The sequence below is a fragment of the Lutjanus erythropterus genome, chromosome 7 (assembly GCF_056507025.1).
Source record: "Lutjanus erythropterus isolate fLutEry1 chromosome 7, fLutEry1.hap2, whole genome shotgun sequence".
NCBI lineage: Eukaryota > Metazoa > Chordata > Actinopteri > Lutjaniformes > Lutjanidae > Lutjanus > Lutjanus erythropterus.
Genome location: NC_139323.1, coordinates 33,205,985 through 33,350,163, shown reverse-complemented (window position 1 = coordinate 33,350,163; position 144,179 = coordinate 33,205,985). Strand labels below are relative to the sequence as shown.

At 38.9% G+C, this 144,179-nt stretch overlaps 1 protein-coding gene across 2 annotated transcripts; it reads left to right on the top strand.

Moving 5' to 3' along the window:
* Positions 1-40,861: 40,861 nt before the first annotated feature.
* On the top strand, positions 40,862-114,526 carry brinp3a.1 (bone morphogenetic protein/retinoic acid inducible neural-specific 3a, tandem duplicate 1). 2 transcript variants are annotated; one of them, XM_084723585.1, is made up of 8 exons: positions 40,862-41,442; positions 42,015-42,322; positions 68,119-68,309; positions 72,315-72,499; positions 93,900-94,005; positions 94,466-94,702; positions 103,355-103,577; positions 112,746-114,526. In XM_084723585.1, exons 2-8 carry the CDS (start codon positions 42,069-42,071, stop codon positions 113,860-113,862), a joined length of 2,313 nt encoding a protein of 770 aa, XP_084579711.1. In that variant the 5' UTR covers positions 40,862-41,442; positions 42,015-42,068; the 3' UTR covers positions 113,863-114,526. The 2 variants fall into 2 exon arrangements, with proteins under 2 accessions (XP_084579711.1, XP_084579710.1); XM_084723584.1 differs by having other exon boundaries at positions 42,012-42,322.
* The last annotated feature ends 29,653 nt before the right edge of the window (positions 114,527-144,179 follow it).

Sequence of the window (144,179 nt, the reverse complement as noted above, 5' to 3'; positions counted from 1 at the left end):
GTTTACAAAGTAATGACTGCGGCAAAAGACATGACATTTTGATTTCATTTAATATGAAGAGAAAAGACAGCAAAGGGAAGCACTCAGGGAAGCCAAATAAAATGTATTGTTTGACGGCAGAGAACAATGCAATAAAAAAGAAGGGGAAAAAACTACCTTGCTCCATCTACAACAGAGTATAATTTCATTGAATGTTCAGTAAAGAAGATTACTGTTTCATCAAGCTGCATTTCATGAGGTGTATACAGTATAATGGAAAACAGTATCTGGATTTCATAAAACCAAGGCATCATGCAGAACTTGAAGACGGTGCGTGCCGAGATGGAGGACAAAGTTTGCCGACCTATCTATTTCTGCTGTTTTATATAGGTCTAGAGTGGAATATGTCAAAGCTCCAGAGGATTGTGTGTCAGAGGAGGTGTGCAGAAGGCTCTTGCCTGCAGGGTGGAAGCACACAAGGTCAGAAAACGCATTTGTGTTTGAGCGACTCGCGTGCGGATATTGGTGATGAAGTTGCCAACAAAACTGCACAGCAATACATCAAATCTTTGGAATTCCTTCATTTCATCAAGTACTTACAGGCACTCTTAATAGAGTTTTTGGGCTTCATATTTACCCATTAGAAACATGGGCATCAATGGAAAACGAAAGGAATGGAATTAAACCATCATAAAAACTAAGCTCTTGGCCACACCAGCAAGTATAACAGCAAAATTTTTACTAAGATCTATGCACCAATCAGGGGATTCACTTTTGGAATATTAACTTAAGTGTTTTGGATTTTTTGAAAAACAAATTTGTGCCAATTTGTGTCATTTGGAAACCATCCAACCACTCACCATTTGAGTGAACAAAAAATGTAACCCTGTTCTGCTAAATGAAAACAAATACCAACTGAGCTTTCCTCAGTGTATTCATTTTGCCATGAATTAAGCTAGCAACAACCACATGCATGCTTTTCATTCATTATTCCAATATGGTTCCCCCAATAGTGTTGCACTGATGATGTATTTTTATGAAGTTAGCATCACTCTAGTTCCAGCAAATAAGCTCTGCGGCAAGCAAAAGTTTATGATACTTGCAGGTTTTGTTCAGCAAGATAATCTCAAATGAATGCAACTTTTACTACTTTTGAAGCATAATGCTATCACCATACCTTGGTCCATGACTGAAAAACTTTGAATTTCAAGAAAGGGGTATTTAGTAATGCATTTTATATTGTGTAACAAAATATGAAAACCCCAGGCTTGTGTTAACCACAGACTATATTTCAGGTATTTTAACAAAAACCCATGGTTTTTCAGACAAGGGAAGTGGAAGTGCTAGTATGCTAACTCATTTCTGAGCTGTCTGAATCATTCCTGCAGCACTACAATAAAAATACTAGCTCATTTATATTTAGCCAGAAAAAATTGGAACTGTCTCTGACTTTGCAGTGTGACAACCCTTTCAACCAAGTGGCTGCTTTCTTTGCAGGCACTGGTGGTGGGCGTGGCAGAGTCATCAGCAAAATGACAACACCTGGCTCATCAGCCAGACTGGCAACACCTGGGCCTTGTCTGCCAGTGCTCTGCTCAAAAGCCCTCTTTGGAGCTCAGTTGCTGGTTCTCTCCTCCCTGAGACAACACATTTAGCTGGAATCGCTGCACCATATAATGCTGCACGATTCTCAGCTCATGCACCCACCTACGCTGCTGATCTTACTGATCACACATGCCACAGTTTGTTCAAGTTATTCTTTTGTAAATACATAATTTCTCAATTTCTGGCTTCTCCCTGTTTTGTTATGTTTGTGTCGCTTGGTTTGTGACAGCATCCTGTTGCTGTCTTCTTTTGTAGAAAACACCATAGCTGTTACACAATATCTATAGCTCTGGTAGCAAAAGCAGCACGTTAGCAGAATACCAGCATTTGCTCCAGTGCCCCATCTGTGTCTACATAGGATGTGTTTACAAGACTGGGTGCCACCTGTTTAGCAGCGCTTAGAACCCAATGCATGATCACTGTAGTTTGGTACGTAAAATATAATATGCCTGTCTGAAAATATGCTTCTGGTAACTAAAATGCAAGCTCTTCAGCTGCACTGATCAAAGTAGAGGAGCATCTTTCCTGTTGGACAGCGTGCGACAGACAATAGGAAAATGCGGCTGAAATGCCTCCTGTGAGGACAAGCTTTTTAGAAATTCCCCATGACTCTGACTCATTATTGCAACTAGGAGCCACATGGTTTTTCCCACTCACTTACTGTGAGAGTGGGTGGATGGCTAGGCGTTTCATGAGCATGAGAGATCCCACACCAACAGTTAATATTGCTGTCTTTGATAACCTTAACAAAGCCTATTTAATTGCCAGACCTGTACTATAGAGGTGTCAGATCAGAAAATGTTCTTAGGAATTGTTTTTTGACAGGTCATATAGGTTGTTTTGGAAAAAACAAATCTACATTGTTTACTCAGGACTTGTTACTGGAGAACTGAGTCTTGGGCTTCAAAATCAATAAAAAATTTATGGCAAAAATAACAAATCTTTCCTTTATACTTGTGGCTGTTTTGCCCTGTTATGATCATAATTTACCCATAATTATTTACCACTACACCGCCGGTATCAAGCGATAACAGCATAGAACAAATGAATAACAGAATAAATAATGAGTAAGCTCTATTTAGAAAACAACAGCTCATTTTCCTTGGAGGATTGTGCAGTACTTATTTGATTATTTGTAGGAACAGCAAGCCAAAAAGCAGAACCGCTTTACAATGCAACAAACAAGAAACATGGAGGAAAAAAAATGCATTATGTGGGACACTGAAAATTGAGTAAGACAAAGGGCTCATTAAGCTCCTTCCCTCAACGGTCGTCCTTTCAACACACTATGGTGAAAGTTATGGTACAAATACCTATGCAAAACACACATCAAGGTGACAAGAACTGGAGCCCATTTATTTATTGTCACAGGAATGGTCTGTTTTCTCTTTCTATTACTCTCTAGGGTGCTTTACTTTAGGGCTTATAAATTTAACCAAGGTGAGGTGGTAGAGTAGGAAGTGGCAGAGGGAATTCAGCTCAGGTCTCTAATCATCAGCCAATCAGTGGTACATTTTATCCTGAGGAGTTATTTCATGTATATAAATACTACAAACCCCAAACCCAAAAGAAGTTGTAATGCTTTGTAAAACAAAACAAAGCAGTGATTTGCAAATATATTCAATTAAATACAGTACAAAGACAAGATATACAACCTTTAAAGAGATGAACATTGTTTTTTGTAAATATACGTGAATTCGATGCGACTTTGTTCTACCACCTTTTTCTTTTATCAACACTCTGTTAGCATTTGGGAAACTGGGGACACAAATTGTGCAAGTTTTGAAGGTGCAATTATTTCTTGATATACAACTTAAAGTGCTCAACAGTCCAGGGTCTGAGCCACTAACGCATTCAGAATGTGGCTTAGCATTGTATTGCTTATATAAGCAGGGTCGTCCCTGAAGAAGACTTTGGGCCTCATGCAAGAACATTTTCCTATTCTTGTCTTAAATTTCTCAACTTTTTGTGTATGCTGGGTACACATGAACATGCCAGGTCAGATTTAGCAAACGCTCGTGACTTCAGAAAAGTGTGCAAATGACCCACGTAAACATAATGAATGCCACCTGTTTGTATTTTGCCGCACGTGCACAAGGATATCAAATTAGTATAACTGGTACCCCAAATAATACCATATAAGGCTACGCTTCTATTCTCCTGTGCCAGGAAGTGTTCATTCATGAGAATGGCATCAAAGAGCAAAAAAAATAAAAAATAATAACGAGCTTTGAGATTGAAGTCCTGCTTTCAGAGATCCAAAAAGGAAAATCTGTCATTTTTAGCAGTGTCAGCAGTGGAATTACGGGACTCGCTAAAGCAAAGGAATGGGGAAAAAATAACGAGTGCTGTTTAATACCATGTCACTTGTGGGTCGTACTGGCACTGAAATACAGAGGAAATGGTTTGATATGAAAATGGCTTCAATAAAACGTCTCACCGTGGCCAGGTGCTCGATGACTGCAACTGGAGGAGCACAAGGGGAAGTCTGTGTCACCAAGATGGATGAGAAAAATACACTCCATAACAGGTCATGTTGCACTGTCAGGCATTTCAGTGAAGGGTGTGCCCCTGGACACTGACTCGCATCAACCTGAATGTGAAGATACAACCAATACACAACAATTATTCAAATGTTGTAAATGTTATGTGAAAGGACTAGTCAAACAATCGTGTTCAATATTTTCTTTTATTTAGAAGAAGAGCAATTAGACACAGCAGCACAGCTGGGACCATCTGATGCTCCAGTTCACCGCCAACTCCCACACACACAAGTGGTGTCCGATGTAGTTCTAAAAAAACAAGGGCAGATTTTTAAGTGTCTTGAGAATATATGAGGCGTTGGACAATATATCCAATAGTCTTCCATGCATAGTCGACGTGTTGAAAATTTGTCATGACAATAAAATATAAAGCAAAAACTTTTCTAAGTCAAGTTCTTGATTATTTTCAATGATAGCCTACCCTACCATGCAATCAGTTGTTGTCTCATGTATCATGATGGCATTTTGATGGTGCAGTCCATGTGGGGGGCCTTCTGGCATGTTGTCTGCCTGTGCTGGTTCAGGTAATGGCCCTCGTTCATGGCAATATTGTGTATAGCGTAGTATGGTAAAAAAAAAAAAAAAAATGGCATGACTTCTCGGGGCTATAGATCAGTTTACCCCCAGCCGTATCGAGGCACATCCACCTGGCCTTCAGCACACCAATTGGGTGCTCCACAACGGTATGGGTGTGCAAATGACGGTCATTGTATGAGCGTTCCTACCTCATTTCAGGGCTGACTAAAGGTGTCAATAGCCAGGGGTCTAAAGCACGGCCTCAATCACCTGGAGAAAATACTGAATTTTAGGTAAATAATCTGAAAACAGCATAGTGGCAGTTAACAATTAGACAAGTTACTTATCAAGACAGCCATCTCCATGCGCACCCTGTGCAAGGCCACCTGTGCTATTTTGCAGCACAGAGTAGTCGTGCGCTCCCCCTGGCCATTGAGCAACGACGTTAGAAGGCTGTATTTGGAGTCTGATATGATTTGGACATTGATGGAATGGTAGTGCTTGAGATTGAGGAAAGGGAATGCGTCAGGTGAAGGTGCTTTGATGTGTATATGTGTTCAGTCTATTGCTCCATTGCATTATGTCTGGCAGTCCAGCAGTAGCATGAAAGTCCCTCTTAATTTGTATGTGTATATGGGAATTTGATGTACCTAGGTGATAATCTGATGAGGGCTTCCCTCACAAGAACCCTCACAAGACTGGGACACACCCGATCTGCCTCCTATCGCCCTCTGAAAAGTTTCCGTGGCCAAAAATCCAGGGGTGGCAAGGACCTGGACATGTGGTGGAATTGGGTTTGATCAGCGGGTCTGTCTCCTGAGGTGTGGCTCCAGCAAGCTGAATATTTACAGCAGCACAGTCCTTGGAAATCTAAATCGCAATATCTCCACAGGTATATCTACCCTCTCTTGGAAGACACACTCTCTTCCAAGAGCCTAACATGCTAAAGCATCCAAAACAGATAGTCGGCTGGTTACGCTTTCTGTTGACCTTGTTATATACAGGGTCAAATTAACCTTCAGTTAGTGCATAATTTAAGTCAGACAGAATGTCAACATAATTATGGGATTTAATGTATATATTTATTTCTGATTGCTTCAAAGTAATTAATAATATGATCCGTTATTTTAAAAACTTGATTTGAATAACAGCAGACTATTTGTTGACTCCTATGACAGGTCTGGACCACTCAGAAATTCTGTTCATACCTGAAATAAAATTCAAAATGAGAAAATTGGTGAATATGGCAAGTTCTCTTAAATCACTCGTACACAGCACTTAAGAACAGATCTGTTCAGATGAGTGGTTCTTGCATGAGGTCCGTTGTCTGGATGGCATGAATTGTTGCTCCAAAATCTGTATGTGCAGTCTATGTTTACCGATAATCGATTTCAAAAGTGTTTCCGAGTACATTTAGTAATACCCATGCCAATTTTTAAAGCAGTGCCACCTTAGGCGTCAAAAGTCACAAACATCAATGTTTTTCAATGGATTATCAGCCTTATCACTCACGTGCATATTCTCTAAAACTTAATGACATTATGGATTGTAGATGATGAAATCCCTAAATCCCTTGTAATTGTATATTGAGAAATGTTCCTAGACTTTTTGCTCACACATTTATTCATAACATAGTGAGTCTTGCCCCATCCTTGAACAACTGCCTGTCAGTTAACCTGTTTACCTGTGGAAAGTTCCAAAAAGGGCTTATTTGAACATGCCACAAATTTACCAGCCTTTTGTTGCCCTTGTGCTGCAAGCAGAATTCAGAATTGCTTAATATTTACAAAAAAACAATAGTTTATCAGTTGAAACATTGAATATATTGTCTTTGTACTGTATTGAATTGAATACAAGTTAAATGCAAATCATCACATTCTGTTTTTATTCGTGCTTTACACAGCATCCAAACTTTTTGGAAATTGGGCTTTGTAATAATACAGATAAAAACTATTGGGTACCAAGTGAAGCACTGGTGAATGGGGGGGTTCCATAAATCAACCAAAAGTTAAATCTCCCCATCACGTCCAGCACATGCACACATTGACCCATCTCATAAGATCTAGTGGTACACAATGCTCCAGTCTACAGTCACACCAGGCAGCTGTAATTTTTTGCGACATATGCTGTGAAAATGACTTGTACATTATGCTGAGACTTTAACTCCGTCCATCACTGTGAGAGCTGCACAATCCCCCTCCCTCCCTCCCCTTCCCTCGCTCTCCAAGAGCCTTCGAAGGCGACAGAAGTGTTGGCACACGGCTCTGTGGCCGGGCGGGGAGGCATCTTTTGATGGGAATGGCGATAGAAACCTTGTGGTGTTATTGGCTGTTAGCCTGTTGTGCTCTGCTGGACAGTCATTTTCTCACCAATTTGACACGCGTGGCATTTTGTTATCTAGCAAGGACGCCCTGTTCAGGGAGAGCAGATTATTCACCGAATGTCAAGGAGGGATATTGTCTCCCCTCTTAAGGGATCCTGAAAGCTCCATGCAACTCTCCCCCACGGTTTTTTAGCAAAATAACACTTGAACATAATGACATTACAGTCAGATGCAAATGTCTCTGTGCAGGAAAGTCTGGATTAAGAATGAATTAGAAGTGCAGATAGGCGGTGGGCTGATGGGTTTAAAAGAAGTTTTCATTTTCAAAACTGTAGAAACAATACATAAAACAACATCTAGTAATATTAGATATCCAAAAAGTGAGAGGGTGAAAAATACAACTAATCCAGGATTTGCATAACCTCTTGAAAAGAAAATCAAAACATTTTTCTTTGACTTTAGTCCTACAAACATAATGTATGTTTCTTCAGAGGCGCAGCTATACAGAACGACTATTGCACTGTGAAAACCTGCCATCATGGAGAATCAAACTTACACTGACTGTTTTGCAAAAAGAAATGAAGTAATCTTATTTTTAACATTTCAAGAACTGACAAATGGTGCCATTTTCTTGGTGAAGACAGTGTTAGTTGGCACTGTGTAATGATGAGCACTAAAAGTGTGTGTTATCTCGGCTTAAAAGGTAAGTGAACACTGTTATTTATTCCTGTCATTAAAAACGGAGTAAAAGGACTTTCCAGTTAGGTGCGAATGTGGAAAAAACACTTGCAGTAGAGATGCAAAATCTTGCTCACTCTCTCAATCCTCCAGGGTGAGACTCCTACATAGATTCCCACCTGCAGGTTGGAAACCTTTCTGGCTTTGTATGTTAGCTCGGACAACTTTGGAACAGATCCAGGGAAACAGAAACCTTTACAGACGCTGAGCTGCTGTGGCCTAACAAATGGTCTTGTAATGGCACCAGTCAGATCTAACACATTCAGCACTGAAGGCAGTGACATTTCAGAGACCTTCTGGAAACCGAAGCAACAGCTTGAGCCTGGATGTAAAACAGAATTAATTCTCTTTCCACAAGACAAGCTAATATCAGAGAGACTTTAAGCTTTGGTGATTTTAAAGGTCCAGTGCATAGGATTTAGGAGGATGTCTTGGCAGAATATGGTGGAAATGGAATATAAGACTTGTAGGTTTTCATTAGTGTATAATCACCAGAAAATGACTACTGTTGTGTTGTTGTTTTTTTATCTTAAAATGAGCTGCTCATGTCTACAGAGCGCCATGTTACACAGTCATCCCAAACTGTCAAATACTGACCACCCTCGGCATCTGATACTGATGCACAAGGTATCCCTCCGGGGATGCATAAGTCGCTGTCAGAAAGACTTTTTAAGTCATGATTAACGTTGTGAAATGGTTGCAGTTTTTATAGGTTTAAGCACAAAAACTACTTGAGTAGTTTTAGATCAGGTTTGATGTTACAATAAGCACATTAGATTGCAAACGTCACATGACGTCTCTGAAGCGACTCGTAAGACAAAACTCACATGATGCCTGTAACATGATGCACCTTACAAATTTTAATGTTTTAGTTTCACATAGGACACAAATCCTGGTTTCCTGGGCAAAAGTCCTGTTTGTTTGAGTCATCCATCCACCCCACCTCCTCCAGATGCAGATTCTTTCCTCTTTATCTTGTCAAAAGCCAGGTGCCTTTGTATGATTTTTCATGTTATCTGCAGCACAGCACTGTCAGATGGGAACACTTTGGAAGAATTCTAGTCAGTTAGCGGGTACCGTGTACATCTGTATGAGTTGTTGAGGCTGTGACAAGCTGTTATTTGACAAGCTGAGAAGGAGAATGAGTTTCTCAGCCACTGTAGGTTCTTCTACATGCTTGGAAGTGGAGACAAGTGTTTGCAATCTGCAAATTTACCGCTACATTACACTAAATCCTACATACTGGTCCTTTTAACTCTAGGGACTATAGTTATTTTTAATTTCAAATATGATAAGTAGGGATGTCCCGATCACATTTTTTTTTGCCCCCGAGTCAGAGTGATTTGATTTTGAGTATCTGCCGATACCGAGTCCCGATCCGATACTTCAGCAGTGCATTAATAAGAAGAAGAAGGAAAAAAGAGAACACATCCACATTTCCACCATGCGAAATGCCCAGTTTGCACACATTACAAGTGGCTGTTGCACTGCCTTCGTTGTCCAGTTTAAAATGCATTTCCGCTGTCCCGAGGTGACATGTTTGTCCTGCGTTAGCCTATTAACTACCAGCTCACTACTATTATATTTACGGTGTTGTTTCCGTCTGTGCAAAAATGAATATTGATGTTGTGGAACTTATTAAAATTAAAACTAAGCCATTGTCATTCCATTTGACAATCTCTTTGTACCTCAGGATGAATTTAAAACGTGAACATGGCCATGCTTGTTGTTTTGTAAGGTTAAATCCGATAATTTCCACCCGATTCCCAATCATGTGATCAGATCGGGACATCCCTAATGATAAGACCTTATTTTATATCCACAAACTTTAGGCTATAGTCTGCAACACAAGTGCAAAACATAATTTTGCAGATACAATCAGGTTAAACATTCTGCAACTTTGCAGATACAGATGAAAGTGTTTCATAATGTTGATTGAAAAATGAACTGTGCAAACGTATATTTCTTTCAAAACATTTGCTGTTGTGAATGAGTAATAAATAAATGAAAATAATTTAAAAAGACAAACATCTATGGGAGTGGCACTAAGTACCACAACTTCATTTAGCAGATGACAAACTACCAGACTACCAATCTACTGTTTAACTGTTTTGCCTTTGGTCTAATCTAATTAAAAAGTTTATAGCCGTCAGTGGATTTTGTCATTTCTGGCTGCCTAAGACTTTTATCCACCATATTGGAAAGCCTCATATACTGGACTGGTGCGTGTGTGCGTGTGTGCGTGTGTGTGTGTGTGTGTGTGTGTGTGTGTGTGTGTGTGTAATCCACAAGATTTTCGTCTCCTGGCCAGCCACCTAGCCAGCTAACTTTGCAGTCTGCTCACACACGCACAGCCCTCTCCTTTGGACAAACACAGCAGTCTCCTCTGTGATGGATGTGGAGTCTAAGTGCCACCACTGTTTTTAGCCTTCTTAATATTTCTCCTCTCGCACAAACGCCTCCATGTGCTTGACACTGGCTTCTCTGTTTGGCCTCTTTGTGTGCAATATTTGCACCTGTTCAATCTGTCTCTCCGCCCAGCACGTTTCTTTTCTTTTGCTGTTTCTCTCCACAGCATTTTGTTTCTTCTCTGTGTGCGCCTCAGAAAATCCACTGGAAACTGACTGTAGGAGCTATGCAAATTTTCCAGACAATAGTGTGGGTGAGGAAAACATATTGCCTGTTATGGAGAAAATGTGCGTGTATACACAATACGTTTGTGTGGGCATTCATATGTGTTATGAGTGTGTTATTCTTCTTCCCTGTCTGTATGTAAATGTGTTCTGCATGCTCCTCCGAGATCAGCTGAGTTTGAGTTTATTATGGCCAATATGATGCAGCATTACAGGAAACCCACAGTGCCTGTGGTGCCAGACACGGTGCTCTCAGCGGCCCTTTTGAGAATAAAGACCGGGATCTACTGCAGAGGGCAAGCTGGCCACCACACTTGCAGACAGGAAGGGAGGGAGGCAAGTTAAAGAAATACACCAACATTTTATGAGGCTGAGGAGAATCTAAATTCTAAAGCTGTGGAAATCTTCATCTGTATCTTACAGAAACTCCCAGTTCAATCTGCACTGGTATCAGATGAATACATATTTTAATTGATAATGATTGTCTGGAAAATACACTCTTCTTTTGCTACATTGAGGAATGAACAAAACCAGCATTAGCACTGTGTGAGAGACAACGTGTATAAAACATCTCTGTGAAATCACCCTGAAGAGCCATTGTGAAGCTCTCAGTGTGGCGGCTCTGGCTGTCACGATCTTGGCATAGGCCTGCCGCTGGTCACCTGTTTCAGGTGGCATTGCAGCATCCACTATGTTTTGTTTTCAAAGTCCCCAGGAACCAACAACAACAACCTCAGAGGTAGCAGTCTACATGCTGAAAATTGCAAGTTAGCATCTGGTCGCTAATGGTACAAACGAGAAGCTGTTGCCTTTTTCTTTTGCAGGGACTAAGCCATTTTAATGCCAGCTCACCACCCCATGTACAAATGTTCTAAGAAAATAACCTCTGCTTCAAAAACTCAATGTCATCCACACAGTGAGTATTGAACGTGAAGTCGTGCACGTATTCCTGGTACCTTGAACAGCCTTATCATGCTTTTTACCTTGGATGAAAGTATTCACCACAGGATAACATGGTTTCAGAATGTGGTGTAAAAGCATCTTATAAGCCTCTGCGTTTTACTTAAACTCGTCTCTCTGGATCAGAATTTTTAACATTTACCAGTAACTGTGGCAACACACCAAAACAAACGCAGCCCCTTGTGAGTTTCTGTCTGACTCCCTGTTAATGTGTGGTTTGTCAATACAATAAGCCTATTTCTCACACTGCCTTGAGGTTGGCATTTTTGTCTTGTGAGTGATTGAATGAATGGAACAGCACCTAAACCTCACTGTATACCTAAAGGCTAGAACAAGCCTCTGAGGACTGCATTCATTTGCAGAGGTTGTTTCTTTTGTACTTGTACAGATTTTGAGCTTAACATTTAAGTTTTTTTTCTTCTTCCTTTTGAACAGTCCTGCCAACAACAGGAGCTGGATGAACATGTTGAGATTTAAGAGGTAAGTGCATGTCAGCTCCTCTGTGAGCCTCTGTGACCTACAGTTACCTATAACACCCTTTTTCTACGTAGACCTGCTGTGACAGGCATCTTTGTAAAACCATAATACCAGTACAAACAGTACACAGGGGCTTGTGAAGTTAAGAAATAAGCCTTACTGTGACCGTCAAACTTCCCTGATATAACAGTTTTAGACTAGAACTGTTCTCCTTAGACACTGTAAACAGTTTTGTCAGATTATTCCTACTACTACTGCACAAGAAAGACCCTGGGATGTTTGATGTCATATTAGTAAAGCAATTGGATGATTAGCTTTTTTTTTTTTTTTTAAATACAGTTTGTTGTTAAAGAGATGAGGTGCTGACTTCTGCCTGGTGCAAAGCAGCACACAGTGCAGTGCAGCTTTGATTGCTTTTTTCTGACATGCAGTTATTTTCACACCTAGAGACCACGTTGTTGTAGTAGCAAATGCACTTGCGCCCATCTGTGCCCCAGAGAGTTTCCTCCGTCCTGTCAAGTTTATACAGGTTTTAGTTTTGTTGCTTAAATATTAACAGCATTTCATTACTGTGTGCGTGGAACCATTTAAAATGACTGAAAGAAGCTTCTCTAATCATTACATTAGCTTTGAAATTATGTAAAGTAGCAGAAGCTTTCCAGGTGATTTCTTTTAATGAGTCTTCTATTGATGTGAGTATTTTCTTTAACAATTGATTAAAGAGGTTGCTTTCAGAAATGAGGATAGTAATGTTCATATGTGTGCAGTAATGTCACTACAGTCTGCTGTGCCTCTTGTGTAAGTGCGCTTTTCATAACAAGTGGGTCATTTAAGCCTTCCTTCCCTCTCGAACTCACCAAATTCACCATTTAAATAGCAATGCGACAGAAGCAGGCGTACCTGGCTCTTAAGAGGAATGGCAGGTGACAACCAGAACAACCTTATGATTAATTAAAAGACTAAATACAAACCCTTTGCCCCTTGTGCCTTACACTGCTTCCTAACTTGAAATGATGCAAGCAAACTTGAGCAGCTGGAGGGCAAAATATTGTCTGCATATATTACAAGCGATGCCGTATTGGCACACTTAGACACTTAATTTACTCATCCGCAGAGGAATGAATACTGAGTTATTTATTCATAACTAATGCAATTTTCTTAAATCAGCCTCATTTCTATATAGTTGGAAGATAGTTGACTTGTGGCTCCCAAAAGCTCCCTTTTTTACTTCCAAACCTTGTCCTTCTTGAGACCATTCCTATAAAAAGGCTGCTGTGGGTCATATAATAAAAGGTGTCCCGTCCTCTTAACCTTGTTAATGAGTCTCTTATCCTCTTGGTTTGCCGCTTTGATGAGGGGAAACAGAAACATCAACAATGTCACAATGATTTTAGCCACATAAGAAAGGTTGGAGATGTGCAAAACATTGCTGAAATACAGCCGGGGCAAGCAGGTTTTCAAATAAGCAACAAGCTGCTCAGCCTGTGTGTTGATGCACACAGTAGGTTAGGACTTCCTCTCTTTGGAAACCTACCACTTCTAGTTAGGAAGCGGTATTACTTTTGTCCAGATTATGCACTGTTTAAATAGCAAAGTGGAGTTGGACAAACCCTTAATGTACTTCCACTCTGCACTTCAGATGCTACACTAAAGATCTTATAGATAGGGTCTGAGATGAACAAGAACAAGTGTTCAGCTGTGTTTAGAAAATGTGTGACACATTTAACATAATGCAGATCTCAGTATCTCGTATGTGACTCAGTTTGGACCAGGTGGCAAGTTTCGATTTTTTTTAAATTCAGTTTTTACAAGCTATAAAAACATATAAGCCACTTGCATGACCCAAAGGCATAAGTCTAATAAAAGTTTTTAATAGTGTTATGCTGGAACACTGTGGAGACATGACTGATGTTCACATATTCACAATAAAACAATAATACTTTGCTCGCTCCTTTAAAGGCGTCTGGATGCAAAACAGAAGCTCAGAGAGTCAGCTTCAGACTGCAGCAGCCACAAACCGACCATGAAGGGAAGACATCAGTGCTGAGCTGTTTCCTGCCTCTTTAGGGAGGAGAGCGTAATGCTGGGAGACAGGCTGCGAGTCAGAGATGCACTGAAGGGTGTCAATATAGTACAAAATTGAATTAAAGTGTAATTAGGGAAATCATTACCTGACACTTCTGCAGTTGGGGATTTGGTTAATTTACTGAACAATCCTTCAGCGAATGGACTGTGTCTTTGAAGATTTTTGTGTCAAGGGTGACTGAGTGCCTGTGAATGGTAGAGGATGAATTCATAATGCACCCCTTAATAATGGAACAGATTCAATCAAAACTGCCTTTTTACACTGCATAAACACTTTTAAAGCAAAGTTGGTGCTGACGGAAGCATCTTATCCAAGTGTAAGCAATAACTGAGGGGCAATGCCTCACTCTCTGTAAGGTTTAAAAACAGTAGAATATCCCTCCCAATTGATACTTGATCATATTCAAACTTCCTTAGATCCTCTGATATGTTGGTTCTGGATGACACAACCTATGGTAAATTTAGTCTCTGCCCTTCGTTTTTACTTATTTATTCTTTTTTTCATTTATTTAAGCAGGAAAAAGTGAGGTCAGAATGTCTTTTTTCTAGAGAGAACAGGTCAAGAGGGTGGCAACCAAACTCATTCACACACTACATTGAAAGCCACATGTACATACAGCTTGAGAAGTGAAATACTTTTACATACACAACTGAAATATTCCCACGCAAACAGCTGAAAAATGATCCGCTGACATACAAAACTGAAAAGCTCTCACGAAAACTGCTGAAAAGCTTTCACACATAGTAGTAAAGTGTGCTCATATACGGTTGAAATTCAGTCCCAGTATTGTGAAAACCTTTCACACAAACTACTGAAAAACTTTCACACATACTAGTAAAATGTGCTCATGTACACATCTAAAAATATTCTTCTCGCATACACATAAGGAACCAGACTCATTCTAATAAGCTTTCATACATACATACTCTAAAATATGCTCATATACACAGGTGAGTAGTGATTATGAACATTATGATTTGAAAGGAAGGTCTCTGTCATGGCTCAGGCTGTGACACTGGTTTTGTTTCCCTGTGCTCTAACTGTTTCCCATGTGTGTGGGTGTTGTGGGTGCAGCTACCTTATCTGGCACCTGGTCGAACTCTACACCTGCTTTCAATCACCTCATCAACACAAGCTCAAGAAGCCAGCTCTCCAGCCATTCGGTGCCAGACTGTTCACCCAGCTCCGTGGTACATTATTGGCCGCTCAGTACTACCTTGTATTACCTGAGATTCTAGTATTTTTCATTGTGCTGCCGTTTCCTAACATTTTTTTTAACGTTTTCTGCATTTACTAAGATTCCAGTGCCAGCGTCTCAAGATCACCCCCTCACCCTCGTTTGTCACAATAAATCCCCCTTACCTTTTGCAACAACCTGCTGTGTCTGTGTCTATTTCTGGGTCCTAAACCACTGTCTTAAAAGCCTCCTTGTCATCAGAAGGAAATAGGAAGACTCCTGCCTGACTCTCAAATGAGAAGGACGCAAGATGGGTCCCTCAGTCGCTACTTCCATCATCAGCTCTTTGGAAAAACTCCAAAGGTTGGAGGCATCTGTAGTGAGGAAATAAGTTTGTTGTATTATCGGTCTTGGTCAGAATGACATTCCTGCACAGTTTACACACAGTAGTGCTCTAATAGTTGACCATTCTCCCATCTATCCATCCATTTTCTTCTATTTATCCGGTGTTGGGTCGCAGTGGCAGCAGGCTTAACAGACATCCCTTTCCCCACAGCACACATCGCTTTCCAGCTCCTCCACCTCAGCTGGCTCCTTTTGACACTCCATGCTGTTTCTCATCTGTTTCTCAATGGTGCAACCAAACAACACACCTGTTAAATGACCGGCTCCTCACATATCACCAGTACCACCCAGGGATAAGAGGCTGTTTATGAGTCAGGGAGGGAGCACGCTTGGGGTTTGTCTGTTGAACTACTGGATGTTTGCAAGTCACCTATAGCACGCTCCATCATCAAGGGTCGTATTCGTTATGTGCATTCATTGTGATTTGCATTTGATGCAAGTGAAACCATCAAACATTTTATCAAATTACTGGTATTGATGATGTGTCTGTTGCCAATACATATTGCTGTCAGTTTATCACCCAGGCCCAGTATAATATGTGTAGTTTTCATATTTTGTCAAATCAGATTTATGAAGTGTTAAAAAAAAGTTTTAATAACTTTCTGCTCCTGTCTATGCGTTTTGTGTATGTGAGAGGAAAAACACATGTATATGCATGGTAATTCTGAATAATTTCCCTAACGGCCCCTAATACAAGGATTAGAGCGTGAGATCTGTGCCCTAACTCAACAGGAACCATTGGTATGCTCTGAAATGTGACCAGTGTATTATCAGGTGTTATTACTAATTACTGAGGTAGAACATTTCAACATAAATCAGTGTAATAATGAACAGAATCTAAATTGCGCAGCAGCTTAACCTTCACTGCAGTTGCGATATCAAGTTTACTACCACTGATCTGTTACTGCCTGACTTAACAGCCTCATGGAGGAGAGATTTTACAATTCTTAATATAATAAACTGACGAAATTTGTTAAAACAAGTCATTTGGAGTTTTTAAAGTCATTCTATTAACCTTTGACAGATCCCGTATTCCATTCCCATTCAGACTACTGGTACAGAGAGTTGTTTGCACAGCGTGTGCCATGCTGTTGGATATAGTCAGCTTAATAAAGTGAATTATCATTCAAAGTTAAAAAGCAAATCTCGTAAAAATCTCTCTCTCACTTGGTGTGAGGTTTCAGATGGATTCTTGAAGAGATTTTGTCATCTTTCTTCAGTAAGAGCCGCATTATGCCACAGCCAACTATTGAAGGTAAACCTGTCATATGTTGCATCTCTGCCAGTATTTTGGCCAGAAGTGTCCTGGATAAAGTCTGAATCCATTGTTTCTGCGCACTTCTTGTAAAGTTTTGTCTGAGACTTTAAATGTTGCAGCGAATCACTCATTGATCCATTGTATCAGTGTCAGTTTTGCAATTTTTTTATTAAATGCTTTGGTATATTTTAGCCTTTAGTATTTAGCTGAGACATATGTTATTTGAGAGTATAAGAATGTGTAAATGTTCTGTCCTCAGACCTGTTGCATGCAGATTGATCACTTTTTTCATCACGGTGAATGAGCCATTTTCATTAATGAATAACATTAAAAATGTTAGACAGCTATTGTTCTTGCCTAATAACCTATCCTATCTTTGTACGATTCATTTTGGGTAAAGTAGCCTGTCTGCGTTTTTCTTGTTTTTGTCACGTCCTATTTTGCATAGAGGAAGCTTGTTAAGTAAAATGTTGGGGTGTATTCAGGTTAGGGCTGAAATATGCTAATGAGGGTCAGTTTCCGAATTTTGTCGACTTTTCAGGCCTGATTAGAGCCCCAAGAAGGACATTTCCACATTTAAAACCAACTTAAATTTGGTTAAAAGGAACTGAACAACATGAAGGGAAGGCTACAAGAATTCTAGGTTTTGTAAAGCACAATACAGTCTCATCAGCATAAAAATTATACAATGCATTTGATAAGTTGCAGAAAGATTATTCATATAAATGGACAGTAATAGTGTTCCTAGTATGGAACCATGAGGCATGCCCTTTAATACCGGGAGAAAGGGAGAGGCAGCTGACAGGACATTGGCAAGCCAGCTTACAGATTGTATAGAAACAGTTTAAGTATTGGTATTCAAGTATATCACAAGCTCAGGACCTTTTTAAGTTTTAGTAGTAGTTAATGCCTGTGGATATAAATTTGGAAGTGATGCTGTTGACATTGTTGCACACTAGGCACTGATCATTTTCCGCCTAAACAATATAGCTACACACAAGTTACATGACCGCAATTAACTACAGTGGGTCCCAGTGGGGGAGAGATTTATGAGCAGGTGCATGTTTTTGTGTATATATTTGTGTGTGTGTGTGTGTGTGTGTGTGTGTGTGTGTGTGTGTGTGTGTGTGTGTGTGTGTGTGTGTGTGTGTGTGAGATCTTGAAACTGCTGCACTGGTGCAAAGCAGTATGGTGTGTGTGATGCCATTATTTTCACAGAGGAGCTTCATTTGTTGCTCCTTCTCAAGTAATTAATTTATTCATGCCAGTTAAAAATAAAACCAGGAGAGGACCCTTGTGAGAATACTAAGGCAGGGGAAGGAACTGGAAGGGTGTCAAAACATCTGCTGGTCACACTGCAGAGCCGCACTAACAATCAAAAACCACAGAAAATACACTTAATGGGCTCTTAGTGCTGGTGTTACATTTTGTACTGTTTATCAGTTTATTTGGCAGCACTGTGGCCAAAACAGCTCTTTCTCTTCCTGACATTCCCATGAAAGCCACAGCGAAAAAAAAAAATGCAGAAAATAGTAGTAAAAGAGAAATATGGGCACTTTTAGTCTTCAGAAATAACATTTCTTCTTACCCTTCCTGCAAGGCCCACAGGGTCTTTGTAAATAAAGCCTGATGCAGGGAAGGTGAGAGCGGTTAAAACAAAATGTCCAAAGTGCAAATTTTCTCTGCATTTTTAAACACACCTAATCACCCATTTTAAGGATACAGCCAGCGTGTGCTCTGTGGGTAATGATGCAGCATAAAATTAAAAGGTGACCTTCAGTCATTGAATATCACAAGGTAAACAACCACCAGTAAGAAAAAAAAATCAATTCTACTTTTGGAAAAGCATTTTCTTTACCTCTTAAAATGCCCTTTGCACTCATAATATACATCAACATGATACAATTGCAATGATGAATATTTTAAATTAACCTTAAAATTGGATTCTGTTGCCCAAAATCACTTTGGGTGCATTCACACTCCACTAAATCACCGTGTGTGCAGCCTGAGCCAAGCGAGCATCTAAACACAGGGCGGCTGGAGCTCAGGAGGTAGAGCAGGTTATCCATTAGTTATGGGGTTGTGAGTTTGATCCCCAGATTCTCTTCTCCATGTGTTGAAGTGTCCTTGAGCAAGACACTAAACCTCAAGCTGCTTACATTGGTGTGAGTGTGGTAAGTAAGTGGATGAACCAGAGCACCAAAGCCTTATGGCAATTTGACACAAAATTTATTCTAAGAGATTTGCGCAGTTTTTCCTGACACAACTTTCAAACTAATGTATTATCTGCCGTCATTCTGATTCCACAGCGACAATAAATATGCATTATATGGTTTAGGCACCAACACTACTCGGTTAGGATTGGGAAAAGACAGTGTGGGTTAAAATTACTACTTTATCATAACAATCAACAGTGACGATTTGTCTCACATGGGGTGGCTGGATGGCTCAAACAAACATAGGCCTTTTATTCAGGAGAATGGGTTTTGAGTCCTATGAATAAAATGGCATAAAAAGGCCCGAAATAAATAACTCACAAAGGACAGCTGAAGATATGACAGGAAAGGGTCAGAGAGTTTTGTGCCTTTGAATTAGTGACAGTTGTGGCTGGAGGCATGCTTTCGGGTTGTCTTTCCCACGTTCGTCCGCCCCACTCTTGTGAATGCATGATAATGGGAATTCTCAAGATTTGGCACAAACGACCACTTGGACTCAGGGATGAAAAGAATGGATTTTGGTGGTCAAACGACAAAAGAATGGATTTTGGTGGTCGAACGACAAAACTAAAGGTCACTGTGACCTTATGTCCGTCCCATTATTGTGAACATGATATCTCAGAAACACCTTGATGGAATTTCTTCAAATTTGGCACAAATGTCCGCTCACAGTTGAGGATAAACTGATAAGAATTTGGAGATGAAAGGTCCAAGTCACTGTGACCTTGAACATCCATCCCATTCTTGTGAATGTGATATCTCAGGAACAGATAAATTAAACAAATTTTATCCAATTTGGTACAAATGTCCAGTTGGACTCAAAAAAAAAATAAATAAATCACACATAGTATATCTAATAGGATTAAATGATGGTCATTTTATATCCAAAAGGGAAAAGTCAGCTTCACTGTGACATCATAATTTTCAGCACTGTATCAGTCCTTGGTATTAAAAATAGTTTCTTAGGGAAAACCGCATGTTTCTCACTGGAATTATTAACTGAAATCATACATATCGATACATTTATAGCTTAAAAAATTTGCTAAAATATAATAATAATATAACACATCACATCTTTATATCTGCTGTGTTTGTTATTATGTCCTTATCTGATGTTCCATTATCAAACTAGACAGATAGCTATTGTCCTTATTACTTTAAAGGTTGTACTGAATGTCGCAAAAATTGACAATTTGTGTTCATGCACACAAATCCATAGATTACATTTGGTGACTATTTCAATAACAGCTGTTATTTGGGGCTGATGACAGGCAAAACTGTAAAGCGTTGTTTCTGTTAAGGTAGAAAAGTGCTATCTAAATCCTCCTCTCAGACTTCTTATAATTTTCCTTCTTTTTTTTACGTCTCCCCGGCCTGAGTTGTGACAGCTCCGGTCCCTGCCGTCTCCCCCAGTGTCAGTCATTTTCCCAGCAACACCCTCAGATCCATTTATTCGGTAAGTGTTTGTGATCACATGTAATTTGGTTTTCTCTCCACTGTCCCAGTGTTGATGGCAGCTGATGAGGTCTTAGAGAGCCAAGCCTTTTATTCTCCTGAGAGCATGTCCCAAAACAGCATCTGGCCATGCCTCACAGCCAAACACACACACACACACACACACACACACACACACACACACACACACACACACACACACACACAGAGTCTGTCATACAAACTGCCACACGCGCGCTGACTATACTATATTTAACCAGTTCAGTCCGTCTCACTGCTGCATTAGTTCTACCCATTTGTCCATCTGCAGTCATCCCATTAAATCTCACTGCAGTCTGTTGTCTGCTGCTTAAAATCTCACTGCTGCGTAATTTCAGTATTGCTGGGACATATGGTCTCTGATAAAATGATGATATTATGATGTTCCATATGAGCAGCACAATCAAAATCAATTCCTAAATATCACTGAGGGAGGGATTTCTCTTTCTAAGCCAAAGCACACAACATCAAAACGGCAAATAAAAATCTATAAATGATGAACAATTAATGAGATAAGATGGAGCACGACACTAGAGATGTGATGATATTTTTACAATATTCACAGCTTTAAAATGTAGTTCCCAAAAAAAAAACCTCAAGTCTGCATCTCCATTCTATTATGATTTTGAAACATTTCCAACCTCAGCCACTGTATTATCTCAAATATAGCCTGCAGCAACTGACTGAGCAATACCCACAATTTGTTAAGGTAATAGTCTCAGGAATTTTAAAATTATTATTTCATTTATCGGGGGAATTAGTGTGAGAAGAGGAAGGGAAGAGGAAGGGAAGAGGAAGAGAAGAGGAAGTGAAGAGAAGAGGAAGGGAAGGGAAGAGGAAGAGAAGAAGAAGAGAAGGTTAAATTCAGTGCAATCAAGGACAGTTATTAGTTTACCCAAAAATAAAAATCTCCGTCTCTGCGCAAATGAAGTTTGCATGTCATTATAATATAACGAGTTTGCTGGTGCAGCTTCCTCCCCAAAACAGTGGTGACCCATGGTGAGGTCATTTCAGATCTAATGTGAGCAAACAATGACCATAAAATTACTGCAAACATCTTGTGCAGCACAATCCAAGTATTCAAAAGTCTAATATTTACATCATTATCTCTGAGATTTTTCCCCCACTCGCAATGCTCTCATAGCATGTGGAAAAATGCTGCTGCTGTCTTTGTGCCCTCTTTATCAGTGCAATGTTCTGCATTTTTAAAAGCTATAACATGTAGTTCTTTGTGGTCAGATATAATAAAATCCTGAGACAAAAGTAGCTCCTTTGGCGTTTATTTTTAGCCAAAAATAGGGGCAAAGCTCCCTGTTGCCACACTTTCAGAATTAAAGGACCAATGTGCAGAATTTAGTGGCATCTCGCAGTGAGGCTGCAGAACTTAATACCCATCAACCTACAGTGGCTGTAAAACCCACAAAAAGACTCAAGGCTCTCTTTATAGCCAGTGTTTGGTTTGTTCATTCTGGGTTGTGGACTCAAGGACCCGCTCCCTCTGTAGATCTAAAGGGCTCACTATAAGGTAACAAAAACACAACAATTCTTATGTTCAGGTGTTTATATATTAAAGAAAACATACTTATGAATATTATATTCCACTTCTAAAATTCTGCCAATAGATCCAGATAAATCCTACACGACCACATTGGTCCTTTAACAGGAAGAAGAGAAAATGAGAGAAACATTTTAATTAATTTATGAATTGACTTATTTTTGGGTACCAGCACAGATACTTGCCAAGCTTGACACCTTGAAAACAGGGAGGATGTAGAAACCAAAGCAGGGGTCTGGCAGTCCTCCTCAAAAAAATGAATTTCATACTCTTAAATTCTGCAATCTGGTCACTTCCAGAGAATGAAAATAGCAAAATAATAAGTGCAGTGATGTTTTGTTTTGGCAAACAGATGCCAGCAGATGACCTTTAACTGACACTTATTAGTTTGAAAACACAGTGGGATCCCAGCATTGAGCCTCACCTGGCCCAAATAACACAGAAAATGAATTTTTATTAGTTTTTATGATTAATATTAGCTTGATTTTTTTTTTTCTTTTTTCTGCAAGGGAAAAAGTTAGTTTTTGTAAGAGAGTGCTTTTGTAAGAGCATCCTATCTCTCTCTCTTCTTTGTCACTCAGCCAGATTTTAACAACAGCTCTGTCACATTATAAAACTTAATTACTTGAAGGGAAGAAAAAGAAACAATATGTAGAAATCTAGCATTTCTCAAATCAACAGCTCCCTTCCAGACATGACTGTCAGTGACAGTCTGAGGAGACAGAAGAGGATGAGCTGCGAGGACAGATGCATTAAACACAGCCATATAGCAGTCTGGGGGGAGACGGTGTACTTTTACAGTCATATGACTTATACATGCTGTATAGTGCCAGAAATTTGTCAAAAAAATCAAGAGATATATGGGAGAATTCTAACCCTGGGAGGAAACTGGGAGAGGGCAATGAAAAACTGGAGTCTCCTGGAGAACTGGCAAGTATGCCGGTGCACTGCTGCTAACTGTTGCTGCTTTTAGCTAGTCACCTAAGTCCATGGTCCTATTAGACCAGGACGCAGCCTCCAAAACTCCAAGGCTATTCACAGCTTACCCAGGTTATTTACAGCAGCTCCAACCAGGACTTGTTGAGAAGCGAGTTAAGTTTTAAGTATACATCATCGATCGTGCTAATACATCCATAAATATTTGTTTTAATGAAGTTGGAAGTTAATTAATTCCCATGATTTGAACAAAGAGACTTGTGAGCTTATATTGCGAATTAAATGAACAAAAATGTTTAGTCTCCTTGCTTGTATTTAAATAATTAAACTGATATCATAAACAAGCAATGACTAGTCAATTAATTACTTTAACTAGTCAACAAATTGGTTTAACTAAAGACTGCTAGTCCATTAGGAAAATCTTTAGACTGGGGCAAATCTAAATAATACCTAGATGTATATTCATCTTATTAAAGCTACTACAAGGAACTTTTTTTTTTTTTTTTTCTTTTTTTGGTTGATTTTGAAGACTCCTGTGGACGAAAATGGTTGTGATCCACTGTGAAAACCACAAAATATAATATCAGAACTAAAATTATCTAAAGAAAAATATTCTCCCACTTCTTTTTAACTGGATAATGTAGTACTCACTGTGGCTTTGCCAGTGAAAATGTAAACACAGGTTTGTTTAATCTGAATCCAAGGTGACTCCAACCAAGAACAATATATAGAAATAACTTTTTAACATTGCTGATGGTCTCATTACCTTATGTAGGTCATATAGAGGCATTCATATTAAATTGAGACTGTTTAATAACTTAAAAAGTCCTTATGGTAGCTTTAAGTTATCATGGCAAACGTGTTCAAAACGCACATTTAAGACCCATGACTTGTTGGTGAGGATAGTCAATATTGGACTTTGGACATTCATCAAATGGCCATAAACTGCTTTATTCCACTTCCTCCAGCAACTACTTTTGTGTGTTTGCAGCTTGGTGCCAGGCTGCTTTTTTAACAAACAACAGCCTGCTGCAGCTGGAAATGACGATGATAAGAGCTGTGAGACCGAACCAAAACATCACAGCGCTTCGCAGAGCTGGGGACAACTACAGAGCAGGCAGTAATTATTTGCAGGTTGATAATGATACATGACCTCTTTAACATTACGTGTAGTCATTTGATTATTGTTAAATAACAATTATCTGGAGTGTGTTCATTTTTGGTGTTGAAACAATTAGATGGGTTTTGGACCGACAAAACAAGAACCTTGGGAAATTGTAGTTGTCAGTTTTCATTATTTTCTACATTTGACCTTTTGACAGATTAAACATTTTTTTTAATTTCATTTTTTTTAATTAACTGAACAAATATGTTACAGATGAATTGATAACAAAATAATTATTTTTTGCAGCTTTAGCTCAGTGGCTAAAAGTAGTAAAGTAAGAATAAAGCAGCAGTGTGGTGCAGAACAAGTACTGAACACCCAAAGTCTTTAAAGCATCAGACCTGTCAGAGTCATTTTACATTAATTTCTGTCCTTTTTGGAACCTTAGATCAAAATGCAACCATATTCACTGCTCTGACTAACAAAAGTCTGATGAAAATCATATATACAGAATATGTCATTTTGGGGTGCACTACTCTTTTAAAAAAGAAAAACTGGGAAAGAAGTGCCTCTTACATGCAGCTTCACAGGATTGCCAAACAGACTGATCGTGCTAAGCCATTTGCACCATTTGCATACTTTGATGACAGTTAGACTCACAATGGGCGAGCAATAGCAATCCAATCAGGCTTGTAAACAATATGTGCGCGGCATGGAGAGGATTGGAGCAGAGCTCTCGGGTGTTTCAGCTGGACACTGCACAAGACTGGGGGCTGTTGGCTGAGGTCATTTATCAGCAACCAGCCACCACAGGCAGAGGCTGGGCACTTTCTATCCCTGACCTATGTTCTCTATAAACCCAGACAATGTCCCACTAACACTGGGCTTTTTTTTCTGGAAAAAGTCTCTCTATCACTGGTGAATTGTTTGCTTTTCTTTCCCCAGGAGGAATGAATCGTCCTTGCCCCCCTCCTGCAAATGCAGACCGGTATCAAGGGTGAATAACTCTGAAAAGGTAAAAAACAGAAGAGAGAGGAAAACATAACGCTAACAAGGTTTATACAATGGGTAGTGCCAGCCAAGCAATCTGTTTGGTCAGATAAGCATTCTTACCATGTTTTATGAGACCCTTAACTACATTCAGCCAGGCTGGACAAAAATGAAACTGGTTGCTAAGCTAAAAAGTGAGCTATTGTATTAAACAGAGAGATAAGTAACCATTTGTATCTGTCCTTTTTGTTTACAAACGTACACTATATTAATCATTATCATTTAGCCAATAAACATATATATATGTTTATATAATCTGCTGAACATAAGGTAAAATCATTTAAGTCTTGATGACTGATCTTCTTCGTCTTCGTCTAAAAATACCTAAAAAAAAAAAAAAAAACAGGCTCATGAAGTGCTTCACAAGCATAAAAACCAAAATTCATAGTGTATTTATACAACAGAGTGATTTAATGTGATTGAGAAATAAACAAAGATAAAAGAGAACAGAGGCATCAGACAAACAACTTATCTTTTTATCTTTGTGAATGATAAGAATTTAAATGTTTACACAATCACAAAATAAAAGTTTGTCTTTGCAGAATAAGTAGTGAAAAATGTCAAAGGTTAAAAAAAACAACTCATCTATCCTTTTTATTCATTTATCTACACTATATTAAATGGATAATGTAGCCAAGAAACACGTTAAACAATTTCCATTCAGATTAAATGCCGATTTGCAATCGGTTGAGCTACTGTATTTGTCTTGATGACTGATTTTGAACATTTCTGGATACAACAAGGAATCTTTTTGAAGGAGACATTTGTTATATTTACTGTAATTTATCATAGAATCACCATCATATGTCATCAGAGATTAAGGAAATTTGTTGAAATACTCGCTTCTTTGACAACAACGCTACAACCGCAACGTCCACCTTGGAAATCTACATTATGGGCTGGAGCAACAGCTTTTGTTCATCATTTCATGTTAATTAGTGTTCAGATTAAGGCTGAACGTTCCCTCTTTGAGCAGGCGTCTGTTTAGGAGTTGTAAGAAATGAATAATCTTTCAGAAGGCATAGAAGTTTAGAATGGTTGAAGTGAGCTTTTTGTAGGGGTGGGGCTTAATTTTACATTGACCTACAAGTGACAGTTATAAACAGCTGATCAACTTAAAGTGACAGTGTTGCCCTTGTCTTGTGCTTCCTGCAGCCTGCCTGAGCTTCATCGTGCCTGAAGAGGAGGGGGCAGCTGGAAACAACTAGCTTCAACCATAGACTGTGTATCAGTATGGATTCAGTCTCTATAAAATCCAGTCTATGGGTCCAGCTTGCTAGTTGGACTGCTGTACTCATTTTCAGATGCACAGTTGTTACATATCACTCCTTTAAATGATAAGTGAATAACTGCACAGTCACTAAAACAACAGTTTGTTAAAATGCTCCACAATCTTTAAGCGGGAGGATTTTGACATAAAATTCAGAGCTCCATCACAAGCACTTCTTGGAGGGTGGAGCTGCATCTCACAATTTAAAAGTCAAACATAGCAAGTCGATACCGGGGAATTAACGAGCAACAGATTACATAAGACCGCTTTATGAGTCAGCTGCTAACTAATGCTGCAGTCAGTGGCAGGATAAAGATTTTGTAAAGACGGAATGTCAGACTTTTCTGCATTTCTACAAAGCAGTATTAGTCATCAGAAGCAAACCTTACCTCCATGAGATTTAATGTATGTTTGCTGATTCATTCTATTGAACTACACCCCTTGGTATTTTACTATATGTACTTTTTGTGTGATAATATGATCTACATAGAGCAGCATCAGAAGCCTCTGTATGTAGATAGGGTGCAAGGAGCTGAGAATACATTTTTTAGTGAGTTAAGCAACATCATTTCAACAATTTAAAAGATTTTGTCAATACCTGCCTCACTATTATACCCAGAATGACTGACAAGAAAGCAAGAATATGTTATAATTGCTATAAGTGCAACATCTTGAAAGCCAGACATGCTGTAGTTTGCCATCTGCTTGTTAGCTCAGTGTTTTCCCACTCAATAAAAATGAAATAATGTTTACTCTTTACTATGCAACACAGTATATATTTCAATCTCTGAAGTTAATGGCTTTTCAACTGGAGTGGCCACATTTGCAAATAACAATTTTGCTCCTGCAAATGAACTCAACTCCCTGATGAAAAGTCTACCAGCCTTAACAGCAGGGAATGATTTCACCCGGGCTCCTTATCATATCATATACGTACTCATACACACACACACACGCACACGCACACACACACACACACGCATGCACGAGCGAACACAACTGCACCGTCTGTCACCGCGTTCTTGACTGAATACTTCGATGTCAGAATCATTCAAGGAGGGAGGCAACAACAGGGAGAGGCTGAGCATCTGGGGAGGCTGTAAGGAGAGGTATCAGCTTCTCCCTCTGTGGATAGACTGACACATTTTATTATTTCCCCCTCTCTGTCTCTTCAAATATTCTCTATTTGCTTGACTGGGTAATGGAATTGTAAAGCAAGCATAACGCAACATATGCTGCAAAAAAAAAAAAAAAAAAAAAAAAATTACAAGAAAAGTATGAAAAACATGAGAAATACATTGAAATGTTTGGTTTAATTTGATTGAGGTTTACTGTCATCGCAGACTACAGTCTATTACATAAAATATACAGTGGGTAGATAAGAATATGTTAAGATATTTACTGTACAAGCAGTATCTTTGTATATTACAGTGCAGCTGTCACAGTAAGCACTACAGGTGTAACTACAAAGTATGATATGGACACACTATAGCACAGTACAGTATAGACAGAAGTAGGTGCAATGGAACATACATAAAAAGTAAATGTAAAACACATATATAGTACATATAAACACGCATGCCTGTATATGTACAGATGCACTGTATTGTTACATACTTTATACAGTTTACAGCATGAATAATAAACGTTTTCTCTCTGAGCAACCCTTCCTCCCCATGTGCTCATAAACAGCTAAATTGCATTGGCAAATATCTTTTGTATGAGTAATGCTGCCTATTATAATTGTACGCAGTAAATGTATTTGTCAACAACTATAACTCCTCCAGTGGACGGCCCATAAGTCAAGGCTGGTGTATAAACAGATGATGGATAACAATAAAGTAAAACACAATAACAATAATATGCATCTCCATAGGAGAAGTAATAATTGAGGATATTGCTGTATGGCTTAAAATTGCTTTATTTGCGGAATGTTATTAACTGGGGTTTATAGTGCTTATAAATGCTACATATGGCTGGTTAAAGTAAATTATCTTTATTATTATTAACTTTATAAGGAAATGGTACATAAGCCTATATTAGTGAATATATCTACAGTATGAAATATTCACTGTCAGCATATTTTGTTTACTGTTGCTCCTGGTAACAAAAGCACGTTTAGCTTTTTTACTGGTATTTTAAGACAACAAAAAGCACTTGGCAGTAAGATTAGAGAGATTGTTTTGGACAGGCAGTATGATAACTAGTAGATGGAGTGCCTATGATGTCATCCACAGGTTTCTGATTGGCCGTTTTTGATGCTCACAGTGTGGTGGCTGTCACCATCTTGGCCGCGGCTGACTTAGCTGACTCCCAGCTAATCCAAAAATGGGCGGAGAGGTGGAGTGTGGTTGGAGCTGAGGCGGCCAAATGAAGGGCATTCCTAGCTGCTAGCCATCTGCGGCAGTACCCACCTGTCACTCAAAGCAGACACGCCCTTAGAGGAACTCCAGTTGTTAAACCACTGCGTCGGCTTCACTTTTCAGCCCCGGAGGTTGCTGGTTGGGCTGGGCATGTTGACTTTTTGACACTTGAAGAAAAAGAGAGGACATGTACTGGTCCAGTGTTTAAAGGTCCAGTGTGTAAAATTTACAAGGATTTTTTTATATATATATTTTAGAAGTATTTTCCCTACCTTGGAATAAGGTGTTTTGTTTACACGGGTGCTGGTCCTCTTCCACGTCTACCATGTTGCACCGCCATGTTTTTACAGTACACTTTGTGGCCACCGCAGCACCTCCACTGTTGGAAGCGGAAAGTGAGACAAGGTGCTAAAAATATGCAAGCTAACCATTAGATGCCACTAAACACTGGTCCTTTAAATTAAATCTCATTTTTTACCAACTCTATTCAGGAGGCTAAACCTGAGCAGGATGGGGTCTGGGACGAGTTTTGTGCACCCTACCATCCACCCTGACTTCCTCCATATGACTGGTCAGCAAATCACACACAGTGAACATTATTCAGATTGGAGTTTCTCCAAAATATTTGGTATTTTGTAGCAGACAGGGTTGACAAATGACTACTGTGAAACAACACCATGAATCAAACAAATGTTCAATGACAGAATGATAATATCCAATAGAAATTAGGTCATGCAGGATCACATACAGATGCACATATCTGTGTTTACATAAAAACAAGCTTATCAACATATTATAAGTACTATCACATCCACATCTATTTATATACTGCACAGTGGGTTTACAGAGTGTCATCTAACATCTGTTTTCTCTCTGACCTGATGGAAGGTGAGGATGGAATCGGCAGATATTTGTGTTGCTTATATATTTTTACACTGCAGAATATAGACTTGCTCTTCACAACTTCACAACAACATATGTGCGAGCTTAGAAATAATGAACAACTTGATATGATGAAATACATTGACACGTTTGTCAAATTAAAAATGAAAGGAAAATGTTAGGAAGGGACGAGCAGAATCTGATATGAGCTCCTAGGAGCTCAGCAGCTGTCTGTGTACGCTCACGCATTACATTGGACTTCTTTTAAATAAGGCATTATGGTAGATTTTGAGATTAAATTTAAATTTAAACTTAAATTGTGATGCAGTATTAACGTCAAACTTGCATTTGAGGAGGTTACCTTTAAAATGGCTGCCTTATGATACAGATTGAGTAAACTAATTACTTGCTAAGTTGTGAGTGGGCTAACGAGGCTAACCTAACCAACTTTTTAGTTAGCTAGCAAGCAATATAACAAATGTTCTTTTTTTTAAGCTAGCTAGCAAACAGTATATCATTTTTACTTTTTTTCACTAGGTGGAAAACAGTACAATGTATTTAGTTTTCTTAGCCAGCTAGCGAACAGTATAACATTTTTACTTTTTTAGCTAGCTAGTGAACAATGTAACATCTGTTTTAATTATTGTTTTTAGCCAGCTAGAAAACAATATTCATTATTTTTGAATTTTTAACGTGCTAGAAAACAATGTGACATTTTGTTCACCTTTTCAGCTAGTTGGCAAGCAGTGTAAAGCTTTGTCAAGGAATACAGAGCAAGGGATCAGTTTTAGGCTCCAACACTACTCAGATTTATTAATTTATTTATATTAATTTGGGTAATCATGCATCTCTATATTAGCAAACACAATTTAATTTCAGTTTACATTATTTAAAGTTGGATTACATCTTTAAGTGTGCAGCAGACCTCTGGTTATTTTTAAAACAGGATATATTCATTTTAAACTTATTTTTGCTGAACTCTGATTAAAACTAACTAAAGATTACTTTAATCTTTGTTGCTGCAACCCAGTGTCAACCTACTGTAGATTTAGCCAACTAAAATCTTATGATATTTAGTGGAATAAAACTAAAACACTAAAACAATACACGACTAAAATATGACAAAGTGATTTTAATCAAAACACTCTGACTTAAACAAAATTTAAAATTTGCTGGCAAAATTAACATTAAAGGAAAAAAAAATCATGTACTGAAGCTATGGCCAATATCTGTTGTTAGGCTCCAAAACAGCCTTGCAGCACTGATTTATTTCCTATTGACTCTCTGCTATGTGCACAATACAATGACGTGTCTCAAACAGCCAGAGAACAACACAAGCCTCACAGTGAACTAGACAGTTAATTAGAAACAGGGTATTTATTGTACTCAAACAAAAAAACAGAACTTGAATACTCTTGCAATCCTGCTTGTATAGCAACAGAAAAAAAAAATAAAAAAGTGCAATGATGATACAGCCAGAGGAAGAGACATGAGGCTCAGCATTTTCTTAAGTTGATTAATGGCGAGTTTGGTGACCCAAATGAGCAATAAGTAATGCAGGTTCTGATTAAAGTGTTGTCAGGCTATTGGCTCTTTTAATCACCACATTATGTATGCCTCTGACCCCGCTGAGATATGTACTGTGGACAGCGTTAAGTGAGGATGATTCTCTTTTTTCACAATTGACTGGTAGTAATTTATAATTTATAGGGACATAGAGGCCGTTAACTGGCATCCCGCGCCACTTAGTGCTACTTATCCAAACAAAGAAGATGCAATGTCTCATCTATCAAAGCTTATAGGCGGAGATAACTTTGAAGATTTATTTTTGAGCATTAGCACATCTGCACGGAGCACAGAGAGAGAGACGTGTACAGTAGTTCATCTAGCACCTGGAAGTGTCAAGCAAACATCTCGTCCCGAACCTTGTGAGGAGAAAGCAAGTAAAGCCAACACTGCTGTGACAAAGCACTGACAAAGGCTGTCAGGTTTTCAGGCTAATTAAAACCTCAGCTTCACTCTGCTCCCTGATCACTCCTCACAAAGACCCTTGAGTGGCATCAATGAGCACGCTCAGGCTTAAGTGAATGTTTACCTCCCCTAATGACTATCTGTCTCAGTGCTGAGTAAATGCAACTGCCTCGGTCCTTTCCGCCGCTCAGGTTACACACACTCACGCAGAGACGAGACCTCAGCCTGAGGTCTGTGTACCAGCTGTTTGTCGACACAAGACCATTTGCAGGTTGTGATTGTTTTGCTGTGCGTAATGATTGCAGGACAGCACGGTGGCTCAGTGGTGCACGGCGTTATTTAACAATACGCAGAATGGCGGTTTGACTCTCCGTTCTGTCTGCATGCCCGTTTTTTTAGCCTCTCTAACAAAAATCAAGCCAGGTGGATGGAAAAACCTGAACTGTCTGCATGTGTGAATGTGAATTTTAATGTCTCTTTATCTGCGTTCGCCCTGTGATAGACCGATGACCTGCTCAGGGTATTTTCTTGCTCGCTGCCCAAATGCATGCTGGGATAGATTATACAGCCCAAGAAATTAGAAAAAAAATTGGTGGTTTGCCGGTGAGCCTTTGATGACAAGGTGATGTCTAGCAGTAAGTTTTATTTAATGTTTCATTCCATTTTATTTGAAGTTATGCATGGTGGAGGACATATTCACACCCTTTATTTGATGAAATGTAGCAACACCACAGTTTAAAAATTACCCTACTGCAATTAGAAGTCTGTGCTTGCAAAATTAGTTATGCAGAACAAAAATATTGCTTAAAGGAGCAATATGCAGCAATTGAGGGTCCAAAAATGAATCCTGCAGTCCAGATGGAGTCATAGACTGTATATTAACTAGGTTGAATCCCTGTTTAATAAATGTTCTATGGTTGAAGAGAGCTGTTTCTCCGCCACCCCCTCCTCCCCAGACCTAAAGAAGCACAGGGTGGCAGCAGGAACACCGCAGGAGTGCAAGACAAGCACAGCATTGACAGAACAATCTGACAATAAGCAACGATGAGGCCTCCACCAGAAGTTGTACGTTGTTGCAAACATTTACTCCTTCTAAGAGATGACTGATGACTGCTTAAAACTCATACACATTCAATTACTCATTTGGCATTCAGTTGAACTCTAATTAACATGAAACGGGCAAACTGAAACAGTTACTGTGTCCCAGAATAAAAATTTCAAATGTTGTCAGAGAAGCAAGTATTTCACCTTGACATGTTTCCTCAATTTCTGATGACACATTGTGATAATTTCATCATAAATTGCAGTAAATATATCACTGATTTCTCCTTTAATAATGTAGCTGTTCATGGTGAGGTATACATCTACTATAGTAGATAGTAACAGTATATATACTAAACTACAGTACTTTGAGCTAATTTAATCTATTACATTGCATCACATTTTGCATGCTGCTTATGTTATATATTTCCCTCTGAAATTAAATGTAAATTAGCTCAAAATGAAATAATCAATATTGTATTTACAATTGTACCACTTGGGGGCAGAGCGACAAGCTGTAAACACCACAGTGACAAACTTTGTATGTCAATGACAATGACTGCTTTAAAACAGTAGTTCCCGAACTTTTTATGGCATGTTCACCTAAAGAAGTGGAAAAAGCTTTATGCCCCCCTACGCCACATTTGTTATCACTCATTAACAATTTCTGGCAAAGCGATTGATAGAAAAAAAAGTATTGAAGTTGAATCTTTGTGAAATAAAGGTGAGCATGGCAGCATCAGCAAAATCTACTTGGTTTATTTCCCTATATAAATCATATTCATTCAACTTTTTTCACTCTTAGTTTCTCCTACAGCAGCTCTATACCCCCCCAGTTTGGGAATAACTGCTTTAATATTATGTCAAAAGTGTTGGCAAATGGTTGCGTATTTACATATCCAGCAGACACCTACAAATGTTTGCATTCAGCTGGAGTACAGCTGGCAAATTTAAGTCCAATATTCACTCTCCTTATAGCTCTGGTCTGGTCACCACCGACCCCTGAGGGAAATATCCAGCTCTTTACTGTCATTATTACTAACGCTGCATCACTGCATTGCTAGTAATAACTGTAAAGCTCACCCTCAAGTGTAATATTGCAATTATACAACAGTTAGCAAGAAAATAAAAGATATAATCAAAATGTAATGATATTGTGTTACAAGAAAACTTTGTGCTAGTGTTATCTCTGTTTCCATGAAAACACATCGGAGTAATAGAACCATCAATCACGTCAGTAGACCCAAGCAGGCTGAACCTTAGCAACGACCTCATGACGGAGATGATTTCACAAATTACACAGAATATATATAAAAATTAACAACAAAATAATTTCTTTTGATCAATATTACACCCTGCTGTTTTTTTTCTTTCTGTCACGCTCTTGCATTTACAATGTTGCCATGGAAATGGCAGAGTAATATTGTTAGTGATGAACACGGTTTGCTGTCATGCTGATTTGCTCGTGTCTGATAAAAGTCTAGTTGACCAGTCAGATTGCTTGTTTGAAACTACTTGTTGTATCATCACTATTTTATAATATGTGACAGTGTGAAAGTTCTTCTGACCAGGTCTTCTCAGCTTTACGGAGCTTTATGCTGAGTTTCACCTCATTGTTTATCTGCTTGACCCACAGCTTCACTGTTTCGTTTCACTCTCACAGTGCTTTTTTGCAGCTAAAGAGCTCTGAGAACTCACTGTACACTACCTGCTCAGCACCAAACAGCAGACAGACACAGTTATGGGCTAGATCGAGAACATGGAGCATTTAAAAAAAAAAAAACAAACAACAAAAAAACCCACATATTTCCCCCAGGAGTTGGTACTGGAGAGAGCAAAAACAACTGAACGAGAGTGGATATTGAACCCTCATTCATTAGGTGGAAGCTGGACGTGTAAATGAGCAACTGCTTGCAAACAGGTTGATCATAACAACTTAAAAGCTGGTTATATGTCAGATATTGCAGGTTTACGTTTTTTTCTTATTCGTGTGAACACATTTGTCCATTCAGAAGTCAAAATAATTTATTCCTCCAGTGACTCATTACACAGTGGGCAACAAAATATGAACCAGTTCAAACTTGCAGACAGTCCGTGCTGTGATATTCTTGCTTGCCTTTTTTTTGGCACAAACTGTATTCTTTTCTCCAAAGGTTATTTTACTATATATAACAAACTCTGCTGCACTCTGCACCTACACTTTTCACACTACTTTAGATGCCCATTGAAATTCTATTCTATGAAAATTCATTAATTTTATTGTTGTGTGCAGATCTTTCCATGCCCATGAGCTGTTGCAGACGTGTAAGACTTACAGTAATCACATAGACGAGACAGATTTAGACACACATTATGGTACTTTTGCACTGCATTCTTTCTTCACTAAAAAACAACGACAGAGAATTTCTGCAATCTCAGAAATACTCAGAAAGAAATGTTTTGTGCATTTTTCTGCATCAGATTCTTTCCTGCCATTCACACAGGTGCATTAGATGTAAAGTCTATCAGCTTTGAAAAAATGTTTTCCCTTTTGTTTAACAAAGTTAATCCAATAGTGTTGTGGCTCTTTCTATAGATCTGTGCTACAGTGTTTCACAACACAACACCACAACTACATCACACCATAAGCCAAATTGGTAATTTTCTCCCCTAATCATGTTTTGTTCATTAAATACCAACGTTGCATTTCAGAATGCAAAAAAAAACATTTTTTTTTTATACACAATAACTCTATCAAAACACGGAAAACTAACTGAATATCAAGTTAAGCTTTTAAAACGTGATAACATTTTCTATCTAAGAGGAAAACAGTCGATCATGGCTCAAGTACTTTCAAATTACTAACAGTCAATAGTACTAAAAACCAACATTATTTTTCATGTTTCAGTTCAGTGTGTGTGTTTTTGGCCAAATAATGGTGAGTTATCTTAACTTCATAGAATGCACATTAGAAAAAAAATAATTGCTGCAGTAAAAGCTTTAGTATAATAACAACATGAAATTGCTGCCAGTGGTCAACAAAAAAAATATGGTCTTTAGTTCCAAAATACAGTAACAAACAGAAATACAGTTTAAAAAGACAAACAAACCGTCTCTCCCCGGTCCTCTTCCTCGTCCAACGATTTCTCTCCTCTACGTCCCTACACATTGAACAAATTCAATCCAAAAGAAATCCCTTTTTACTGGATATGTCCATGTAATTGAAAGAACCTTGACTGAATGTCTCCAGTTGAGATTGGATCAGTTATTTCTCCATGTTTCTGTTCATCCACAAATGTTTATCAGCTGTGTCAGTGTAGCTCTTGAGCTGCTGTTGCTGCAGAAGTAGAGGCTTTATACTATATTTAAGTTCTTGAACATTAGGTGAGTTTCTGGTTGCTATGTGCAAGCTTCTGTAAATAAAACAAGACAGATCGATAATTTTGGGATTCGGTAAACTTATATGTAAAGAAAATTTAAAGGGACAGTTCACCCATAAATCAAAAATGCAATGCAAATTAATTTTAGAGATATCTTTCTAATATAATAGGACTAAATGGCACAAGTAAAAATACATTTGAAAAATTCTAAACCAGTGTCTCTTTCTGAAACCCATGACCCGGTTACTCCAGATAATCCACAGCCCTTGTTGCAAGCAGTTTCATGTAGTAACTAACATGGCGATGCCTGCGACCTAGTTCAGGCAGTCAACTCGAGTTGCACTACCAGTCACACGTGACATGCCTCACTCTTGATAGTACAGACCAAACGCACCCTTCCAGTCTATTTAACCTGCTAAACCTCCCATTTCTCCCTCTGCCTGCCAGTGCATTGCTGCCCTGCACTAATGCCACCGCCTGCTCTTTTAACCCCATCACCACCCCAGCATCCACCTACAGGCTCCGATGGGGGGTTCACTCCCCTTATAACTCTATGTAACTTAAACTGTGGGTAGTGATGAGGTCAGAGCCTAGACGCCAAACTCAAATTATGTTCTCCTGCTGAATGAACATTTTAAAACGTGAGTTTTCTGTCTGAACTTTATTTCTTGTAGAAAAGAAAGTACTTCTAGTAGTTTCTAAGAGCCTCTCATTCTACTGCAGAAAAAAATAGTTCCTACATGAAACTGCTCACAACAAAGTCTGTGAATTATCTTGACTTTAGCACCAAAAGCTGAGTGCCATTTATATCATCCATTATATCAAAAAGAAGGCAGACATCTCTATAGACCGATATCTCCAGAACTCTCCAACTCACACCAAAAATATCTAGGTGGATAAGTAGCACTACAGGCTGGGAGGAAAACATGTATTTTTGATTTCTGGGGTAAACCGTCCCTTTAAGCGTTTTACAAAGGTGTTAATTAACTGCATATTCTGTGAAAACAACAGGAGTGGACCTTTTTCACAGCAGCAAACTTGACATGAAATATTAGGGTGAACACAGGTGTTACCAATGATACTCTTTAAGGTCCTGTTCCATTCAGGTCAAACAGAGTCAGGGTGCTGCTGTTGTGCATGTTGGCTTACTGGAAGGCTCTGCTATAGTAAATGGAATGGGACCTTAATTAGCCTCATAAGTAACACCTGGGTTCACCCTGTTATTTCATATCGATATGGCCGATGTGAAAAAAGTTTATTATTGTAATGGTGTTGTCCACAACGGACAGATTTGTGCTTATTGTGTTTAGAGTTTTTAAAATGTGACTATCGATTCAGTGTTTCCCCTACCACTGTTTTTTTTTCTGTGGGAGGGCGCACCCCTTGAAAGAAACAAAATATTTTATTTTATGTTGAGACAAAACAAGGCAAACATGACAGGGCTGACACGGATAGTACAGACAAGTAGACAGCAACAATGGGAGAGAGCAAGATTATGCACACAGTCGCTGCTGATCTCATCTTACAGTCCTTAAATGCTTTTAGTTCATGCTGCTATCAGTAACAAGGCACAGTAAGAAATTGAGACTTTTTTTGAAAAAGAACAAATGTGTGTCTGAGCCATTAAGAAAAGCTGCAAATTTCTGTGCATTTTACCTGCAACATTCCTGGCTGCAAGACGAAAATTAAAGAATGTGATATGAATGTGATATGAACAAGATAAGAGGAAGCATGGGCAGGAGCAAGAATAAAAGAATAATGATTTCCAGTATTGAATTTGAATTAAATTCTGTTGCCACCACTGCATATTGGTAGTGATATTGCAGAATCCAGTACGGTAACAATTCTTCATGGTTTACAAGTTTCAAAACCTCTGCAGGAGGATGTCTGGCTGAATGCAGTTTCCAAGGTGCCGCTTTTATAATCTTTGGTTACCACTGACTCAAAGAGCATATGGTTGACTCCTTCTTGTATAGGTCACTGCTCAGCCACTGTGGCCTACACATTTCCTGCACCTTTCTGAAGCTATAATGAGCCCATTGCTGTGACATTTCTCTTTGTTTTGTTTTTTTTCTGTTGTGGGATGTTGGTTTACATCTGGTTTCGCATGAACATCCTCATGTTTCATCAATTGGCAATAAATTCCTTTGCTTTTCCTAAAAGGAAATAAACAAGTACACTCGCTTCTGTGCACATAACAGTACACATGTAAACATATCTACACTTGTACGCGCAAACACACACAAATTGATGAATGATTTATTTGAAATGCTAAATGTGAGCTGCAGGGACTTGCTTCCACTCTGCTCGTATGAGTTTTGGGGCTCTGAAACCTGAAAACAGTGTTTCTAAAAACTGCCTAAAATGCAATGTGAATCCATGAAAGTAATGAGCTGTGACACTCTCACCGCCGAAAAGCATATTTTATTCAAAACTTAAAAAAAAAAAAAAAAAAAAAGTTTAACCTGTGCTTGCAGACAAACTTTAAATGGTCAGCTTAAAAACAGGCAAGTAGAAAAATCCTTCACCCAAAACAACACTATAGACCAAAGAATGTCTGTTCCTATTAGGTAGTTGTCCTTCACGAGTCATCATGGCTGCAAGGCAGGGTCAGAAGAAAAGCCACCCAATCCCAAGACGTGATGATGAAACCGTGACGAATCAACTCATTCTTTCACTCCAGAAATCTGCAAGTCGCTATGCCATGGGATTTCAGTTTCTCTTTGAGTTTGGGAACCAGTGAATCTCTCGACTCAATGGTGTTCATTTCTCTAATCCAATCCCTGTATAAAACCTCCCTTTGAACGTCTACAGAAAAGCTGAAAGGCAGCACATATCCCTCCCTGCGTTCGCCTGCTCCCTGCCTCTCTGATCCGCACTCGGTGTCCGACGCACAAGCGCCCGGATAGAGCGGGGATAGAGCAGATCTAATTAAGTTTGCTGATGGTGAAAGTGATGATTATTCTGCGGGAAGAAAGGAGAGGGAGGAAGAGGGCAAAGGAGATAACGAGAATAACTGCAGGGGGCTGGATACAGCCTCTCCTCCTCCTCATGATCATCATCATCATCACCACAACCACCATTAAAGTCATTATTCAAATAATTAAAACTTTTTTTTAGCATTCATTTGCACAAAGATAATACCCATTATGACAATTGACTCTACATCTAGTAGTCCTGGAATATTAATTTATTAAATCAGATTCCATCATAATCACCATTTCTCTGGTTCTTTGTACTTCTGTTCAGTTTTTCTCAAATGTCTTTTGAACTCCAAGTTTAATTTTCATGATACTGAGTAATGTTTGTCTTTTGTCTTATTTTGCTGTCAGGAAACAGATTGTGCCATTTTTAAATTCATGCAATACTGTGAAATATTGTATTAAAGCTACTACAAAGAAGTTCATATTCTGTTGATTTTGGAGGTTCCTGTGGACAAAATTGGCAGTATTTTCTCCACCATAACTGCAAAATATAACATCAAAAATAAAATTATATAAATAAAAATCCCCACCTCCTTCTTTTTAATTGTTTTCTATACTATATACTGTAACTTTGTCTAGGAAAATGTAAACACAGGCTTGTTTTATCTGATTTTAAAGGAGAATCTGACCTGGTGGCAGACATTAAGAATAACTTCTTGCAGATGGTCTTGTTCACTGAAATATATCATAACGAGGCATCCGTATTAAATTGAGGATACTTATAATTAAAAACTCCTTGTAGTTGCTTTAATTATCAGGTGCAATATTCTTTATTAATTACTTTTCAATATCACTACCAATTTGACTTCTAATATCATGCCAGTACTACTTTTCTATTTTACTTTATGTTTGCTTACTTTTTCTTTAACTTATCTTACGGCCATTCTTATTCTGTTAGGCACTATTTTTTGCTTTTACTCCCTATACACTTTATATTTCACTTTATATTTAACAATCTATTGTTCTCATCTATGTTACTGTGTGGGCTCAATATTAATGCTTTTTTTGTGGGTCAGAAATCTACTGGCCCAAAGTCACTTACCCCTTTACAAATTGTTTTACTAGTGGATATTAAATAACAACAAAGACTAAACTTAATTGTTATGTTTAATCTAGGGCTGCCACATCTATAAAGTATCAGATAAAGGTGGAAAATGTTTTGTCAGTCTAAAACACAAACTCACTGATTTCAATATGATAATAACAAAGAAAAGCAGGAAAACTACATATATGAGAGGTTGAAAACAGAATTTTCTGCCATTTTGCATGAAAATTTACTTTGATAATGGCTAACTGATTATAAGAGTTTAATTGTTTTTTACCACATGCCTGAAGATAGCATTTTCTTGCCTCAGGCAAGTGGGCAAGCCTTATTGTTGAGCCCTGAAGAATTACACACAATTACACAAGTAAATCACCATCATAAATACCCAAACTGATCTGAAAACATTTTATCAAAAGGTGAAACACTGGTTGAAACCAAACCAAACCTGTGACCACTGATCACTGGTTTCTGTCTGCATTTCACTATTTCTTATGTACTTCATTTTATATTTGAATCCTTGTTTTTTTATGTCATGATGTCAGGATGTTGTTATTGGAACATGATACAATGTTTCTTGCACTGTGCCTGACAAACTAATACACAAAATAAATAAAATGTTACTCGGTTTATTGAGGTTGAGATCTCCTCTCCATCCTGATTTTCTGCTGCTCCCTTTTCCCTCTCCATCCTGCTTTTGATCTGTAAACTGTTTTCTAAAATGAGGCATCTAACTCCAGCACATCAGCATCCTCGGCTCTGACCATGCCTCATCCAACCTGCCCCCCTCCCAACCCCCAACCCTCTGAACACCTCCTACTCGCACTTCCTCCAGTTACGTCTCAGCAGACCGGCAGTGTGCTCGCTGCTGGAATAAATTAAATTGCGGCGGTGTGGTACAGGGGAAGGAGAGAGCGCCGCGAATGCCATTCACACATTCCGTGCGCTGGGAGTCCGGGCACTGTCAGCAGCTTCAGCAGCTCTCCGTGCGCCCTGCATGCGCTCAGAGCGCGTCTCCCCAGCGAAAAGAGCAGAAATGAGTTAGAGGACTTGGTCATTTGATCCCTGCACGTTCGCCGAATCCAAAACAAACCGGTGTTTAAATAAGTAGTCTACCTGGAAGGTTTGACCCTGTGCGCTCTTGAGGCTTCGAGTCCGCTGCGACTCATTCTGTTGGATTGGATCTACATGAGCTACAGCGCGTCGTTCAGAGGCTCTCCGCTGGAAATATGCAACTGTGAAAAGCAGAAGAGGAGCGCGCTCTGAGGAGGTTGGATGTCATCTTCTGTTTCGGTCAAGTTGCGCTGCTACTAATTGCGCGTCTGTTTGCATTTGTGGCGATAATCCTTCCCAAAGTCCTTCTCCAATGCCGCCCCGTCTATGCGCCGAGCCGAACCCAACTTCACGGTCCTATTCTGGGATTTTGCGGAGACTAATTCCGACCAGCCACGGACAACAATACTTACAGAATCAGGTAAAAAGCAAGCAAAAACAGCAGAAATTTATATACTAAAGCTTTTCTAATATTCAAATTATAGTACATAATTTTATAAGATAATTTGTTTTATTGTGCACATTAAAGGCATAATATGCCAACATTTTCCAAAAAAGGAAAAAACAACTGTGTAGGCTCATGAATATTATCCCTTTCAATCATCAATTATGACCCACTAGAAGTGTGTGGTGGTGTCTGTATCTGCAGAAAATCTTTCCTCTGCCTGTATTTCATCATTATTTTACTGCTTGGGACGCTTTACTAATCCAAAACGTCTGTTTATGACGTCCTGGGAATGAGACTCTTTTTTTTCATGCACAGCTCAGACAAAACCTACTCATTCCACCATTAAATGCACTTATACTCTGACCTCTAAAAAAAAAAAATAGTGTCCCTTTGCCATATTTTCCGAGCCAGCAATGCTGGACAAATGCAGCTCTTTCAGGTCATCTTTGTTTCACTTACACCCAAATCAAACCTTATTGTTCTCTGTTCCTTCCCTACTTCAACTCCTCTCCTCTTCTCTCCTTCCACCTTCCTCCTTCCAGCAGGACTCATCCAGAGTGCAGGGAGAATGAAGAGTCACCGGGGCCGGGGGAAGCAGCATGAGTGGCCCGTGCACCTCCATTAGACTGACGGCCCTCATGTTTCTATGGAAGTGGTTAACACTAAGCCTGCTCCAGAGCTGGGTGTCAGTAGGGGCCTGGGCGGCGGACCCCGCCGGGGCTGGCTTCAGCGGCTCCACCGGGCCCTTGGGCTGGCTCCTGTCGGACAAGGGTCCTTTTCACCACTCGCAGGAGTTTGTTGATTTCACAGAGCGCTACCAGCAAGGATTCACCACCAAGTACAAGATATACAGGTGAGAGATGGTGGACAGCAGCGTCAGGAGTGACTGAGATGCATGAGAGGGATGTTGTTTGTGAAAGCCAATACAAAAAACAACCAAATGCAGATACTGTGCAATTATGTAAAGCCTGATATAATTTATCCTCTGATTCTTATGGCTTTGCTTGGGGGAAAAAAAGGTATTCTTTAGAAAAGTATAGGCGAGAGATCACATAATACTTTTCTTTAGACTATAAAAGATGCAGATTTAGTAGGTGGCAAACTGTGGGATGAAACGTTGAGACGATTAACTTCGTGGAGTTTTGCATACAAATGAAAGCTCTGCATGCATTTTGTATAGATGCAAGCCTCTTTGGGTGCCTGATTCCTCCTTTTTTTTGTGGGCAGCAGAGACATATGGTTGGAGTACGATACAAACCGTCAGAATGCTGCATATCAGTGGAAACTCAAAGTGGAGATACCGCAGGAGGGTTTGGGCAAAGCAGCGGGACGTAACAGATATCTGACTGAGCCAGTTGATGTGTGACAGTGGGTAGACAGGATGGCTTCAGAAGTGTGTGGTGTGAAGTATAGTGGGTGTGTGCTTAGAAGCAGCAGGGTATTGTTTGAAAGCTTGCTACAGAAAGACAATTTTCTGCACTTTATAGAGACAAAAGATTAGAATTAAAGGAATTATTGAGTATTTCAAATGCAAACTTCCACATATGATTTTACACAATATTAGGTAGTTGTCAATGGGATGTATTACATGAAACAGTCCACGGTATGTATTTTTTAAAATATTACCAAATCTGACTCTTTCATCTTGACAATTCTGCCATTTTATGTGTTCTGCCAAGCATATGAAGTGAATTATTTAGACATAGGTACCCAAGCAAACCATAGTGTAACAGCTGTAAAACTTAACTGTACCACACAGGCACTCCTCATTTGTTAGTGGTCTGCGTGTATGCAAGTGTGGGTGTGCGTTCGTGCCGGTATTTCCCCCTGAGTTTTATTCTCTTCAACTACATACTCATAAAAATTCTTTCAGGCGGTGCATTCTGCATCTGTCCGAGGCAGCATGACCCACACACAGTGTAGGGGTAACATCTTACATGTGTGAGATGGATATATCATCTTATACATACATGTTTATTTTACAAATTGCCATAGTAAATGGATTTTAGTGCACTTTCCTGTTTTGACTTCAGGGCATTGTGGTCCTCTGGAGGATAAGAAATTTCTCCGATCTTGTGAAACCTTGCCGGTTTTCTGATTTTTTATGAAAAGTTGACCTCATGTTTTCTGCCGATAACAATAAGCTTCTCTACAGGATATAGTACTGTATGTCTGACCGTGACTGTGTGTGTATGTGTGTGTGTGCATGCCTGAGTGTCTGTATTAGTTGCTGTGTGTCGTGCCAGGTAAGTGTTTTGATACCCGTTGATGAGAGCGATGCTGTCGGAGCGTCCACAGCCCTGCAGTGGAGCGGCTGATGCCAGCTGAACAGAGGTTTGACTGACACTGGCATTTAGCAGCTGACAGGGGTGACAATGCCAGGCAAAGATACGGAATGTAGCACTATTGGCTTCCCCACATCCATCACTTCCTCCCTCTCGCTGCCTCTCCGCTGGCCTCTTCTTTCTGTCTCTCAGGATGTCTTTATACTCTCCCTTCTTGTTTTTTGTCTTCCCGCACCACGCTTGGCATGAAAATCGGATATTTGCATACACAAGATTCACAGTTTTAGTAAAACCCGCGCAGGCACTGTCTGACCACTTTCATTTCCAAAGCTATTCCACTAAATGGCATGACTCCTAGTGACCTCTTTCAGCAAATATCCAGGAATGCAAACTTGACAAGTCCATAACCCTCCTTTCCCCTTGAGCTCTAGTGGCCTTTTCAGTTTCCCCTGAAGAATAAAAGTAAGCAGACTAATTAGAGCCGAAATCCAGTGAAAACTCAAGTGAGGAAGTAGAATTTCACCGTGTTAAAAAGTGGAATAATGTCCCTGCATTGTCATTTGCTTTCCTCGTCTTGAAAAACAAGTCTTTTTAGGCTTTAAATATCCTGCACCCGGAGCACTGTCATCCATCGCTGAGCAGTCGAGGATGCCAGTTAGCTGAGAACTGAAGAGATCACAAGTGCCTTCAAAATGCACTGTGCTGCGCAGTTTTTTTTTTTTTTGGTTCCAAAACAGACTCATGAATTTTGAAAGCCGACAAAGTAATCTTTGAGTCATTCGTATTGATCAGCAACACTGTTCTGCCTCCTGCAAACACATTACGGTCCTTTATGGGTCAGTAAAAGTCTTATTATTGCCTCTTCAATCGTCACTGTTATTTGTTGGAATCCTAAAGTCCAAAACCCAAACTGAAGAGCGGCCAGAATGTCCCCAGTTTGGACAGTTTTCTTCCGTGTTTGTGCGGATATTTGGTCCTTATAACTCTAGAAAAGCAGTGACACACACTACAAGTGCATGTATACAAGCACAGACAAAGCCAGAGGAACACGCTCTTAGAAATGAGGGTTCCAAAAGTGTTCTTCTTCAAGTGCTGAGAACCACTTGCTTCTGAAGAACCCTTTTTTGAAGAAAGGGTTCTTCTTCAATTTCGTGTGAGTCTAAGGGTTCCATTAAGAACCCTTTTCATCCAAAGAACCCTTTTTGGAAGAAATCATGGAGGAAGGGTTCTTTGCACCATAATATGAAAGGGTTCTCGAGAGGACCCCCTGGGTCAGTACAAGATAAAACCATTAGAATATCAAAAGGTTCTCTGTAGAACCCTCTTAGTGTGTTCTAGATAAAACCCTTGGAATATGAAAAGGTTCCCAGTAAAAACTTCCGGGTGGGTTTTAGATAAACTTCTTGGAATCCAAAAAGGTTCTCGGTGGAACCCTCCAAATTGGTACTAGATAAAACCCTTTTTTGTTCTCAGTAAATTCCATGGGTGGGCTCTAGATTAAACCCTTGGAATATTACAAGGTACTTGGTAGAATGTCCTGAGTGGGGTCTACATAAAACCCTTAGAGTATAAAAAGGTTTTTAGTAGAACCCCCTGTGTGGGTTTTAGATAAATCCCTCAGAATATTAAAACATTCCTGTTAGAACTGTCTTTGTATGTTCTAGATAAAACCACTGGAATCTAAAAAGGCTCTTGGTTGGAACCTTTTTGTGAGCTCCAGATAAAACAGGTTCTCGGTAGACCCCGAGGTGTGTTCCTGTTAGCACCCTTAGAAGGCAGAAATATTATGAATAGTACCCCCAAAGAGGTTTCTGGGCAGAACCATAACAGCATAGATTGGTCCTCTCTAGAACCTGTCATAGGAGGTTCTGGGAGAAACCTTTCACATATGGTTCTAGGTATAACCCTTTATTCTGGGTTTGAAGGTAGAACTCTCTGAAAGGGCTCCTAGCAGAACGTTTATAGTGTCCAAAAAGGGTTCTCCTATACGGACAAGTGGAAGAACCCTGTATGGTTCTAGTCTGGACTTTTATTTCTAAGAGTGTAACAACAACAAGTAATTACTTTAAATTAACCAGTGGGTTAAAAGAAGTTCAAATAAAGACAATAAAATCCACCCTCTGTCTCGGCCTCTATCTGCACGTGCATCTCTCTTTTCTCTCCCTCCCCCTCCCCACTAGCCTCCTATTCTCTCCCTTCCTCCCTCCTTTGTCGAATGATCTCAAACCAATTGCTCTCCCTTGCTCATAAATATTCTCCAGAGCTCAGTTGGCCTTTCCCGTCAGGGGGCAGGGGAGAGGGAGTCGGGGATGAGGAGGGGAGGACCGGAGGAGTGTGAGTGCAGAGAGGAACCGGTGCTTTATCCCCCCCTGCTGGCCGGTCACTGCCCCAGAGCAGCTTGTAGCTATTTCTAATTATAATAAATGTTAAAAAAAAAAAAAAAAAATGAATGGAGTATTATTCAGAGTAGAGGTTATAACAGGTTTTTACACTAACAATCTTTCGTTTTTTGTTTTTTTTTGTCTGGACTGCATTAAAAGGCCTGATTAAAAAGCCTGGAGAATTACAGCTATCTGAGCGGCGTAATGTAAAATGTGATTTTTCAAACTGCAAATCCTCGACGTGGAAGAGGTTCTCTTTTCTCAAGGTCTGATCAAATGCAATAATGGGAGCGATGAATTAATGGATTCAGCGGATTCAAAAGCAGTGAACAACAGGCGTACTGGCACTTAACAATATTACTTCCACTGTGATTGCAGAAAAACGCACCTGTTATGTGAGGAATAATGCTGATTTTCTTTCATTCCCCTCCCTCTCCTGGCGTGGGGTCACAAATCTCATAGCAGCTTTGTGGCTTTAATTTAATGCTGAAAGCAGTCAGCTGGTTGCACGTTTGATTCATGTAACAGATACACCGGGGTGTATTTGTAAAACACACAAATCAATTAACAGGATTTCTTTTTTGACTCCTCTTCTCAACACACATAGTATGAGTCTGAATTGGTGCATTTGCTGCTGTTACATGCGCATCAGAGGTAGGAATGAGTGTAAAATGAACAAAATCATGTTTCCTTTAATAATTTAGTAGCTTGTGGTGTTGTGAAATGATTTCTGTGAACGTAAGATGCTCTTGCTCCATGATTTCTTGTGTGTAGTTGAGCCATACCCACAGACAGTAGCATATTAGTCAAAATGTCAGCTCCTCCTTTCTTCTTCTTCATGGGCCATAACTTTTATATCACGCCTCATCTCCCGTGCTTTCTCCCTCTCCTTTCTGCTGTCAGCCCACGGGCTTTTACATTGACTTCATTTGATGTAGGGAGTTGTCTCTTGTAATTATGGAGTGATTAGTGTTTCAATTATATGTAAACATGTTTGTAGAGAGGACAGCATGCAGGAGGCTTGACGTAATACCTGCGCTGTGCCGCGTAATCATGTCATTTAGATTTGGAGGAAGAAGAGCCTATTGTGCATCATCTGTCTCGTGTTTATGATTCCGCCATCGTGCTGTGGATGCTTTAGATGGGACGGCGCATTTGAAAGAGATTGTAAAACGGGATGGGATAAATGGGCGTACGATTGCATGGAGTATCTGGAGCTATGAACACGAGAGAAGAACAGAGAAGAAGCGAGCGTTAAGGAACATAATATCACATAAAACTGCAATAAACACAACCATACCAAAGATAATATGCTACATCTGTATAGGGGTTTAATATGAACGGGTGACTTCATCTGCGTTCTTTTCTGGCTTTTTGAACTGGAAAGTCAGGCGTTAGCAAAAAAGTGGTGGCGTAGTTTACAGTGCTGATAGACAGCAACATTATGCAAAAGCCTACGTCAGGCCATGTGTGAAAACATTTTTATAGGGGCTTTGGAAAATAGCAATTTAATGCTTAAAGCAACTGACACCAAAATTTGAGAATTTGTTTGTTCGGATTTCAATACATAAAAATAAGGAATCAGTAGCATTTTTCAAAAAATAAATATCTCATTTATCAAATCAAAAGGACACAAGGATTTTTTGGAAGAACATTCTAGACTGAGGCGACATTATGGATACATTTTTTACACCTTTAATACTGATTGGTGATCAGCAAACCTTAAAGCGATAGGTTTGATTATCTGATGTTGCGTGGGGTGCTTATCAGTTGTCATTGTAGAGATGGTGGTTGACACACTTCCAGTTTGGAGAAGCAGAAAGGAGTGGCCCATCTAAAAAGAAAAATAGTTTAAGTGTATTTAGAATATTTTTGTTTAACAAGCCTCCTCTGATCGGAAACCACCATCAACCAGACCCCGTTGGCGAAACCAGCAATTTTATCTTGCAGAACGTGGGTGTTGCTAGTCTGCCTCTGCCTTGATCTGTTGTGATACTGTGTGATTTCTGTGTTTTAAAAGTGTAGTTTGGATTTACCAAAGTCAGAAAATAATAAAAACAAACCATTCAGTTGAAGGAGCAGAAGCAGCAACTCCTGTGTTCATTAATGTAAAATTACTGATCTCGCTATTTGGTTGGGACAGAAAGACTAACATTTGGTTTATATATAATGACATTTTCCAGTTGGAAAAGGGTGTTTAAAGGAAACTATTCCAAAGATAGCATCATATGGAGGCTTCAGGATTAAACTTAGACTATTTCATAAGCAGTTAAAAAGTCATTGTACTAGCTTTTAGTGGCTAAAATACTTTTTAGCTGGTTCTCCTCTCTGCATCTGAGTATTGATAAGTCCCCCATTCAGTCCCACTTGAAATAATCCAAATGACCCCTTCTAATGAACACAAATGTAAACAATACTAGTTTAAATATATTCCAAAAACTGGTTTTATAAATGTTTTATGAGAAAGGAATGGCATTCAACATGTTTGTTAGGCCTAAATGTGACAAATTTAAACAGGACAGGTTTGCTTGCATGGAACCTCTGCTCTCCTCTGTCTATTTACTTAACTTATAGTTATGGTGAAGTCAAATTTTGTGAAAGATTGAGGCTTTCCTCACCCCAAAAAAAGAGGTTGTTGTTTAAATGCCAAAAATAGCCTTTGTTTATCTTTACAACCATCCATGCAAATCTTGACTGCAGTTTCTCAGCTGTCATGGCACCACAAGACCTGTCAGAGTGGAAAGTTGGGTCAGCAGACCGGTAAATTTAAAAATGCAAGGCTAACTTTCCTTTCCTTTCTTCCAAAAAGGCAACATTGATTTCTCTGAACCACCACCATGACTTTTCCTTAACCTTTACCAAGTAGTGTTTGTGCCAAAAGAAAATAAACTTTCAACTTTCATATTAAATTACATTTAAATGGAATGGGATTGTAGGTAAGATTGCCTTGATGGTTTATGTTGAGAGGGAATGGGACATGAACTGTGCTCTCTGGGTTCAATCTAACATATTTTTCCACCAAACCACCAAAGTCAGAATTCCTTCCTTGGAGGTTCTGCTGTCGTATAACAATGTTTTGCTATTTCCAGAGGTGCTTCTTGGGTACCATTCTCAGTACATTTAAGGTTACCAACTGAATTGTGTGTATACTGTACAGAGTACCAATATATGATAAATTAATCGGTGGCAATTTTTTGATCATGTACATGATGTCACGACTTTCTGCCTCCAGAAGCTAATAATTAGCCACTGAAGCTACGATGCCTGTGTGTTTTGACTGATACTCACCCCTAAATGTATTAGTATGACCAAACCATGGTATGAAACCAATATTTGTGAACTGCATTACTATTAACAGGGAAATATTACATTATGAAGCAATATGGTATGGTAGAAATCAACAACATAACAGGAAGAACATCACACGATAAATAAATAAAACCCTACTTTGGTATAATTACAAAAGACATTTAGACGATTGGATATAGTTGGACCATTTCACGCTTCATTTACTGCTGGTGGTGTTTGTGTGACTCCAGCATCCAGCACTTCCTGTCTGCCTCTCCTCTTTCCTGATATGCATAACCAAAACAAATCTGACCTTGTTGTACACAGTGTTACAATACAGTTGCAGGTAGAGGCTGTTGATCCTTGCTGTTTGTTTATAATCAATATATTAGTGTCTGGAGATTATTACGGTAAAGATTTTTTTTTTTGCAAACATGTGGCAGAACAGGCCCGGAGAGAGCAGAAGTATATTCCGAGATCCAGTTTTCATCGAACTACAGTTTTCTCTCACGCATGAATGCCTGAGCGCCTTGTTCAATGAGAGAGCCGCGGTGGAGAGAAGCCTGTCGTCCTCCCATCAGAGGGTGAATGTGTCTCCAGGACAGAAGCAGAGCAGCCTCCTCCTCTCGATCACCAGCAGCAACGGCAGTGACGAGGACTTCATCCAGCGCAGAGCTTATGGCTTCTGACAAGTGTGTGATGGGGGAGTTATCAGGGCCAGAGGTCCATGGAAGCAGCTTTTATGAAAGAGAGATTCTGTACGAGTGTTTGGTTATAGTTTGTATGGATGGCCTGAGCTACAGTCACTGGGGTGGGTCTGCATACCAGTTTCAGCAGGTACTATCTTGCCCCCGAAGGGTTTAGCAAGATGTTTATATAAAAATGTATCAGCAGTATTATCTTACATTGTATTTTGCCAGAGCACAGGAAGTAGGAAATAAAAATTTAAGTGAGGCAGAGCACTGTCAAAACTGAGAACAAGTATCGCCAGTAACAGCTTTTCACAGCCAACTTCTGTCATGTTTTTGACATCTTCACAAGGGTATAAAGAAGAAGACATTTCATGCTTTCTTTGTTGACAACAAAAGTCCTATAAAGTTTCGTCTTGTAGCTCTAAAGGGACTTCTTCAACCCCCGAAGTTTCATGATTTTGATCATCACTCCTGTGTCAGGATTATAAAAGTCATAAATACAATTTTGCAACACTGACTTTGATTTTGTTTTCTCTTTCAAACGTTAATAGTATCACCCTTGCTGTGCATTGTAAATTACATTTTCCAAAGATATTTCCAAAGATGTACCATAATTGTCACTAACATGAAGTGTGAAACGATGTATTCACTTGAGTATAATTTCCAAATAAAAAGGGTTTAGGGCTGCACAATATGTTAAGAACATAATCATATTGAGATTATTTAGACAGTTCTGATATGATTCACAATTAGTGATTTACTAAAAAATAATCATCTGATGTTTATTGGCAGCTGCATCAAACAAACGTCTTGAAGTGAAAAAGTCAAAAGTATTGATGCCTGTCTCATACAACATAATTAAAAACAATACAGTACTAACGTTTGATAGTATTGAAAGAACCAAAGTTATAAAAAGAAAAGATCTAAGTGTTCACTCGAGACCTCAGTTCAGTTGAGTCTTATTTGTCCTGCTTGGAATTTGGCTTGCAACAAAATCAGACTGTGTTTTTCTGCACCAGCAATGTATGCAAATTGTCAGTTTTTTGAAAAAGATGATTGTGAGTGTTGTTTTTTTTTATATTAGCAGTGTATCAAAGTTTAAAATTCTGGTATTGTGACAACCCTACAAAATTTGTGAGTCAGGCCATCTCTGTATCCCTACATAATGTTGTCATAATGCTGTTTTGTAACACATTTTTCCTTTATTAAAAAATTGCAGCTTCTACGATTTAGCCATTTTGCTATTCAGAAAATGTTTCAATAAATTTGCAGCCCCAAATGTAGCAATGCCTGCGAGCTAGTTCAGGCAAACAACTCGAGCTGCACCGCAATCACACATGACACGCCTCACACTCTGTAGCACATACCAAACTGCTGAAACCTTCCATCTCTCCCTCTGCGTGCCAGTGCCATTGCTTCTTTGCAACAGCATCATCGCCTTTTTATTCAGCCCCACCACCACCCCAGCATCCATCTGCAGGCTCCAACAGGGGGTCCAAGATATGTTTTCATCACTCCTTGATATCTCTACGTAAACGTGATCTGTGAGGAGTGATGAGGTCGGAGCCTAAACTCTGACTTTGTTATACTGCTGCAGTAAACATTCTTAAACGTGAGCTGTCTGACTGAAATAGCTTTGACAGTTTGGTTCAACCTTTAATTGTGTTAACAACATGTGTCACGGTTTGTGTTACTCAGCCTGTCCACTGTACTGATGTCACTAAATACTTGGTAACATTGCTCACCAATGACAACACTGCAAAATGTCATCAAAACTGATAGGAATGATTATCTCAAAAATAACGCCCAGATTAGAAACAAGGTTAAAAGTTTCAACTGATCTCCATACTCATGCACAACAATATCTATAGCGTCTGTATTCAACGTTAATGGAAAGCCTTTTTAACAAGTGTTTAACGTTGTGAAACGTAGTAGTAGTTTGGGTATGTTTAGGCAACAAAACTTGGGCAGGTTTAGCAAGTCATGTAACACAACTGACGTTATGTGCCTTACAACTTTTTTTGTTCAATTCTTTGCAACTTATCTTACAACAAAGTTCTGGTTTTCGTGTGGGATAGACACCCTGGCCTTCTGGGTGAAAGTCCTGTGTTTTCTGAGCCATCTATGTGGACTCTGTCTCTCTTTATACTATGTCGAAAGCCTGGTTAATGGGTACCATTCATATCTGTAGGTGCTGCAGAGGGGCAGTAACAAAACATTGGTATTTGACAAGCTGGGAATGAGAATAGGCTCAGAAGTCTTAAACAACTAAGTGTACAAGGAGAAAATGGAGCCAGCATCTCTAAATGATTGAGTTCTTTAAATGTGGGTGCGTGCTTTGCTTTGCTTATGCACTTATGTGGTGATACATTACGTGCAGCAGCCGTATGTGATCATAATTTTATGATGCAGGCGTGTCATCAACAGAAACATTGTGCCACGAGAAGCAGGATTTAGAGTAGCTGGTGGCTCTTCTGTCTTCTGTTCCTTTTGTTTGTTTGTGTGTCTATGTGGTTGAGTGTGCACTGTATGCACAGTGCGTATTAACAGTATGTGCATGCCTCATTATATACACAATGTGATTCCAGGCATTCTTTGTTATGTGTGTGCCGAGAACTTGCTTGTCAACAATGTTATGACAAATTGCAGTACAAAAGGGATCAGTAGTCTTCGTGTCAGCAAACCCTCCTGCAAATCATGCTTTCTCTCTTGCTTTCTGTTATCAGAGGTGTAGTGATATTCATGGGAGCTACAAATCAATACTGCAATTGCTTTTTTAACAAAACCCTCTTACAACATTTTAGCTGTTTTCTTTCACACTGTGCAGTGTTTCACACTTTCACAAAGATTGCCCTGAGTTTGAATTGCCTGTGTAGGCAAAATATGGCAAAATGGCAAAATTACATGTTGTTTTTTTCCATCTATTCTAAGAGAAATATAAATGTTAAAGGTTTGCTTAAAGTAAAAAGAACAAAGACAGCGATAAACAGTATTTTCTATAAAGGCTGTAAAACAGTAAAAGAGGTTTTGGTTGGAAAATAGCAGCAGGTAATCAGATGAGTCAGAGACATTTACGTCAAGGAATTGACCATTTACCCATTTGCTGAAAGAGGCTCCGCTCTTTGAGGGAGGTCTCAGAGAATCTGAACAAAAAGGATGTATCCTCTCATCACACAGAGACACACACACAGTTGTGTTTCCAGTACTTCAGAGGACATTGCGTCCATGTACACTCTCGCTTCCTAGAGACTTGCCCTTAATCTTAAGCTCAACCCTTGCCCTGTTTTTAACCCAAACCTAACCTTATCCTAACCTTAAATTACATCTTACCCTTAAAATTTAATTATTTACTCATGGGAACTTCTTTTTTTTGTCCCAAAAAGGATGGCAGGTCTCCTCAATGTGACTGTATAGACAGATCCATGCCCCCACAGTAATACATGTCCACACACACATAGATGCACCACTCTACTTTTTTCAGTTACGATCTGATATCTGAATTTGGATATCTACCAATATCAATACCAATATCACTGATACCAGCACTCTTTTTTTCCTTGATTATTATTATTACATTGTTATTGTTATCATATTTTTTTATAAGGAAAGCTTGTGTAGTTTGTGTAATGTAACTGATGTAATGGTGTCCTACAACAATTGTGGGTTGCTGTAGGATTATGGCTTGTGGCATTCATATGTGCAGCCGACAGAGCTGAGAGACGGCCCTTGCTTGTATAATTTCCCATGATGCATTGAGTCTAAGTTTGCCATTTTATGTTCCAAAATGCAAATGTTAGTTTTTGTAATATATTTGTTCAGAATATGGTGGTTTATTGTTACACCATATTGTTATACATTTCTTCACTCCTGCTGAATATCTTAACTTTGTATGGGTGTGCATTTCCTGCGTGTGATGCTAATATAGAGTTGACATTAAAAGCATTACTCAGCTGTCAATTTGCGATGCTTAGCATATTAATTACAAACAGGAATTTATCTGTGATGTACGTCTGATACCCAAGGAATGCCTTACATCAATATTACGCCCCGTTACCAATATCAGATCAGCCCCATCTCTAACACACACACACACACACACACACACACAGTGAACCTTAGAAAAGTCAACAATACTAAAAGCATGATGTCTAAGGAGGATGTTGGGGTGGTGGTTGGCATGTGAGTGTATCAGCAGAGTAATTAGTGGGAAGTGTCAGGTTATAAAGGCCACTTTGTAGTTGCCACTCATAGTAATGAATGAATGAAGCAGCCAATGCCAGTCAGCTGATTCAACCAGCGCCTTCTGAGCTACTGTAACAGTATGCTTGATTACTGCAAAAACACTGAGATCTGTATTTTATTTTAGTTTAAGTTTCATTCCATTAAATTATATTATACGTCCTCGCTAGAAAAAATGACAGCAATCGGTTGTTTTTTTTCTGGAGAGGAGTTACTCGTGTCTCTGAGAAGCAGAGGCAGAAGTAGCACCTTAAAACCTCTTTTGGAAAGGTCATGGTGGATGACTGGATGCTGCTTCCATCCTGCCTCCTACAGCATCCTTAAAAGAAATTAGTTGGACATTTCGAGAATTGTGTTTATTCACTTTCTTGCCATTAGTTATCTAAGAAGGCTAAAACCACTGCCAATTTGTCATTTGTATGCAATATATATAGTGTCAGTGAGTAAATAATTAGCTAAACTAGCATGGCTGGCATGGCTCTGTCCAATGGGTTAAAAAAAATAATAAATGGACCTCTACAGCCTACTAATTAATGTGTTATATTACTAATTTGTTTAATTTGTATCAAAATCTAAGGGTGAAAAGCAGCCCAATCATGCCAAAGCCTGTAATAGACTAGGCTGTCCATGGTGGTAGTTGTTATTGGTGTTGCACAGTGTTTGGGCCCACACCGATGACATTATTTGCCCACCATCCCCACCATCTAAGTGTGTTATCAATAAATTAATCAGACTCTGCAATTATGGACTGAAACTGTCTGCTCCGTACCGCAGCAGCAGGAGGTGCAGCACAGAATAGCAGAAGTCAGATTTCAATCATAGCGTGTAGGGTAATCACAGGCTGGCGTGAGGTTGCTTGACAACTGGATGTGGTTGTACAGACTGAAATGCCCTGAGAGGGCAATTATACAGAACCCCACAAACGCCAAACAGTCATGGGGTTCGGTATGGTTTGGATTTTAATGATTGAGATTCTGCTTACTGATTTCAGAACTTGGTCAAAACATTTCACAGGCTTATTTTACTTGAACTGGACACTATTTCGATCATCTCCATTTTTCATGCAAAAACATTTTAATGGTTCCAGCACAGAAATGGGAGGATGTGATTATAATTATATAAATAATTTCAGTATTTTTTTTAATAATTTGGAGGTTTGTAGTACTGAATAAATGAATGAATGAACTTTATTTATCTACCACCTTTCATGCACGGAACACAGCTCAAAGTGCTTTACAATTCTGCAGCAAATAAAAACACAACAACAACAAAAATCACACACAAAACAAATTAAAAATTAAAGTACATACACAATGAGGGGCATGTATAGAAGATCTACTCTATAGAAGAAATAAGATATGCTTTGTGTTGCCGTTTGAAACTGTCTACTGAATCAGCAAGTCTAATGTTTAAAGGCAAAGTGTTCCAAGTTTTTGAACCATATTGGCTAAAAGCAGCATCATCGAAGGTTTTAGTGGTGACCCTGGGGATAGTTAAAAGAGCAGCTGTGGAGAATCTAAGGGTTTGTGAAGGATAATAAAATGAGAGGGAGTCTGTGATATAAAAGGGGGCGAGGCCTAAAAACTAAAACTAAAAGAAGCACTTTAAAATCAATTCTGAAAGATACAGCGTAGATTACGTAAAACAGGAGTTATATGATCTCTCATCTTAGTTTTTTGTTAAAACCCTGGCAGCAGCATTCTGAATTACAGTAATCAAGACAATTAAAAACAAAGGCATGAACAAGCTTTTCAGCATCTTGCTGGCTCAGTCAAGGTCTTACCTTTGCAATGATATGTAAACAATAAAAAGCAGTAAATGGGCAGCATAATTGAGGTCCTAATCTAAAATAATACCAAGGTTTCTCACTTGCGAGGCCAGATGTCCCCGATCAGTTCACTCTGAAGGTGTCAATTTGGGCTCTGGGTATTTGTGACTGCATTTCCCACTATTTTCACAATTTTTAACCAGATTATTAATTAACAGAAATAATCTTTAGCAGTGCTAGAAGAGCACATCCTCCACCACCGCCCCACTCTGTCTATCAAGATAAACAAACTCTTAATAGTGATATGAATCAAAACTATTGTTGTTTTTAATAAGGTATATTAGCACACCCACCCATCAAAGGTGCTGATTGATTAACGCCTTAATGTTTTTTTTAACAGCCCTCACTAGAGGAACTCTGCCTCTAATTGGCTAGTACTTGTTGCCTTTGTTGGTTAAGCTGGATGGAGGCTTTTTACCAGATATGAATACTCGTGTACTTTGAGATTCTGGCTTGCCCTTTGATGTGTCTTTGGCTCGTCTGTGCATGAAAAGCACATGCATGTGTGAAGGTGCTGTTGCAGAGGAGGGTGATAATGACGGGCACACAGGACAAACACACTACAAAGAATGTCTGTGTAAGGAGGAGGCTGGGGTGGATAGATAGGTAAAGCACAGGAGACAAGAGTTTGGCTCTGACAAACACTCAAGACCTGTCTGTGTAAAGTTCATTTGACAGCTACTCTGTAACTAAATAAGACATCCAGTAGGAAGAATCTACTTCAGCCATTAAAAGTAGGGCTGGATTCCTTTCTTTTGCAATCCTTTGCCTCCCCAGTGCAATTTGTCCTAAATCCGTAAAGGAGCTTGAGAACGTGTGTGGCACTGGTCTCAGTCTTAGGTGGTAATCAAGTGTTTGATGCCGCTAAGTGTTACTCAAGTGTACATTTCAAAGGCATGAAAAGGCAGGATGAGCAGGAAACAGTATGCTGTCTTGTTTATAGGGCCTCGCAGCAGGTTTAATAGGATTTTCACAAATTAATGGTCTGATGTTCGTTTGATGTTGGAAAAACTGTTGGTGGCAATTTCGTGAAGCGTTCACAACAAGCAGCTATTAACTACATCATTACACTCTCTTCCACCGTCTTGATCTCGCTTTCGTTCCGTTTGTCTCCGCAGTGGGTGGATAACTAAAAGGCTCAAGTTTCTCCATTTTTTTTTTTCTCCCTCCATCTCACTCCCACTCTCATTTGACTCCTCAACTCTCCTCTTGTTAAGACTGGATCATCAGTAGCTCAATTAACAAAGTTGATGTGCGCCACCATGAAGGTGCCTTTCAGGAAAACGCTCGCTACGCGACTGGCAAGTGTAGAATTTCTTTTGATGTCACTGAAATGAAAAGCCTCTTTGTTTGTAATTCTTAATTTCCAAAATCATTTCTCTGTCGCTAATAGCGTGTCCATATTGAGAAGGATCAATGTCACATCAGATTAAACCAAGAGAAAAAAAGCAGCAAAGAAAAAAAAAAAATCCGCAATTGGAAACAGCAGAGCAGTTGCAGTTTGCTTGCAAGGTCTTCCAAATAAATGTAATTTGGTTTATCTTATACTGACTGAAGCATGAAGGACTTTTTTCCCATTTTGCACAATTCTCTTTGGGGAGGTCCTTGAAATAACTTTGAGTCTACATCAACCAACTGTTTTGCACAGCAGGTTATTTTGGTATCTGGGGTAACCCAGCTACAAAACACAACAATGTGTTCCCGCTCAGGCCTTTTTGATCAGAAGCACATGTTTGTCTATCACGGTAAAATAAATGTAGCTTATGACTTTTTTTTCTTTACTTTAATTTTTGAATCCACTTAGAAAAATTGCCAATAAATATAAGGGTTTTCTATCACCTAACATCTTTTCTTGGCATTTTCCTTGCCCTGTTTTCTTATATGTAATTGGATACAGTCCCCTCGAGAGCTTAAAACATGTGTTTTTAGGTCTTTGTCAAAATGTAAAGAATTACAAGCTAGTCTTGTTACGGCCAGTTATTTTCCAGGTCGATCATGTCTCCTAGAAACTACATCGACCGCTATGCTCATTTGGAGCAGAAAATATGTTTTAAAGGAAAAATAATTCTACCTGGATTCATATGTTAGCAACATAATATGAAAACATTGTTATAGAATTATCTGCAGGCACAAAATGTTGAAATAAATGATAAACTGGAGACATTTGTTTTCCTGGCAGTATCTGTTTTTGCAATATATGTCTGCTCATAGCAAATAAAGCATAATCAGACATTTTTCATGGTCATGTTTAGGTACTTAGAGAACTCATCTGTTTTCCCACAATATCTGCTTCTGCAATGTAAGTATTTATATATATGTTCATAGGAACTAAAGCATTATTAAACTTTTTTTCACGATCATGTTTAGGTATCAGAGAAAGGAAAGGGATTTTTTGCGTTTAGATACCAAAATCTGTCCCAATATTTAACCAAAGATGTATCGCTTAAACAGAACCACATGAGACTCAAGATGCAAAGCCACACATGGGACTTATATGATCACAAAAACATAGCGCTTTCTAAACTGTCCTGCCAGTGACTATCATCTAATCAGCATTTAAATTTCCACTGAAACTTAATCTGCAACATAATTTAATTAGAAGAATATAAACATAATCTCTAGATTACAAAAAAATGTTTTTAGGGCATCCAATTTACAAGATAGATTTATTTATCATAACATAACAAGGTTGTACAGGGAGATTTAGATGCAGTTCCCTCTTTGCTGTTCAGAAAAAAAGACAGTGCTGAGGATGAATTAAGCAGTCTCACAGCCTGAAGGGAGTCAGCGGATACTTCTGTATCTCTTGCCTGATGGCAGCATGGTGAACAGGCTGTGGCTGAAGTGGGTATTGGAAAACTTTTAGTATTCTTGCTCAGTAGATGGGTGGTAGTGATTTTCTGGGTGGTTTTAATCACCTACTGCTGGCTCTTCTTATTCTGGGCCATGAACTTTTGTGATGTTTCCACTCAGGAGTCTTTCTATTGCTCCTCTGTGACATGGCCGAAGTGTTAAATAGTAAACATATCCCTGTGAGAAAAATGCTCAGGTTTCAGACTGTACTAAATGCAACATCTTCAATAGTTTCTCCTGCTTTTGATGACTTAACTCGATGGGCTGATGTTGGCATATTTCTTCATATGATCGTCCTTCAGGCTCAGCGAAGCCACAGCATGCCCACATACTCAGTCTTCATTCCACTGCTCAGGATTAATGTTCAGTATGTCTCACAGAGAATGCTTTTTTTCAATTGTGAAAGAGTTGCATATTTGATTTTCCCTCTGATGTCCTGTGGCTACTCAACTCTCTGTGATTTACACTTTCTGATAGACAGATATCTTTACTTTTTCCCAGTGTAGCTAACTGCTACCGCTACTTAGCCTGTGCTCTGCTGATGTTAGCACTCACAGTCCTGCCAGAGTCAGAGGAGAGGAACTGCATAAAGGGCCAGAATAAGATAAATAAGGATGTTTTTGAAAAATGTGAGTCATGCAAAGCTACTCGAGCGGAATCCCAAATCTTAAAATCTACAGCTGGAAATGAGCATAATAGGCCCTTTCAGCAATAGAGCCCTTACTGAGATATATACACAGTATGTAACAGAGTTATTATTTGAAGTGGAAGACAAATATGTCATTTAAATGAAGGCTCAATACTGCATGAAGTCAGATGTGAAATTAGACTTTTCTGAGTCAATCCATCAAACACAGCAAGTCATTTAATTAACCTACTCCCCCTTAAACTGCTAATATGGCTCAAAATGTGCACTAATTACTATATAATGGAAGGAAAAAATGCCTTTGTTGCATTCTGCATTTTTTCCAGTGTGTAAATACTGTGCAGTAAATCGCAGCTTGAATCCAGAGTTTTGATGTGGAGACCAATGATGTGGACCTAACTGCTGTAAAGTCATTATACAGTATCTGAGTAAAACAGCGAGGAAATGAGGGATGGAAGAAAACTGTCTTCAGTGGTAATCAGCTCGCTGTCGGGAACTGTGTATAAATGCAAATATTCAGAACACCTGCAAAGACAAGTCGAGCTATTTTAACTTTTTCTTTTTTCTTCTCTTTCTTTCTCTGTGACATTCAAATGTTCTCATGATGAGTTGAAATGAGGATGCATTGTAACTTGCCACATTACAATTAGCATGATTGAGACACCACAACAGAAGAATTATAGAGCTGTTAGGCTTATTTTTGCCAGATTAATTATCTTGCATACAAACAGTGATTTTAACCATATATATATAATCATATCAAATTATTCTGCTTGCTGTTTTGAAAGTTGTGTGCACACCACAGGGGACAAACACTATACAATACTATACTATAACTTTAGGCCGACAAATCAGTGTCATCCAGATTCACTCCATGTAGCAGAGGTTTGGCCATACGAAGCTCTCGCACGTTCCCATTCACATGAGACTTTGTGTGAACAGTTAATAAATTGGCCACAGAGTTGTGCAGACTAATAGGAACAAACAACTAAATTAATGTGCAAATCCCTCTGAAAGGATTTTAAATCGACCATGCATTAGTATAACCTACTTTAGCATGGTTTTTGCCCAAAGTTTGAAAGGCATGCCGTGGCCCCGCAGTGTGGTTTCCAGTAATTTAACAGAATTATGAAGCAGTCATAACATAGCTTGTGGACTTGTTTTATTAACCAAAGCGTCATGATTTCACCCTGCAGCAAGCCTTTATATAGACACTCCCGCAGGTATTTCCTTTTACAAAGAATAATGACATTGAGGCTGATCTAAACAATAGTGTATTAGGGTCAGTGTCTCTGTAATTGTTCATGTGCTCGAGTCATGGTTTAAATTAAGGGGAACTCTAAAAATTTAGAGGGAGTTATTTCATTTTCTGTGAATTGAGGGTCATGAAAAAAATCCTAACAGTAAAAATACATCAGTGCTTTGTGTTTTTCTCTCATTCCATCCTAATATCCGAACATATGTCTTAAGTAATAAATACAATTGTGCATTTGTTGTGTGTGCCACCGCAGCAGCAGCAGCACTGTCCATAGTTCTGAAATAGAGTGGAGGAGATCAATACAGACAGTCAGATAGACAGAAGACGCCACTTAGGTCTGCTTGCTTTTCGTGGCTGTAAATAGAACTTTGGCCCTAATTCCATTTTCCCCCATTGTAATAATCTATAGACAGAAGGGAAACTGCAGGGAAGTGAAGGGACAGTCAAGGAGAAAGAAACGGGGAGAAACAGTGAGCTGCAAGCCGCAAACAGCTGTTCCTACGTGCCTGTGATACTTTATGCAAAACCCTCCCGTGTAAATGTCTCAGTGAGTTAATTTGGATTCACAAAGATAAGATGATGATGTTGATACCTGACACCAGGCTCTGTTCAAGTCTTAAAAGCCTTAAACAGCGCACAAAGTCCGTGTATTTCTCTGTAGTTAAAAAAAAAAAAAACACACACAAGTTTGCTAAACAACGTTTCACAGATGTTCTGCTTTTTTTTTTTACATTGGATGTGTGATTCTTTGCCTGTGAACATTGCCTTTGTCCCCCTGCTGATATTGTGATTTTTTTTGATAATTTAATTTAATTTACCGTGCAACTGTTCATGCTTCTGTGCGCTTCCATATATACACAAGCAATGTGAGGCACTAGAATAGGCTTCCCCTGAAAGCCACTGTGTAATTAAAACCCTGCAGTTACAGTAGCTTATAATATTTTGATAAAACTCTGCTTGGTGCCGGTTTGTTAGGGGGGAAAAAAAATAAAGACAAGAAATAAAACATAAAACAAAGCCAGCATTTGTAGTATGAGGGTATCATAGTTGCCATGGCATGGGTAACCTGCACATCTGTGAAAGCACCACTGATGCTGAAATATGTATATGCATATGTATGTTTTGGAGCAACATGTGCTGCCATCCAGACATATTTTTCAGAGATTTGTGTTACAACAGTGCAGCTTTGTAGAAAAAGGCTCTGGCTCTGGCTAGACTGGTTAGACTGGACTGCCTGCAGTGTGGTGCATTATGAAATGCAAAACACAGCAACAGAGACCCTGGATTGTTAAGGAACTGCAGTTGTATATTAGACAAGACTGTAAAAGAATTTCACTCTTATTAGTCTCCTCACAGTGGTAAAAAATACCCCTGTCCCAACTTTTTTGGAGAATGTTGCAGGCATCAAATTCAGAATTAATGTATATTTACAAAAAAAAGTTAAAGTTTATCAATTTAAACATTTTATCTTTGTACAGTATTCAATTGAACATAGCCTGACAAGTATTTGCAAACCACTGCATTCTGTCATTATTTACATTTTACACAGGGGACCAACTTTTTTGGAATTAGGGTTTATTGTAACAAAATAAAAAATAAAAAACAACTTACAAGGGGCTCCTTAAAAGCTGTCTTAGATTTAAGATTGCTGCTGTAAATGAGATTTTCTTCTGCTATCAAGTGTCCTTTTTTTTCATTTGAAGACAAAACATTTAATATCATTTTCTTAAATCTTCCCTGTTATGCCTCAGGAAACAACATCAGAAGTAGAAGACACTCACCTGCGCAGTCACACACTGTACTGAACTGACACAATCTGCATTGTTATTCTCGGCATCGTACACAGGGCTGATTCCCTGATTTGTTATGTTGGGCACCAAGAGGCACCCTCAGGCTGTCTGTATACTGTGATCGATCTCAGACACCTGGGCTATGATGGACAGGTAGCAGGGTATGACTCCCCTGGTCTGATCGCAGCCCCTTTAGCTCCTGCGGCTCCTCACCTCCTGGTGCACAGCGCTCCAGCTCGCTCAGAGGGGGGCCTGACAGGTAGATGTGCAGCAAGCCCCCTGCTGCACAGAGCTGCGGGTGAAATAAACCCGCTGCCTGTTCGTGTGTGAGTGTGCATGAGTGTGTGTCTGTGATAGGCTATTCCAGTCACTCAGTGTCTCACTGAAAACAGTTAAGGGGAAAATAAACCTGCAGTCGTCCATGAAACGCAAGATCTTTTCGCGTGTGCGTATGTGCGTGGCGTGCAAACGGTGAGGTTGAATCGAAGCATTCAACAATGGGCCTGCACGTGTGTGCATACCTGTGTGTGTGCTGTATTCTCCAGCTTAGCTGTGGCACCATTCATAAACGTCCATCAGCGAGCAGCACAGCGATGCACTGTGTCGATCACAGTTAAGCTCTCCCTCTTTCTCTCTCCGCTGCTCCCTTCTTCACTGGGCCCCACTGGACGGAGAGAAACACTAATGGCCGCTCGTTATAGAGAAACACTGACATGAAACAGGTCTTAATGAGCTGTTTTCTGTTTTGTATTTTTCTCTGGGGGTCATTGTTATTGGTGGGAAATTGATTGGCAGCAGGCCCGCGCCCATGGGGGCTCCGCGATATTCTGGGCGATAGCAAAGTTGCTGCGGCAAGGGCAGCTTTGTTTAGATGTTTGCAGCTGTAGGGTGTGTGAACGCATGTGTCTTTGCATGAGGGAGTTGGTGCGTGTCTACAGGGTGTTGGGGGTTGTGTGTATGTTAGAGAGAGGAAGACACATCAGAACACCCAGTCTGCTCCTTTACAAAAGGATTTTTCAGGCAGCCTTCCGAGAAAACTCTTTAAATTTTTGAAAGTTTGAAGGATTTTACTTCCCAGAAACCTGGCGTGCAGTGCTGTAGAACAGTGTAGAAGCTACTGTATCTCTTTGTGCAGTCCTCTGAGCTTGAAAGCCATCTTGCATTCATGTTAGATTCTGCCTGTCTACCTGCTCCTAGGAGTTGGGGATATAGATAAAGTCAGTGATTTAAATAAACAAAGTGATTGCCATGTTGTATAATGTCTTAAATTTAAATTAAAGCTTCATGTAGATAAAATAACCAGATCAGGATGTCTTCATTGAGTTAATCCAGTGTTGCCTAGCCTATTACAAGACACTAAACAGAACAACAGCCTGGATGGCCACATGACAAATCAGTAATAAGTCCACAAATTCCAAAAGAAGGAGAAGCAAATGTTTCAAAACAGTCAGATTCAATGACAGAAACATCTTATTATATTGGATACAGCGTTCTCGGTTCTTAATTGCCAAGCATTTTCTATAAATCTTGACAAGGCAAAAGTCTCCTCATTAAAAAGCCAATGCAGCATCTCACCTTCAGACAACCAAAATAAATCAGAGTTTTTCCACTGAATTTTTTCCTTATATCACTGTATACAACAGCAAATGAAATGGCAGCAATTGCATTTAACTTAACTGTATTTGTTGAATAACAGGCAGAAAAGAGCAGCTCTTTTGAGCAAGAGGTTACTGATTTAATATTTTGTTTATTTAAGTTGTAAGTAGAGAGACATGTTTAAATAATGATGAACACGAGAGAAAGATGTTCTTTGAGTCTTATTAATTATTAATGATTTATCAATTCTTGATTGTTTACATGTGGTTAAGGAAAATTCACAAAATTTTAAACCCTATTTCACAGAAGCATATACAACCCAATATAACTAGAGATAAGCTACTAATCACTCAGAATTATTACCCACGTGCAACTCATTCCATCCTTTTAGGTTCTTTTAGTTCATTGCTTCTTCTTTTTTTTTTTTTTACTGCACATTTGTTTTATGTTTCAGTTACAGCACCCTCATCAATCCTGTTTCCAGCAGCAACAGGGAGCTGTTCTTTGCAAACAAGCTCTGATAAAAACAACTTTATGCTCCCAGCACCAGAGAGACACACAAAGTTGCTGGTTAGTTGGTGAAGACGGTGGCACAGCTTGCTCCTACAGAGCCTGATATTTTTCTCAAGACTTCAAACCAGACCAAAAGGGAGGATAGATATCGGGTAGACAGAACTACACCTCCAAAATGAAGTTAGTAGATGTACACAGAGATATCATTATCCATATATGTCTCTGTATCTGTTTAAGTGCCTACAAAGCATAGAAATGATGAAATTTTGGCCCATTTCGACAACCTTATAATGTACTTTTTTTCTCTTTCTCTCATTTTATTTTTAGCTAAAATCTTGCGGCGTCTGCGAGCTAGTTCGGGCAGTCAACTCGAGCTGCACCACAATCACACTGCCAATCCACCAATCTGGCGGTCTGTTTAAACTGCTAAAACCTCCCCTCTCTCCTTCTGCCTGTCAGTGCCATTGCTGCCTCGTATGAGCATCGCTGCCTGTTGAGTCAGCCCCATCACCACCCCGCCATCCACCCGCAGGCTCCAACAGGGGGTCCAAGACGCGTGTTCATCACTCCTCAATATCTCTATGTAAACATAATCTGCGAGGAGTGATGAGGTCAGAGCTGAGGCGGCAAACTCTAACTGTTATACTGCTGCAATAAACATTCTTAAACGTAAATTGTCCAACTGAAGTAAGTTATATGAACTGTCTGAATCATCTGCATTAGAAATAAAAACTCAGCAATAAAGATATACAAATAAATTTAAAAAAGGTTGAAGGTAATAATCCTAGTGCATTAAATCAGTGATTGATTCTGGTAGATGCAACCTATTTCAACTATGCCAAGGTAACAGCAGAGCTGATGTTTAATAAATACTTTGGACAGAAGAAACATCTGTTTTCATTGCATTATTTGTGCTTCCTCAAATAAGTTATTCGGATGTGGGTGCATCCTATAAGTTGTATACAAAAATGGATTTGTGCAGTTTTGATAGGATAGCTACTTTGGTAGAAATAGTGGAGTGAAAAAGAGCAGAGCTACTGTCCCGGCCTTATTTTTAAGGTGTCTTTTGGGGGCATTTTATGCCTCAATTGTAATTATAGAGTGGAATGTAGACCAAACATTTAACAGAGGTCTGACTCAAACCAGAGACATTGCAAAATTATGGTCAGCGCTCCACAGGGGTGTCCCTTTTTTCTGCCACAAGCAGCTTCTAACCACAAATTTAGGAGCTAAGATCTTGTGGAGCTTGTTGAGTAAAGCTGATTTCTAAACTACAGTGGGGGGTTGCTGCCAGTTGGTCAAATTAGTCTGTCTTGTTACTGCTTCTTCCAGACTGCATCTTTGTATAACCAAAGAAACATGTTGAATAGTTGAGGAAATGAGTTACTGCAGTGCTGAATATTTTCTTTTTTCGCCAAATAGCTGTAATCAAGTCAAAACTAAATATTGCATTGTTTCTTCTCATCAGGGTGTCTCAGGTGTTGTGGGACTTTGTTGTGGCTGTTGATTGTTAACATCGTAGGTGCTTCTTCTCTTCTGTACTGATTAAGCATCCAGGTGTAAAGGCAGGCATAATGAACACATGATGAATATGAAAACTGCAGACCTTCTTCTCAGTTGTAAACAGCTTTAAATGTCCTTGTCTGGAAGGTGAGGAAGGAGATGGTGAAAAGATTAAGCCATCAATTTTAATTTTTATTATTGGTAAAACTCTGTAAAGGGACTGTTCACCCCAAAATCAAAAATACCTATATACATACGTATTTTTCCTTTCTCATATAGTGCTATTTATCCATCTAAATTGTTTTGGTGTAAGCTGCCAAGTTTTGGAGATTTCTGCAATAGAGATGGCCATCTTCTCTCCAATATAATGGGACTAAATGTCAGCAGGAATGTCTCTTTCCAGAAATCATGATCCAGTTACTCAAAATTCACAGAACTTTGTTGTGAGCAGTTTCATGTAGGAATTACTTACTTTCTACAGTAGACTCTACCAGAGCTACTTTCTCTCTACTAGAGAAAGTACTAATTTCTACATGAAACTGCTCACAACAAGTTCTGGTCATTGCTTGTCGACTTTGGATCTTTGTGCACCAAAAGCTGAGTGAAATCTAGTCCCTTTATATTTGAGAGAGGCCATACATCTCTATGGCTAATATCTCCAAAACTCTGCAACTCACAACAAAATTATCTAAATGCATAAATAGCATCACAAATAAGAGGAAAAATATGTCATTTTCACTTTTTGAGTGAACTTTGCTTTTAAAATGTTCCGTAATTCATCTGACCAAGAAGGGGAGATGTATAATTAAGGAGAAATATGGGAATCAGAATATATATATTTTGTGTTGCAGTCACTCTGACAAAAACAAAACGAAAAAACAGGGTGTTTTTACATGTAAATCTCACCTATTGCAGCTTTACAAAGCCAAGACACATTCAGAATCAAATGCATGCGAAATTTTGTGTTCCCTTTTTTCCAACAGACGAGCCAACCACCTACCGAACAGTGATTGAAAGGTCCTCAATTTCGCCCCTACTAGAAACCATGTTTTTTACCAGCTGTATTTGAATAGCGCTAATCTATGCATCAAGCAGCACTCAGTCTGCACTTGCTAGATAAAGGCAGCTGGCATGCTCCAAGGCCAGGCTGAATATCAAACGACTTTAGATGAAGCCTGTTCCCTCCAAAAAAGGCCCTGAAAGCAGCAAGACTCCATCCATGATTACAGCCCGTCCAGCGCCTCAAAAAGTGACTCGAGATGAGAAAAGATTGCGCTATTATTTAAAATCGTTGGAGAAACACAATGTTTTTCACTATGGTGCAAAGCAATTCTCCGAGCTGGAGGTAGAAACAGCATGAGACCATTCATCTTTTAAAGAGTGGCACACAAGATTCACTTAGAGGTCGTGCAGACATCATATTTTATGCCTGGCAAGGAACAGATCTGAGTATGAGCCTCCTCGTGAGGGGCAAGCTGTGTTCTGTCCACTTTAAAATCACAACAATTGGCTGCGTTTTCCTTCTTTTCGAGAACAGAAAACAAATGTTCAGACAGACTTGCATTGTGTCTCTAGGAAACGTCTCAAAATAGCTCTCACATCCCTGTCACTATTTGACAATGATGGAAAGACTCTCCAAACAGGGACCTTATTGTGCGTAAGATCAAATAGCGTCTTCCATTGGACCCGTGTCTTTTCCTCAAATGTGCCTGCATGCAACTTTCATGTGTTGTGTGTCCTTTGCTTCCATTCAATGTGTGTTTGTTTGACATTGCAGGGAGTTTGGCCGCTGGAAGGTGAACAGCTTGGCCCTGGAGAGACAAGAGAACAATGGCTTTTCCTTGCCGCTGGACCCCGAGTTCCTCCAGACCATTAGGCAGCTGGGCAGGAGGCCCAGTCTCGGCGCCATCACTGACAACATTATCAGAAAATACGGGACCCACTTTCTGCTCTCCGCTACACTGGGAGGTAAATAAAGTAGATGTGCTGTGGTTTTCTGTGATTGTATTGACCTATCTGAACACATGGGAGTAAGAAAGTGCTAAAGGGTGAGGTTTCGGGCATCCAGGTGGCCCAGACCCAGAGTGAACATGTGGCCTTTTTCCACAACAGGCTATCATACTGGAACCTTTTTATGACCTCAGAAACTTTATCATGACCGCAACCTAAAAGAACCAAAGTCTAAGTTCAGTAGCGAGTGAAACACTTTACTATTTTGGAGACCTGTGACCTCTTTCTCAACATCCGTACATGAGCTGGTTCAGAATCGCATGTGGCTCTTCTTCAAAAAGTTGAGGCTCAATCCTTTATTTCACCAGATATGATGGAAGTTGCACATAGAAAAGGGTTAAAGGAACTTTTATGTCATATTCCTAATTTCATTCCTGCAACTTCCTGTTTGTGGAACATTTTTAAATGTATTTATTTAATCCTTTATCTCGGTGACGCTGGTATCTCTTTTTCAAGAGAGCCCTTCGCACAAAAATACACACTTCAAGCATACACAATTTACAGACACATTAAATGTTTCAGAAAAATATTTAGTCAGACTTTTAAAATGTTCAAGTGAAATAAAAGGATGTAACCTCATATTTTTTGGAGCACAGCCCATTTGTTTGCAGCAGAGTAATTGAACCCACTTAAGCCAAATTCAGTGTGAACAAGAGGTAGAGCTAATTTTAAAACATCCTGTCCAAGGGTGGAGAATTGGGTATTGTCCCTTGCCATAATTGTAATCAATTTTGTTGTCTGTCAGTGTCTAGTGAATGTTGGTTAATGAGAGTCAGTACTGTGACAATGCAACCGTGCAAAACAATGCATTTTCAAGTTTTGAAAGATTGCACGCTTCCCCTCTTTCTCTCACAGTGGTTTGGTCCACTGTCTAAATGCCCTAAATATTGATTATATAAATTAAGCAACAAGCAACAAATCTAGTGAGTTATTCAGGCTATTAGGGAGAAAGTCAGAAATATATATAAATGTATTATTTTGTAATTTATTCCCATGTATGCTTAAATTACAGCATGCATGGCAATAAATCATTGCGTCCATCTCTCTGCATTGCATCAGGCAGGAGACTGAGCTTTTACTCTGGTTTTGGGGACGGCATACAGTGTTGCTTCCTTCTGCATATTAAGGAGGAACATCCCACCTTTTCTTACAAGACACAGTGCTGATTAAGAAATATATCGCCTCTGATGAATCAGTCGAGAGGCTTTAAGGTGGTGAGAGAGGCGTGCATATATACAATATCACCATAATCAAGCAGACAAAGAATTGTGGGGTGTGCAAAAGTCTTTTGTCTAGCAGAGAAACATGATTTGTTTCTATACAAGAATCAAAGTTTGACCTTGGTAGGTGTTCTACATGGGCATATTTGGTTTTATAAGAGCCATTGTATAAATACAACCACCTTGTCCTAAGTTTGGGCTTTGTCTACAGCAACAATGATAGCAGAGAAAAAAGGTGATTTGCCATAAAATAGTAAAAAATCTAGTGGGTAAACATATTTGAAGCTTTGAAGCTTCCTGTACTCGTACAAGTGAATATTGAATAAAATATTGTCTCAGCTGTGAGTGTGGGTTTGTTTGTGCTTGTTTAAGCTCACATTCTTTGATTCAACACGTAAAATCTGTGTTTGGAGTAGTTTGACAAAAATGTCAGCGGATCCTCTGCATCCATAACAATAGATGTGAGTTAGCCAGAGTACTGTAATGCGCAGCAAAGCTCCCATGGCTATCTGCTGCACAATCTCCTCCCAGCCTCTGCTGGCTCTTTTCATCTTGTATCTCTTGTGCATAAACTCTCAAAGCCGCTGTGAATACCAACAGTATTTAAAATAGATTGGAAAGACAATGATGTACCCCATGTGGTGCAAACAATAAGAAAGAAGTGCAACAGCATGGCCTAATATAACCTAAGGGTGTCAAACTCAGTTTCATCCTCAGCATTATAGTTTCCTTTAAAGCCCATATTAATGTCTTGCTATCATATTACATAATTGCCTCGATTGTTATTGGTTTCAGTAATAACTTAATAGTTACTAACTATTTATTTCATCTTTTATTTATTTCAAATTTAGATTTGCGTAAATGCACTAGATGAAAAAGTCTAAATGTATTACTGATGCCTCTGTATGACCTACATAAATTAACAAGCCCATCTGCTAGATGATTAGCTATTTCTATATAGCTGTTCTTAATGCATGCCACTGGGTCTGAGTCTCTGTGTGAAATCAGATGATGTTTACATTTTTCATTGAGTCATACCTTAGCCAGTAAAAAAGAAGCAGGAGCAGATTTTTGTTTAGATAATGTTGTGGTTATTACGGTGGAAACACTACCACTTCTGTCCACAGGGGAAATGAAATGATGTGAATGAATTACGAAGGTTCTTTGAAGTAGCTTTAAAAATTAAATTCTAGCATTTTGCTGCTACTATGCTACAACATTAACATAGCTATAACCATGTAGCAGCTGAGTGCCACTGTTCAAAATGGCTGTTTGATATTGAGACACTGTCTCGAGCAGAGGTCTTCATTGTTTTCAGGCCATTGACCCGTTAGCTGATAGAGACAGAGCACATATATTGCATTGAATATTTTTGTGTCAGGTTAAGGATATCAATCTTGGATTCATTGTAATTTCAAACAAAAATTTCAGAAAACCCCAATATTATCAAACAATAATTTGTAGGAATTCTCAGGAACCCCCGGGGGCCCTGGACCCCTCTGTTGAAGACCCATGGTCTAGAGCATTTCTGTAACAAGAATTGCACTGCACCAGTTATAATCTTTTCAAGTCAGTGTGGCTTAACCGATAGCACAGAATGACAGTTGACAAAATTAAAGAATGGCTTTTTCATTGCTAAAACAAATTTGGACGTAAAAAACTGAAACTGTTAACAGTTGCTTAAATATATAAAGAATTACTTAACAAATTGATGCTTCCCCTATTTACACACAATTATTTTTAAACCTTTGTTGCACATCTCACCTGTTCTTTAAAGTTTGGCTGTGTTTCACTCAAAAGGTTGTGTGAAATATGATTTAATCATGTTTAAGGTAGCTACTAGCTGATGGAAGGCCACCTGCTGCCAGAGCCATGTAGAGTGAATGTTGCAGGTTGGTGATGCGTTTGTAACGTCTGCACCGGAGGGCAACTATTTCAGTTGACAGCTCAGGCGTGGGGCACTGAAATGAGACACCGTAAGCTGCATCGTAATCCGGTTCTGTAGGAACCGTTCGTATAGGAACTGGTTCCATATTGGCACTGCAATTCTGTACCCAACCCTACTGACGGGCCACATGAAGTGCGGTGCTGGAGTTTGACACACTACAGAATTACCCTGCCAGTGTTAAGCTGGTGTCAGTGTCTTGAAAGAAGACAAACTAAAGAAGCTCATTGCCACAGAATTAAGAAAATTAAACCGTTTTATTCCAGTAACTTTAATTTCTATTCACATGAAATAATCTCATAATGTTTCTGTTAAAAGATTTTCAAGACACTGTAAAAGTAAAAGTGAGTTGTTAAAATGGAGGGGTTTTTTTTTTGCAGCGCTGCGGTGGAGACGTGTTAACCTTTATCTATCCCCAGTAGTGATGTACTGTTAGTTCTAATGTCTCTCCAAATTAAGACCACATTCCCCATAAAACCCGATGTTGTTAGAGAGGATTTTACCATCGATCCTTCACTCTTTCCACCGTTTGTCAATGCATTATCCTCTGAAAGCTTTGGCTCTGTTTATATCAAAAGACCTGCTCAATAAAGCATCTCAATTTGTGAATTATACTGTAGCAGAGGCAGTTCCTCATCAGCTCTCCACCTTCACAAGGTCTGCTTTTCTGCTGCTAATGATAAAAGGTGTTCGGGTTAATATTTACCCCTGCACCACCCAACATTATGTGAGAGTATGTTCACAGAGGATGAGTCATTAATGAATTTCATGTGCATGTCTGCGTGCGTGTATTCGCAGGGGAAGAGTCTTTAATGATCTTTGTGGACAAGCGGAAGTTGAGTCGAACGTCTGAAGTGACTGAATCCAATGGCACAGCTGTGACTCTGGAAGCGCTGCACCAGCTGGCTGCCTCCTACTTCATCGACAGGGAGAGCACCCTGCACAAGCTGCACCACATCCAGATTGCCTCCACTGCTATCAAGGTAAATGCTTCCTGCTCCCTGGGCTTTTGTCAAACACAATAGCAATGAAAAAGAAAAAATCTGACAAAGGTTAAAATTGCCCTTTTTGTTGTTGGATTTTTTTTCAGGTATGATTACAGCAATTTCATAAAGATGTTGCTCAAATTAGTTTTGTTTCTGTGGATAGACATAATCATTGTATTGTGGAAACATGGGAAGTGGTCTTGATTAGCTCACTCACTACAGAATTAATGAAATCATGGCTAGTATGGAGTTTTTGAATTAAAACCCTGCAATCAGCAGGTTTAGTCACCAAATGAATTCAATGTGTAACCTTTCAATGACTTTATTGTTACTTACAAACAAGAGATGCCAGATTGCTCACATGCTGATCGTTATTGTTATCGCTATTAAAAATAATGTGACTGATTAATGCTTTCTGCACTACTGCTACTGAGAATATTTTCAAGTCTGTTCTCTTACTTGAATTTAAAACGGAAGGGGGAAAAAAAAAACTCTGCAGCAGGCACAGGTTAAGAGAGGTGACTGTAACCACAGACCAGAACAGTGCAGGATAATTGTTGTAATTGTAGTGGAGCAATTTAGTTGGAAGATTTAGAGAAACACAAACCCCTGTAACCGAATGCCTTCTATTGATGCATTAAACATCAATAGTTAAAAAGTAATACTCTGAGTAGTTATTATGAGTTTTGACAGCAGTAGTTTACTAAAATATTACTTGCTTATGAGTAATGTAACAGTACTTCTGCATACTGATTTTCAGTACGAAAAGGAGCACATGCTGTTGACAGTTCCTATTTTTAAAATGACAAAACTAAATCAAAACGTGTTTAAAAACTCTTATACAACTGGCACATTATAATCAAGCCTCATTTATCTCATTGTATGCTTAATACTTCCAAAAGAACCCTTGATAATGAAATCATATCTGACGAAATCCTTGAAGGCCTACTAATGCTATACACCTGTACGTTGTACACTCTTGTGTATGTGGTCGCTTAAGTTGCTAACTAGTTTGTGCTGCCGGAAAGTTTCAAAAAAAAAAAGACCACTCACACCCTCATTTTACAGTTTAAATATAACTCTCTTCCGTTGATTCCACTGGGCATGGCATGTCTGTGTCACAGTTTTGATCTGTCCTTCACATATCTGCGTGTCCCATCGGCAGCATTTCAGAAGTGTTTCATCAGCGGATCATTTTGCCTGCCTGATTAGGTTGACTTCATGTTGATTTGGTCGTCTTTTCGTGCCTCTTGTGCCACCATCATGAATAAGTAGGCTACATAGTTAGTGTCTTTTTTTTTTTTTTTGCCTGGTTTTATGATTGCAAGTCTGCACATGGGTGTTTTATTTTGAAAACTGACCAGATTCTCTATGCTGTTTCTTTGTCTGATCTGATTTGATCTGCTCCGTGCTGCTCGACCCCGGGATCTGTCAAAAATAGACTCTGCACATGTTTGAAGTGCAGCCGTCATGTCATTCATGCTTATCACATCTATTTGCGATGTTAACAAAGTATAGTTAGCTGGCTAGTTTGTCAGTTTTCAGCATACGTACGAAGCCTTGTTTTGGCCCTCTTTAAGTTATTGCATTGCCCTGTTTATACAAACTCAACAATTCCTGTATCCATTTCAAATTAAAAGCCCTCTGGCATTTCAGTGGACAAAAACCCTTCATTTCTTAGCAAGGCTTTTATTGTGAAACATTTGCAGGGATGTGTTGTGACAACTCTGTGACTTGTATATCCACACTCATGGGCTCCTCTGTTCCACTCAGGAGCGGCTGAGTGACCAGTGACATAAATTGGTATGACCAGTCCAGTTTTATGTAATATCAAACTGATCTACAACACTCGTATAACAATCAGCTGTGTATTTGCCGATATACCTTATTTACGATCAGCAATCGGGATCAGTGACGAAAAAGCATGACTGGTGCATCACTGAGTTACTGACCTACATGACGAGAACATGATGAGGGTTTGTTATTTTGAAGCTTTATTAAAGATCTGTCAGATTTTTTTTTTTTTTTTTTTTTTTTTTTTTTTTTTTTTTACAGTACGGTAGTTGAAAAAGCTATTGTACAGTAACTAGCTATTAGTTGCTGGGCAACAGCTGTTCATGTGTTTTTTTTTGTTTTAGATATTAATGGTGCATGGGCTCCCCTCTGGGTATAAAGTGTTGGAACAAATTAAGACACTCTACAGTGGTCAGTACTTGCCAAGTACTCGTCACTTACTACCAATTACTGTATGCAGCTTACAACCCATCAATAGGCCCTCAGTGGGATACTCTCGCCTGCTACAGATTCAGAATATCATTATGCTGCAGATTATTAAAGCATATTTTAAAGGACATAAAGCAACTTTAGTCCTTGGTGGACAAAATTAGAACCTCATTTACAGACTAGACCCTCTATATGGACTGATAAACTTCAGCTACTTTACATTTTTTTAATTAATGAACCCTTCATAGTGAATGCCTTTAAGACCTCACCTAATGTTCTAGCCAAAAACCAAGTGGAGGCCATTTCATAGGCTACCTCCGCTCACCTCAGAAGCAGCACTCCTCCAAAGAAACACTTCCATGGTGCTTTAAGAGAAAATTATTCACAAGAAATGCATTTGGTGAGGAAAAGTCTTCATTACTTGTCATGTTTTCTTCACATAAGATCTAAAACCTGTTGGGTCCTATGGCTCACACCCTCTTTGTAAACCAAACTTGTAAACAAGCTTAGCATAAAGAGTGGAAAAAATCTGCTGGTGGTAGCTTCATATTTACCTTCTTCATAATGTTTACAATAATTGCATGGCAAAGGTTATCAAATGATGGAGAAACCAGTGCTGACTGTGAATCAGACTATCGACAGTGGTCTCCTGTGTTGAAGTCTAATGTTTTTTTGGCCCATCCATCGACCTCCTCCCTCTTTGGGCCACGTTCCTTATTATTTTCTCAACAGATAACAGTCATAATTCACACAGTAGCTAGAGGGGCTTTGTCACTTGAAAGTAAACATACATCATTTGGAAACATCTCTTCCCTGCTGAATGGTGCAACTAGCTTTCCCAAGAAAACTTGTTAGTCAAGTAGCTTGCACTTTAGAGTCAATTTTTAATTGTTTTGGTGAGCTCCAGTTTGTTCACCTGGGTGTTAAAGACTAAGATGTATCAGCATTTCTTTGACAGTTATTATGAAAGTTATTGGCAGCAACAAATCTGGCATTGCCTGTTCAAAAGGTTGCTGTGCCAGAAAGTGCGTTTTTAACCATGACAAGGGGCAACCTTGAACAAGCTGTCACCATCCGTCTTTTCAGCATAATTGCAGTGTATTTAATAGCATTTGTATTGTTTCAATGCAATGTTTTTGCATTTTGATACTTAAAATTTAAAGGCACAACAAGGGACTCAAGGGATATTTTGCTGGTTTTGAAGCCCCCTGTGGACAAAATAAGTAATGCTGCCACAGTAATAATCACAAAACATATCAAAAATAAAATCATCCAGATAAAATAATCCTGCTTCTTTTTAACACAGGCTTGTTTCATCTGATCTCATGGAAACTCTCAGTGTCAGGCATAAAGAGTAACTATACAGAAATATGTGATCTTCTCATGGGTTAGGTGATATAGAGGCATCAGTAATAGATCAAGACTGTTTCATAACCAGTTCAAAACTTCTTGTAGCGGCTTTAATGTAAAGGTTATCATCTGTTGAAGTCTTTTTAAAAGGGAACAGTAAATATACAATCACAAAAACGGAAATAAACCATGCAGTATAAGTAGATTATCCACCAGGGTGCCACGTCTCGCACTTTGGAAACTACTGTCCTAGAATGGGATTCCTTGCACTATTGATAACGGTTGATAAGGAAATGACAGTGTGATGAAACCAGAATTTCAGTCAAATATTCTTTTTAGTTAAAGAAACATATGATATATTCAAAAACTGACTGATCTAGTTGACATTCTTTATTTAGCTGGTTGATTAAAAATATAATTTTTTTTCTTGCTAACCTTGCATTGTCTGCACTTTCTGGTGCTTTGATGTAACACGCACATTCAATGGGCGAATGAGAGTTTGACCAAGAGAAGAGAAGAAGCAGGGAGCATTGTTTACTTCCTTCCTCGTTCTTTCATGTGTGTATTCACAGGCGCTTATATGAAACCGTGTGCTCTGCATATCAAGATATGCTTATGATGTAAATATCACCTTGCATCTTTACTGCTTAATACCTTCGGGGGGTGTTCATTCATCACTCTGTCAGTTCTTATCAAGACGAATGAATTGAATCGGCTGAGTCTGCCCTTCGCGCCACAGACTGAATTCTCTATGCTTTCTGTTTCCTCACGTGGCTTTAATGTGTTTACACTCGCTCGTGGTAAACAGCAGATTAACGTCATGCGATGTGGGCCATATCAGCAACCTGCAAAACACGCATCTGAGACAATGTCAGCTTCTTCAGTCTGCTTGTCATTTGCAGTATGGTGTGATTACACCTCTGTGGTGGTGGTTGTGTGACTGAATGCACACCACACCCAAGCACATCAGATCTATCTTTTTTCCTCTTTTACCGCTGTGTCATTTGGTTAAACTGATGCCTGGTGTGAAGGAATGCTTACATTTCTTCAAGTATTTATATTTTTACATATTTATTTACTGTATTCACAACATGTAGTACAGAGACGAGATGACGTAAAATTTGTCAGAGTTGAAAAGGAGGTCACAATGACAATAATCCCTTTGATTACGAAAGTTGTATCTTCAGCGATCAGGGTCGGGTGTCATCACGTGAAAGGTCATAGCTTTAGGAAACTATTCTAAGGAGCCATTTTTAATTTATGGTAGCATTGTCTGCCGCTGTCAATGAAAACCACAAATCTCTAATTCATGTGTTCATTCCTTCTCACCATGCATGTTCCAGATAAATTGGATTTTAAATGGTTTATTTAGCTAAAGAAGGAGGGGACTTTTATCTAAAACACTCCATCTTAAGATTTATGTGACCATATTTAGAGATATGTTAGTGATGATAGTAGTAGGTATCATGTGGGACTATAAACACATTTTTGCATGAAACGTTTGGACTATTAAACATCAGAAAACTGTGAAAACATCTATTATTTCACAAAGCCTGGATTCAAATAGCCTGTTTTTACTGACCCATCTCACTCCCAGCAGGTCAAATACAGCAGCTTAATCAGTGTTCATATGCTTCAAAGTATGATGCTGTAGGAACCCCTGTAGTGTCTTTTCTGGAGGCACCCCTCTAGCGTAATGTTTTGATGTACCATCAAAGGCAGGTGACGTAGTATAAAAAGCTAAAGAAGACCACTTATTGTGGTGGAGTCGATGGATGGATCGCACCTGATGACTTCTTTTTAACTTTTGTAACATATATAATTAAAAGTAAGTTATTATATGCAACTTAGGTATAACAACTTACTGAAACTTCATTACATATATTAACTTATGAAAATAACATACTTATTTTAACCCAAACTGTGATCTTTACCTGAACATAACCAGATGTTGCATTACCAACTTGACCGCTTCATACGTGCAAAACTGACTTTAGAGTGTTAGGGTTAGGGTTAGTGTAAGTCCTCACTCAGCTGAGCCCTCCGTACTTCAGTCTAAGAAAAGCTGAGCTCCTCCAGTCTGCGCACACCAAAAGAATAAGTGTTTTATTTTACCCTGAAAAATTTTTATCCATTATAACTGTTTCCATTCTTAGGACCTTTACCTTTGGTGGAGTATTCTCTCCTCAACAAAAGAATAATGATGATTCATTATCATGGATCATAGAGCTTGAGAGTTCAGAGATGTGGTCTGCTAAGTAGCCTGAGTAGCTTACTAGTTTTGAGTGAGGATAAATAAATGTTTTGTGTACGGACTTCTGTATAAATTGTGATTTCAGTCAGCATGTGCAAATCTAATTTTGACAGCCTCAGAGCAGACAAAGTCTTGCCAAGCCCCCTGTGAGTTTTGTCAGCTGGAAACCAATATCTTAAACCAACAAGGGGTCTGCTGCCTCTAGGGGGTCTTCAGAGTTTGTTTTTTTTCCTTTAAAATACACATTAAATTAACCCAACATACTTTTTTATGAGCAAAGACAAATCAGCCTTTTAGTAAAATAAAAAACTAATTAAAAAAATGAAATTAATTTAATTAAATTATACAGTATTGGCAAAGATGTACCCATAAATCCAAATCCCAGATGACTTTGTGGCACATAAAACAGCAACGTTCTGGAACTTCAGGAGCAAGAGATATGACTGAAAAATATTGAAGATCACTCTCTTAAACAATGTCAATCAAAAATGAATTTGTTGTCAAAATCATGTCTATTTTGATGAAAACTTATCAATTAGTCAGTTCATTGTTTTTGTGATGCAGTGATGCTTTTTTTAAAATTACAATTGAAAAGTGAAAATAGGCCACTAATAATTAGACATGTTTTAAAGCATGTCTCCATACCTTTTTTTTTTTTTTCCAGTATATGCTGCACAATATTCTGTGATCATCAGTCATGCAAGCTCTGAATTTTCCATTTATTTACATGCCTAGATTTTACATAGTTATTGGTGGAGTGGTATGTTGGAGAGGAGGTGTCACTTCTTATATCAGCAAGAAAACAAACATCAAGCAGTCAGCGAGACAGAACTCCAGCGGAAAAGCGGAAATATCAGGGTCTATTTCCTTCATTCTGACTGTGTAGCTGCAGCTAGGAAAAACTAAATTGCTTGCCTTTTTCTGAGCCGCAGCCCATTTTTCATTGACTCGTCCTTAGTGATGCCCCACTATACAGTCCATCAGAGATAAAACTGTACATTCTCTAAAGTGAATTGGCAAGTGGACGCTGAGCTGATTTGGCAGCCGCCACTGAACCAAAGTGCTGCTAAAAACCCCTCTGATTGAGATGAATAGAGATGGAGCCCTCAGGGGTACGTTTGTTTGTGAGGCATTTTCAGGTGACTGATGTAAAATATTCACAGCGTCAGCAGCCTTTAATTCTGAACATGGGTTTTTACCTCACCCCAATGAAGACGGATGCCAAAACAAAGCAGCCTTTAAGAAGAGCACTGGTCCCCTGGTTCCAAAAGATAACATTATTTTAAATGGTAGAAATGCCTGGCCCGCAGGCCTGTAGGGCTGAGCACAGCGGCTCTGGAAAATAATCAAAGACGGGAAAAATGTGAAAGTGTGTGGAGTGGGGAAAAAATGGCTGTTACATAGTGCGATGAATCAGCCCTTCCATTTCAGTAATTTCCTTTGAGAGCCTCCGTCATTTGTCAAACATTTTGCGGTATGAGTTAAGGTGTCATATGCGACCGAGCAGAAGAGACGAGACGAGGACAGACAGGCCTTATTTAGCAGGCCTTTTAGCCCGGGATCAAGGTGCTGCAGGTACACAGGAAATACTGCATCAATCAGTGTGCTTACCTTTGATTTGCAGCCCAGACTCTTCTGTATTGAAGATTCATTAAACTAAAGTTGGGAGGAGAATATCATTGACAGGGAGGAGAAGTGATAAGGAATGTTTGACCCAATTTGCTGCGCGAGCCTTGAGTGTTCAGTCAGTCATGCGGCGTCACGCTTCATTTGGTGGAGTAGAACAGAACACAAGTAAGACTCGAGCTTCAGAAATCAGATAATGGTTGCTGAGGAACGGTTGCAGAGAACACGGCACCCCTGAGTTTGGGGGCAGTTTAGATGGCAGGATAAACAAAACAAAACCAAATAAAAAAAAAACGAAACAAAGCACTCTGTCCTCTGTTATCAGAAGTGTGGATGAATAATTCATTAGGGGCAGATTTTTTTAGGATCTTCATTATTCAGAAAGGAATATATGTTCTTCTTTTTGTCTTTTCATCTCAATCCCTTTAACCTTTAAAGGTCCACTCTGTGAGATTGATGGGGATTTATTGGCAGGGTATGGCAGAAATTGAATACACAAGCTCAACAAAAATCTGAACACTTTTGTTTAGCTCCTATTTTCCCCGACCTGAACGTCATCTATACACACAAAAGGTTTATTCCTCTCAAATGTTCTTCACAAAGTCATAACCCACCCCACTCTGCCTCTGATAGGCCTTTTGCATCAATATGAAGCCGGCCCTGTTCCAGTTCAAGCATTTAATTTTGAACCGTTAGTAGCATTTGCACAAAAATAAATTGGTTCGGAACCCAAAAAAGTTTGTTCCCAGCCGGAACCAAAAAATAGCAGGTTTTCCTTGGGAAACAAAGTTGGCATGTCATTTTCTTGCCGTTGTGTATTGTGCAATGCCTTCTGTTGATGGCATCAAAAAAAGATTGTGCTTAAAACTGGTAAAAACGTGGGCCCTGATTGGCTTTCACTTATTCTTATCCTAACCCTAACCAGTCGCTCCTCATGCCTAAACCTAACCAGTCAAACCAAAGAAGTCAACGAGTACTAGCCAATCAGAAGCAAAGTGTGAAATAACCATAGTTCAGTGTCTTTTTTTCACAACAGAATTCCACATTTAAGAGTGGCCTTTTGTTGTGACTAGTCCAATGCACACCTTTGTCATAATCATGTTGTTTAACCAGCTTCTCTATATGCCACACCTGTCATGTCGATGGATTATCTTGGCAAATGAGAAGTGTTCACTAACAGGAAATTTGTGAACAAAATTTGAGAGAAGTAAGCCTTTTATGTACATCAAAGTTTTCCAAGATCTTTTACTTCAATTCAGGAGCAAAATCAGAAGTGTTGGGTTGATATAGTTGTTAATTATGATATTCATAAGTGAGTTTTCATTAGTTTATAATCACCTGACCTAGGTTCCCCTACCCACTTGGAAGGGAAGGGCGAGGTGAGATGTTTGCAGTCTGACAGCTCACCAGCAGATGTCAATAAATCCTTCGTATGATGGCTGTTTTTGAGCGAGTGAGGGCGCACGCTTGGGGTCAGTCTGTTGAATGATTGGCTGTTTGTGTGTGACTCCACTCCACTCCATTATTAGAATCGCATGTGACAGGCTGTTTATGAGCCGGGGCGTATTGGTCAAGTGCTTTGATGGCAGCTTGCAGACTATTGAACATTTTATCAAATTACTTCCTCGCTACTGCTTTTGATGACATGTCTGTCATCGATAGATATCGTTACTGTCTTATTGTCTTATTGCCCAGGCCTAGTATAAATAAATACATGACAGCTCCTGGCTTTAGTCTCATCTGGCTTCCGATGTTAAGATTTTCAAGAATATCACTTCTTCCAGCTCTGTAATCTGTGGCTTGTAAAAAGGACTGAAGCCTGGAGAACAAAAATAAATACACAGAATCATATTTGCTCTCTCGGCCCGTTTTCAAGTGACTGGTACTTCCTGTGAGAGAAAATGACTTAGTTTCCCTTAAAGAGACTCAGCGAACATAACACCACATACAGTATTACATTACACTTCCTTCTACCGAAGGTTCTCCTCTGCTCCCCTGTGGCTTCGAGATGCTTTTTTTTCTGAGGGCACACAATAATCTCATTCTGATGCTATTTTCCTCCTTTTCCCCTTTTCCTCCCTTATAGTTTATAAGCTTATCCCTCGCTGGTTGACATTAGAGTGTAAGCCAGTGCAACAAAGTGGTCTTAAAACATGCGCTGAAATCGTCAAAGACTGAATAAACAGGCACAAAACGTATCTCAGATGCAAATGTGGATTTTCACATCTACCGTGCCGTGGTGATTAAGCGGGCGACAATTCTTGAGGTGCGGCGAATGAGGCAATTTTGAAATGAGAGATGATTTTCATGAAACATTAATGCTGTCTTGTACTTTTTTTCTCAGAAAGCAGAGAGTGCAGCCATTTAAAGTCCATTGTTGCTCAATCTGACAACACAGGCTCACTAAGTGACATTTTATGCTGTTTTTGTGGAATTATTCATATGAGGGATTTGCAGCGGTGATGAATCTTCATCAGTAGAATGCTCTCACCTAACTGGTTTTAGAATAACATTAAGGCCTTACATTTCTAAATAATGAATGTGCCTCAGAGCCATCTCTATCAGTGGACCATGTTAACGGGCTAAGTGCTGCGCTGCCCTGCTGAGGCACCACACCAATAACACTGAGGCTATCATCCATCTAAATGCTGTGCAAGACAAGGCATAATTTAATTTGGATAATACAGGTATTTTAATAGCCAACTTCTAGCATCATTTCCTTTTATCACATGTGTTTAATCCAATTTATTAGCTCTAAATTTGCAGTTCCAGCTTCTCAACAAAATCAGGCATAGTGGTGACGTCCTGCTTAGTCAAGTTGGAGAGAGAAAAGAATAATTATTATTATCCCCACCAGGGGATCACGCGATTGCTTCTGTGTGTGCATGCATGGGTGTGTGCATGATCAGCAGACTTGCATCTTGTCCAGAGCTAATCTTGCATACTGCAGGATCAATCAGCCTATTTTTGTTGGGTTTTTTGTGCACATCCATGACTGTATCCTGATGGACCTCTGTGATTGATATTTTTAGAAAAAACTTTAAATGGTTCCACGCCGATGACAGCCATGGCCAAGGCATTATGTTTTCAGATCATCCCATTCTTGTGAACATGACGCCTTGAGGGAATTTCTTTACATTTTGCACAAATGATCACTGCGGCTCAGGAAAGAACTGATTTAACTTTGGTGATCAAAGGTCAAAGTTACAGTGACCTCAATAAACACAATTTTGGCCATAACTTGGATTCATATACTAATTATGACAAAATTACACACAAATATCTAACAGGATAAAATGATGAGGTGATGACATTTTATATCCAAATGGTCAAAGGTCAACTTCACTGTGATGTCATGATGTTCAGCTATCTGTCAGTCCTCTGTCCTCTGCAAAAATAGGCTTTAAGTGAAGCCAACACGTCGCTCAGTTGACATTATTCACTCACATTCATTATATATAGTGATAACTTCCATTTTGCCAAAAAAAAAACACATAATACATTGAATTAAATTCCTGCAAAGTTCAATATAGTGATAACTTCCATATTAAATTTCCTCAGAGTCTTCCCTACATACGTTATATGAGTCTGGACAGACGTGGATTTAAACTGCAAATTGACTGGTTGATTGAGTCATACAACTACGAGGCAGCAGTTCTATTTTTTTGACTGCTCTGATTTCTCATTCTCCGTAACCAGCTGCTGCAAGTGATCAACAACTGTTTCAGTTAGAAATCTTGTTGTGTCTGACAGTTGCGATGACATTGCGGTAGGTGTTTCACCATCTGTTGCCTGGTGGGCATCTGCACTCCACTGAGTGTACTCTACTGTAGTTCATTTTATTATTTCTTTTATATATTTTACATTCCTTAATGATAAATGAACACTTTTATTATTTATGCTCTTGTTTTTCCCTATCCTGTCTGTCATGTACTTGCTTTTGCAACAGCACTATTATTTCTCATTCTTCTTCTCTTGGAACACTGGGCCCAACAATATCTCGCTCTCTGCTGTAGAAAGTGAGTAAAACTAGCAGCTGTAGAGCATTTAATCCAGTCACAATACCGAACACTGGCTCTGGCTCTCACCTGCTCCAAAAACTGAAACAACACATCCTGAACCGCTGCACTTGTGCGCCGGGCCACTGGGAGTGGAACTGTGTCAACTTTCCAAGCAGCAGTCCTTCCCTGAACGATGTGTCTGACAGCAGGCAGAGATACTTTTTCACCGACAGAGTCTAATACGAAGCTAAAAAGGATGCCTTCAGGGCTCACATGGGAATGTTTGCTCACTGCTTGAATGTGCAGAGTGGTGATGATTAAAGGTAAAACTGAAATAAATGTGTGGAGAAAGACAACAAATATTGATGCTTCCATACAGGGTATGAGAATGTCACCAGATCTCAGCTTAGGTGAGCACCTGGGAGACGCTAGACATTATCAAAACACTAAATAAAAGACTATATTTGGGAAGAATGGTAACCATTTTAAAGTAAAGAAAGTGCAACAATTTCTTATTTTTAAGTGATTTTAAACTAATGAAAAGAATGTTATTTTATGCCATATTCTGCAGATAAATTCCTGTAAATCTTATGCACTGGACCCTTAACTTCTCTAAGCAAGCTACTTATTTTAACCCAAACCACAATCTTTGCTTAAACTTAACCAAGTAGTTTTGTTGCGCAAACCCAAACAAAATGCAACTTTTGCAACATGGCATTAAATGACACACACAATATGTAGACATGAGCCTGACCCATACTGGATTTTCGTGACCGATACAGATACCGGGGAGTGAAAACTTTCCACTATCAATATAACAGCAGATTTTCTTAAAAAAATTGATCCTTCAAATGTGACAAAATACTTTAACAAAGATATTTAATGGAGGCAGGATATGTTGCAATTTTACAATAAAGGTTAATGTCAAAAATGATATCAGGTCACTGAAAAAGTAAACTTTTACTGGTATTAAACCTAAAGATAGAAAAAGGATCAAGTATTGACACATTGCTGCTTATAAAGCTAACAAATAAAAACAATCTTCATTACTGTCTGGGAACAAAAAATCATATAGATGCATATTGAAGAACATGTATGCTGATACCGATATGATATAGCTGTAACAGGCTAATATTGGGCCAATAATATCTGTCAAACGATATATATCAGTCAGGCTCTACATGACACCCAAAACATCCTTAAAAGTGACGTGCTATTTATAAGCCGTCCCATGAGATCACATTGTTCCAGTTAGTTGGAGAAACTGAACCAAGGAGTACTGAAGTGTTATCACAGCTAGTAAAGATCAAACATTTCACCTGGTTCTTTTACAGAGAAACTTCAAAAAAAGAAATTCCGGTTATTTGGCATCCACTCGCTCTCCTCTTTCCTCGCTGTGGCACAAGATTTTACAGGCCCATATGTAGATTCAGACTTGTGAAGATTAGCACTGATCTGATGGAAACTGAGCCTCTTTCGCTTGCCAGCTTAAAAGCTTGCTGGTTCAAGGATTGTGCGCACAATGGTGATTGACAGAAGCCGGGCAGATACAGCACAGGAGAAAAGTGACTTTGAAAATGGACAAAAATTATTAAAAACAGAACCATGCTTTCATATGGGCTTTCATCTGAGCATCATTTTAATAAAACTGATTAAGTTTTTGTTTTCTTCTGTTATACATTTTCAGTAAAATAGATGTACATTGCACTGAATATTTGTCTTGTTACTATTGAGATTTACATTTTCAGTCAGCTGTTAAGATAAAATATTTTATGACTCTATCCAAGGAATGTGTTCAGGATTAATAAACTCTAAAGTATTTAGACAGGAAGAAGACATCAAAAGGCAAGCCTGGAGGGCAAAGTGAAATTCACGGTGATAAGATAAACAAGTCACGTCCGCAGCATGTGTAAGCATCACAAACTGCTTATTCTAGGAAAGCCTTTAAGTGCAATTAAATGTTCCATTAAATGCAGCTGTTAGTTATTCCAACACAGTCAGCACAATTATCCTGTACTCAATTATGGCACATTAATAATTCCCCCACCAACCGATCCATGTCATTTACATATCACATTTTTGGAATCACTTGTATTTTCTGGCTTTTAGCAAACATTGCCCCATGAGGTCTTGGAAGTAGTGAAATATAAAAAGAAGATTTTTTTTTCTTTTTAGGGTCGATTTCTAATAGAGAAGGCTGACTGTGCACACATGCTCTGCTCCGCTGGGTTCTTTTTGCAGATGGTCTCATTGCTATGCATAGAAAAGCCATCTTTAGATTTGCATTTGGTCAATTTTCCCCTTAAGTTGGACATCTGTCTGTGTTGGAAATTAATCTGCGGGTCCCTACGGAGCCTGTTCGGGTTTTAATTAATTGTGTTAACGCGTCAATAATAAAGAAGAAGAATGGAAGTCAGTTAGCCTTCGTCTCCCACAATCTCTCTACCTCCGTCTGACTGTCCGGCTTAAAATTATGATATCAAAAGACTATTTTAAGTCTTTGTAAATTGAAAAACAGCAGCTCAGTTAGGGATTTTCAGTTGGATATTGAATGATTCACTGGATGTATGTGGTATAGAGCTCCCAGCTTTTATTCATCCTCATGTCTCTCTTTATTTAGTTTCCTTATTGACCTTGTAGTTGTCAAAAGTAGATGTCAAAAGAAAACAACTTTTCTGCCAGCAGCGGCAAAAGTCTTCCTTTTCCTCCTGGCTGGATACCACGGTTGCTGTCATTAATCTAGCGAGGGGATGTTGTTACTTTTATTGGACCTTTGGGAAAATATTAAAAGAAGACACCGTCATGGTGTTTGGCAATAATTCGCAAGTGACAGCGACGGAGATGGATTTCCCTTCAGGTTGGCAGTTTATCTTTGCTGCCCATGGAGCCTGGATGTACGCGTGCTCTAAATCAGGCTTTTGTCAAGGATGATTGAGCTGAGATTGTGAACAATCTAACCATGAGCTCAAAGGAAAGAAGAGGTTCTACAGAGTTGTTTTGTGTGTGTCTGTGTCTTATCTGCACAAATCCGGTGTTATGTCTTTGAGCCTCGGATATTGTAGCATCTTTCAAGACCTGCAGGAAAAGTTGTAAGATCTATATTCCTGTCTCAGAAGGTATTCTGTTTTGACTTAACTTTTGTTTCCAGGTTTTTTCTTTACCCAATCTTCGAGAGTTTCTTTTTATTCTAGTCATGCAGTGTGTTCTCATCACTGTTTAATCTGTAACAATGAAAGTCTGACTTTTACCTTAAGGCGCTCTATTTTCTGCTTAATTTAGCTGTCTTTCAAAACTTTGGGCAATTGTTAGGGTCTGTACCTTACTGTTTTTTGCGACACCTTTCCATTCTTGTGAGTTTGCCTTGCTTGCGTGCATGTTGGCCTGTGCCATCAATGTAGCCTTTTGCACTTTTGGTCCCCTTAGAATTATAACTCAATATACGAAATTGAGTAATTCGCATATACTGATTCTGATTCTTTTAACATTATGAGAGGTGGAGATTTTTTTTAAGTTATAGGACTTTATTTTTCTTGAAAAAGCAGAAAGGTTCTATCTGCAAACTCAAATTTGATCATGAAAGGTTCTAACTGTGAGCCAATCAGCACTTCAAAGACGCACAAGAGGACCAATTAGGTTCTGCTTCTTTGTCATGTTGCACTGTTCAGTGACCGTGGGAAAGAAGCAGAGAAGAGATGACAAAATATCACACAACGTGACGTTGAGAAGAAACCTGAAGATGGAGGATTTTATTGATGGTCTTGTGATGGACGGCAGTACAGATATTTTCACTGTTAGCTAGCTGCCACAATAGCCAGCTGACACTCACTTCCAAATGTTAGTCTGGCAGCTAATGCTAATATTAAGAGACAAGCAGTAAAGAATAGGTTTGGATTTTTCCCTGTAGAGTAGACGGTATAGTTTCAAAAGAAATAATAATAAAATAACAAACCTATCCCTAGTGCTTGACTCTTAGCTGTCAAACTAACATTAGGGAACTACTGTTAGCTGGCCAGTGTGGTCGTAAATGATTAAAAAAGACAAACTTGCCTGGTATTTGCATTGGTATCTTTCGTGAAAAGTTCATAAATCAAAACTGATAACTTGCTTCAGCTGATAACTCAGCTGAAACAAAAAAAAGTCTTCAAATATCTTACATTTTATAAATATTAAGCCTGAAAGGTTATTAGATGGCTTACATTTGACTTTATAGGGTCTTAAGTACTTAATCCCCCACAAAGAAGACATAATTTGATGTATTAGAAAAAATATGTATTATATAAAACAACCTTATAAACAACAAACCATATAAAAACTGTCATCGAAAGCATTAAAATTCAGCTTTCACATACATATAGACACTGTTATGATTCCAAATAATAGATGACTTTTTTTTTCATCCCTTGAAAATCATTGCTTCTTCTTAAGTTTTTCCCAGATAGAACCTTATAATTCTGAGCAGAACACGAGTTCTAAGGATTAAAAGGTTCTATCTACATTTGATCTGTTCCAAAAAACCTAGCTTACCAATTTGATAGGATTTAGATATTGTACATTTTGAATATATTTATGGTGTCTTTCATTTTTATGTATGAAAGAGACTTGTTCTACATTTTATTTTCGCTATTTGGAATGCAAAAACTTTGAACCTCATTGTCTCAGAACCACTCAGAGCGCAAATAGAACCTTATAATTCCAAGGTGGTGTTTTATCATGAATGTACCATGAATGCCACGCCATGAATGAACCAGCAGCTTCAAAAAAGTGTTTTTTTCCAAGACATTGTTTTTCTCCAATGGTGTTCATGTTCTTAGTGCACTCATGCTGTATTGTGAGTGGGCTAGCCTGCATGAAAGCCGCACACAGGCACCGAATACAGTAAGAAATAAGTCCCTGAAATTTTTTACTCTCCAACCGTGGAGTGGAATGACACTGAAAGCAATCCTGAAAAACTGAATTTGCATGACATGGAGCCCAGACACTGGTTTGTAAGCCTGACCCAGACCACTTTTCCAAAGCACAGCAATGTTTTAAAAGCACAAGGCCCTTCATATGAACAAGATCTGAAAATATCCTGCCTTTTTTATGCAGAATAACTAACAGCGACTGCATTTTAAAAGCCTACACACACTTACTTAAGCTGCACCGTCATCTTATTCAGCATTTGAGAGGAACTCTGTCAATATAATCTGTCTGCTACATTTGCTTGCACACGGTGACTGTGTGTAATAACCTCGTTGTCTTCAGTGTACCTTAATGCATCAGTCGCTGATTAATTTAGACAACAGAGTCTGATGCCGAGAAAATTGAGGCAGTCTTCACAGAAATAGTTGTTTTCTTTGTGTTATTGTATTCAGTCAACCCACATATTGAATTATGACATTTAAATTTAGAATTAATGTAAATATAGATTTTTGGAGTTAAGCCAGTGAAGAATGAGCACTGGGTTTTAATATATCATCCAACTGGTAATAAAAATAAACACATTCAGCTTGAGTGGAGCTGAGGATCAGTTATCTGCCTGAGCAGCTTCAAAAGCAACATTTGTCCCCGAGAATCATTTCCTCCTTCTGCACAGGAGGTGTTCTTATTAAAAACCATACAGAAGTCAGATTCATTCTGCTTGTTCAATAACTTCTACAATTAAATACAAGCAAGCAACAGATCCTATACTACAAACATTGTCTAGTCTTCCACACTCTGTTAGGTTTGCTGTCATTCAGTTCGTGTTTACCAAAATGTTACATTAGCATTGGACACTTGAAGCTTGAATTCCACGTCCCTTACAAACATGCTTTGTTATTACTTTTTGCTATTAAGTGTTAAGGGGACTGATGGATTCTGGTGGACTGGGGGGGCGAATAAAAAATGCTGCAAAAGTGCCCTCTTGGACGGTGGTGGAGCCCAGCTGTCTGAGGGGCAGGGGCGAAAAACATTCATCACATTTTTTCCACTGGAAGTGCACCTTAGAGGGCACTTAATCACATTTTTTCCACTGGAAGAGCATGCTAGAGGGCATAAATCAGGTTTTTATTCACTGGAAATGCACCCTAGAGTGCACTTAATCACATTTTTTTTTCCACTGGATGGGCACCTTACAGGGCATTAATCAGGTTTTATTCACTGGAAGGGCACTCTAGAGGGGACTTTACAACATTTCCTCCACGGAACGCCACTCTGGAGCAGTGTTTGCCAAACTTTTTTTTTTTTTTTTTCTGGGGACTAACTTTTTAAAAATGACAAACCATCGCACACATAAGTGAACGTTCCCAAACTGTTTTTACTGCCATATCCGCATAACCTCACTGCATACTATCTTGATGCGTTTTATTGAAAACATACAAATTAGATATTTTATTAATGAGAAATAAATGTAGTAAGGCTGAGTTAACAGGCAATCTCATCATTATTATTTGCTCTCATTAGGAAAATAATATATATTTTAGCTTAATAGATGAGGCAAATTAAGCGCATTTAGTCAGAATTAACAGGCTCATTTTATCCTCTTATCAGTAAAACAATATATAAACAATATACCCTTTTAACATGCTGTATAAAAGGAGTGCACTTTAGCATGTTATCTTGCACATTGTGCAACTCTAGAGGGCATTTATCATGTTTTATCTGCCATAGGGGCATCTAAAACTAGGGACACTTTTGTGTTGATTTCCTTTACCTGTACACCAGTGCTCTTGGATTCCCAGATGGTGGATTAAACATAAGTGCATGCTGGAGTGGCCCAATATCCAAGGCAATGTGATATCGCGCCTGCTAGGGTGGTCCGATGCCCAAGTCATCATGCTTAAGTGTCATCCAGGGTGCCCTTCCAGAGGACAAAATGTGATAAAGTGCCCTGTAGCCAGTCCCAAAGTGCAAGACAACATGATAAAGTGCCTTCGAGGGTGATGTTCAAGTGGAGAAAACATGCTAAAGCAGTGGAGAAAATGTGATGAACTGCTCTTCAGGGTGCCTTTCCATTAATGTGATAAAGTGCATCATGACAGGCCGTGCCCTTTATTTTTTTTCACCCTCTGGGTCCGCCACTGATTAAGAGTTACAGTGATTTGGACCAGGCTGAGTACAAATCACAGGTGTTGTTTTCATGAATTTCTGAAGTTATTTCACGTGGCTCTCCAGCACAAGAACGTGGCGATGTTTATTCAGAAACACAGCAGCTCGCTGTCAATCCCTGCACACACCACTCCACTGTATGTACACATCTTTTTCAAATAAACTCTCACTTCTCAAATATGAGCTGGGAAAAGGCTCAACAGAGTCTGAATGTGCGTTAGTTGATGCGACTTTCTTCTTCTCCTACTCCTACATGGTTGAACCAGTTCTGAGTCAATTAACCTGACTTAGAATAGGTGTGTAAAACCAAGTGCCCTCTCCGCCTCCATCCGGTGTTTCCAACTCGCCCACTCACAACTGAGCACTCATGAGCAGATCTTGTTTCTAGCGCTTTTTGTGGATTGAAGCTGTCTAATGTGACTCGGGAGATAAAGACTTAAACCAGGAAAAGTCATCATTACTAAATATGAACACATAGCTTTTGTGTGACAGATTGTAAGATTTGCAAAAAACACCATAATGACGCATGGAGTGTGGATAAATATGGTGGCCATATCGTCTATAGACTGGCTGGTGGATGACCCACTCTCAGTGCCAAACCGATGACTTCTGCCAGCTTGTTTGGCACCTCATTTTGTGTCACTGAACTGTTTCCTAGATTTGTACAAGAGTTCTCCTGAGACAAGAGAAGCTCCTGCTAACCAAATGTATTTTCTCCTCTCAAGCTGCTGTAATTTAATATCCTCCAACCCTCCACTCTCTCCTAGAGACTTTACATCTCCCACGCAGCAACATCAGTTTCCTCTGGGAAAAGGTTTTGTGTCAAAATCTGCTGTTCTCTCCTTCACCAGATTGTCAGACTAACATCGTAGCTCTGTTTTCAACTCCGCCGCAGCTCCACCAAAACTACCAAAAAAATCTCTGTAACACCATGTAAGTCACATCACACGCCTGTGGCTGAGCTTTGTGTTGGGCTCCACTGAACATTGTGAAAACTGGTCCAGAAATGATTATTTTTAGGTTCTGTAATTCACCTTTGAGCCATCAGTAACACTGTTTAAGCAAATCAGTCAAACGTAGTAGAAGCTAGAGGTGCGTGGGTGTGAGGATAGCAGAAGTCATGTTAAATCAGACAAATGGTTTATTTTCTAACCTAATTTTCATTGGCAATGCAAACGTTGTCCCTGCAAAGCGTCAAAATGATTTAATATTAGCATACAATCAATTATGAAATGTATTTCCACATCCTCATACTGTACTTTTCATCTCTTTCTCTTTATGCTTTTTATTTTTAAATTACTACGAACTGTCTAAAACCCACCACAACCTCAGCTTTAACTGGGGGTATTAAAAATTCATATATGTTGAAAGGAATATCCTTGGTGCATTAAATCAGTGTTTGATGAAGGTAGATGTAGCTTTTTTTTTTTTAAATCTCTGCAGAGGTACTCATGGAGCTGACTTTTTTTATAATAATAATGAGCAACTTCAGATAGAATGAATATACATTTCCATTGCATTACTTGTGCTTTCCTGAATATTTTGAATTTGGGTGCATCCCTACTAAAACCTGGTAATGATAGATAACAACAAGGGATGTTTAATGTGACAATACATAATTGTTGTACCACTAACAAATAAAGAGTGATTAATGAGCGTCTGACAGTGACCATAGAAATATCACAAGCACTAAATCTGTGTCAGCCCGGTCTCACTCCCAACTCGTTTTGTTGGCAGCTCATATAAAGACGTGGACGGAGCCTGTTTGCGGCTGAAAGCGACGCACCATCCATCCTGTGAGGGAGATTCCTCTCCTGTGGCTCTCCCTTAGGTTTCTTCCATTGTTTTCCCCATTAAGAGGGTTTTTTGGAAGAGTTCTTCCTTACTTTTTCGAGACTGTACAGATTGTAAAGGCAACTGTGATTGTGACTTACCCTGGCTTTTCAAGTGAATTCAGTGTAAACCTGTGGATGGACAAGACTTATAAGTTAGTAGCTTGCATCAATAGATTCCCAGCCAACAGGCCTACAAGTTTGCATGTACATAGGTGTGAGACCAAATATATAAATTACAGAATATTCTGTGTGCCTTCATACATGAGGCATCCTGCAAAACCCATCCAGGTGAAATACCAAAAGGTTTTACAGAGACCCTTGAATTCTGTGTAATAAAGGCACCAGGTTTTGACAACACAGAGGAAAGCATGGAATAAATAGTCTTTTTTTCATTTATTCCATCAATTTCAATACTATCAATCGTGAGCTCAACAAAGTTCAGTGCAAAGCTTAATCAGTGAAGCCACATTTGAAGAAGGTGCTCAATTGACAGCATTTATTTCATCGCCAAGTTTCTCATCACATTTCAGCCTGTGAACCGTGTAACAGTATTGCAAACACATCATGTCAAAGTTTGCACCGAGCAATTACACGAGTCCTCAGGTGTGTGCATAATTAAATAGGACATGCTTACACTAGCATCACAATGGATTTTAGCAAGTTATGAGTGTCAGTGGGCATTATAGCAGGTAAACACATTGCAGAGATAAATTTGACAGATGACACCAGAACTTACTCATTACGCTTTTCTCCGGGGATCCTTATCACAATTCAGTTTTCAGCCCACGAGCTCACAAAGTCAATCCCCTAAATATGATTTGCACTATGGTGTGGTCTAAATAATGCATAATATGTTTTGTGTTTCTCAGAAGAGGAGATAGTGAAGGCAAAGGGTGTTGTTAATCTTGTTCTGCATTACATTTAGTCATGTTTTCCTTGTCCGTTCTTTATCCTTTATCTCTCTCCGTGTATTTAATTCCATCAGTGGATTTCTTTCTCAGTATGGATTATTCTGATGTGCCTTTTTTTTCTCTCTTTAGGTGACCGAAACAAGGACGGGCCCTCTTGGATGCAGTAACTATGACAACCTCGATTCTGTCAGCTCCGTTTTGGTTCAGAGCCCCGAAAACAAGATTCATTTGCAAGGTTGGCCATCCATAATTGAACTCCCCCAATTTCTGATGGAATTGTCACAGTGTCTGTTCTCTGGCAAGCTTATAACTGCAGCATAAGAGTGTCAGAACGAATTTAGCTTCAATCACTCTCACTTTTTTTTTTTTGGTTAGTTTTTTTTTTTTTTTGCCATGCATGCTTGCAGAGTTCTGAAGTGAATCCCAGGCAGTAATGATTCAGAACAAAAGTAGCAGAACCGTGCAGTAAAAATAAAACTTTAAGTGAATCTCAGCATATTGCATGTGACGCCAAGCATATGTCAGGCCTGGCAAAAAAACAGAGAAAATGAGTTCCGGCCCTCAGTGATTTACAGATCTAGAGTACAACAGCCATCTAAACACATTTTCTGCAATAGCTAAAGTGCTTACAGCTTCCTCTTCATTCATCCATGTGACATTTTCATGTTTTTGTTCTGTTTTTGTCCTTGCTGCAGGACTTCAGGCCATACTGCCAGAGTACCTGAGGGCCAGGTTTGTGCAGGCAGCTCTCAGCTACATCGGCTGTAATGAGGAAGGCCAGTTTGTGTGCAGGGACAATGACTGCTGGTGCCAGTGTGCCGTGGACTACCCACAGTGTAATTGCCCCGAGGTGGATCTCAGGGCTATGGAGGCCAGTTTGCTGAAAATCCGTGATTCCTGGAACATGGCCAACCAAGACTTTGAGGAGTCAGGTCAGTGTTTTTTTGTTTTTTTTTTCTTCTTTTTTGTTCTCGCTCAATGGCTGTGACCCTCCCACTGACAGCAAATTAGACCCTATTGTTAGAGGAGCTGATGGGCAAAGAAAACAAGGGACAGTTTCATCCAATCAGTGTAATGGGAATTCACCAGTACACCGAGGAGCAATTATTAAACCAGCATCTTCCAAATTATACGAAAACAACAGAGAGGAGCATCGCATGGCTATTAACTGAAATGACTTCTATGTGATGGATTTTCCCCAGTGTTAGGTCCCAGTGTTAGGTAGGGGATATAAATTTTCCTGAAATGTTGACAACAAAATGTTTCTCATTATGGCTCATAAATGTAAAACTCTTTTGCATATTTTCAGTCTCTCTTGACTTTGTCAGATTTTGTTTAAAAAAGGCAGAACAAATCGATAGTCATGACGAAGATCGATCGATAGCCACCGTGATGTGAAACCGAACGCAAGGGTGAATATTTCATGCCATGGTTGGTGGATACATGTCTCCATAAGCATACTAAAGGTTGTTAGTCTCCCACCTGAGATGCTGCTGAGACTACAGCATGCATGGGAATAAATAACACCTAAATAGATTTGTGTATATTCCTCACTTTCCCTCTGATAGTCTGAAAAACTCACTAGATTTGTCACTAGACACTCTATATTAACTTAGAAAAAAGAGACTCATTATATGAAGGTAGTGGATCAAACCAATGTGAGTCATTATGAGGGGGAGCATGCAATCTTTCAAAACTTAAAAGTGCAATGTTTTGCATCTGTAGTTTGCACAGGTGTTTTGTCACAATTCTGAATGTCACTAACTGGCATTGACTTGACAGTAACAGACAACGAGGATATATTTTAAGTTTTCAAAACTATTCCAAGGAGCAATTCAATAATCCTTGGATATATCAAGGGTGTAGCCTTGACCATATGCATGTATTAAAAGTTAAAAATGTTTTGTTTTAGGCAGTCAGAACAGTGGAGATGGGTAACAACACTGCTATCTAATACAACACAGAATAAACCACTGACTCGAATCTTTGTATAATCAATACAGTATCACAGAACATAATATTGTGAAATATGCAAGTGTATCAATATTTTCTTGATTGACATATAAAAGCTGGGAGTTTTATTTGTCACTTGCAATTGTCAATAACTCTTGTGAGAGCTTACTATGCCCAGTATTCATTATTCAAACTGCATTTATTCACAAATATGAATGCAGAAAAACATGGTGATGTTTCCTCTTGCCATTGAGTTTAGAAAACCTAACCTTGTTCCGTACAACCTGAAAAGCTGTGTTTTTTTTTCTGTTTCTTTATCCTGGTTACACTCAGTTAAAGTACCCAAGGTCTGCTATCTCTTTAATCCAAACCCCACATTAATATTTAGAGTGCTTACGAGTGTATTTCTGTTGTAGGTGATACATGTTTCATCAATAAAGCAGAAAAAAATAATTAAAACAATTATAATTACAAATATCCGGGCCACTGCATCTACATGTGCAACTGTTGTTGTAGCAATGGCATAGCAATGAAAAAATGTATACTGCCTGTTGCCCAGTTGCCACTGTGTGTTTTGCACATGTACTCTCATAGAAAAAACGTTTCAGTAAAGTTATCCACAATATGGATAAATTAAATCTATCATGTCATTTTATAATGTTATGATATTGGAAAATTACTGCACATAAATCTGAGAAAATGCTCATATATATGGCATGTTTGTTGGGCAATTTACTAAATTAAATGTTTGACAAGTTTAGGTTCATCTCATTGATTAAAAAAAATCCTGCAAATCCAATACTGCCATAAAGCAGAGTTGTGTATTGATTGGCAACATGTCCCTCAGTGGCCTAATACAGCAGGAGATATTAAAGCCATAGCTGACTCAGTAGAAACAGCATGAAAAATCTCTACCAGCTGACAAATCTGTCATCTCACAGTGTCCATTGTCAGAACACCTAACACTCCTCTTTGGCATTCAAACAACTACCTTTTTGCTGAGCTTGATCTCTGTCTGTTTACAGAAATTGCATGGTGCACATCTCAATGTCCGGCAAATGAAAGGGCAGCATTTACACTAATGTGACTCTGCCACCAGTGATTTGATCAAATTCAGGTTTTTTAGTGCTGTAGGAGGAGCTGTCACACCCCAGATGCTGTAATCTGTAAGCAGCCTCTGATGTAACCTGTGGTGAAATATTTTTCAGCTCAGTTGAAGCCATTTTATCAGTAAACCTTATTGAATGTCAGCAGATATCAGCTAACCGTTGTGTTAACAGTCTTTGCACAAGCTTTCAAAGCTTTTTGTCAGGGGATTTGAATAGGCACACTGTCTGGTGAACACTCTTACCCCTCGCAGACTGAGCTGCACCAACAAAAATTAATTTAATCTAAGATTAGTTCTAATCAGTGTTAAGCAAAACTAGGTTTAAAGTCAGACCTGATTTAAAGCTAATAAGAGCTCTGTTGCATAAATTAAATCCAAATTTATTGATTTAAACTGAAATTAAATAATTTTAATAAATATGGAGGATTGCTTACCCAAATTGGAATAAATAAAAATAAATCTGAGTGCTGCCAGGACCTAGTAAAATGGTGGGGGAAAACTCTTAACTCTTGGTTTGGTGTTGTGTATGTGTATGTTTGCTAGCTGGCTAAAAATTTAACAAAACATTACATTGTTTGCTATCTAATTTTAGCCAAAAAGTTAACAAAACAGTACATTGTTTACTAGCTGATGTTACCTAATAAGTTAAGAAAACGGTGCATTATGTTTAAGCTAGCCAAAAAGTTAACTAGAGGCCCTACTTTCTCCTTCTTCCAGAAAACACTTGTTGGCTGTATTAATGAAACAACTTGATTATTTGCTTATTCAGTCTCAAAAAGGAAGACATTTTGAAAATTAAACTCCTTCAAGTGTAAAGTTAAGGTAAAAGTTAATACCGCATCATATTCAGAGTTGAATTTTTAATGAAGTTTTAGTGCTAAAAACTAAACTAAGTTTGAGTACAGGTTTAAATTTAATCTTGCTCATTTAAAGTCTGTGTAAAGTTCTCCTTCTGAACACATCATTACATGGTATCTGCTGAACTTATTGTTGCTTTAACACAATCTTTTAAAGTTCTGTGCAACGTGATTAAAAGTTAAACCATGATTTAATTGGGTGTAAAACTCGGCACACAGTGTATGACGTCTTTCACAGAACGTTCCAACATAGCTCTGTTTCCATGGCCCTCATTATTATAGAAACTGTGAGCTGCATCCACAGGCTCTGAGAGCGTCTAGCCATTTCAGTCATTCCCAGCCTTGCCTTAAGCTGTTCTTTGTGCACCTTGCTGGTGTTATTACTGGCTACATGCTTCTGTACTAAGGGCAACTTGATTAGCACACAGTTGGCAATAACTTAAGCAGCAAGGTGCCCTGGGAGCCGCAGTTGCGATGCTGTATTAAATAAAGAAAAATAAGTAAGTTCCCGTGAGACCCCTGGGGATCCGCTTGTATATTTGATCTAATAGAGAACAACTAACATGAGCAGCCAAGCGGAGGGATTAATAATCATGACTGACTGTTAAATGAGGTTTCCACAGACAGCTGATGGCTGCCACGATTTGCATTGACCTTCCACTGAGTGATATGCTCTAATTATTAAACTATATATTCAATAACTGGATCAGTATCTTAATTGTTAGAAGATTTAATACGTTTCTTTGCTGCTTCATACAGTTTTTTGGTGGTCTTCTATTTTCAGTGAGACTCATAATAGAGTGATAATGATGATAGGGTATTGAGAAAAGACAGAAGACTAAGACTTATTGACTAGAGGACACAATATGCATCCGGTCAAAGGGTACAATAGTGTCTGATTGTAAAGGTCTTGGTCAAAATGTATTTCACATTTGCTATAATAAATATTTGCTCAGAATTAATGCTGCTTCTAAGACCCATAATTTATTATTCATAACATCATAATTTAGCAATTTAAGAACAATCTGCCAGCTAAGCTTCTTGTGATCCCCCCCCATGTTATTTTCATGCCCAGAAAGTGTCTGTAGTCGTGTTCCTCCAAATCTGACAGTGTCTTCTATTTTTAAAGCGCTGTTACCCTCCTGGGTTCAGTGGATGACAAGATAATAATGGTGGGTAGAGAGTGGGTTTCCAGGGATGCGGTATCGTTGTCTTGGTGATAAAATAATGGTGTACTTCAGCAGACACTTGCAGTTTCCCGTTTCCTCAGAAACTCAACACCATGAACAGGATTAGTTGGTGTTTCATGTAGTGTGGACCTATTTAATAAATCAGTATCTCCTGCTCAGCATAAATCATTTGATTTGGACGGTTTATTAAGGTATTTAAGTTATTTAAGACTTTCCACATGGCTTGTAAAACATGGCAGTCACCATAGATTTGTCTATTAAAAGAGTTACCAGCCTGATAAAGCACTTTTAAAAAGTACTTGCAGACCATAATACAAAACACAACAATTTTAAATGTGTTATATAAATGTATAATTGACCCTTCTTAAGTCCCGCCCCTTTTTGCTCTGTGCTCCAATAACAGCTGTGTAACCTTGTTAGCTACCTTGGCCTAATATATATATAGCTAGTTAGCTAGCATTTTGCACTGTATCAAAACTCAAACTTAGCGACATCCAGTGACTGCTAACATTAGCAAAACATTAGCTAGCTTGATAACTAATCTACATCAATAGTTAATTAGCTAGTTGGCTAGCTGAAATTTGCTAACTTAAGATTTAACCATATATATATTTTTTGTGTATATTTTTACAGCAACATCTTTTTACTATCTTCAGTTTTGTTTTTCTTTTCAACATAGACAAACCAAGCACATAGCATATGTAAGTAGCCTACAGGAAATGGGAAAGGAGAAAGCTGACTGAGGATCCAAAAGGGGCAGGATTTAGGAAGGGTCTGTTGCAGACCAAAACGTGGGCAAAATGTGACCCGGGGGCCAGATGTGGCTTAAATCTAGCAAAGACAATAAAGCGCGTTTTGCTCACCATGAAACCATTATCAGACTTTTATTTTGAAAGGGGTCAGTGCTGTGTTTATTGGTAAAGATAATGAACTGTATCTTTTATATTAAACTATCCCTTTATTCACTAATTTCTTCTACTTTTGCTGCTACTATCATTACAACCTGTATGTGTCATGCATGGTTTACTTTGAAACAAGAAAAAGTTTTTGACATTGCCAACATTAGCCCACAGTTAATCACGAGGCAATTCAGAAAGTGTGACCAACAGTAGAAGTAACCCCCATAGAACATTTGTGACCACTCCATTATTAGAGATTTGGCCATTATTAGGACCTTAAATCATTTGTGTCTGGCCTATAGCAGCATGATCAATTTCTCATGTGGCCCCCCCATTAAAAATAATTGCCCACCTTTGGTCTGTTGCCTGGCTCAGAGTATACATTCGATCGGCACATAAGGGTACTTTGCCAAAATGTCAGGCTGCGCCCCCTTTTGAGGAATAGAAAACAAGAGATCTGCTGCAGCACCCTCAGCACTTCTCCTTCCCAATAATTGCAATGAATTGTCACACTTTGCAGTGGATGCAGCAATAGTTAATCAGTCTCATTTTTTTCTTTTTTTTACCCTATTTGAAAAAAATAAAGTATATATTCATGACCCCATTTTTAAAATAGGTTTTTTTATGGGCTTGAGGCCAAATGCCGCAGACAGGCTGCAGAAAAGATGTTTTCAGAGAAGAACTCGTGTATTTTGGGTCTTTTTTATGGGATTTGTTTACGACAGGAAAATATAGCATCATAGCAGACTTATCATTTATACTGCATTGATAATGTAATGCAAATATGTCAGAAGGCAGCATCTTTACTGAATATGTGGAATCAAATGAACAAACATGGAAGCTGCTCTGTGAAGCTTCTCTTCCCCTCAGGAAAATGTCTCTCATTTTAAAATGTAGGCCATGGAAAGCGCCCCCAAATACCCTCTTAATATATTTTATTACAAGCTGTTTAATCAACTTATTAATTTCACAGGAACATGTAACACACCTTGCATAATCACCAGGGAAGCCATTGACACTTAATTGGTTTTCTAATCAGATGCTGTATTACCAAGATAACATCAGTGTTAATTCTGACACGAATTTTAATTTTGTTTCAGCCTTAGTCGTCGACGGAAAATTATTTTTAATCAAAGTTTTAGTCTGTTGTTTTTGTTTTGTTTTAGTCCAGATTTAGTCAGTAGTTCTAATCTGTTCAGACGATTTCATGAGAGTAAGTTACCATCCTGGTGTCTGTATACAAAACTATTTAAAAACTCAGAAATCACTCAGAAATCGAAGCCCACGCCTCTGTGACCTCTGAAGCTTTGTGATAATGAATCATTGTTATTCTTTTGACAATGATGAGAATGTATGAGCTGACTGTTGGGTTGTTAAAAGACAATCTGTTAAGCTTATACTAAGAAAGGGACATTTACCAATTGATATTAATTATAATTAATTATAGTTTTTGACAGGAATTAAGGAGTTATACCTTTGGGGTGTGTGAGTGTATGTGTGTGAGCAGGCTGGATGTGAAGGGGGCTCAGCTTTGCTTAGTTGGGAATCACTGCTCTAGGCTGAGAATGTGATACTGACATATTATTTCATTCTCATATAAGCAAAAGACGCTACTGATGCATCATTATTGCTTGTCAGACACTGATCTAGGGCTGAATGATTAATCAAAATTTTATCAAAATCGCAATATAGTCTACTGCAATTTTCATATTGCAGGACACACAATATTTATTAAAGGCGAAATGTGTCTGAAAACACCGTTTTAAATTAAATATTGTGGTGCTGCAGAGGGGTTCTAGCCAATGCATCATTCTCTAGACTGATGATGTAAAAAGAATCCTTACCTCTAATATCACAAATCATATCCCAATTGCAATATAAACAAAATAATTGCAATCAGATATTTCTTCAAAATTGTTAAGCCCCACACTGATCATGTTTATTATAAAAAAGACTTTGTAGGTGTTACTGAGGTTTTCTGATAAATTCGGCATCATGTTTCACTCAGCAGGGCAGAGTTTTGTTTTGTTTTTTTTAATCAGCAGTGACAAAAATGTGTAAACTACATTGTTAAGGCAGACAACCATTATCTGGGAAACATCACGTCTATTCACTCCACGTGGAGCTCAGATTAGGGCTGAATTGTGTTAAATAATCGCTGAATGAGTTAGTGTCTGTTTATGAGTTGTAAGAAATCATAAATGATCTTTTAGAAGGAGCAGATTTTTACTGTGACTCTGCTCTGTTAAATTTAACAGTATGCTAATGGAGCAAAGCAAAAACCGCTCTGAATCCACCCTTCAGCTATACTAACACTAAATTTAGTCCTAAAAGAAAATCAACATACGTGTTATTAAATCAATCAGCTTATAATAACTGATTTTTACCTTGGCAGACACTGCAGTGTGTTTTCAGGGGTCTTTTCTTCTTTAATCCAGAAGGCGCTCCATCTTAATTGGGAACGATGCACTCAGTCTCTCTTTCAGTTTGGATGTAAGAGAAGAGCATCCACAGACAGGCCGTCTCTCCTCTTTCTTTTCTTTCCACCTGAAAGGACACCGATGAAGATGATGCACGCACCTTGCTAGATTTGCTCTGAGATGGCTAATTACTTTGATCTAATTAGGTTGTCCGCCCGAACAGAGCCAACTATTTTGTCTCGTCTTCGCGCGTCAGGACAGAATGAACAGAGATGTCAATTTTTCTCTCCATTTGCATCATCGTCTCAATTTATTCATGAAATATAAGGACGTCGACAATTATTTATTTTCAACATTTGCATCAGAATTAACACTGGATGATTTGAAAAGCATAACACGCAACATTTCCCTTAAAGAAACATAGATAAAATATAAAATCATAAACTTTTGACCCATTATAAGTGTGTGATGTCTGCTGTATCTGGGGAGACTCTGCTATCCGCCTGCATTTATGTATTTTCTCATTATTTTGCTGTGCTCTGGATGCTTTAACCAACCCAAAACCTTCAGTATTTGACATCATAAGAAAGTGACTCAGCAATAATCCAAATAAATCTTTCTGATGAGTTCACAAACAGCTCGGACAAATCCTACTCATTCTACCTTTGACTAATTGAAAATACCGCAGCCATGTTCCCATGAGTGTTGCACTTGGCATTGATTTTGCATACAACAAATCATAATTACAATGATGATGACACTGTTATTGAATGCTTTGGAAATTAAATCTGTTTGCTGTGTATTGTGTGTTCAGCGGACAGCGGCTCTGAAGATATTACCCTCTGTGCTTGTTGTCTGTGCTATTTTCTCACAGACAGTCCCGACGTATTAGCCCTAAACAAGCTGGTGGCTGTTCATTAATGGAAGAAAAAAAATGATACCCCAACCCCAAATTTAGCTCTGCCTTTCTCCATTAGTATATGCGTCAACAATATCACTTCCAGTTTGCCTTGCGGCTCTTGAGCCCATGTGGCCTCTGCAAAGTGATTCTCTCATTTGGCCCGACCAAATTGAGAGTTAGTTTGGCCTGTGTTGCGGGTGGTTGTGGGGGTAAAAAGCACTCAGCTCTCATCTTTCATCTTTGCCCTGCCTTCCAGATGAGTTTCAGAACTTCGTCCGGAGGCTTCCCACGTTCTACGCTCTGAACACATCCGCCATTCAGTACTTCTGGAAGATGGAGCCGACCATTCTCCAGCGCTACAAACAGCTGGAGCTCAGCGCCCAGCAGCTCGTGAGCAAAGCACGACGCATCGTCAACAAGCTCTTCACCCTCAGCAAGAGGTGTCGAACTCAGCCCAAAATTGTTATGCTGAGGGAGAGGTGAGAAGCTGATAAGTATTCCTGCTGACCTTTCTGGATGTGGAGGAGTGTCTGTGTGTGTGTGTGTGTGTGTGTGTGTGTGTGTGTGTGTGTGTGTGTGTGTGTGTGTGTGTGTGTGTGTGTCTGAGTGTGGTTGTACGTGCGTGAAAATAAGCAAAAATTCCAAAGCCTGCAGCTACATCACAAGTCCTTTCAAGCAAGCTGTGAACGGCAATGCTCATTTATTTTCTTCAGCCCGCTCTGTGTGCAGCGCTTTGTTATCCCCCCAACTAGGCATTATGCTAATAATACACGCAATATATTAGTGCTTTGATATTCAACTGAGGTCCTACTGAAGTGAGCTATAGTGTCACACCTGATGACTTGGCTGCACTCCCAGCTGAGGTCTCCTTACATCCAGGAAATCAAAGCTATCCTCCTGTGAAATTAAACTTTGCAGTGTTTTAAAAGAATATGCTAACTTTGGAAGATTTTCCTGTTGGTTAACTAGCCTGTGATGAAATCAGAGATGAAAAACTTTTTCCACATCTCCTCAGTTGATCATTATCATCATCTATTTTTGTGTTCTTCTTAAAAAAAAAAAAAAAAAAAAAAAAGTCAGTCATATAGTCTGCAGTCTCAGAGCTTATGAAAAAGAAATGTGATTAAGTCAGTAAAGCTGATGCAGCCAGGTTTATTTTTGGAGCTATTTCAGGTAAGAAACCAAATATTCATCATCTGGAATGTGATTTTTTTTTTCTTTTCACTGCAGCTACAGTGTCCCATCGCCCACCACTGTTCCCTTCCTGTTAAATAAGGGAATATAATCCCTGTTCATTTGAAAAGCACATTTTTTTATACCAGTATTTTATATATCACCTACAAAATAATATCAAACCATGAATAGATGCCGCCCTGTTCTCACTTCCAGCATACATCAGCTTGGTCAATGCCTCTGTGCTTAAGACTATATATGCTATAGTTACCCTTCTAATGGTGTAAAGTCAGTTCATGTGCCATCTAAGTCAGGTGACATAATATTAAGAGTGAGACAGTCTGCATATGGAGGATGTGAGATGGACAGATGGGTAAAACAAACAGTACTTACAGACCCCTTTCCCAAACCTAACTGTGTAGGCACGTTTTGTTATTTGTATCTTTTGTGCCTTAATTTCAAAAGTCTATTTCTTGCATATTCATTGTCTATAACTTGACCGTAGAGCCCTGCAAGTCATTTATTGATTAATTGTCCTTAACCACTTATCGTCAAAGGGTCACAGTGGGCTGGAGCCTATCCCAGCTGACATCGGCAAGAGGCAGGGAGACAGGCAGCCCTCCAAGTTATATGCTGATTTTTATTTCACAATAAAGTCACATTTTAGTCTGTTGTTTTTGTTTTGTTTTAGTCCAGATTTAGTCAGTAGTTCTAATGTTTTTCAGACAGTTTCATGATAATGTCTGTACAAACTGCAATGAGCCGTAAGCTTGTCCTTGAACTGTGTTGAGTCATTTAGGCCATAAGTTACCATCCTGGGGTCTGTATATAAAACTATTTAAAAACTCAGAAATCACCTTTAGACCTATAGAGTCCTAGTGTGAGGCATAAGGCTACTGACCAGGATGTCATATTTGACAAGTTGAGGCTGAAAATGTGTTGTACATGCATAAGAAATCCCAGAGCTGCTACAAATTCTCTTTCTTCGTCTGTTCAAAATAGTAGATGCTGAAGTTGAGTTGGTGGACACTTTTATGGGGTACTTACTAAGGATTTACAGCCATTTTTTAGGAGCAAAACAGCCAAATTGTATTTCTCCTTATTTCCTAAAACCCCGCACTAAGAAAAAAGTAAGAAAAGAAGTGGCGCTGCTGAAAAGTACGAATTTGGTTTCATGCAATATGTATTTTAAAGCATTCCTGTTTAGAGCTCAAAATATGGGAGGAAGGAGTGGTAATACAAATAGCCACTGCACCTGATTTATCTCCGTAAACTGTATCTGAAATTTAATGTCTGGGAAAAGCAGGTGTAAAATCTGCTGCACTGTTTTATCGGAGACACACAAAGTGAGAAAGTACATCCAGGCACAGTCGGAAAGAGACACAAGGAGAAAAAAGCAAATTAAAAGGTGCATTAAAAAGTTTCTTTAGCAGAGCTGTCCTCACAGCACCTCACAAGACAAAAGACCAGCCATGTAACAACCCGTTATTTTTAACAGTTCACCGTTTTGCTTCCCGCAGGTTCCTCCTGCCTAGTCTTCCTAACATGTAATGGCTCACTGCAGCTCCAGTCCAGTGCAAGACAGTTAAAGGGACAGTAATAATCTGCCACTAACTGTTCTTACCTAACCCCTTTGTTAAGCTCACTTCATGCTATTTAACTATTTCCTTGGTTAGTCTATAAAAAACAAATTGAAAGAGGCACTTCACAATTTTTCAAAGCCCAAAACCATTTCAGATTGCTTCTTTTGTCTAACCAACTATCCAAAACCCAAAGACTCTTCATTTTATAAATCATCATTCTAAATGACAACAAAACGCAATAAATCCTTAGATTTAAGATCCTGGAACCAGCAAATGTTGCAGCTCTAATTAAAAGGTCTATAAACAGCTAGACCAAGGTTATATAGTTTCTGGAGTTGTGTACGTACATTATCCCAAATATTTCCAACAATGTTGAAACCCAGAGAAATCTCACTAATCTAACAATGTAGACAACAACTCCCAGGATCCCTTGCCACTTCATGGCATCATCAAACAGTGTCTTTGTTATTGTTTTAATGTGATAGACCCCTAGAGGCAGAAAGACATTACATTACATTAACTGCACATTTAAGGGTGTGTCATTATTTGTGCCATTAATTATATTAGCAAGGCTGATGCTTTTATTTTGAAGGAGTACTGAGGGAGTAGAGTGGCAGGAATGTCAGCCGAGGGTTAAGTGTGCCTTCCAGATGACAAAACATGTCGTACTTTTTTGTTTGTTTTGCATCTGGCTGGAGCACAATGTGAAGCATCAGTTGAAGAGTAACAGATTACATGTAATGAGATTACATATTCTAGATATAAAAAAAGGTAACTGTATTTCAGTACAATGACAGATAAAAAAAAGATGTAATCAGCTTACAGCTACTTTAGTAAAAGTAAGTAATGTGTATTATTAGTAGGGTTACATTTTTAAAATAAAGAAAAATATACTGCCATGCACATTGTGTACAGAGTTGCCAATTCATTGTAAAAATATTACACTGAATGAAAATTTAAATTTTTTTTGGCTTTAAATCAATTAATAAATCAATAAATGCAGGAAGGAACAGCTGAACAAACTAATAAACCCAACAACAAACATAAAACACTCAGAGCTGCAACTATTAATCTATTATTAATAGTCAAATCTATTTTATAGTTGATTAGTAATTTTTTGAATTTAGTTTTTCATTAGTCATTTTTTAATTTAAAAAAGGTCTACATTTTCTGATTTCAGCATCCTAAATGGGAATATTTTCTGGTTTCTTTATTCCTCTCTGACACTAAACTGAATATCTGATGGATTGTGAACAAAACAAGATATTTGAGGATGTTATCTTAGACTTTGATCAACATTTTTCACCATTTCAGTCTTAGTAACTCTCCTCCCTTTGTGTCTAAGACTTCAGAAAGTGCAGCAGCAAAACTATGAACAATTAGACAATGAAATATCGAGCGACTCAGATATGTGGAGATGAATCCTTAAACGAGGCATGTCCACATGTGCAGCACCATGTGCACCAGATCTAATACTCAGTATTTCTCAACACTTCAGTCGGACCGTAACTGGAGCAAATTTAGGGAGAGCAGTAAACGCAGTAATGAGATATAGTGAGAGTGATGAAACTAAATACTTAAACTGGATATTTTGGATCCTGCTGTGATATAACCTGCTGCTCTCAGAAGATCTAAAGAAGAGTCTGTCACTTTGTATAAATGGGGCTGAAAGCCAAACAGTCAGAATAAAAGATGCAGTCCCTGCTTCAACTGAAACAATGCAGTTTCCCTAATTGTTGGACAATATTTATAAATTTTGTACTTATCGACCCAAAAAGACAGTGAATGCTGAATTGTGACTTCGACTAGCTGCGTAGAAATGCACTAAAGAAATTCAATTTCCTCTGTTCCACAGTGTTCTTCCATATGTCTTTGTCTGTAATGACCTAGTTCATGGAAGGTTTGTTTTTTTCCCTTTTATAAAAGAAATGTTCATTTATATCTGCAGCCATTATTCATGTACTGATGCATCATGGTTTTTGTCAGATGAAGAAAAAGCAAACAGAAAAATACCTTATGCTTTGTCCATTAACACTGCAAATCCATTTTGGAGTCTCAATTGTAACTTCCCTGTACAGTATTTGAAGATAAGGACAGTATGTTTTTTCAGCTTTGAGCTGCACTGTCTGAGAATACAAGGATGCCGCACAAAACAACTGATGTTTTGTGGTTCATCCAGTAAGTAAATATTGCTTCTAATGGAAAAAAAATGTAGTGCATCTTCTGCTGAGAAAAAAAAAAAGTTTTGCTCACTGGTGAAAATTGAATCCACGGCAGAAGGAGAAAGTTTGTGTGTGGCATTGATCTGTGTGAAATGAGCTGACAGACAATGAACAGATTGCAGAGTGAACACCCAGCTTCTCTTTGGCCCGTACTGCACACTGCGTCTCCATGACAGTTTACATGTCCTGCTGACACAATGTGCCGCGTGAAGGCGGGACAGCTTCCTCTCACTTGCTGTGCACAGCCTCCGCTCTGGAGGTGAGATATGCACAACTGACTCTGATGAGTTTCAGAGAAGCTGTGTAAAGACTGTTGACACGTTATTTGGACTATCTTTTGACAAAATATTACCAGATTTTAAATTTGATGATTTGAGAAAATGTCTTTTGCTCCTTTCTTTTTTTCCCCCCGCATCACACTCTGCTTCACACAATGACTACTGTGCACTCACTGTGATGTTGGAATACTGTATTAGAGTGGCGTGCTGGTTCAAAGCTCTTGTGTTTTAGCTGGTTGGAAACAGACATACAACACAGTTGAGAGTCTTTTCTAGATTTTGGCTCAACATTCTAATTATTTTTACCTCCTTTTCATGCTTGAAGGAGAAATCTGTAATATATTTATTGTGATAAATCATAAAATGATGATATATCATCAGAAATCAAGGAAATGAGCTAAGTTGAAACACTCACTACTCTGTTAATGATGCTACAGCTGCAGTGTCACCCTGTGAAATTTCCATTTTCGGAATTACTGTTTTTGTGTGCCTGTTCAACATTATTTAGAGTTCAAATTGATACAGAATGTTTGCCGAATGCATAGGTGTCTCTTTGTGAGTCGTAAGCTATAAACATCTGCTCCCTCTGAAGCAATACTAATAATTTCTGAGAATAAATTGAGGAATATGTTAACTGAGTCTGGCAAACAGAAGACAGGCAGTCAGTGAATTTGAAAAGTTTGTTTTCAGGATAATTGGCTTAGCTTTACATTAACAGACAGGTTACAGTTAAAAACAGCTGATCGACTTGCAGTGGTGGACTTGTCGCTTGTCATTGTCAAATTATAATGTTGTGCTCATCTTGCACTCCTGTAGTGTTCCTGCAGCTTGCCTGAACTTCCTTATGTCTGTGGAGGAGGGGACTCCAAGCTCATTTTTTGTACTCATTTTTGGACGTGCAATTGATACATATTGTTCGTTCAAGAAATAATGCTCATCACATACAAAAAAAACACAATCTATCACAGGTTGAAAGTAAAAGCATTAAACACTGGAGCACAATAGCATAGTGCATTAATAGTGATTGATTTTAAATACAGTATATCACATCAAAGAAGTTCTCAATATATTCGCTCAAATATCCTGCATCTTTTCTGCAGTTTTCAAAACTACTGTTTCTTATGCAAAGTGTCAGTCTTCTTCAGTTTCAGTTTCTGCAGTTCAGCTAAATTTATTGTAAATTACTTTCATCTGTTCTCCTCCAGCGACCGTGCTGTGTACAATCACATGCAGTCAACATTTATCATTGTGTCTCATCAAATGTTGAGTGACTGAAAGTCGGCAACAAACACTGCCACAGTACTCGTATCTATGTATAAATGGGAAATGGCCCTGTAGAAAATGCACTGAGATAGATGCTTATTTTGGAATGCTGAAATATTCCTCATATATATGCTCATATATTTGCTCTAAACCAGGTTTGTGAAGTTGCGGAAAGAAACTTGGCAGACTTATAATGGCTTTGATCTAATATTCATCATTAAACTTAAAATTCCCAGTGCTGTACACATTGTGCAACCCAACTATTATTTAGCCAAACAACTGTTTGGACAAATGTTATTTTTTTTTTCCTTCGAAAATATGCTTTTGAATGTAAATTACTTATACAGGCCCCATTGTTTCCCCTAAATTAATTTAGCAGCTGCATACGACCAAAACAACAAAACTGCTAACTCTGCTGAGAACAAAAGAGGATTCAGAAGTGTGACAGATGTGGAACAAAGAGAGTGAAAGACTGATTTACGACATTATATTCGTGTCATGCAGTCCATCTGCTCCTTTTTTCACAAACAATCTCAGGAATTTTGATTTACCATTAGAGTTTGTGTCTTCGAATAAATAAAACATTTGCTGATTGTTATCCACGCCCAGTCACTGACTAAACCGATACCCTGGACAGAATCATGTATCAAAAATACCCTTTTAAAAAAGCATACTCTGCTATGAGATTTATGACGGAAACATTAATCTGAAAGGCCCAGATGACAGTATTTCAGAACCAAATATTTATAAAACCAAATATATGGACAGGGTATTATTTCTTCGAGGGTCAGATCAAAACATTCAGGGATTCAAGTATCACTAAAACATGGGCCCTGCTTAGCGGGCACGAGTCCCTGGAGAATGTGGAGCAATAAAGAACCGTGGAGGACTGCTGACCTTCACCCACACCGCCCTCGTCTACATTGTTAGATCAGGAATAAGACAAGGGAAACATTAGACCTCCAAAATGTTTTTTTTTTTGTTGTTGTTGGTTTTTTTTTGGCACTTTGCGCAACACTGCGACCCACGAGCTAACCGTCCAAGTGTGATTTTATAATATGGAAGATATTATGCTGAGTGTGGGATGTATCATCAAAATGTTTTCAGACTGAACAGGAAGAGAAATATAAAAGGGATTTTGAAATAATACTCAAAAGATATCAGTAACACTTTATTTGCCCGGTGGGCAAACAACTGTCATTACATTGTTATAACCATGTCATGACAACTGTCATTACACCGTTATAACCATGCCATGATACCTTTCATAGCCATGAGAGAGTCTTTATGAATGTTTATGACTGTTGTCATGTAATTTTCACATTAACAAACACAGTATAACCTTTTAATGTGTTTCTTATGAAAACTTGACATTAAGCGAGACAAAACCATCTCTGATGACATCTTAACCATGTTATAACCTTAACAACAGTAATTTCTGGTTATGATGTCTTGGTTAATGTCAAGTTGTCGTAAAAAAGACTTCTTTTTTTTTTTTGCTTAATGTCAAGTTGTTATAACAAAGACATTACTGTCTTGGTTAATGTCAAGTTGTCATAACAAAGATATAATTGTCTTGGTTAATGTCAAGTTGACATAACAAAGATATTGTTTCCTTAGTTAATGTCAAGTTGTCATATCAAAGACACTGACAGGTTATGTTGCCTTGATTAATGTCAGGTTGTCATAACAAAGACATCTCAATGTCATTGTTGCTTTAAAAATAACATAATTGATATCACCATGTTCATGACAGGTGTTGTGACAAATGTAATGACAGTCTTATGCACACTCCTTCATATAAAGTGTTACCAAACTAGCTTTTTGATGTTGTCACGTTTAATAGATTTATAAATATTCTGACTGTAAGGTGCATCATCAAAAAGATTTTCATGTTGGAAGAGAAAAAAGGGGTTTGATTTAATACTAACCAAAAAAAGTTATATTATTATATTAAAACTTCACAGCAAAAAATGATTTCTGCTATTTATGCTGATTGAAAGAGCCAGAATATAAATATTTTGGCATGTGGAATGATGAAAAACTAATTAAATTCAAATTTCATATAGATAATCTCGTGGGCTGACTCATGCAAAAGGTTGGCTATTTCTACAGAAATAAACCCATCTGCCTTGCTGCGTTCATGCTTTGCAGCAAAACGGTTGTTGAGGCAGTTTTCTTGTGATGGAATTTATGGAAAACTTTTCGGTTCTCAAACTTTTGGGCCCTGTCTATCACTCTGCTTTAAGATTTATCACTGGTGATGTTTATAGGACACATCATTGTGCTTCATGATATTTTGGGTGATCCACTCTCCAAGAGAGAGACTTGATGCTCACTGGTATCTTTTATCTATAAAAATCCTTACTGGAAAATTACCTTGGTATCTTTCTGAATTACCTAAACACAGATGGGATTTATCAGACCTGCTCTACTGACTGACTCTTACTTTATGTTACAGGGGCCAGGTCTGAACTCAGAAAGATTGCTTTTCATTTTAGTGCACCTGACTCCTAGAACAAAATACAGCACCTCCTCAAAATCATAACATTTATAATTCCTGGTCATTTTAGAAACTTGATATTAAACCTCCCAACCACTACTTGTGATTATTTTTGCACAACTCTATTTTTAAGTTTTCTAAATTATTGTATTTTAATTAACATTGTAATTTATGTAAAGTTTACTGTGAAAATATTTTCTCTAAACAGGGGTTTTTAACTACTTTCAGTTTGAATTGAAGTTGAGCTATTTTATTAACTAACTGTGGCAATAGCCTTACTGTGTTAAATATCTTTGTTGTTGTTTACCTCTGAGATTGACTTGATGTCGGTTTGTCCCTTAATGATTTCACTAGTATAAATAAAGGTTGAATAAATTAATTAACTTTGATATGTTAATTTAGTCTCATGTTTATCATTTAGATGTTTTCTTTTAATTTTTCAGATGCCTTAAAGCTTTTGTTGCATAACTCAAGCTTTTGTCATTTCCCCCATGACAATCATTTCTTTAATTCATGCATTTTTGAACATGATGGAGAATTTTTAGTGAATATTTGTAATTTTATTAAAAAGGTGTGTGTAAATCTACAGTAAACAATCTTACACACCGCTCTGTCTGTGTTGCAGGCCCTTCAGCTACTGGCTGAACTACATCCTCTCCATCATGTACTGCAGTGAGAACAACCACATCGGCTCCTACCTGGAGGAGACCAGGAGCTGCTCCTGCCCTTACGAGCACCCCCCCTGCCAGGGCGTGATCCCCTGCACGGTGGGCGAGGGCACCTCCTGCGCCTCCTGCTCCTACGAGAACCGCTCCCGCTGCGCCACCTGCAACCAGGGTTACATGCTGAGCCAGGGCGTGTGCCGCAACGAAGTGCCCGACTCCACTGACCACTACATCGGCTTCGAGACGGACCTGCAGGACATGGAGCTGCGCTACCTCCTGCAGAAACGTGACAACCGCATCAGCATTCACGGGATCTTTGTCAGCAACGACGTCAGGCTGAATAACTGGTTCGACCCGTCATGGAGGAAGAGGATGCTGCTGACGCTGAAGAGTAATAAATACAAATCAAACCATGTCCACATGCTCCTGGGGATGTCTCTTCAGATCTGCCTTACCAAGAACAGCACCCTGGACCCCATGCTGTCTGTCTATATCAATCCGTTCGGGGGGAGCCATTCGGAGAGTTGGATCATGCCCATAGATCAGAATAACTACCCAGACTGGGAGAGGACTAAATTAGACCTTCCCTATGACTGTTACAACTGGACTTTGAATTTGGGCAACAAGTGGAAAACATTTTTTGAGACAGTACACTTTTACCTACGGAGCCGCATCAGAGGGCCCTCAAGTAATGGGAATGGGACTGTATATTATGAACCCTTGGAGTACCTGGAACCGGGACGTAATCTAGGCTACATGAAGATCAACAGCATCCAGGTGTACGGCTATAGTATGCACTTTGACCCGGAGGCGATCCAGGACTTGATTTTACAGCTAGACTACCCATATACTCAGGGATCGCAGGACTCGGCCCTGCTGCAGCTGCTGGAGATCCGGGATCGGGTCAACAGGCTCTCCCCGCCCGGAGCTCAGCCTCTGGACCTCTTCTCGTGTCTGCTGCGGCACCGGCTCAAACTGTCCACCACAGACGTTGCCAGGATCCAGGCAGCGCTGCAGACTTTCAGTGCCAAGCAGCCCAACTCGATGGAATACGAAACAACCAAATTATGTAGCTAATAAGTGGGCAGGCGGCCAGGTGCACAGATGGCGGAGCAGTTATCACACAGGCCTGATGATGGTTAAGAGCAATTCTGGAGCCGTGCGAGGGACATTTGGGGGACATTTTCATTGTCGTCATGGATCTCAAGAGTGCGTTTGAGATGGTCATGTCAGCTTTTCGTATAAATTTGTACAACATTGTAGAATTAAGGAGGATTTCACCAAACTTGCCTCATAGCTTTTTTTTTTCTCCCTCTCTCTCTCTCTCTCTCCGACTGAAAATAATAACTCTGACAGTTAAAACTTTAAACTCTACCACAACTGATATGTTGCCAATGTGCTGACGTTTTTAGTTGCACAAATTTCACATACACTCATATACATAAACAAAAGCTTTTGCTGATGAAGTATTACCCAAGCAATGTAATCATCTCACAAATATAAACATTTCAACACCAGCATGTGGTTTTGTTCTCATCACATTTATTTCCTGGTTGCAAAAAATAAACATAAATACTTTTTTTCTTTTAATTAGTATTATCATGCCCACCACCCTTTTAACCTGGGACATACCTACATGATGGGCATCTCATTGTTTTTAGCTTTCCATACCATAATAAACTCACTCCTGTTTTTAAACTCTACTACACATTTTTTGTATGAAAAGAAAAAAAACACAAAATAAACTAAATGAATAAATAGATGCTGTATTACTTAAGATTTGCGGAGAAAAAATGACACCACAATCACAATATATGTTACATGTGCTTTTATTTTTATAATGCTGTTGTTTGTGAAACAGAAGTTACAAAAACACTGTCTATAAAATGTATAATACAATTTGTTAATACACTAAATAAAATACATTTTTATGTGTGGTCTATAGATGGTCTACTTTTCTAAATACACTTCTTTAAATGTAAAGCGTTCATTATACGCTCAACAAAAATATAAATGCAACACATTTGTTTTTACTCCCATTCCTATCATGAGATGAAATTAAAAATGTGTTAAAATATGTGTCAGTTAGTACTTGTAGATCCACAGGTGAGAGGCATGGCATATAAAAATGGTGATTAAACAGCATGTCTGATGGGTTTCAGAGGTACGCTCCCCTGAGAAATCTTTGAAGACTTTAGTATCAATGTATGCATTTAAATCTAGTCTGAGAATACTAATAATCACTGAGGAAATAATGTCAGTGAAATGCATAAATGAAAACTGGACTACAATCCAACACAAGATTTTGAAATGACTCTTTTTTTTTTTAAGCTCAGTTTCTTATTACATTGAAATGACTGTCAAACAAAGGTTATGCCATAAATTGCCTGTCAAGTGGTGCAGCACTCATTACTCAGGGTCATCCCAACAGTAAGCCAGTTTAAATGTTACACATGGCATGACAGTGAAAAATTGGTGTGAAAAGTGTCTCGTCTTGTCTAAAAATGTCTTTAAATTAACACTACATAATGCAGGCATGATGTAATGACCTGCGCACAGAGATGATGCGTGCCAACCTTTGCCTTTGAACACAACACACCATACAGCTTAGTAGTTTTAAGTTGTAGTTTTACTTTAACATTTGTATAAATGCATATAATTTTATAGATACATATATTTGTATATATTTGAGGTAGCTCTGCCTGCTGCTCACAACTAAAGGCTGCTCTAAAAAAATGTTTATTAGGCACTGAACTATGGCTGTTTAACAAAGGGCTTTTTCAGCCCCTTCAGCCTCAGGTTAATGTTAGGTTAAAATATCAAGACAAGCCAATCAGAGGCATAAACTTTAGCGTGGCCTTTTATTGTGACCAGTTGAAGACACACCTGTGTGATAATCCTGCTGTTTAATCTGGACCTTTATATACCACACCTGTGATGGTGGACGGACTATCAAGCAAAGGAGAAGAGCTCACTAGCAAAGATTTGAACAAGTTTTGTCTCCACAGAAACCTCAACTTCAGCTGAAAAATGTGAGCAAACACAACAGTATTGTGTTTAAATACAGCGACTCACCACGTAGAATACTGAGGCCCTGGAACTTGATTGCAGCCTTAATTAAGTTTATTGATAACACCTGTGCTTTTCCTGCTCTGACCTGTTAAATGTGTGCTGTGAAAAAGCTGGCTAAAAGTTATTTGGAGCTCAGGCCACCACCTCCTCAAACACAGAGGCCTTTTCAATGTCAGCTGCATCATAACTAAGATGATTTAAGATAAAGCCCATAGAGTCTTTGTGTCAGTCGCCTACAAAAGAAAGTAGGCACACTTTAAAGAGAAAAACAATCCAAATTAGATTGGATGATAAATATTTGAAAATGGCTTTAACACAAATTAAAGTTTCTTACTGTTAAAACAATGGAACTAGAAAACATGGCATTCAGCTATTCAGCCACATGTTGATGATAAAGTTAAAGATGGGCTGAATTTTATTTACTTTCTGGTATGAGCCTGGTATTGCGCATGCAGGCTCACCACCGCTGCCATGGCTCTCTTGGACGTCTGAATAGAATGTAGACATTGTTAATGTTATTTCTAACACTTGTGCTTTTTTCTACCTTGACAAGTCAACCTAGCTGCATTCCATTTCACAGTCCCTGCTGCCCCTGTTTAAGGAATGGAACTTACCCCGACAAAAATCATCATTACTCTGTACTTAACCCTGGTAACACAAAACACTTTGGAAAACTTTTGCTGCAACTGTGGAACTTTTTAAATCACTGAATTAAATACTGAATGAAACAAAAACTAATACCATTACAATACTTATTCTATTAAAATGTATGCAACTGATTTGATTAATTTACAAAATGTGTTCTTCATATGCCTTTTTCAAGGCAGACATTTTGATATGAAGTCTTACTAATAATTAAGGTCTGATTCCATTTAGTGTAGCAGAGTCTTTCCAGTGACACAGTAGCAGCACCCTGATTCTGTTTCAGCTGAATGGAATTAGACCTTAATTAGTAACATTAGTAATAGGTCTATTCCTAAACAAATTCATATTTAGCAGATTTGATTATTATGTAATATTATGTGTTTATTATTTACAGAGTATTATGTAATATTTATTTTATGTTGTCCCTGGTAACTATATGACAATATTTACAGACATGTGTAAACTCCTCTGTGAGCTCCATTGTCTTTTTTTTTGTGCAATGACTGATGGGTAATTTTGCTTGTCAAAAGTGATGCATTTATGCTCCCTACAGTTTGGCATCTTGCTCAACATGGCTGAATACCCTGTGCAATCCAGTTGGCAGTGAACTACTGCGACTGGAACCCACCTCCACTGCCTGTTGTGAAAAAATGAATATTTGTCATGTCTTCGTTATCACCACCTCCGAAATATACTTGCACCATACACTGTCATTAACTATTGACTGCTGCTGTAAGGAAAAAGCCAAAGCAAGACTCAGGGTGTGAACTCAAAGTCATGGTCTTTGTCCAGCTTCCATTCACCCAATTACTGCTTTTGTATGGCGTAAGAAAGTATCCTGAGCCAAATCCCTTAATACAACCTCCTCTCATCCCATCTCATCAGGTACCTATGTTTTGTCACCATCCCTCTGTGTCTCATAGGATAAAACCATGTCTGGGGTCACCATAACTATGTTATGTAACGTACATCCTGTGACGTCACGCAACTTGTATCTGTATGACTCACCAAGGGGCAGTGACCAAACACTGGTATCTGATGAGTTGGGGATGAGAACAGGCTGCTTAAAGTTGCTACAAGGAACAACCACGAAATAATACATCTGATTTCAAGGAGAATCTGACCCGGTAGCAAGCATTAAGAATAACTATATAAAAATGGTCTATCTTCTCTCTAATGGGCTTGTTTGCTTATGTAGGTCATATGGAGGCATCAGTATTAAAGTGAGACTGTTTCATAACTAGTCTTTGGCCAACAATAGAAACTGAAGAAAGCACAAAAAACTGCAAATCAGGTTACTCAAGGACATTAACTTGGCAGTGACAGCTGATATGACCTGCTACTTGTGCCATTTTTTCATTTTAACAGGCTAGCAACTTAATATTTTGTGCACCGGTCTATGCTATTGATAGATTGTTTAGAGTTTAGCAAAACATGCATTTTGCCAACCTCAGAACTCAGTGGTCTAAAATACTTCTTCACATTAACACTTTCTGCTTTTTACCCACTCATGGAGCAATGCCATAACCTGACACTCCAGATGGTTTGTTACACAGAACCATCTGGGAAGTCATCCTCAGAAACTGTTAAGAAAAGGGCAGGCACTTTAAAAAGAAAAGACTTGAACCATCTGTCTATCATGTCTAACATGAACTAACTTCAACAAATCATATTAACAGTTCCTTGGATGCTTCTGGTGTTGGTCACACCTGAAACCACACCATTAGCTGCCAGTTGTCCTTTCTAGGATGCTGACTGGCTGCACGACTTTTGTTGAGGACACAAGCAGATAACTTGAAGCCTTACAAGATGGATTCTGGTGTGATCTTGCAAATCCAGCTGCCTTGCAGCTGCAATAGAATGAGCTGTTGTGAAGGAGAGCAGCTCTGCAACACTAGCAGGCTAATGTAGACAAATGACAGTAAAGTAGAGACAGTTTTTTATCGGCTTTATTGTAGCCAGTACTGATCTTTAAAATAAATCCTTAAGATCAGCTCAGGACATCTTTATGATTTAGTATATTAATGTAATTTCTAGGAGACAGAGCTTTGAAAGATTTGACACATCACATGGCTGTTTCACTACTCCAGGCAATACGTTTTGCATCTCTGCAACATCTGATGTTTATGCTGGTACATATTTAACATATATATAGTTGTTTAAATATATAAACCATAAAAACACAATTCTAAGAAAACCTTTAAAGCAGAAAGAAAAGCAACAAATCCGAGAGATTAAGTGCAAATGCATCAGTTCAGTCAGGTGCATTCAAACCCATTTCATCTTGGAAAAAATGCTGAATTCAGGTGTTGGTGAATGTCATTAGGAGCTATTCCATTCTCATTTTCAAAATTGTATCTCTGAATAGCATATTTTAGTGAAAACACATTCCACAGAAAAAAAAAGACTTTTTGAGTGAAACTTTGCAATCATTTTCTTGAATAGCTTTGTAAAGGATCAGGTAACCTAGCCAAAAAAAAAAAAAAAAAACACAGAAAAAGAACGGGTAGAACTGGTAGACAATGTTTTATATATAATATCAGCTTTATATGGATCATTAAATCTATCTTTTTCCTTTAGACATCAATCTAAGATACGAGACCTCTAAATGACCAAAAATGTTCTCTCTTGTGATATTTTACAGACCATTATGTGTGGTACTTATGTGTATCTGATCTAGGCTTCAACTGATCACGTTTGGCTGATTTTTAAGATGCATACTACAATGCTCAGTAGAAACAGGAAGAGAATTTCTGGGCTTTAGATCTGTGCTGATGGATAGCTGCTGGAGGCAGTGGCGAAGACACAGCATCAAAGCCCGTTATCTCAGGTGGTTCTCCCACTGGTTTGTAGTCTGTTGTAATTTGCGGGGGTTTATGTCTTACTCCAAGCCGTGAAATAAGAGCATCACACTCCAGGTCCCCGAAGTGCTTTGTGTTATACGCATATAGCGTGCAGTCCTGACTGTTCCACAAGCAGCCATTCTCTCGCTTCTCTCTGATGTTTAACCATTTTATATGATGAAAGCAGTCAATGTGGAAATGCAGGTTCAGAGACTCAAATTGCCCAGAGTATTCCCCATCACACGTTTAGACAGCGATGACGCTTTCTGCCAGAAATGTCAGAAACATGCAAATCCCTTCTTCCTGCTAGGAATGTGGAATGAAAGAACCAATCAAGTGGAAATTGCAGTTGGAAATCAAAAGATTTCTCACCCATAAGTTTACCAAGATTGCACTGGATCTCATTCAATCAGCATAGAAAAACAACTATCACAAACTCTGCACAGAATTACTTTTAACATCTCTAAAAATACACCTTGATTTTTAGTATTTCATTTAAAATCAAACTAAAATCTGTGTGATAAATTCCTGAACATATACATTTGGAATAAAACGTTTAACTTATTAATGTGCCCCAGTGCATGCTGGGATATACTAGGAAGATTTAGGTTGTCTGTGCAAGCAATTTACTACAACCCGTTATTGTTAGGCAGCGACTTCTAGTAGCCATAGTAACTGTATAACAGGAGGTCAGGTGATGTAGTGTAAAGTCTAGTCTGACTCACCAGATGTATTCTATAGGTAAAGGCCTGCCATTGGTTGCTTGTTTCGGATGGCAGCGCAGCATCTTCAAGTTCCTGGAAAACAGCAACAGCCTCCAAGCTAGCAACATAAAAATGATAAATTAGCACCCAGGCCGCTAGCAGCTGTTAGCTTTTGTTTTGCAGTGATTTAGCCATTCTAATGCTAGTGCTCACCTCCCGATGTGCAAATGTTTCACCAAGACAAGCACCCTACACATATATACATGGACGCTGCATGTCCCGCTTCGACTTGTTGCTGTGTTACGTCAATGTTATTCCCAACTTGGTTAGCTCAAGACTGACCTATGAACAAATACATGTAAACTGGATAAAATGGCAGAATTGCATTTTTATTAAGCACTATAATTATGACATACTTGGAGTAAGTTACATTAAAGAAACAAAACTTTTTTTTTTTCTTACTCTATGTAGATCCTGTTTACATGTATTTGTTCACGGGTCAATCTTGACCTAACGAAAATGGCGATGTGATCCAAAGTGTGCCAATGGATAAGCACCCCCCAGCCTTTTTTCCTCTGACAGCAAAATGATCATGTGCTCAGCTAAACCTTTCTCCAGCGCTGGTTCTCTATATTTCTCCATTCCCCATTTAGGTCGAAATCCCCTGAGTCCAAGTGAGACAGTGTTTGGTGACGCGAGACTACATAAAGTCAGACTTTTACCCAGGAGACTGCTGTTCATGTCCCGTATGAAACAAAGTTGATGGTGACTTATTTTTAAGTTAAATAAATGCAGCAAATGTAAGTTCTTTCACTAGTGTGTCTAGTCTCACATTAAAAGTACTTTGATGACATCTGAAGTAGCGCGGGATCATGGGAGTTGTTTTCTTCATTGTTAAACAACCGCCATTACGAATGAAAATCTATCTGACATAACTCAGGCAGAAATCATGTTGACAATGACAATGACAGTGAAGTTTTATTAATAGTTTAGTTTAGTCACATTTGCTAACTTTCTTCCTCAGACTGACATTTCCCACGTTTTCCTGGAAGTTATAGCAGCTAGCACCCTTTTCTTGAATAAATTATGGAAACATTTGGCTGCTAAGTACACTCAACAAAATGTATAAGTCTAGTGGTTTTAGATATTTTAATGCATAGATGTTACGTATTATAGCTTTATGTTAACTGCATAACTGACATCACATGTATGGTAACTCAAGCTACATACATAACCTAACTTAGGTAACTAAAATATGTATTTTATCCCTAACTATGATATTTTTTTTAAAACTAACCAAGTAGTTTTGGTGGAGTCACTGATGGGCTGGGTATTGCTACTCAATACCTTTAAAGTATGGATTGAAATTAACTAGTACCAAGTAGTATCAAAACTGCAATCAGTCTTTTTGGTACCCAGATCGGCTTTGCTCACTGCAAGAATTCTTTATAAAGAAGAATCTAAGAAAAGAGGTGTAAAATGGAGCACTCCATTGGTATCAGTATCACTTTAAGGGTGCTGGTACTGGTATTATAATTCTGTTAAATCATAGCCAGGCCTAGTTATTGGAAATCAAACTTTTGTATGAGGATGTGTTGGCTGAGGCACCTCCTGACCCTGAACAAGAGACTGCACAGACCAGATTGAAGGATGCATAAATGGAAGCTGCATTTTGGAAAGACAAAGTGCTATTTAACTGGCACTGACATACTGTAACATTGGAGGTTGTATGAAAAACACATTTTTGCTGGTTGAATCAAATCTCATCAGCATCAATGTTTTGTTTATTTCTTTTCTCATATCTGAGCTTAACCACTGTAGCATACTAATACTGTGATTGCGCCTCACCAGCGGGGAATTTCCCAAATCCAGCATTTAATGGAACAGAGCGTAAGCCCCATCATGCACCAGTGTCTGGTGTTTTGCTTTTGTCATTATTTTCCTGCATAGTGATTTGGTTTGAAATTATCCATGCATTGCAACAATCAAAAGTGACGTGTGTGTGTGTGGAATGCTTTGCTCTGTGAGTACATGTAAGTCGGAGCGTGCCGACACTTTTATCTGGATTCACACCAAAAAATTTGATATTTTTATTAAACCACAGGTCCAAGCGTGGACAGGGAGGGAGGCTTGAATCGAATTTTTTCACGCTTAGGCAGCCATCATAATCTATCCCTCAAAACAGAGAAGAAAAATAAAGTCAGGGCCAGTATAGACAACAGATTTTAAAAATGGGACATATAGGTTGTTAATGGGGCATTAAGCTCAATGCCGGTGGTAACTAAAGCAAAGTAATTCCCATTAGTGTGTCTGCAGAGTCATTCATTATTAAGGCAAATGTGTTTTGTGCCAAAGTGATTTTAAAAAGATAGGATTTTCTTTGACTTTTTGCTGTTTTTGTGATAAGGGCTATCTCTGACCTCTCATACTGATCATCAAGTCACTCAGACAGGAGCTCATTGATGGCAGCGCGCCTAAGTGATGTGGTGTTTCTGTGGGGATTCAGATCATGGCCTTGAGATGAAAACAGATAGCAGAACTATTTAGCTTTATTATTCAAATTAACTGACATTCCAATCAAAGCAAATGCTCATTAAAAGCTCTTTAATCTGTGATAGACTTAATTGACCATTTCAAGTTTTATAACCCAGAGTGCAAGATTGAAGTACAACTTTTATTTATTAGGTTTCTTTTTTGAAATTCAAGTCCTTATTTTCTCATAGAGAAATTAACATCACACATAAGGCATGCTCCTGAAATCATAAATAAAAACAATGACGATTCATTTAAAATATATAATAAAACACAATATCAACAATCAAAAAAGTGCCATTCCAAATATGACCTTTCGTAAAACTAATCCCAAGACTACTTAAAATTCCCATTTAGGGAATATCCATGCTTCCCTTCCTGAAATAAAAACCAAGAAATGAGCAGGCTTTCCTTGTTAATCTAAAAGTTCCCTGTTGTGTTTTTTTGAAAAAAAAAAGTTCCCTGTGGAATTTTTTTGACCTCTAACAGCTTCTATGAGTGGGCCCCTGTTTTGTTTATATAGTACACATTCCTGCCAACGGTTTGACACTTATGCTGATCTATGGGGGGCTTCAATGTGCCAAGAAATACAGCAACGCACCAGCAAAGATAAGGAAGAGGGAGCCTGCGAGCTAGTAAACATATAAACAATGCTGGACAAACATACTTAAATTTTGTTTGCAAGAAATCTCCACTGGGGATGTCAAACAGAATTAAGTGATTTTCAACCATATAGGGAACAACATTAGTCTTCATTTGGCATCATGTTTAGGGATCAGTATTCATTCCCCTTTTGGCTCTGTTTTTGGTCTCCACCAGAGAATGTATATGGAAAAAGACAACATGAGTGTTCCCCACAAGTGAAGTTACAGCATCTTGATCGCCCCCTAGTGGCAGGCTGCAGTATAGGTCATAAATCCTGCTTCCCCTAATAAGCTGGACATCGGCCAAACTAAAACATCAAGTACATGTCAAATGATTTTTTTCCAAAAGATGCTTTCTGTCACTTTAGGTAGTTACCACACTGGTGCTTGTTAAAATGTTAATTTTTATGATCAGTTTTAGTTTAAAAAGTTATTTGATGTCATAAATTGGGGCTTTCATGCTGTGATTGACAGCTGAGTTCTAGTCACAATTCAATCATGAAAGTACGGCTCCAACACTGATCACTACTGCACAAACCCTGGATCCAAATGACGTCACCAGCGCAAGATGGCGGAGGAGATTTCAGCCTCAGTGTGAGGAAGTGGAGCCATGGCACTCATCTTTTTTTTCTGTCAAAGTTCTCCACCAACTCCTGAGCAAAATATCTTTAGCATCGAAATGTTCCACTACATTCAAGAGTTGGTCACTAACTTTGTCTGTCTGCTAGCTGTTGCCAGGCAGGTGATGAACAGTGGGGTTTTTTGAGTTTCGTCAACAAAAACAGCTTCCTGGAAGCAATGTCGATGAGTGTGATGAGCTCAAACCAAAACAGTATGCTGAACAATGAGCGAATGATGCTAAAATGGTCGATGGAGGTGAGAGGAGCAGTAGAACTGAGTGATAATTATCTTTGTATCTAAGAGTGACACCTTTCTCATACTCTGTAAGTAGTGTGAGTCATGATAGTTAATGTTAAATCATGTATGTGTATGTATGTATGTAAAATGATAAATCAGTATGGTGCACAGTATTCGTCTTGCATTTTACCTTTATTAATAAGTAACAGTGAGCCAGTAGCTCCTTCAAACTTTGCTACTTTTCTCTTTTAATTTCTCACTCTTTCACTTTATTGATGAAACACGTATCACCTATGACAGAAATTCACTTGTAGGCACTGGAAAATGAAGTTTGGGGTTTGGATTAAAGAATGAAATGTCCATTTGTTACATTATATTGCTACATTAGGAAAGAAAAAAGCCTTTTCAATATATTTGGAAATACAGGACTCATGCAGTAGCCAAACTAAAAAATAAAGTTTAGAAAATAAATTAAGTTTGGACACCTTGGGCACTGCACCATACATGTGATATCACATTAAAGGAAGATAATAACGTCAGCACATGTAAATAGTAGAACTTACATGTATACAACAAATCCTAAAATGTAACAACAAATTTAATTCCACAGTGTGAAATCCATGTTTTGAAAGCTGTCATCTCCTTTGTCTTTAAAGCAGAATTTAGCCTGAATTAAACTGGCATTATTAGTTACTTGCATTAACAATTACGAGAATCAAAACATCTTTTGTTTAATTTACAGCTACTTTGTCATGTAGAGAATGTTTATGTCTTCATCTTATTACAAATCAAACAGTGGGTCATCCTTTTCTTTAACTGATGAGCTTACAACTCTGAAGCAGCGGCATTTCCCTCCTCAAGAGACAGATGTTCCGTGATTTGAGAGTCAAAATATTTCCGCAATCAGCCTGTGCTGCTTTGCTTTTATTGTGCAGCATTGTGTTGTTTCTCCTCAGCGTAGTCCTCGCTGCAGTTCCCCACAGAGCAATCTGTACGGCTCTTTGAAAATGTACTTCATAGTTCACCACACAAGCTGCAATCAGACACAATTCCCAAAGTGACCCCGAGAGTCGCAGCCCTTTCTCCTGCAGAAAGAAAACACTCATGCAAACTCATAATGCCTTAATAGTGGCACTAAAACATAATGTTAAAGGATGAAAGTGAAAGAGCGTCGTCTGCACAGAATGCGGTGGGTGAAGGTGACAATATTATCATCATCTCAATGCCAGATCCTCAGAGAGAACGTTCCCTCCGAAACCTAAAGTAGGCGGTGAGACATGCCCTAGCCCGGCGGAGGCAGCCTGTGACTTTTAGAGGAGCTCAAATGAGAAGACGGGAGAGTGATTCAGTTCATATCACAATAAACGTCTGAAACATCAAGGATTTTTGAAGGTTATTGACATTCATGTGGCCTACCTACAGTGTACTTGAGCTGAATATTTTGAGAACAAATGTTTAGGGGTATAAGTTATTTTTATGCACATTATGCTTCCTTGCCAGAGGGGGTAAGTGAATCTAATTTAGCTGCAATAAAACTAAATTAATGGACTACAAGCATCGGAGCACATAAAGAACTAATTCCATCTGAAAGTAACATTAACACAGAGAATATGTAATTGCGAAAGGGGTCTATAAAAATACTGATTTGGTCGGCCAAATGCAAATGCGTCTCTCAATCAACTCTGCCAAGTTCTGTTCAGGCGTGACGTGCAAACTGGATACGAGGCGAGGTTATTTCCTCAAATCATCAGATTTCAGGATAGCCCCGCAGTGAATAAAATATTTGAGATAATGGAGTAGAAAGATTAGAAGTCCTGTAGTTACAGCTATGCTGTATTTATCCTGACCTGCTGGTTGTCTTGAAAGCTGCACTGAGGTGAAAGGTGTAATGAACCCACAGAGCTTTCAGCTCTATGGAACTTTTAACACTAGAATAATGGTTCCCAGACTGGGGAGGGCAAGGAGGACATGGATGACCGGGAGATAAAGATGGACTAAATCAAAGTTAAATGAATACGATATATGTAGGTGAAATAAACAAAAGTTTGGTGATGCTATCATGCTATCCAATATTGCAGAAAAATTCTGCTAAAACCACCAATAGGTTAAACTTACCCACTATTAGGAGCCATTATTTTAAACAGGGGGAATGGCCCAATGGGAGCCCTTCAACATGTACTATAGTACTATACAGTTACTAGTGTGAATTGCATTCATAACTCTCTTTCTCTTACCCATGTTGAAGGTTATCCTAAGACTTACTCTGCCGCTTTATCACGCATAGTTGCAGATAAAAGGTGATGGCGATAGCAACAAAAATCAGTGAATGAATGAAATAATAATAATCAGTGCTGAATTAGTAGCTCATAATTTTACCCTTGGCTGGTATAATTGCCAATTTTATAAAATCTGGCTTTATCTTTACAATTTTTAACTATAGGAGGTGTTACGTAATACACTTTTAGAAAAAGTCAGACTGGGGGACTTGAGTTTCATATAGAAATTAAGTTGAAAGACAGCTGCAGGTAAATTAAACCCATTGGTGGTTAGTGTTAAGCTTCTTTATTAGCTCATATTTTGTTTTTCCATGCAGCAAGCTCTCCTCTTAGCGACCTCATTTCCAGCATCTAGCTAATAACAAAATTACTGTTGTGTGTCCCCAGCACCAACAGCAAAGGGGCAAAGTTAGCAATGAGCTGGTGAAGAAAAGTCAAACATGTATCTGCTCATGAACCAGACAGTTTTCTTGAAATAATAAAAAAAAAGAAATTAAATCTGCCAAATGAACAGAACCATGATGACTTTGTATGTCTTGTTAATAACTGTTTTGGTTTTATGGCCTGCAACTCTCAGCACTCTCATTCCCAAAAGCTCAATTAATGCATATACCACCTATTGAGCAAAGGGCCATGAAACGTTTAGCCACTGAAGAGCTAGATGTCTCCCTCAAGAGTTGGTGGAGACCAAAACAGAGCTAATGTGAGTCAGTGTCATGTAATGTCTTACATTTTCCTTATGGGAAATAAAACACAGCCTCATGTGTATGCTACCACACTAGCTGTGACTTATGTATAAGCTGAAAAATGGCAGATGTTGTGTTCAGCTGTCCCTAAGTGACCAAAATGAGATCCATCCATCCAACCACTTATCCTCGGCAGGTTGCAGGGTGGCTGGAGTCTATCCCAGCTGACATTGGGCAAGAGGTGACGTACACCCTGAACAAGTCACCAGTTCACCACAGGGCTCCAAAATGAAATAGTCTAAATAAATCCATATTGAAAGAGTGATCGAAACCGTGAGAAGAAACATATTGCCTAAGTTCTTAACTTGTCTCTCTTTTGCTAGCTGTTTTTCATATATTTCAGTATACAATATTTTCAGTATTTACATACGAGATTACTCAAATACAAAAATACAGATGGGGAAGAAAATACAATAACAAAATACAATTAAGTGAGATATGGATTGACCAGCTAAGTCCAGTAGCTGCTAGTGAAGTGTTATCAAGGGCAGTAATATAGAGAATGCAGGCAATATGGTTGCACTGGGACCCACTGGGGTGGAGTAACTTTCAAATCCTTGAAAGGATCTTTTCCTTTGGTATTTTTTCATGTGCAGAACAGAAGTTGTCCAATGTTAAGTTGTTAGCATGCACTTGGTCCTGTCATAATTGCCTGCAATGGGGCCTGTCTAACTGAGTGTTGTCATGAGTTGTAATTGTGTGTTTGGATATCAGTTTGAAAAAACTTTTTTTTTTCTTTTACCAAAACTTCTCATTTCGAAATTCTGCAGTTCTGCAGTTGCTATCCAAGTGTTAGTGTGTAATTATTTTTCTCTCTTTTTCCACCTCCTTAGCGCTGATGGTGAGCCAGGTGTGGGTGAAAGTGTCATCCTCCAGAGACTCCGTGCTCGCTATCACACCCACATCCGAGCAATCAAATCAAATTTCTGAACAACGTGATCAAATCCCACTTGAAATTATATTCACATTTTCTGTCTTTGAAACATGTCATATTAGGAAAGTGAAAGAATAAAAACTCCCACTGTAACATTGCATTGCACTGTGCCTTTAAATATTAAGCTGCATATGCAACTGGAAAAACAATGCAGCCCCTTGTGTTATTATAGCTGCTTTGGATTAAAGAAAGCCGATAACGCACTTGTCGAGAGTAACATTTATCAAACTTTTAAAAGAGGTTTAGAACCTCTGATGTGAAAATTGAGCTATTTCTGCTCTGGGCTTTCAAAGCTCTGTCAGTGGCAGCAGGATGCACCACGCAGTCCTTACAGTTCTTATTAGTGCTCAAAGCCCATTTCTCTGATCCCTTTTCATTTGTTAAAGAACAGGAAAAAGGAAATGTGAGGCTTAAAAGAAAAACCACAGTAACAAAAATATGCTAACCTCATTTCTTTAGAAAATAAAACACATGTCTCTTTTTGTTCCTGCTCTCTTATCCACCCCTCTTTGAAGATCACAGCTTGCCCTCTTGCCCAACCTACTTATGCATGCCAGCAAAAAAAGTATTTTGTGTCCATTTCTATTCCAATTGCTTATGATAGCAGGAGCGCCGTGGTTTCCTCTGGGGCCGAGAAATGCTCATTTGAAAAATCGCCCAGACGTGCATGGAGGTTGCCAACCTCAATTTTTGATGCAGTAGCTCATTTTGTGTCTCTTCCTCAGGAGTCACAGCCCAGCCCCACCGGAGGCCTGGACACACTAGCCAGCCAATTATCAGGGCCTTTTCCTGCACCTGCCCACTGTTGCCCTGTGTGTGGGTCTGCAGCCCCACTCCAGGCCAGGGAGCAATCAAAGCTGATGCCCCACTACAGCTCAACTCGGAGGGGCTAACAGAGCGGCGGTGGCATTTAATGAGAAAAGTTCAAGTGTTTTTAGGCTGTGGTGAAAGCATGTGCTCTGTTCTGAGGTTTCTGTCTGCAGAAATTATCAGTTTTTAACAACTCACTAGCTTAAGAGCAGTGAACGCAACTTTTCAAAAATGCTCAAAGAAAAGGATTTTAATTAATCCACTCTTGGGAGTAAGAATAGAAGATGAAAAGGAAAATCAGCTCAATGCAAAACTCTTTTGGTGAAAAAAAATCAAGCTTCATAGACATGCAAAATACTTTGTATATGTGAAGTGCTTGAATTTTTGGCTCTATTTAGCTCTATCTGGCTAAATAGAGCTAAATAGGCTAAATAAAGCAAAAAATTAACTAGCCTTACTTATTAACTTTATATTAGATCTCCTTTGCAATATTAAATTAGTAATATGACCAGATTGCTGTTATTATTTCATTCATTCGAGTTCAGTTAACACTAGGGATGTAACGATACTAAAAACTCACAATACAATAATTTCACAATAAAAAAATCTGATATTTATCACAATATAAAGAAAATTACAACTCGAATAAATGTCCTTTGTTGAAAAATAAATCAGATGCATGCAGAATTTTTGTTTGTTTAAAATGAGTTTTTCCTTTTCACTAGCATGTGGAGAAAACTGGCATGAATTATCTTTAAATTATATATGTACAACTGCAAAACAAAAGCAATAGCAGTCCTGTAAAATAAAATAAAAATAATAAATGAAATCTATTAACCGTGAATAATCATGGAAGATATTGTCGCAGTCCTGTATGATAATTGAGACATTTTTTAATTGTGAAATCATGATATTGTTATATACAGAGTTAACACATAAAAATCTGTGCATAAAGCAGGTATAGCATTAATAAAGTCTGTTCTGACTATTGGAACTCTGGTTGAGATATATTAGGTTCTGGTGTTTTAAAAATATTACATGAAAACCCTGGATGGATTTTACCATCTGCACAAACCACAACAGGAAAAGCAATTTCTGCTCTCAGCGAGCCCTAATCAGTAATTACCCCTCTTCCAAAACCCAAAATTTCCTGTTTTCTGCTTCCTCTCTGCCTCCTTCACCATCTCCATCATTTATTTTCACTAAAAAGTTGTATTTTTGTCTACCATATTTGAAAAATTCTATGTTTCTTTGGGTCTGACTGCAACTAATGGAGTGAGTAATGTGGTGGATGCTGCCTGACTTGCGATTGCATTATGGGGCATCTGCTCTGCTGAGATGGAGCGATCTTGGAGCAAGAGCGAGCACAGAGACAGCGACTTTCCAAAAAAGCTGCTCATCGCTCCAGGTAAAAATCACACGAGTGCACTCCGCTCATGTGCACAGACTCGAACAGTGGCAGGGCAATAAATGAGGGCTTCGGTTAATATCAGCAATTCTGAAATGTCTCTAAAGCCAAAAAGCCTTTGCTGGATGCCACTTTCGGGAATGCATTTCTTCTGCAAATTACAATAATCCAGCGCGGTGATCAAAACAAGCTAACTGATGAGCGCTGTCCTGGAGCTCCAGCCACATGAGACACAGGAGATTGAGTGTAGAGGAGATAAGGGGAACAACTTGTCAGTGTGAGGAGCGGCTGGGAGATAAACTGATTGGACTCTAGATTGGATGTAAAAATGGTCTGCATAAGCAGCTCTCGTCATTCACAATCAATTCGACATGAACAGAAACCCAAACTTGCTTTGTGTGCAGACACTCCGTAATTCTTATCATGTGCTTTGTGTGTGATGTCACATTTTTTACCAACACTAGATAGAAGTAAGATGATATCCATCTCTAACAAGCATAATGGAGGACTATTGGTCTCAGAAAATGAAGCACACATGATATTATCACTGTTGTTTTTGTCTAGGATATTAAGTGTAACATCCTGTCAATCTTGGTATGTTTCCAGTTTTATTTTATTTTATTCTAACTTCTCCTGTCATTTCAGTTCATGATTAACCACAACCAGGCCTTAAGTGCCCTTTAGGGTGCCTTTTGAGTGGAGAAAATGTGATGCAATGTCATACAGGGCTTCCCTGCATGGCCTACATGCATATAAATGGTTAAATAGTTAACAGTTCTGTGGTTTTATTAACCACCTTTTACTCCTGCTAACAACTGTCTTTTTCCTCAGTGGATAAGGGTACAATCAGCATTCGCTCCCAGGCCAAATGACTCTGCAGTAGACATGGGTGTATTTATCGCCTCTAGTGCCAATCAGCAGTGATGTAAACGTAATACCCAGGTGGACGCTATTTTCTCCCCCTTTCAGCAGACGCAGTGAAGACTCCTTCACTTCACTTCTTTTGCTCCCTTTTCATCCACATGTGCTGCAGCCCAGAACAGTAGAGTTTTCAGCTTCTTTAACATGTCTAAATAGTGATGAAGCACTTGAATTTTAATTCTTCATAGTAAAAGTCTCTTGTTTTTTTTTTTGCTCTAAAAGCTTTTATTATGATGCAGCAAAATCAGGAAATGTGTTTTCATCGGTAGTAACTTAACATGAATCCTAGCCCCCTGAAAGCGAACATGAGACAGGCTAATATCTGAAAGTACAAACAGCGACATGGAAGAGAAGCTAAAGTTCAAACCACAGAGATTAATTTGGAAGTGCTGAGAGCTGAGCGCACAGAGACTTTTTAAAACCTTTTTCTCTTTCCTCTGCTGAATCTCAGCTTTCCAGCGCACATCAGAGAAAAACAGAAAGGCAAATGGGTCTACTGGGAAAAGGGTCAACTGCCTATTTTTAGTGGTGTTACCGGCATTTAAAAAACTTGCATATACACACTAATTTTGGTGTAAAAGCGGAAGTGTGTTTTAGGTGTATTTGTTGTACTTTGAGTCTCATAATAAGACTTTAAATCTAAAACAGGCATTGGAACTGTTTTACCAGCATCACGACTTTCAGCAAACTGGTGCATACAGTTTCTACCCCTGCCCCCTTTTTTTTGCCCCTGCCACTGTGTTTATTTAAATGGTGGCACATTAAACACCCTCAGGCACACTGCTGTTTTAATATGGCGGTGTTTATATACACATTGCTGCTGATTCACTTCACTCCCGGCACACCCACCTAACAAGAGGAAACATAAGTCACACCATTTTCAGATTGAACGTGCCCCTGTGCTCTTTCACATAGACTTATATATGTGGACGTCACACTGGATCATTCATCAATGTCGCCACCATATTGGCTCTGTCAAGACCGGCCTGTGAACAAACACATGAGCTGCTGTTTATCTGGATAAGAAGAACTTTAACTTTACATGTCTCAATAGATTTCACAGATCACAGGTCAGTTTCATCGTCAATATGGCAGTAGCATATCGCAGCAACAGGCTGAAGCGGTCAATGTATTTTATGTCTATGCTCATTTACCTGCCCCTGGTTTTTCAACTAGCAGACCCTGTTCATCACCTGTGCCTGGTTTTGCCCTCAGTCAACCCTGCATGTATACCTCCGTGGTTTCACTGCTTGCCAGATTGTCTTTGTTCTGCTTCATGCATTCATTGCTTTCCAGCATTCTTCTAGTGTCAGTTTTCATGGTTTTTGGATTTTGCGTATCTCCTCCCTGCATTTGTTTGTTTGGTATGGACTGACTTCATGTGTATGACTGCCTGTTTTACCAGTAAAGACAATCCAGTTTAAATTTTAAATCATGTACTTTTATCTGCATTTGAGTCTGTATTCATAAAGAAATTATATGACTGGTGTGGAGTATTTATGTTTATGCTGGAGTATTTATGTTTACAACGCAGGCAGCTGAACCTCAGCAGCATCTCAGTGCACACAGTTCTCCCAGGACAGAACACCGCTATGAGACTTCTTGGAGGCCAGCTTGATGATTGCACCAAGGCATTTCTGTGGCTCTGAGCAGGAGTCGGACTCTGGGAGTAATTAGGACGGCAGGTGGGGACATGAGAGGCTGAGAGGAGTGATAGGGTGGTTGGGCATCAATGAGGCAGCAGGGAGCCGGGAAATTTTCACATCTAATGTGGTGGATTAGGGATTTACTTCAAAACTACCAGGATTGGTGATTTTTCAACAGCAGAAAGACAAACCTAGACTGTTTTGATAAGTTTTGTGGTGTTTCTATTGAGTTTGAAGTGCGTTTTATGAGCAAGCTCATATTAGTTCGGGCTTGGCTTTACACTGACGGACAACTGACAGTTATAAACATCATCACCCTAACCCTAACCCTGCAGTATTCCTGCAACCACAGAATGTGTACTAAATAGGATTTCAGCTGATTAGTATACCGTCTATGGCTCCAACTTGCTATTTGGACTACAGCATTCATTTTTGGGGATACAACTGTCACATATTGCTTGTTTTACAACAGATAAAACAGATCTCAAAATCCCAAAGTACTTGTGGAGCCTAATCTGGGTTTCAGGCATGGGTCATATCATGAAAATGCACATTGTCACCAAACTATTGCCAAATAAATCACTTTTGGAAAGTGCTCTCATGCACAACCAGGCAGCACACCTGAGCCCACTCATGCACTGAATTAAGGATCTGACTGGGGCTCATTCATTTGTCAGGAGTCCTGCTGAGTCACAGATAACTGGGACTTCCTGTAAACAAAGTAGAGCAGCATGGCATCTGTTTGAATCTTTGACACAAGTTTCCCACCCATGCTGAGAATTCTAGAAGTGTCAGGGTTATGTTATAATCTCAATTATCCCCAAGGGCATGCAAGTAATAACCTCCTATGCCGCATTGCAGTTTCATTATTATTTGATTTCTGAATTTTGAAAGTAATAAAGAAAGCCTATGGCTCAGCTGAGTTTCATTCCAAAACCAGAAAGAAGAAGAGCATCAAACTCTGACGTGAGGGAAACTTTAATTCATATAGAATTCTGCTTGGTCAAACTCGGCTTTGAAAGTCCTTTAAATTGTGACAGTCTGTTTAAATTTGTTGCACAAGGTGGACTTGTAATAAATCTTTGAGTCACAGATGGACGCCGGTCATTTGGCCTCCATATTTATCAAAAGATGAGCAGCGTGACATATCATCTTGACAGCGGAGAAGTGTAATGAGTTGCAATATATTGTGATGCTCTGAAATGGAAAACAATATTCAGTCAATACCTGCACACTAATGCTTTGGCAAGGTTTCATATTGATCTAATCTCATCTGCTGATGGATGGATTTGTAATAGGGATCCGTCTGTGCCGCCGATGACACTTTTCTGAGATAATTATTCATGATGTGAAGTTGTTAAATGCCTTCACATGGATTTGTAGATGAAGTGGCTGGCCCGTGATTCTGTGTTATTCTCATTAATAAAGCAGATTTATACCCAGGGAAGACAGAGAGTGGGAAAAAAAAACATTTTAGTGCGACTATACCATTTTGACTTACTCTTCCTTTGCTCAAAACACCCCGTCTCTTCAGTTTAATGGCAGTGTTATAGCACATAGAAGATATTATTATGGCATCGTCGGTGTACCAGTGAAGGAAAGGGAATATCTAAACAAGGTCTCTCTTAATGTAAATCTTCAGTGTAGCCACAGGATCCTTAGGCATGACAAAATAAGTAGATTGACTGTAACTGTATGACCCAAGTCTGCAACTTAGACTTGAGTTGTACTTAAATTGCCACTTTGGGACTTAAGAGTTGACTTGGACACATCCTCAAAAGACTTTATTAACATTAAGAAAATGATGCATAACCTTACAGATCCTACGTGTACGGTTGCCGATGACTGTAACCTGCAGCACCTGTGCTTTTTGTCACAACCTTTGGCTATAATAACTTCACATGAGGCTGCAACCAAACAAAGGAATTGCTAGGAGTAGGAGTAGGTGAGTCACTTTGTAAGTTAATGTGAAAGTTAATTTCAGTGCTTCTGAATGGTTAGCAAACATGTTTAGCTCAGCATTAGATATCTAACATTAACTTGCTTGCTTGTTAGCTGAATATTTTGTATAAATGAGCAAGCCACACTTGTGCCAGGACTTCAAAATAATTTAATCTTTCCTGTTACTGCATGGAGCAATAACAGTGGCATCTTTGTCCTCTTCGCTGCTCTTACATTAGATTTATTTCAGGGATGTCTCAGTTTTTCTTTGACTGAAACTGTACTGAGTGTTCTGTGATTATCATCAGGTGATTCGGTTGTGCATTCTCCCTCCTGCCTATCAGTGCGTGGAGAGCTTTGTGCTCTTTTTTCCTACTCTGCTCTTTGCTGACCTGTTACAGTGCATAATATCTATCTTACTGCAGTTGCCTTTATTTGTTCCCAGCCTTTGTCCCCACATGGAGATACTCTACTGTGTTGCACAAATGGGGCGCATATGGAGTTCTGTCATGTGCCGTTTGGCATGACACAGTGGCTGAACATAATTTCATACTGCATTGCAGCCTATTTAAAGTGATTATGTACCAAACAAATAATCAATGGTGATACTCCATGCTAACAGATAAAGGAGTTATGATTACACAGTACATTCTTTGAATTCTTTAGATATACTGTAGCTATGCAGTATAAGCAGACAGCATGCAGCAGATGACAGAAAACCCATTACAAGCATGGACTTTAAAAAACATGACATCTAACTAACTGATCTCAGCTTCTGAAACAGAATTGGTCACGTTTCTGGGAATTTCACAAAGATCCAGTACATTAAACATTCCCACTTTCTGCAGTTGTCCACTGGATGTCATCATGAAGGCAGAGACATACCTTTCAAAAAAAAAGAACTGAAGAAGCCTCTCGGATCAGAGAAGAAAGGTCTTCAATAACACAAAGGAAGTCCAGTTACCTCCATATGGCTCCTATAGATACTGTGACCTGGATGACTGAGAATCTTCACACCTTAATAAATAAATATCATTGTAACTTATAACAATAGCACATAAATATGTACGGAAAGGCAAACAATAATGCCTTATGGCTCAAAGAAATAGACTATATCTCATTGGTTTCCATACTAATTTTGTCACTGTTTTGAGAGACCAGACTATTCTTTTTTTGTCTCTTTTTTTTATCTTTGTTGTACTGAATCAGCAACAATATTCCACTACTTTTCTGGGTTCAGCCTGTCTGCTTTGGGATCATAGATACACACTTCTGTAGTATATTTGCATCTTGGGTTGTGGTTGGAATGTGCTCGGAGGCTCTGCAAATATGCACTCAAATAAAACTTTAAATTTGCTACCAGAGGTAGTGCTAGAATAACGCTATCTACTGTATATGTGATTTTATTCAAGATTAATATGCATCACTGAACTTAATATTGTAATAGAACACACTCGAAAATTCTGTTTTTTACAAAATTTTCTTTCTTTTTTTTCTGTAAAACAACGAGAGGTGGAAGAAATGCTCAGATCTTTTACTGAAGATATGCTAAAAAGTAACAATACCACAGTACCAGCCATAATTCTCATATCATGGTGCCATAACTCTGTTACCAAAAAGTTGGGAACAAAAATTTGAGTAGTTAAAGGGAACGAGTGAGGAACAGATGAGGACCTAACTGCTTGTGAACTGAATTAGTTAATGACTCCCAATCAAATTTTATAGAGTTGGCACTGATTGGCTAACAGCTGGCTAATGAACATAACAAGGAACAAATCAGGAAAGACCTTGTAATTAAGTACTTCCCTAATAATCCCTTAAGGAAGACTACTGTATAGTAGATAATAATGAGTTACTAGAAAACAGACTAAAAGAGCCCACATCAGTGAATTACTGGGTAATGATTAGTTCATGAATATCTGTGAATCAATTATACTGACCACTTTCTTTATGAATGGTTCCTCATTAACTCTGAACCAGGTGGTTAACAGCACAAAACTAGTGATGACTCATTAATTACTGATTACTTAAACATTACTTTACTTTTACATTACTATTTTTGTGTCCCCTAAAGTAAAGTGATACATAATATTAAGTAGTTAGTGAGTAGTCCTTTATTACCTTATGGTTACTTACTATTTTTGAGCCCCTCGAAAATAAAGTGATACATAACACTGAGCAGTTACTAAGTTGCTCCTCCTTAATTCATCATTATCTTTTGATTGCTTACTCTTTTTGGGTCACCCTAAAATAAAGTGATGCATCATAATGAGCAGTTACTAAGCAGTTCCTCACTTTCTTTTGATTACTTACCCTTTTTATGCTCCTTTAAGTAAAGTGATACATAATACTAAGTAGTTACTAAGTAGTCATCATTAAGGTATTTATTTAATGTAGCTGTGAATTTTTCTCTCAGGATGACTAAAGTGTTATCCTAACCTCTTTGTATTATTAGCCTGAATCTGCAAAGTTACTAGTAACTAAAGTTATCAAATAAATGTAGGAGTAAAAAGTAAAATATTCGCCTATGAATTGCAGTGGAGTAGAATGTAAAGTGGCAAGAAATGGAAAACAGCTGAATGTTATTCTTTACAAACACTCGCTCTGTTTGAAAGCAGTCTTTATTATACATTTTGTTAGACTTTACAAGACTTACATTCTTATGATTGTGTTTCTGGCACTAAAAGAAGCTGCTGTCACCGTCTCCAAACAATATGAATGCATGCTGTTTGTCATCCGAGCCCGGGCCATTTCTCTGGGGTATTTCCCCCATTTATGACAGGATTTATTCTCTCTCTCCCCCTTCTACCTTCCTCTCTCCTCTCTCTCCCTTTCTCTCCCCCTCTCCTGCTCTTTCCATTTCTTTAATATATGTCCTGACTTGCGGGCACTTCCTCATTATTCCTATCTTGATATCTGCCACTGTTAATGAGTGGAGGGACTTGAGTTGCAGAGTTTGAGCATTTGGATTAATGTGGGCGCTGCAGCAGGGAAGTTTGGGAATAGTGCGTGCTCTCTCAGTTCATTACTGTGGATATATGACATTTTAAGGCTGTGAGACGCCAGGCTAATGATGCTCCCCGGTAAACACTGGAGACTGCCAGCCACTGCACCTGAGAATGTTCCTCTAATAGCAGGGATGTCAACATGGTGACAGGTCCACTTCCTCTGCACCCACTGTACTGCTGCATTTTCTTTTTTTTGTACAGCAAGTGTTCCTCATTCTGTTAATTGATAATGGACTTTTTTTTTTTTTGGAGTGCATGTGGCAGACACAATAACAGGAGCACCCGTGTTGCATAACAACATGAAAAAAGTGTTCTAATCAGAGATATTTTTATTTGCTGTGTCAAAATCTTTATATACCCTTGAAGCCAGACTAAGTAGCTTTTGGTGAACAGCGCCCACCACGGCTACAAGAGGCAACGACAGTATGATGCCACGTTGACATTCTTTTGTCTCTGTAGACTCAGCTGCTTTAGAGACGTCAGCATTAGGTCGCCCGACTGACAGTGCATGGAAGGGGACCACAACATGAATGTATAAAGACATTATGTTCCAGGATGACACCACATTCATCCCAATGACAACTGCTCACTGGATTGCTGAAAAAGTTCTTCAGGCATCAATGCGTTTGGGCCCATAGAGCTTGAAATAACAGTCCTTCTCCGGCTGACTCGCCACACGCCTGAATTGCACAAAAATAGTTTACAGAAATGGCTCTTGATTACCTTTTTCATTGTTATTTGGCTTAATTTAATCTATGACTCTTTTTTTATTTATTGATTTTTTTGTGACTTAGTGACATCTGATCCAGAGTCATGCTAAATAAACACTTTCTTACTAATGATGGAAATTAAAACAATCCAAAATAATTTCAAGGTGTTTATGAATATGATTTTGCTTCTTCTTCTTTTTGGAAAATGCAATTCTGGGGTGAATTCTGATTGAGGCCATTAAACCAAAATTACTGCATCACTTGAACATGTCTCCCAGTGTGGTAGAATGTTGACTCTCAGTTTTACAGTGATAAAATCTTTGACAAAATAAAAAAAATCACATGGAAACTTTGTGCTGCTCGACATGATTTGAAAGATGGTGTAATGATCTGAAAGGCTGCATTCAGTAATTTTTCAACATTTCCATGAACGCAGTAACATCATGTCGGCAAATATTGTTAATATTTAAGCAGCAAAACTAAAAACTGTGGTTATAAACTAAACTCAACTCGCTGTAAGAAGTCTGACTGTGGGTGAGATCTTTTGAATCTGATGAGACACAGGACAGTAATATCAGACCCTGATAGATGAGGTGGTTGTGCTTTTTCATGCAGGGCGACTGTCATTCTGAATGCTGTTAAGTTACATTGTAGTGGCAAATGCTTATTAACTTGAGCAAGGCTGCATTTTATTGGTTATGAATTCAACATTTCAATTGCAAGAGGATTGCATTAATGCTTTCAAAAGGTAAATAGTCTCACTTAACACCTTTCAATATAACTCAGTTCATATATTCCCTCTTTCAAAAGTTTCATTTTCTCACTTAACACCTTTGAATATGCTTCCCTTGTGGTGTCACTGAGTTCACCCCATGAGCATAAAGAACAGATCCATAAAAAGTAAGACAAGAAGTTGTGGTATATACCACGTCTTACTGGATAAAAAGTACTGTCATTCACCCCTTAGTTCCATTTGCCTGTTAGGTATGAATTTTTTATTTGCACCAGTATTGATTTGGCCATGCAAACACAAAATGGCCAATGAGGGATTTGTTGAAAAGCATTGATCACCTCAGAGGCCTGACAGCAACCTTTTTTTTTATTTGAAGTAATGTCATTGTGCAAATGGAGGTCATATTTCAACTTTATCGAGTCCTGCCCCATCGGAACGGCGGCAACATGGAGTCAGCATAAAAAAAGCCTTCGGGTAGCAAACCCAACCACTCTTTTGGGGATAAAATATGCCATCCAAACACAAGAAGTATTTATCAAGCTTCAAATTGATAATGTCAACAGTCCGGCCCCGGCATAGCCGGCAGCACAACCCAACCACTTCACATTTGTAGCTGACCTAATATAACTCCAGCCTGTCTCACAAAAAGCCTTTACTTGAGCAGGAGACAAATTATCTTTTGATTTGAAATGGACCATTTCCTTAAATACCTGTATTCCTAATGAGTCCTACCCACCCGCCTCCCTGCTCTCGCTCTGTGCTTGTCTTGCTATTAGTGTCCAGGGAGCTAGCAGTGAGCTGCCCGACTGCCTGGCTGCCTGAGTGATTAACTAAGGCTTGGGGCTGACAGGCTAGCTACCCCTGATAGAAGCAGGAGGGGGATAATGTGGGGCTCTGTTTAGCAAGGCAGAGAGGACAGGAGAAAATAGTGGATGAGTTACAAAAGGAGCAGAGAGGAAGGGGGAACTGTAGGAGGCAGTGATGATAGAGAGGAGAACAAATGGACAGAGTGAATGCGGGCTGGGAGGAGGAGAAGGAGGAGCGAGAAGAGGAAAGTTGGTAAAGAATTGAGGAAAAACATAGCTGAGAATAAGGAAGCCAAAAGAGGAAAGTTTCTACAAAGACAACAGGATGAAGAGAAAGGCTACAGCTGTGTAATAAAGGATGATGGGACATCATGGGGAGAAGAAATGTGAAAAGCGGAGGAGGCACAGGGGGGAGAAGTGATGCACAGGACTGCAGGTGGAAGTCCCTTGTGAGAGAACAGTTAAGTCTATGTAGTGATAGGGGCTCAAGCAAAACTAATGATCTCGTCCAATTGAGAATAGGCCATCTGAGACTAGCCTATATCTAATGGATGGTGCAGTAAGCTGTGCAGGTGTTTCAGATAGCCTTTAGAGAAGTTATGCCTTAGCCTTCCTATGTATAGCACGTCTGTTGGTGTCGGGCTCCTCTGAATCATATATTTATGTGCAGCATTTTTACTTTCTATGCCAAGCCGGTGAATGTTGTGCATCAAACTGACAGCTCCAGGTTGAAGTCCATGAAGTGCTGATGAGAGGTTGCAGTATTCGAAATGATTCTCCTGTGGATGTGAAGCTGAGAGTGAAAACAGGTTCATTAGCACAATGGAACGGCTCTTGACGAGAGACAAAAAAAAAAAAAAAAAGAGATCCGCAGCTTCCATTCGTCGGCTCGTGTGCGTCAGTTTTGTTCCGATGAACACTTTTCAAAACAAGCAAGTCCCTCAGGGCCTCTTAATTGACATCAGCTATCAAGATGCAGCAATTAAAAAATTCCATTTATAACTTCAGCTTTAACATTGGCTGGGAGAATTTAGACTTTGAAGCTGCATTTACACGTTTGTTATGATATGTTTGTATGTTTAAGTCAATCATCTGAATTTCATTTTCATTCACAATGAGCATCCAGAATTCTTGTTCATGCATACTATTTATCAGCAGTCACTTCTGAGCTTTCTGTATAGCAGAGCATCCTAATTCTCCACCATTCTCCTGAAATAAATTAATGCAAAAAGCCATTGGTCAAGAAAAGATGAATGTTACTGTGCAAGCATTTTTCTCAATCATTATGCATTAGCTGCAAATAGAGAGTATATCACACTGACTTTTTTCCTTCTAAAAAGCCTGGAGAAATCCGACAATTTTGGTGGCAATAACTATTGAAAATTCTGAGGGGACAGATAAGATTCAGGATTGGAGTAGCGCGGCACATTAATTTTCTTTTCTATATGAAATCATGGTGGCAGCATTTTCCCCTTAGAAAATGCTTGGCTCTGTATTTTGTCACCTTATTAGTGTCTTCCTGTCCTGCCGCTGCTGTGGGTACTTTCCATATATGACAATCTGACAGGCTGTGGAAAGCCACTGGGCACTTTTAGGTGAGAAAGTGTCATTGAGGAGCGATGGGAACTATGTCGAAAAATAATAAATTCTGCACTCAGTGAAGCCTATGGGGCCATATCTTCATTTATGCTTCAATACCCCTGGTTATTGTAATTTGGGTTATTAATGTGTAGGATGATATTAGAGACAGTATTCACTAGGAAGAAGAAGGTTGGTTAAAGGTGCAAAATACAACATTTAGTCTCACTAGATATCAGCAAACAACAAAGTATTTGCTATGTAAAGATAAACCAGAGTTATAGCATCTTGTGCAGAGAATTTACACTCCCTCTGTCAGTGCTGTAATCGAGACTTCTCTCTCTCTGTGCATGCATGTTTGTGCATTCAAGTCCATCTTCCCCGTGTCCATTTTCAACACCTGGTGAGTACCATTCTCACATTGTAACTAAACTGTACTGTAGAAAATAGTTAAGGAGAGAGTCAGAGTTAATCTGAGTTTCAGGAGTCTCTGTTGGAAACCAGAACCAAAATAGCTGCTGTCTGGTTATGATATTTTGTGTATTGCAGCTAAAGAGTACACTAAAATATGTGTCTGAATAAATTCTTAAAATTGATTCATATTTGATCAACATCACCGAGTTTGACAGTTTGACCCGAGTTTCAGGAGTCTGTGTTGATAATCAGAGCCAAAATGGCGGCCATCTGGTTACAGTGTTTCTTGCATTACAGCTAAACAGTACACTAAAATATGTTTCTGAAAGCATTTTCAAGTAGAATTAGGCATTGCAGTAACAGAATATTGATCCATATTTGAACAACACTGTCTTGTTCCACAGTTTGATCTGAGTTTTAAGAGTCTCTGTTGGAAATCAGAGTCAAAATGGTGACCCCCTGGCTGAACAGTACAGTAAAATATGTTTCTGAAAAAAAAAAATTCGGCGAGAATTAACCAGTCTATCAGAATATTTTATCAACACTGTCTGGTCTGAGTTTTTGGATGTCTCCTTTGGAAATCAGAAGCGAAAATGGCAGCTGCCTGATCACAATTTATCTCCTATTACGGTCAATCAAAACACTAAAATATGTTTCTGAAAACATTTTTACATAAGAAACAGGCAATTTAGTAACATAATCCTGATCCATATTTGATCTACATGGCCTAATTTGACAATTTAAGTTTTGTGAGCAGTGAGTGTTCAGATGACACCCTCTCTTTATACTGAGTAAACAAAACATCTTAAGTATACAGCACCTTTAAATTCAGATTTCAAGTTGTGTGCTCGACAATGCATTTGTCTTTTAGCTCTATTAAAGTGAGAAAAAAAACGCAGAAGCTTACAGAACATTCACATTCACTCAGACACACATGCACTTCCTGTTCTGCTTTTATAATAGAAATGTTATCAGCCATTCTCCCACTTTTCTCCCCTAAAGTGAGAACCAGCATGGAGGCGTGAAACAACTTCAGAGGAAGCGAGTGAGGAAAAACTCTGCAAAGGGCGATTCACTAACAGGGATCAAAATACTGCAACCTGTCATTTTCCATCTCAGCTAGTCTTCTGGCATTGTCCTTTGAAGTCCTCTCAGAGGCATTAAATCATGGCTAATTAACATAATAGAAATGTTAATGGCAGCGGTGCAAATCATAACATTGAGCAACCATTAGGAGGCACACACACAAACAAGGTCAGGCATTGATTAAAAGGAAAAGTTGTTGAGTTGTAGCATGAAAAAAAGTGGAAAAGTGGCTCTTTGATTGTGGACTTTCATTAAGGGATGTTTATTGCCTATACACGCCAACATCTAAACAGAGCCAGTGTTGAAAGATGCAAAATTCATAGGAGTTATCACATCCATGGCTGCACCGAGGAAGACTGACGTGTATGCCTTCGCACAGTGCAGCCAATTATTTTCCTCTCCAAGCGAGTACTGCTGTGCTGACTCTCAAATACTGACACATTCAGCAACAACATTTGAAGAATACCCCCCCCCCCACCTTCATACTCTCTAAGAAAAAAATAGCTTCTTCAAGTGTGCGCCTTTAGAATCAACTTATTTCAATCAGACTTGCATTGTGTTCTCCAGAGGTTTTATTACAAATGCCTTAAAAGCCGCAATTATTATATTTATCCTTTCGCCCGTGTTGTTGCCGAGGCCCTGAGGAAAAGCGGAGGGGGAAAGCTGCACAGATGCGGAGTTCAGACATCAGAGATGATGACAAAAGGCAATCAAGCCCAGGGCCAAAACCCACTTTCCCCTCTGTTCCTGTATCACATGCAAAAAACAGGGTTCCCGTAAACGTCACTGAAGCGTGAATTCATACCCACATCAAATCAACCTTTAGCACTTTTCATTGTAAACAATTTAAAACAGTGCCTGATGGGAAAAGGCAGGCAGGCATCTGTCACCGCAGCGCTTCGCTCCCTCTCAAGTATATTCAAAGACCTCTCTAAATCTGCCTGACTAATCATCAGAAAGATGACAGTTTCTTAAAAAGCGATGATCATACACTGGTTTTGCCTGTGTAGACGTTTTTTTTTTTTTTCTGTTTTGCCTGAGGGAGACCCACTAAGATCTGAGAACTCCCATCTCTGTAC

Excerpts from the sequence above, each read along its gene's own strand:
- brinp3a.1 (XM_084723585.1), top strand. The coding sequence starts at position 42,069 with ATGAGTGGCCCGTGCACCTCCATTAGACTGACGGCCCTCATGTTTCTA. Across the intron at positions 42,323-68,118 it reads ACCAAGTACAAGATATACAG|GGAGTTTGGCCGCTGGAAGG; the intron begins GTGAGAGATGGT and ends TTGACATTGCAG. Across the intron at positions 94,703-103,354 it reads CCAAGACTTTGAGGAGTCAG|ATGAGTTTCAGAACTTCGTC; the intron begins GTCAGTGTTTTT and ends CCTGCCTTCCAG.